Genomic DNA, 107,531 nt, shown 5'->3' with positions numbered 1-107,531 from the left:
CTTGTTTTTCAGCATTTAACCCTGAGGTAATATTTAAACCTTGGTTTTTCATACTGTGCGATATTAGGGGGCAATGAGTAGAAAATGGGCGAAAAATTAAATGTGTAAACAGCTATTAAAGGGAAGTGACTTATTTAAAGTTCCTGTCGAAAGGGCATTGATGAAAAAGAGTTTGGAAAACCCAGGTTTAAACCCAGAACTTATTATGTTACACTTTCTTATTGTCAATCGTGGTGTTTAAAGGCTACCTAACTATAATTAATAAAAATGTTGGACTGTATAGCTTCACTTAGAAAAATCTTAAAGGAATCTTATACTGTGGCTCTTTTTATAAAACAAAATGTCCTCTTATTGACTACTTAATTTATTATCTAAAATTATAATTAGTATTTATTTTAAACATACTTATTTAAGTTTTAAAACTTATATTCTTTATTAGCAGTTTTGGGTTAGTAAAAAGTAATTACAACTTATTATAACATTAAATTCTAAACATGTATTACTGTTGTTCAAAAAAAGTTATTTCCTTATTTTTGAGAACATTTACAAGTTTGACACAATAAGCAAAAAAAAAGCTCGTACTTTTTTACTTATATTAGTTATTTAAAAGTAAGCTTACTTAAAAAAATTGTGACAGTGTTTGGATTAGAATAGAGATCAGAAATATGTAGCCCGCAATGTATTTTTCAGCTTGAAGTTTTTTATATTATATTTTTTATTGAACGACAAAAAAAAGCGCTCAAAATATTTGGTTAAAAGACCTAGTGTACGAAAAAACCTTTCGGTTATCGAGTCGTACACCAATTGGATACATTTTGACGTCTTTTCCAGGATAAGACGTTAAACATGTTCAAGCTTGTTCTTAGTTTAAATGTGAGTAAAGAGAAGGGCTTAATTAAACATAATTTCAATACAAATTTGTGTCGAAAAGTTTTTCTAAACTTTTTAGTATAACTTCTCAATTTTAGTTACAAAGACTTTTAAAAATAGTTATTGATGATGGCAAAAGCTTATTAACAATTTAAACATTAAGTAGTTCAATTTAAGTAGCCGATAATAACTTTGGATCGATAAAAACAAATAGTTTTATAATTTATTCGAATAAACGTAAATACTACTTAAGTCTGCAAAATATTAAAAGTGAAATTGTACTAAAATATATTTATAGACTCTTTAATAATGTAAAAGCACCACCAAAGACTTTTAATTACTGAAAACAATGTTTTATATCATAATCTTGCTATTAAAAATTTAAAAAACAAAAAATCTATTAGATAAATAATTTGACAGAAAACATTATATTGTGTCCAAAAAGAAAAAAACATTAGTTTAGTTTGAAGAAAATTTCTGTCAAAGTTTTTTTTAATACCTTAATACTTTAAAGTAACCTTTTGTTAACAAACGGCGAAAAAAAAAATTATAATTTATTAAACGACAAAAAAGACGCTCAAAATAGTTGGTCTTAGAACCTTGTGCACGAAAAACCTTTCGGTTATCGTATCGCACACCACGGATATCTTTTAATGTATTGTTAAGGACAAAATAGGCTTATATTAGTCACTTGATATATACAAGTTCTTTTTGTGACGCAAAAGAGCTGTACCATAAATTTAAACATATCTCATTGATTCATTACAGTCAAGACTCAAGCAAAAAGAAGCAAAATTTAACAAAAAAAATAAATTAGGTCTCTAAATTTAAACTATTGTTGAGTTGAATTATTTTTTACTTTCCCTTCTTAAAATCATGTTATATATTTTGATTTTTTAAAAACAAATACAAATATATCAACTTTTAGAGGATAAATAATGTAGAATACTTTTTCAAGACTCTAATTAGCAAACTAAGTTTTGGTCAAAGACCTCGTTAGAACTTATATGAAATTTAAAAAAATTAAAACAATTGTTTAAGTACTATTTTCAATGATTGTTAAATATATCTTAAAAAATTATGTCAGAAAATATTAACATTTTATCTGTAGAGATACAAGCAAACAACTATTTGATTTAGTTTATAATGAGTTAAATTAGAAAGCAAATCATTAAGAATATGCTAACTCATTATTATAAACTTAAAAGTTCTTTGATGGCTGAAAACCGTTAAACAGAAGCTAAACAGTCTTACTTTTTTGCTTTTGATATTTTATATACTTCTTATTATATATATCATTGGCATTTATTAAAACTAAAATTTAAAAAATCTTTTTTTCTGTAGCAGGTAAGGTAGCCTTCATAATCAATAGTTTAAATAGAACAAAACGCTTGAGACCAGCATATCTTTAAATATACATGGATATTTTGACTGTTTACTGAAAAAGTATTTAAAATATTACGTAAAAGTTATAAAATAGTAAATTAAATTCTATTAAAAAAAAACTTTTTTATATACATAAAACTTAAATTATTATGTACTGTGCAACAAATACCTACTTTTTTGATCTACTTTGAAAAGTTTTAAACATTTTTTTATAGTTGATTTAGATTACCTTTGAAAATTAGTAGTTTAAATAAAAAAAACAAAGCTTTGTTCATACTTGTGAGCGTAATAATTAGTGTTCATAATAATTTAATTAAACTACTCTCAAATTTGTAAAACCAAAATTCAATAAAAGTTTAAACACTTTTTTATTAGTTGAAAATGTTTTAGCTCTAACTATGTTTTTACTAAAAACTACTTCAGTTTTAAAGATTACAAGTTACTAAAAGTTAATATAAAAAATTAATTTACGTATCTTAAAAAAGAAATTATCATTATTCCTTTTTTTAAACTTCCTTTATTTTCTGTTTGATATTATTACCCATGAACTTTTGATTAAATAATTTTTAGTTACATTATGTTGCTACAAGATACAGGTATAAGTTCTTATAGTTTTTTTTAAATAATATGCTAATAAAATACATTAGTTTAAAAACATTGCTTATGTTTCATTTACAAACTAGATATATTAGACTATTTTTTTTCTAAATTAGGAAATATCATTACTTTAAAGCTTCACTACTTTTAGATTTTTTAAATAACATAAATTTATCTTAACAAAGACCCAATTAAACTTGTTTATCAGGTAGTTTACAGCTTATGGTCAGTATTCAGTGCGCCATGCATAAATGTAAGTCTTCGATTCATTTTAAACCTTGAAAGCATGAAAAAAAAGTATATTAATAAAAGTATTTAAATACACTTGTTGTTTTAATTTATATTAAGCAATGTTGTTAATACTATGACTATTAATATACTACTACTACTAAATTATAGTTATAATATTAGTAATATTACTTAATATAAAATAAGGCAAAAAGTGTACTTTTAAAACTTTATAAAAGTACTTTTATTATTTTACTTATTTTGTATCCATGCTTTTTAAGCTTGAAATAAGTAACAGATTTGTAAAAACAACTGTTGTTTTACTTTTTATTTGATAAGGTTACTAATCTTGTGACTATTTAGTTCCTTATTTTAATTTGAATATAGTTTTTTTTTTGAAATTCAAACTTTCAAAAAACAAAGCATCAAACAAAACATATAATAAAAAAAAACCAGCTAGTTATTTGTAAAGTTCTGTTTGCCACTGCCGTAGAATATTTCAGCCTTTAAAAAATGTATATAGTTGTTAGCATAAATCTAGTATTTTATTATCAGGTTTAATTTTATCAAAAATTGCGCCAATGAGAAAATGACATTCTGAAAGATAAAAGTGCTTTATTATAAATAAAAGCGTGATAGCAACTTGTTAGCGAATAAATATATACAAATGTTGCAAAAAGAAAACAAAACCCACGTGATCAACATGAGGTGTTACGTCACATTTGTTGTTTTAGAGAGAGTAAGCTTATGTATTTTTAGAAATCAATAGTTTGTACGTTATAGCGCCACCTAGAAAAATTTTAAACGCTGAGCTGTGAAATATAAATTGCTTTACAACCAATAATTTACTTTTGTTGTTTATTTTTTAAAGAAAGCATATTACATTTTGATCTTAAAAATAAAATTTCAAAAATTTATATTAAAAATTTATAAATCTATAAAGCTAGTTTAGTTTAAAGGCTTTTTTGAAGCAAGTTTTTTTTATAGCAGTAAAAATGAAAATGTGACATAAAAACTTAATTACATTGCAGCAAAATTATAAATTATACAAAACAATTAACATATTAACACAAAGAGATTTATAAAAAAGTTTAAATAGTTACTTGTTAAGAAAAAAAATGTTTTGTCTTACTATTTAAATAGTTTAGTTTAGGAATTACTAAACGCTGTCCAGTTTACTTAAAAGTTTAAAATGTTTCTTTGTTTTAAGTTACCTGAATAAAGTTTTAGAATATGATGAAATAAGAAAATATTTAAATAAAGCTACAAAAATGTTAAAAATCTACAAAAAACAAAGAAATATTCAATACTAATAAAAAAAAGATTTAAAACATCTGTCTTGCTTATTTTATTTTTAAACTACTTGTGTTTACTTCATTTAAAACAATTCATACAAGATAGTTTGTTTTTTGTTTTTGTTTTATAAAGCCGTTTTAAGTTTTTATTGTAAGAGTTATTGTAGGTAGGTGAGCATTTTTTGTAAGTTTTTTAAATGTCAAAACTAACCTTTTAATTATATTTTTATAGAAATATTTTTATATTTATTTATAAAAAAGTAAATTATTTTTTTAATTTGAAAGTTCATATTATTTTTTTCTGTTAATTTGAAATCAAAATACGCGTTAACTAAAAGGTTTTACTACATGTTTAAAATTTGCTCATAACTTTATATTTCGATTTTATTATAGTTTCAATAATTTGAATCATCAAAATAAATTTTGATAAAAAATGTTTAGAATTTTGTAACATATATAAGTTGGTGAAAAATACTAAAACTTCTAAAGGGTCAACAAATAAGTTTAATAAAACTTGAAAATAATCGTTTTTTAGCTTAGAATCTTAAGATCAAACAGATGTAATTATTTTTAACAGTTTTCAAGTTTTTAAAGACATGACGATTTGCTACAGTCACGAAGTTAGTGATTCTCGGTTTGGAGGATTTTCTCGACTATTTTTTAAATGGAAAGGAAGCGTTTTTAAAATATTCTACAAGTAAGACCTTACAAACAAGATATTTAAATGTTATATTGAAATTATTTTTATTTAAGTATATCTAAAACATTAATACCATTTTCAAAAAAAAAATTTCTTTAATTGTATTGAAAAACATAGGATTTAAGAAAAAAATACTTGAAATCATAATTCTAATTCCTTTGAACTATAATATTCATTTTTAAATAAAATAAGATAAATTAGTTTCTTATGTTTTTAACTACCACAAATAAAACTTTTACAGGGAATTTTTTTTCTACATGTTTTTATACGGACTTCTTTCCGTATTGTACAGAAACTACCTAACTGCTGAACAACGAAAAACATTTGAAATGATTTGTACTGAGTTTCGTGAACACACAGATTTGAAAGCTGTAGCCTTTGTTTTAGGTAAGTCATTAGATTAAAAAATAAGATACTAATCACAGAGGTCAGGGATGATAATAAAATCTCTAAGACTTTTACCTCTGTGTAAACATTACTTACTATTTTGAACTAGAGTTTACTTCTGAATATTGTGCTAGTATTATATGTTAACTCTTATGAACTTCTACATATTTAATATGAGAAAATACAAACATTGACTTAATTGAATAATTGTAGTGAACAAAGTCATTATACTTAAATGGCAATTTAAACGGTACACCTATAAGAAATTAAGCATGTCATTTTTTACTTATAATATTGTTTTTTGTTATTTTTTCAAATGACCTTTTCTTTTTGTATTTATTTTTAACTACGATGTTTTAAAATGATTATTTATAACTAACGAACTACAGCGTATAAATCTTTTTTATTGTGTTGTCCTTAAATGACTTATTTAAACGCACATTTTACGATTTTTTTTTTCAAATACCGTGTCTCAAAATGAAAAAAAAAACTTCAATGACTCCCGTTGTATAGGTTTTTTATACTTAGTTAAATATAGCTCTAGTTAAGATATTGTCTGGACAATGGACTTGTCCTGGACATTACTTTAAACCGTATCCTGGTGTATTACTCGATAACCGAAAGGTTTTTTCGTACACCAGGTCCTAGGACCAAATATTTGAGCGCTTTTTTTTTGTCGTTCAACAAACAATAATCAATAATGCATCTGAACTTTTAGCTAAATGTTGTATTTTATTCTAACGCAACATTTTATAAATTTAACTACTTTAAAAGTTAAAAAATTTTAAGTTCAACACCAACCGCCCACTCAACGGAATCGTAAAAGATGCCACACCTACCCATGATTTGAGTAATGTAGTTTACATATTTAAATGTCATTGCGGAAATGACTACGTAGGTCGTACATCTCAACGTTTCCACGTCAGGCGAGAGCAGCATGTCACGAAAAAGCTTAAAAGGTTTATTTTTAATGACGACGTGAAGCCTAAAGGTGAACAGTCATCTATTCATCAGCACCTCCTCAACAACCCTGTTTGTGCCGAGAACTACCTGGATAATAGGTTCGAAATCCTATCCCGAGCTAGAAACACCTACCATCTTTCAGTTCTAGAATCTCTGTTTATTAGATCTCGCGAGCCAAAAATTTGCAAACAAAGGGATTTTTACAATTTAAAACTTTACAAATAGGGTCTTTAGTAGTATTATTTTGTTGTCGTTATTGTCGTATTTTTTAATGTGCTTTTTATTTAATTTAGTTTAAGGTAAAAATTTCTACTATTTAAATGTTTTTGTTTTAGCAATTTTGTCTTATAAATTACTCCAAGTTAGTTCAGTACAGCTCTATTCTATTTTTCAAACTTTTTCTAAACAGACTTTTATACTTTATGACGTAACTATTTTTTGTTAGACTTTTCAAATTCATTATATATAACTAAAATTACTCTACAATATTTATAGTTTTTAGCAATGTTATTCTGAAGAGAGCTAAACGAAATTAATAAATAAACTTTTTTCGAAAATGAGTCAGTTATGTTTAAACTTTTTAATTAAAACCAGTACCAAAACCAAACTATTCAAGTTCATAAAAGTTGTTTATTGAACAAAAACAAAAAATTGCTCAAACATTTTTCGGTTCAAGGACCTGGATTAAAATTAAAAGGATTAGTTTTAATTCAATTTAGACATAGCATGTTAATAACAAATAAAATCAAAATTACAAAAATTTAATTTTCACCTGTATAATTTAATTTAAACTTGAACCTTAGTAATGATAAAAGAAGAAAAAAGTGAAGATTAAGTTGTTTTAATTTTAGTTACTACAAAACAAAAAGACTGTTTGAATACGACTTAAAAATATTTAGGATTGTTTTTTGTAATGAAAACCTTTTAAAGATAATGTTAAGAAAGATTTAAACGAGCTTATGATAAAATATAAAGCATTTATTAAGTACAAACAACTTCAAAAAAAGGTTTTGTGTTATAACCATTTAGTTAAAGACTATTATAATTAATGATGTCCAAACAATACATTAAATTTAAAGTTTCAAATATGAGAAGTTTTATTGTCATTCAATGATAAAAAAGTTATTTTTAAATCAATAAAGTATATTTATCATTTTAACAAAAAATTAACAATACGCAGAATGTTTAAGCACTTGGTAAACATAATGGTTGGTCGCCATTAATTGTCAAGCATAGTAAGTAGTCTACTATTAGATAACTTGATGTAAAAAAGGTTTGCTAAACTATGCATTAAGTATTATAGCTGTATACCGCTGTACTGTTACTATCTAACTTTTAGAATAGGTTAACGGGAATACATAACTGTATTATAGTAGGGGCTCGCAACGTACGGCTCGCGGCAATACAAATAATTGAACCGCAACAATTTCGTAAGGTAAGCTGAAAAGATTTCGCAATCACCGTACAATAAACAGCTTGATCATACGATAATCATCTTCCTATGATGCAGATAAGCTCTTTTCTTGAAAATATATATTTTTAGAACTGTTTGTTAAAGTTTTTATTTTGTTTGATTATAAAAAAGTATATCTATGTAACTATAAAATTCTTTACGGTGCTTACTGTAATATTTTCATACAGTGTCAAAAAATATAAGTTACGGTATACTAAACTGTTATCTTATTTTCTATTTGCTTTTATGTATATCTGTATAAAAAATACTTTAAATGAGTCAATTACTGGCATTTTAAATAACTTTATAAGATCTTTAACTAATTCCAACTTTAAAAAAAATATACTCAACTGAATACATTGTGTTTTTTTTGTAAAGCCTCAACTTTAATGGTCTATTATTTTGATTCCTGATCAAGTTTAAGTTTAATGAATTTATGTTTAGAATAAAAAGCGTTTTAGCAATAAGTTAGTTCCAAAAAAAAAAGTATGCTTTTAATTAGCATGTTGATAAACTGCGCTTTGATCATTTAACTTTATTAAGCATTTAATTCAATTGCAATAGTACTAGGTAGTAAAGTTTTTTTGCATTTAGATACTACCTAATATATCTAAATCTTAAAAAAATAGTCAAGTAAATGCTTACTTTCTTAGTCAATAGAACTAAATAGATATTTTATCAAAACACAGAAAATTCTCAAAAAATAAACTTTGAATAAAATTAAAAACCGTCAATTAAAGATAGATAAAGTTAACTTTTACCAGTGTCATATCCTATTTCTTGATTTATAATTTATCTAAAGGTCAAAACTTTATTGTACAAGTTTTTAAAATTGGATAATAATTTTTTTTAAGATGTTTATATAACAATGATATAATTTATTTTAAATTAAATATTCTGAAAGTTTACAATAAAAAAGACTGTTTGGTTTAAGTTGTATACTAAAACAAAAAATGATAAAATATTTTGAGTCAACTATTAAGAACTATAAATACATGATGATAAAGTACACGTTTAAAAAACTTTTTTTTCTTATAGGTATTACACACACAATAAAATTAAAAGTACTTTAGAAATTTTTAAACCTTTAGTTTTTAACATAACAATGCATTAATAATTTTTATTGAATCTATAACGGTATTTAAAAACTAAATATGTGAGCTTCTTAAAGCTAGGTTAGCGGAAATCTTAAGTTCTCAGATTAATTGTAACGCTAAAAGTACCAAAAAAACTGTTTGTTCTTAACTTTACAAACTATGTTGTGAATCAGCAACATTATTGCAGATTAGTTAGTTCATTATAGTTTTGAAGTTGAATTTTTTAAAATCTACATTTAAACAAGTTCAGCAGCTTGAAAAAGAATATTAGAAAAACAGAGGTTACTTATAAAAGGATGCAAACCCTAATTAAAAAATTTTTTTTAGAAACAAAAAATAATTAAGCGTCACGAAACATGTAAATATCCACACCAACACTTTTAATGAAAGAAAATGCTAATGTGAAGTTTTGCCTGTAAAATAAAAAACTTAAGTTGTTATACTATATCTTATTTTTGAAGTACAAAACATTTTTTACTGTATTAATTCAATAATTCTAATAAGACTTAAATAAGTTTTGTAGCATAAAAACTAAAAATAAAAACGTGACATATATATATATATATATACCTTTGTAATTAGAAACTACACGTCGAATCTTTTATCCGGCAATAAAAGTAGAATATCCAACTAAACTATTAACTTATACTTTAACTAATATTGTTATAAACTTTTCTTGCAAAGTACTTGTAACTAGCTTAAAAAATACTAATACTAGTTATACACTTCACTATAGCCTTTCAAATTCTTGTTTATATTATAAGAAATAACTTTAAATAAAATTACTTGACTAAATTTATTTCCAAGGGCTGTACGTGACTCTTGTAGTGGGTCGATGGTGGGACCAGTTGTTGTTGGTACCATTCCCCGACAGGGTCATGTACATGGTGGTTGGGAACGTACACGGTTCAGACACTAGAGGGCGAATGATACGGAGAACTTTGATGAGGTACATGGTTCTCGCCCAATCGATTGTTTATCAGTCGATGTCGACTTCCATTAGAAGAAGGTTTCCAAACACTGAGACTTTCCTCAAGACAGGTGAAGTTTTTTTGTTTTACTTATGAGTATCTTACCATGAAATTTATGAAAAAAGTTAAGCTTTTTTAATAAACTAATAAAAACTCTAGTAAAGTTTACATGAAAGTAGTTTTGTTTAAATTAATGTAAAAAAAGTCAAATAAAGTAATTTTTATGAAATTTAGTATCTTAACAGAGCTCCTATATTAATTTTGGCGTTAACAATAAGTTTTTATGAAACACTTTGCAATTATCTGTAAAAATCTCCGTTCGATTTTTCGAAACACAATTAATATGATTTTAAATAGTTGTAAACGACATTCATAAAATGCTTGTTTAAAATAGGTAAAGAAATTTGGTTTTGAATTCACTTAAAAAAGTTTAAAACAAACGAGGTGTTTATTTATCTAATAATGTTTTATTATGAGTTTTACCTTAAAAAAGACTAATTTTCTGAAAAAAAAAATTTTATATATTTGATTTATAAACATACTAAAATATAAAATAATAAACAACAAATTATAATTTCAGGGATGATGACAGAAGACGAGTACCGAATGTTCAAAGGAGTGAAAACCAAACATCTTAAGTACTGGATCCCATTAACATGGTTCTCAACCCTTCTATCCAAAGCTAAAATGGAGGGAAGAATTTTGAGTGAAATTACTTACAATCAAATAATGCACGTGAGTTAAGCTTGAAAATTATATGTCTATGTTTGTACTGTAGACAATTTTATTTTAGTTTTTAAGTAAAGAATAACTTCTATTGAAGGATATAAAAAAGCAACCAGAAAAAAATGATATACCAAGTTTTATACTTAAATTAAAATGATTATATAAAACATTTAGAATTTTTTTTTATAAAATTAAAAAAAATATTATTAAATTTTTTTATAAAATTGAGGTTGTGTGGTTAAAAGAAAAAAAAAATTAGGACTTGAAAGGTAATTAACAAATTTAAAAAAGCCGCTCAAGGTTAAATTTAATAATTATACCCATGAGCTGTTTTTTAAATAATTTATAGATAATGATTTACAATTTTTTATTTTTAAAAATTGTTAAAGAAGCACTACAGATTTGCATAATTTTAAATATTTTAATAGTAGGAGAACTGTTTTGTTAAAAATAACTAAAAAAATAATGCTAAATTCAGTAATCGCGGCAAATTAGTTTTCTTTTTATTAAAATTAATAACTTTTGTAAATTTTTTTGTTTCACGCTTTAAAACTGGGATGTTATACTAGCTCACGAAAAACTGATAAAAAAGTAAATGCTTAAAACCTAAATTCAAAGTGTATATAGGAAACATTTATGAGTAATTTCAAAGTATCAAAAAGTTCTTTTCATTTTGTTTATCATTGTTTTTATTCAAAATTATACTATATAATTTTAGGATAGTATAAACCAAAAGGTCATAAATAGAATCTAATTTACTAAAAACTGCTTATTAAAAGAATTTAAATTGATGTGTTATTACGAACCTGTTTAGTCTGTATTTCAGAACTAAAAAAAGCAACAATATTTAAGATTTTGCTAACAACATTCAGTATAAACTAATGAGTACAAGTTTAATTATTTTAGTTAATTAAATTTAGTTTTTTGTTTATAAACTAATCCGATTTTATTTCATAGTTATATACTAATTAAGAAAATAATATTTTACCTAAAAGTAATTTTTTTTTTTAATATTTACTTGAAAGTTTTTTTTTCAAGTTTCAGTATAATTTCAGTGCTAGTTTTTTTTTTTTTTTAAACCTTATTGTATGTTTGAGTTTAAAACTAATTGGATAATATAAAAATTTTGGTTTAATACGTATTTTTTTCTTAAAGTTTTTTGTAACTGTTTTCTTTTTACTTTCAAAAACATTAGTTTCTAGTTTAAGACTTTAACTTAGTCTGTCAGTAAGATATAGAACAAAATTTTCTGAAAAAAAAAGTTCCATGATGCTTATTTAAATTTGATATAACATATAGTTAAAATTTCAAAAGCAAACGTTACTTTATTTGTTTTTTTTTGGTGTTACGAAACGATAGAAAAAAGTTTATGTAATTCAAAGATTTTAGAGTTAAACCTGATATTAAGCTTATAAATAAACAAACTTTCTCTACTTACCTTTATTTCGACTTAAGCCTTAAGGTTAGTTTTAACTTATAGTGAACAAAGTTTTAACCTTGTTTTTTTGTAATAAAAGTAAAGTGTTTCTTATTGCTTTTTTAATATATTTAACTATTTTTATTGTTCAAATTTTAGGTCTTATTTCTGACATAGTTCAAAAAAAAATGGTAAAAATTAAATATTAAAAAATAATCATAACAACTTAAGCTAGTATTGAATTTCAGGAAATGCTGAGGTTTAGACAAGATCTTGGTTTCCTTTTATCTTATGACTGGGTCACCCTTCCATTGGTGTACACGCAGGTTAGTTATTTTCTGTTATGCTAACATTATTTTTAAAACTGATAAGATTATATTTACAAACTTATTATATTATATTAATATATTTACGTATTATATTTGTAGTATAGATTTAATAACTTTGAAAAACTTTACTTTTGGGAAACGTGACAGCAAACTCATTTTTTTTACCAACTAGGACTTAGGTTGTTTGTTTAAAAAAAGTGTCTGCTTAAAAAAAAGCTTTGAGGTTGAAAAGTTTTTCATACTTAAAAACTTAAACAAAAATCACGTAAGTAATAGCTAATATAATTTTTTAAAATTTAGCGTCGAAAAAGTATAAAAAAAATCTAAACAATATTCACTGTATCCTTATTTAGAATAGTTTAAAAAAAAAGTTAGTAAATGTGAGATAAAAAAATTTTAATAAATAATTACACCTACAAAACAGTTAATAAAACAAACAAAGTCTTGTTTGCATTGTGTTTAAATTAAATGTAAGATTACTTAGCTCTAACATAAATTAACTTCCTTACTTTTAAATTTAAATTTTTTTTTCTTTATTATCAATTTAAAGAGTGATATGATCTTTATGTAGTTGCTTTATAATTTACTCAAACTTCTGTAAATAGGGAAACTTGTAGAAAAAAGAGCTTTAAAGTTTCTGAATGCTTATTAAGTTATATTTTTATTATAAACAAAAATCGATTAGCGTCTTCAAAAATACTACAAATAAAAAGAGTTTAACTAAACAAAATTTATTATAAATCAAAGTTTGTTTAAGTTTACAGCAGTTTTTAAAATACATATCATCCAAAAATTTTAAGTTAATTTAAAATAGTTTGAAACCACATGACGTTTTATTTAAATTTTTTTAAAGTATAACAACTACTAAACTGTATCACTTAAAAATGTTAACCTTAAACTTAACAAAGTTTTTGAACAGTTTTTTGATAGAAAAAGTTATTGTTTGAGAGCCTTTCAAACTTGAAAAATAGTTATACTATTAATTATAAATTTTTATGACTGTGTAAAAGGAAACTAATTATTGTTGTAGTTATAAACGTATTTGTGCTATATTTAGTAATTGTACTAAATTTAAGCTGTTAATAAAACTTTAAAAATAGATTGATCTAAATTAGCTAGTCATTTACTTGCGTATTATGTATAGCTTATGTTTTTAATTTTTAAATTACTACGCATGTGTACTTGTTGTAGACTAAACTTTAATCAAAAATTATAAAACTATTCTAATCTCACAATTAAAAAAAAAAGAAGTAAACTTTATAAATTTTTTTTTTTTTAATTATAAATAAGTATAAGTACCAGCAAAACTTAAATAAAATAAAAAAAAAATATATACTAAATGAACATTTACAAATAAAAAAAACTATTTAGACTGATAAAATAAAAATGTGCGTTGATATTGAAAATAGCATTATAATATCAAGTAATTACAATAAGTTAAGAAAATGTTTAGTAAACTAATATAAATATATAGAAAAAATTAGATATTTTGTTAAACAATAGTTTTTAAACACAAATCACTAAAAATTTTTAATTATTAATTTATTGATTGTAGGTTGTAACATTAGCTGTCTACTCATACTTTTTTGCATTGTTATTTGGCCGTCAATTTTTATACTCAATCGATGATGGTCACAAGATAGATTTGTATATACCATATTTCACAATATTCGAATTCATATTCTACATGGGTCTTCTGAAGGTAAGCAATTAGAAAAAAATGGCTAAGTTAACTTGACTTAATTAACACAAAAAAAGTACAATTTTTTTTTTGAATTTTTTACTTATAAGAATCTATAATTCCTAAAAACTATTATACAGATTTATTAAACTAATATTAATTAACATTTATTAATTATTTTTTACGAACACACCTCGTTAAGCTTAGTATTATATGCATCGTACAGCATACATGTATTTTATTTATCATTTTGTTCATGAAACATTAAAACTTAATCACTAATTTTAGTATTTGAAACTGAAATAGATCTACAAATGGGATAACTAATTGTTTTTATATATTTTTCTGATTTATCGGTTAGTTTCAAAATCTTTATAAAACCGTATTATAATACATCATTCTTTTTTATTAATTTCATTATACAAAGATGAATGTATTTTAAATGAAGTTTTTCATGGTCTAAAAGTGTTTGAACATTTTTTTTATATGTAAATTTTATCAATTTATTTTATTTTGCTGTATATAATAAATTATAATATCTAATTTGAACTTCTTTAACCAAAACAAATAAAATAGATAAAAATAGTTAGTTACTTTGATTAAAAACTACAAGTTCTGTTATATGTATAAGCATGTAAATGCTATCTATAACTAATTGCTATAATTTCAATTTTTTTCTAAAGGTTGCAGAAGTATTGATAAACCCACATGGAGAAGATGATGAAGACTTTGAAATAAACGAAGTCATCGACAGAAATATCGAAGTTTCTTTGTTGGCTGTTGACAAGCTGTACGACAAACTTCCGAAGCTTCAAAAAGACAAATTTTGGAAGGACTATAATATAAACCTACCATACGCTCCAAACACAAAAAGACACGATCCATTTATTGGTTCCACTATCGATATGAGGCGTGTACTTCAAATTAATATAGTTTTAAAACTTTTCAATAAGCTATTTTTCTCTAATTTAAATTGACTAACTAAAATCTAAAAAATAATTGCTCATTTAATTTGACAAATATGAACAATTTTTAGTTCTAATTTTCAAAATAAGTTTTATTGTTTTAGTTTACTTAAGTGTTCTCATTGTATGATATCTAACATGTTATTTATTATTAGAGAGTAAAGTAAAGCTTAACTATAGTTTAAAAGTTTTACTTATTTTGTTTAAATTTAATCTCAAATGTAACAAATGATCTAAATATACTCAAAGTATGTAGCTAAACGAGTTTATGTACAGGGAAGTAAGATCAAGATCTAATATTTCTTCAAGAAACAATTTTAATGATTTACCCGAAAATATAGATGAAAATGGTAATATTACACATGTTAGTTTACTTTTTTATATACTTATTAAATGATTAAATATATAAAATAAAACTTTTAAAGCCTTACGTTACTCGAATTAAGGTAATCTAGTTAAAAGTATGGTTTCATGAATAAAATATCTTAATGTTTAATATTCAATGCATTAATATAAGAAATTTGAAAATTATATTTGTAAAACCGTTAAACCATTAAAATTTAAATACGGTTTAGAAATTATTTTATTTAACATATATATATATATATATATATATAAATCGATTATAAACGATGAAACTCAGCAATCACAACACACTGTAAAACTACTTTTTTAATATCGCGATAATTTCTTTGACTAACATTAGTCCTTTTAAAGCTTATGTTTAACGAAAAAATTTAAAACTTTAGTTTTTTACTTTAGATTCTACAAAGTTTTTTTTTTATCAACTGTCACAATAAAACAGAAATTACGGTTTGTAAATTTAATAAAAACTGTACTTTGATAAACATTTTATAAAATCTATGTTAGATTAACAACAACAAAGCGAAAGAAATGCGAATAAATATGGAAGAATTGGAAGACTATTCTCATCCAACAAGATACTCAGTGAACGATGTAAGAAACTCTCAGCTGCTCAGTAATTTCGAGGATGATGACACTTATGCAGCAGACTCTACTGACTTAGATGACGATAACTTGCATAGCCAATTATTAGAAAACGACCAAATAATAAATGTAATGCTTTTATTTGCTACTTTTTAACTATGGGCTTAGATAAAAAAATGCATTTTTGAGGTTTTTTTTGCTTTACTTGAAATGAAAAATTAATATATTTTTTAAATTATAGTTTATTTCATTAAAAACTGATTTTCGCTTACTTAGAAAAATTTTAATATTGAAAGTTAATAATTAAAGTAAGACAAAACATTAAAATTTCACTGAAAATTTCTTTAAAGGAAAATCTACGTAAATTTAAATATGTATGGTTTATTTGTTACTAATAGTTTAATTTTACTTTTTTTATTCTAAATATGTTATACAGTTTATTAAACAGCAGTTTGATTTTAAGGATTCAACTTAGTTATTTACCACAGATATATTTTCAAAATTTAATGTAAACTTATTATTCAGTGATACAAAATTTCTTTATTATAAGCTTTAAGTTTTTTTTTGTTTTAAAACAATTCATGTTAAGTAAAAACTAATTGAGCCTAACTAACAAAAAATGCTTGATTTTTTATAAACACATACTACTTAGTAATTACTTTAATTTTTAATGAGCTTATGCTTGAATCAAACTAAACAAATAAGAACAATACATAACTATAAAATATTAGCGACCATACAAACTAAATAATGTTAATTAGGAACCAGATTCGGAGAACATACAAAATGATGTCATCGAAAACCAGTTTCAAGAAAACCTAACAAATTCAACATCATTAACACAAGATGAATTGAGAACTCTAAACATAAAACCTTCTACATTACCTACCTTTAACGGAGGAAAAACAATGAAAAGATTGACAAAAAACCAACGTAACTTAAAACAACAAAGAAATCTGCTGTTACAAGCAGTACAGCGGCAAGAGAGCCACGAAGACAGTGACCAAGAAAACGTTTACGAAAGGATACTTCAAATGCAACAAGCAAGAAACAAGTAAAACTACTAATTAAATACTCTTAATAACTAAGTTTTGAATTTTAAGAAGTTTACCTATGTTAAAATAGTTGTTCCAAAAGCTTTTAAAAATTTATACAGAAGGCTTTTCCATCGGTAAAAAAGATAAGCTTAGACTAAACAAACTACAGCTTTAAAGATTTCAATATGCAGTTTATACCTATAGTATTTAAAAAAAATACAATAAAACTTTTTTCAAAGCCATCTTCGAAAACGGGGTCCAAATGAAATGGCAAGTTTACAGAAGAAGGTAATTAGGAGAGAAGCTTCGTTAGGAATAACTCCATCGAAGATGTCAAGTTTCGACTCCCCATATGGTTCTATCACTTCATTTGCAACTAGTATACCCTCACCTCGTCCCCTCAGGTGGTACCGAAACCCATCAGTATCAGGTGAGAAAAAGTTGAAGAAACGTTGTATAACTTTTTTAATACTGTATAATAATTAAAACTGTTAACAATTTTTACATAAGGGGTGGGCAACGTGCAGCCCGCTGGACGGATATAATCCACGACGTTTTATTTTTGCTTGGAAATATATTATACGAAATAAGTTTGAGCTATTTTAAAGCAAACAATTTTAAATGTCCTCCTATTTTGATTTTTAGCACAGTCTGCGTGGTGCTTATTAGAATTTTATTTCGTTACAACTTTTATTTAGAGATACTTTAAATTTTATGGTAGTTATTTTGAAGTTACACCGCAACGTAGAATAATTTTTAACAAGTTCGTCCCGGTAATAACTTTATTATGGTAAGTCTGTTCCGCAGAATAAATAAGTTACCCACCCTTAACTTGTATTCTAGTTTCAAATGTTAAATACAAAATAATTTTTACAAATTTAAAATCGTATATATCCTGCATTTATTTAAGCCTCTATATGTAAACTAATTTTGTAGGAACTGAAATTTCAGCATCTGAGATGTCTGAATTCGGATACAACTTCAACCCGGATTCAAGATTTTCAAACTCAACAAGACTACGAAGTCGCTACATATCTGAAAGTTCAGGAGTTGAAAATCCACCAACTAATTACCATGATGAAGTAGTTAAACGGTTACAGGTTGTTCCTGATCGATCAAAGTCTTTTAAGATTTCAGCTAGTAGAGAATCGATTGTTTTTAAAGAAAGCTCAGCTAAGCTGTCGCCTTCAGAAAAAAAAGTAAATTTTGAAAAGCCTGAAAAAAGTGACTTTGCGAAATTAAAGTCAACCGGTAAACAGAGCTGGGAAAACATTAAAAATAAATTCAAAAAGAAAAGCAGCGAAGGTAATATTGATATGAGCAGTAGCTACCCCCTTATAAGCGTCGAGCAACAAAAGCCTCTTCTTGAGGAAGAATGTCCTACTCCAGAACCTACTAACAAAGTGAAAGAGCGTTGTAAGAGCACTAACAGTTTAGTGTCGAGGCCAAAGGATCTTACTTTCGATACTTCAAATGAAAACGTAACTGAAAATGTAAAAGACACAGAAGAAGGGGAAAGCTCAGTAACAAGTTTCAATGCCGTCCTTGATCCCATACCTGAAGGCAAGCCTCTTAAGATCGCTCCTCCAACACCTGAAAGACATAAGTCGGAGTGCGACTCTTTGGCATAGAATATTTGCGACTTTAATTTACTTTTATATATTTTTGCGTAAGTATTTCCGTATTCTTCATATAATGATTTTTAAGAAAACTTCATTTAGTGTATTAAACTGTGTGAACTTCAACATTGCTTCTAATAAAATTTGCAATCTTAAATACTAGTAAATTTGTCTATTTTGTTCATAAATTTTCAGATATAATAACACTTCGTTAATCTAAGTTTTAAACTTACTGTGAAAAAAACATACAGAATGTACATGCAAACATACAGGTTATTGCGCAACTGTTTATGAAATATTAAATTAAAACAAACCGCTTATAAACAACAAGTGATAAACAAACTTTTAATCTACAAAACATATTTAGTTTACAAAATTTGTTATAAGTAAGGGTGTAATTGCGTGCTGTTATTCTTTTATAAGTATTGTATGTTTAAGTAGTTGAAATAATTATTAACATTAAATTCGTATTTTTAATCTTTTAATTTTAATTAAAGATTAAAATTTTAAAAACAATACAACATTTTAAATTTATTCAATCTGAGTCAAAAAATAAATTTTGATATATGAAACCTAAGGTAGATAAATAAATAAATCTACTTTACGTTTTTCGGCCTCCTTTAAGATAAAAAAAAGCTTAGGTTGTACTTTATTACTATATTATTTATCAGGTATATGCTTTTTTTTGTTTTACTCTTGTACTTTTTGGTAATTTACAGTATATAAGTGTTAGTTAAAAAATAAAAAGCTAGAAACATTGAAAATACATGTGAAAAGCAGCTTTTTTATTGCTTACACTAGATTTTATTCTATAAAATATTAGGTTAAAATAAAGTTTCTTAATAAGTGGTGTTAGTATTTTTAATAACTACTACAGCAAAATATATTTTTGCTAATTTCGAAGTATATTCACAACAGTTTCGAAATTTTATGAAGATTGCTGTCAAAAAAGGTCCTATATTTATGAAATAGTCTTATTATAAGAACAATACACTCCTATATATGACTCTGTTTCGTTCTCTAAAGTTTAAAGTAAATACGATGTCGATTTATGTACAATTTTTGAAGTACTTTTATGTAAAGCTTTTTAATTTTATAGCACTAATAAATTAAGCTTTTAAAAGCTGTTTATTTTAAGCTAACTATTAGTTGTTGTACTTATTTGGTATTTTAATTAGTAAATAAACATTAGTTTTTTTTTCTTTAAAAGTTTTCTTTGTATTTAAGTTTTGCGGACACTTATTATTACTATTTTTTGATTTAATTTACTTTTATCTTGTCTAATTTTTGTTTAACGGGAGTTTTACAGCAACAAAGAAAAACAACTTTTTATATCTTTATAATTAACACCTGAATGAAAAATTTAGATAATTATATCTTGAACTACTTCCTCCTGAAAAAATGAAGCAAATATCGCTTATAATTTTTTTAAGTTAGTTTTATTTGTTATTGATCTTAATACAACAGATAAGTATAAAATTGTTTTCTTTTTAACTGTTTTTGCTTTGGTTTATTTCAAATATGTTTTATTAATAAATGCCCTATATGTTTGCTATGATCACATGCTTTTAAATTGTATTCATATTATTTTTGTTTGAGTTTATAGCTTTTATCTTATTTTTAATCGTTAAGAAAACTAGAATAAATTAAGGTTAAACTTTTATAAACAAAAACTATGATTTTTAGTCTCAGTGTACTTGTTTTCTAATATAGAAAAAAAAAGTAGCTAATACAATATATTAAGGTTTTATTTAACATATTTTACAACAAGTTTAAACTAAATAAATTTTAAAACTTAAGTTTATAAAAGTCTGTAAATGAGAGAAAAATTACTAATTATTATAACAAATTCGTTTGAAAAAAAATAAATGGTATAGTAACTGTATAGGTGAAATTAAAATCTAAAGCTTCTTTTAAAGAATTATCTAAGATTTGTTGATTTACTTCACCATTATTTTATAGCAGTTTACTAAATTGATCTTAAATTAAGACATCAGAAATGTTTTTATTGTTTGCGCTTCTAACCTTGGCTTACTTAAATCAAAGTTTTCATCATTATTGAATAGTTTTAAAGTTTGAACAATACAGTAAATATTTTTACACAGTGACTATCTACAGCTAAACCGTTTTTTCATAAATAATTAAAGAGCACAAAAATTTAGAAGCCATGTATCATATTTAAAATAAGCTATTGCTTTCATTAGTAGTCGATTGTGTTACTGCAGATAATGATTTAGTTTCTGCTGTTAAGTGGTGCCACCTGTTCAAAACAAATTTAGAAAATATACCAGTTTATTAAATAGCTTTTAATACTAAAATAAATTTTTGCAAAACTGATATCTGAATAATGAATACGTACACATGAACTTGTCTACAATTAATTTTAATTTAATGAAAAACAATTCTATGTACATCGTATAATATTCACGTATTTGCATTAGTAATGATTTTGAAAATTGTTCAGTTTATTTTTAAAGATTTTGTAAAACGCAGTTTCTAAGTTATAGCATATATATATGGGAACGGGTCTAAATTGCACGAAGACAAATTGCACGAAGACGATTTTGCACCAAAAGTCAATTTTGCACGAGTTACACTTTTGCACGAGATTAAAAAAATACAGAAAAAAAATTAATAAAAATTAAAAAAATACAGAAAAAAAAATAACTAAATAAAAACATAAAGCTACCAACTGAGGGTAAGGGTTTGGGGTTACAGTGATAGTATAAAAAAAAAACTAAATTAAAAAAAGTTTGACCCGTGCAAAAGTGACCCTTCGTGCAAAAGTATCTTTGTGCAAAAGTATTTTCGTGCAATTTTGTCCCCTCGTGCAGTTTAGATAGCTACCCATATATATATATATAGTTACAATTGCTACTCTGGTAGAAAATTTTCTTAGAAATTAAAAATTTTTAGTTAGCAAAACTTCATTGTAAAAGCAACGTTAGAAAATGTAAAAATTAACATTTTTAATTCCTAATTTTTATCATATTAACTGTTAACTTATATTACTTATTACTTTTAAGCTTAGATTTTTATTGGCTTAAAGTACAAATCCAACTGATTTCTTTTTTAAACAGTTTACTTTTAATTTTTGTTAACCATTTAAATCAAAATAGTAAAACATTGTACCTCGACGATTGCCGATTGCTCATTAGTTCCATCCAGTGGTCGTATTCGTGTCTTGAAGATTGCGGACCGATCTCAACAAAACCAATCGTCATTTTGTTATTACCAGTATCGCTCATTCTAAGATTATAACAAGTTGTCTTACTCAAAGCTGATTTATTTTTGTAGTCCAATTTTAAATACTTGACTATAATACAGATTTACAAATTTAGCACCAATTTTTTGAATAGTTAATGTTAGTAGCTAAACAATTCATTTAAAAACTAATATAATTTCTACTAATAAAGTTTTAGTTGAATGTTTATTAAATATTCTAATAGCTATTGTTATATTTCTAACAATTTTTTCACATAATAATATACAAGTTTTAAGCACTAGACTGCTGCGCGAAGCAGCCTACAACGGTACCATGTTACTCATCAAGTAGACATAATGTAACCCATTATAAGAATGGGCTACTTTAATAATAGACTTAATACTTGAATGGTTATAAGTTATAACATATAATTTACCTACACAAATAACCATAATTAATTTTGAACTAAACTTAAACTAAATTATACTTAAAGCTACCTTATATGCTACTTATAAAAACTAGGCATAACAATGAGTAGATATTTTCATAATAACTATATAAATTTTCAATATAATTTTAATATAAACAACCATGCAAACAATAATGATACAAAAATACTAATAAAAAAACTTTGTACTTTGGAAAAAAATAATGAAATTAATCTAAGAAAATATATTCAAGAAATGCTCAAGCTGAAGTAAAAATTAACTATTTTAAATTTATGTCAAAAAAAACTTATAAGAAGTAAATATGGATAAATAAAAACTTATTATAAAACAATGAAAAAATAATTAATGTCTGTTTCTGGAAACTACATGTTGACTGCAGGAAAGTTGTGGCTCGACTCATGACTGCCAAAACTTATAAGTTGATATGGCTGTTACATGCGCATGCAAAACTGCATCAGTGATTTTTGATGTCATTCATAAGAGTCACAAGAGTGCGCTTCTCTTAATTCTCTTTTATTCTCTTGTGCATGAGCTTCTCTTGAACGCTTGGATGAACGTAACTTACTTAAAATTCTCCATTACAAAATAAAAAGATTACAAAATTTAATTGGATGTCCGTTACAATAAACTGTTGTTGATGGTCGTGCGGTGCAGTTTAGTGCTTATTAAGTGATGGTAAGAAAATATCTCAGTTTTGCTGTAGGTAGCTTGAATATTGCTTCTAGGCAAGCTTTAATGTATAAAAGATCTTTGAAAACCAGGCTAGGGTATAGTCAAATGCTTTTAGAGTTATTTATGCTTAATTATAAATAAATTAATAAACAAAAGGTGTAACAAAATATGCATTTTGTTGTATTTTAAATGACCGCCAGGGGGCGTTAGACGATTTTATATCAAATTACACTATAAAACTTTAAAAATGTTTGTGATAATGCTCATTAGCCCTAGCTTGCGCACTACGCGCAGCTCGAATATGTTGTTATTTATTTTTGTTTTTGGCTCAGTTAGCCATAAGATCGTGCAAAAAGCACACTAATTATAATAAGAACTTAAGACACTGATTGAGTTTAAGAATTTTGTTATGACTGTCATTTTATAAGAAGTTCATGTTTATTTGTATAACTGTATTGTAATGTGCTCAGTTAAGCCATAAGACCGTGCGAGAGGCACACTAATTGATTATAAGAACTTTTTTATTATTTTCATTTTATAAGATCTTGATGTTTGTTTGCATTATTATATTATATTGTGCTTAGTTTAACCATCGTTGTGCATGAAGCACGACATATATTAAGACTCTGTATTATTAGTAGTATTTTTAGTAAGACCTATTTTGTGTTTAAGATTGTGTCACTCAGACACTTTAAGAACATCATTAAGACATTTCTATTTGTAGAACTTTGTGTTTTTTTGTTGTGTTTTTATGCGCAGTTTTATTCAACTGATTTATTAGCTGCATTATCCTAATTTTCACATTAACATCACGTTTTCAATAAACTAACTTCATTAAAGAAATTATATATATTAAGTTTATTACATATTTAATAATTACTAAGTTAAACCTAATGAGTAAGGTAAATTCAGTAAAAACCTCAAGAGCTAAACGCGCTAAGCGTTTAGCACAAAAAAGGGGACTTCCCCTAATTAAAGGTAGTTCCTACCTCAGGCCCTGTAGGACTACAAAGGTTCTTATTATAAAAACCAACAAAGTTGTGATGCACAATAAAAGTTCAAATTCAAAAAGCTTTAAATTTTTAAAACTTTTATGAATAATACAATTTTTTTATAAAATAAAATAATTTAATAAAATAAAATAATTTTGTTTATAACAAGAATTATTTGAATACCTAACCAAAATAAATTTATAAACTTTTACTCCTAGTTTACAAGTACTAAAAAACAACTTTAAGAATAGTTCACTATGTTTAATTTAATTACCTGCCATCATGAACAACGTATATCTGAATTTCTGTCAAAGGAAGGACGTTGAGGTTTACATTGAAGCTAATAGATTGGTTGAAAATTGGGTGGAAGTTTTGGTATTTTGTCTGCGTTTTCTTTTTACGAACTGGTATTCCTTCTTGAACAATTGCAACTCTAACGTAAGGATCTAATTTTTAAATTAGTTTGTTAACTTGACAAATTATAAAGTTATAACTTGACAAATTATTATGTTACTAGTTCTGAAACGTATGGAAACTATTCATTTCAATAAGAAAGTTTGTTTCTCTGTAGCTTTTAACTTCAGCTAAGTTGAATTATATTATTCAGTATTATGGATAAAAAAATGACTACAGTAATAACTCAGATTAATGTTGCTTGGAATTGAATTCTAATGTTTCGATAATAGTATACAGTAAAATGTACAACATTTGTACATACAATAAATTAAATATATACTTTTATCTTAAAGCATATTACAATTAAATATTAGTTAAAGTCAAGAGAGTCGTATAATACAAATCTAAAATTTATTAATTCAAGAGAGTAAATACATTAAATAATAATGCAAATAGAGTAAACTTTTTTTTTCATATTTAGTATATAAAATGGACTTAAAACTTTTAGTGTGAAGCTTGCAAATATTGAATAAGTTAATTAAGTACTAATGTGTATATAAATTTAAAGTGCTTTAATTCTTATTTAGTTTAAGAGCAACTTCATAAGTATTTTTTTGTTTCTATTAAAAGCAGTTTTAATTGCCTATCTAATAAAGTCTCAGCGAAACAGCTATTGCTCATAAAACTAAATGGTCTAATACAAATTTGATGATTTTGTATGCAATCTTACTGAGAGGATTAAAACAATTTATTCAGTAACCTACCGCTTAAATTCGCATATAAAGCTTAAATCAAAATTGTGAAGATATACGGCAGGTTAAGTAGACCAAAACTTGGACTTAAACTATGTATGTATAATTAACTCAACACAATCTTACATGTATAGAATAAATTTAAGTTTGAAAATAAACTTAAATTTACAACTCTTTAAGTTTTATTTCTAATTTTAACTGGTAACAATAGCTTTACATTTGAGAATGCAACTCTTAAGTTCGCATTTCCTGTTTGTTATGCACATTTGGGCTGTGTTGAAAAAGCATACTTACTGTATTTCAAAAAGTGAGTTAGCATCTAAAACTGCATATCAAAAGTCTACTATATAAAATAATAATTTTCAAATTTAAATATTGGAACCCTAAACTGTTTAAACGGCAGACGAACATAATTAGAAACGGCAGAAAGTAATTGTTTAAAGAATTTCTTCACTTAAACAATTATAAAATTATCTGTGATTTAAGAACGTTTTTACCTATATATAAGATTTGTGAGCTTTTTAAAAATTAAGACATTTATTTCAATCAAATAAAAACCTATTTATGATCTAGAAATGACCTTATTTCTAATTTAAACGACTCCATAGATAAATATTGAGATTAAAGATTTTAAACATTTAGAAAACAAATTTTTAAGTAAAGTCTTTTCATATTTACTTGGTTAAAATTTTATATAAAACTTAAGTAAATATCATACTAACATCTATCGAAACTTATTAGTATCCAAATTCAAAATTAAAAAAAACTAACAAAAAATAAACTTAATTCAAAGTTATAAGTCTATAACAGTTAATAGCTTGTACAAATAACATATTATCAAAAAAATATTATTCAAACTACTTGGGGGTTCTCCTTCTTTATTGACTTCAACCAAATTTCTGGCGCGTAAAATCATAACTTTTAGTGTCTCAGTTGCAGGGGTGTATCCCAAACTAACTAAAATTTGACCAGCTTTTCTTGTTGTCTTTGTAAGCAAATTTTTTTTTTTATTATATAAAATGAATACAATAATATGATATGGTTAATGAAATCTAAAAAAAAAACCCACAATGTCGTGCAATTTTCGTTTTATCTAAATGTGTAACTCGTAGAAACTTTAAGTTACTTTCTAAGGTAATAAACGTTTAAACAACATAAAATTTTGATTTTTTTCAAATTCATTTTATCGTAAATTAACAAACTTGAGTTTGCATTAGAAAGTCTTGAAAGAATTAAATAACAAATACAAATTAACAAAACTTACAAAATTAAAACTGATACATTTTTAACTCTGCGACTTTTTATTATATTTCTGAGACTTTGCAAACACTTATAAAGATACGGTATAGTTATTATTTATATAATATTTTTACTTATAGTTTACGAGTCTAATAACTCACTATATTTTGCTGGTCTTCTTCATTAAATTTCAACCTTTTCCAATAATTTTTGCTTTCATGTACCTTTATAAATTTCAAGTCGTGATAAACCTCCCCTATGCAATGACCAGTATTTAGGACTTGAATGAAAACTTGAATCTAAAAACCTTTGTTATAAGTATACAAAAATTAGGTATCAAAAAAAGCTAAAATCAAATTACATTTAAATATGACTCCTCTAAATCTTTGTTCTGCAAACCAAACACAAACAGCTGTTTAAAAACAATATCATTGTCATCTGTTTTTTTCGGAACTGATTTGCTTTTTAGTTTTTCTTTGCTTGGCATTAAAGTTGCGACAAAGTAAGCTTCCTCTGTTTACAAATTACTTTTATTTTATATAAGATATAAATTTATTAAATCTAAATTATTTTTCTATGGTAACGTTAAAGTAAGTTTAAGCTCTACTACATTGGTAGTTTGCACTGTTAACTTTTCAAGTGTTATAATATTATTAGTATATAATCAAAAAATCTTTAAGAGTGTAACTTAACTGTTATTTTTTAAATTGTAAAGATGATAAAAATTGCAAGTAATAATTTGTTCTATTTTTATGCAAACCTGTTTGTTTTAGTTCAATATTATTAATTTTGTTCACATTAAGATGTAATTTATTAGTGTCACCGTTCAACATTACTGAATACTCTATGTGAGGCTTGTCTCTAACATCCTCAAAGCTTTCTCTGCTATCATTCTGTTGTAAAATTTTTTAAATACTTTTGTTAAAGTTTTGATATAGTTTAGATAAATTTCGAAATTAGTCAACTTTGAAAATGAAAAGAGTTTATCTAATGTAATAAGAAAAAACCATATTAAACTTAATAATTTGATATTTGAATATAAAAATGAAAAGAGTTCAAAAAGTTGTAAAATGTGTTTATTTAGTAAAAAAAAAATTATGATAGGATTCTAAAAAGTATAGAATTTTTACAGGTCAAACAAACAAATAATAAAAATTTCCTTATTTTTTTCCAGGTTACAAAATATTTTTGAGTTTTTGAGAAAATTTATGGTATCAATTTAAAAATTTTTAGACCAATACATGTATGTTTAAAAATTTTAAGTTTAAAAATTCTTGAATAAGTCTACTACGTATTTTTTACAAACGTTTTTTACGCATTCTTTAATATTAACTAACTACATTGAATATATATGCACTACAAAACTCTATAGAAAAGTAACTTTTTCAATAATAAACAAACATTGAAGTTTATTAAGTATATAAGTACAAAAAAAGTCTCAAAAGTTTTTTTTATGAATTTTTACTATAGTTTACTACTTTGTAAATTATTTGACAAAGTCAAATATTTTTCTCACCGAAACCGGTAATAGAATAGTTAATTAGCACATTTATCAATTAACTTTCTTATTAAATATTAAGTATAACTTACATTGAATTTTTTTAAATCATTTATTCTATGCATTAAATAAGTAACAATTTAATAAAAGATTACTAACACATGCAAACAAGATACTGTTAGTCTAGATACCTGGTATAGAGCAGGATTAATATTTCTAGGGTCTATTGGATCTGACATTGAAACCAATCTTGTACGTTCTTCTGAAAAAAAAAATTGTGTAAATCAGTTACATCATTTTAATTTTGTTTGTAAAAGCTTCAGTTTACTAAAAGTGTTTTTTTGAACTAAGGTACTTAAATAAAAGAATTTACAATTTATAGTCTTAATTACATTTATAAAAAAGCTTAACTAAAGCAAACGCTTTTAAGTAACGAGTCGACAATAACAACAGTGTTTCAGATTTAAAACATAGAGCATTATAAGCTAAAAGTCAGAATAACAATTTTTCGAAAATTGTATAGAATTCATTAAGCATAGTGATATTAATACCAGTTGAGTTAAAAAAAAAACTTGACTAAAACAAAATAATTTTAAACAAAACATTGGAGAGTTTTTGGAAATCATATAAATCTTACTCTTAGCAGTAAAAAAAAAGACGTTAACAACTTATAACTGAACTGTAATACACCTGTTTTTTTATCAAGCTGACATAAATACAAATCTAAATCTAAAAACAAAGATAAAAGCTACAATTTTTTTATTAGAATATATTATTAACCAAACTGGAAAAGTATCAATATAAAACTTCTATATTTTTTATTTTCAACTGTTGTTTTTTACATATAACTGATGGTAAGTTTTAAAAAATGTCTAGTTAATTTATCACATTTTTTTTTTCATTTTAAAGAGTTGTGTGTTCGTTTGACCTAGTTGCTAGAGAGCAGTCAAAAATATACGTATAATGCTTTCTGTTGAGTTTAATTTTTTTAAATTAAGTTTTGTATTTCTATAAATTTTTCGTAAAATACTAAACATCCTAAATTTTGAATAAGTTTTAGAAGTTTACTCGTCTGTAATACTAAATAGTTTTCATGTTTTTCTTGTGAATACCTAAATAATATTTTTTTTTGTTACACATACAATCTTAATACTTGTTAGTCAACAAAAATAAGACTGTTTAGAAAACATGAATTAACCCAAATTTTGAAACTAAGTGTTAAAAAGTTAAAAATTAGTAACTTGCATTTATTTATTTTACACTTACAGTTGTATTATTGTTATAAAAGAACGTAAAGGATATATAAAACTTTAAATATAGATTATTGTAAATATTTTTGTAGATAAAGAGTAGAGACTGAACTTAACGAAAATCTTTTAAGTTTAATAAGTATAAACGGGTATATTAGGTAGAAATGCTAAATTTTGCAGTAAAAATGCTTTAAACTACAATGTAAGGTTTTAATTTTCAAATTGTTTTGACTAAATAGTTTCTGAAGATTAGAAGTTTGTTTATAGTAGAAGTAAAAATAGTACAAGTTCTTTTAATTTTGACAAAAAGTAATTGAAAATTCAGTTTACTTCTTTTCCTTAAGCTTAATAACTTACGCAATTCACAAAATCCTTTCAAATAAAACATTTTTTAGAGCACAAAAAATAACTCTACTTTTACTAGTTAGTGATGTTTGACGATAAAAATATTAAAAGACTTCAATGCGTTTTAATGGTAAACTTAATTTACTTTTTTATTACATGACTTTAGTGTTTCATGTAAGTCCTCGCTAGTTTTTAACTTTTTGACCTGTTAACTTTTATCATACACAACAGAAGACAATTAATTTTTAAATCTTTAGGTTTTAAATTCTTAACAGTTTTATTTTTTTTTATTTTGCTTTAAAATACGCGAAACAAAGGTTGTTCGAAAAAAAATAAATCTTAAAGTACAGTAACCTCTCGCATCTTTACGCACTCGTGACGTTACGCACTCTCGTTTAGTTACGCATTTGAGAATTCTAAAAAAACCAAAAAACAAAAATTTTGATTATTTTTGATATTGCACAAAGTAGGTTTGTTGTATGTTTTTTATTTAAAATATGTTTTTACATGCTAACTCACCTCTCTATATCTTTAGACTTTGTAAATTTGTGTTCCTTGACTAATTTATAAACATTTAATTATATTTTAGTGTATAAGAAATTGTGTTAACAATAAGAGATTAAATTAAAATTCTGAAAGAAATATGACTTTTTTAAATAATAAAAGTATAATGAAATAATAAGAGTAAATAACGAAAAAAAAACAGCACTCTTACCCTATATATAAATAAACATCCAAAAAAGAAATCTAATAAAACCTCCTAGCAAAAAGTAGCAGTGATACTTAATAAATATAGAGCTTACAATTAACACAAATCTCAATTTTTTGTTATTAATAATAAAATTAGTAAAATTTTTCTACAAGTAATATTGTTTTATATAAACTTAAGTCCTTTATTTTTAATATAAGTATAGTTTTCTATTTTCATATTTATAAACCAAGTAAACAATTTGTTAAAAGTGGCAAAGTCTTCAGTATGCTTTTAACTAGAGGCAATATTAAAAAACAGCCATTCTAGTAAGTATACTTTATACCTCTCGTATCTTTACGCACTTTTTTTGTTGACATAACGTGCGTAAATAAGCGAGAGGTTACTGTACACACAATAGGTAAAAATATATTCTAGTTTATTCTCATAGAGTTTAAAACATTTATAATGCTACTACAATTGTTGAAGTTTTTGATACAAAAGTTTAGTTTGCAAATAAATAAAAGCTTCTTAAAGATTTAAGTATAACTTCAAAACTTGTAATTATCCTCAAAGTAAGGTTTTTTTTTTAAATAAATTTTACCTATATTTTCCTCCTAGTCTATTTACAGAATGCACGTATATAACATTTTATATACACAAATAACTATATCAAGGTATGTTGATATATACTATAAAAGATTAAAACAGTCTTATAAACTACAAAAAAATCTTGAATGCTTGAACTAAAAATAAGATAGCAAATACAAAAATTTTAATGAACACAGTATTATGTACTAATCAAAACAGCAATTTTCATATGAAAAGAATTTCAGCAAACAATTAATGAATTAAGAAGTTTTAAAAAACGTTACAAAAAAGCTACCGAATTAAAACTTGAAGTAAAATATTTTGACCTAGTGCCTAGAATTAAAAATCGAAAACAAGAAATATTTTATAAACAAACTTAACTTAACCTCGAAAAAGTTAGTTTATATATTCTATTTGCATATGGCATATTAAAACTTACAAAAATACACATAAACTTACATATAATAGTACACATATGTACTTTTTTTTTTAAATACAAGTATTTATAATAGCTTACTGTTTACACTAACCATTAGAGCACTCGTCGCCGTATAGTCTTCCTGGCAGAACGAACTTGTATTGAGGGTCATGACCAGGGGCGTGTGTCTTTGTGTAAACAGCGTCAATGTACGGATTCAACTTCAGCTTTATTTTGTTTCGACCCTCAGAAGATTTTTTGTTTTTCAGGACGTAGAAGTAAATAGCAATCAGGGCGAGCAAAATAAACACGAAAATACAAATCAGAATGAGAGTAAACACTGCCTTGAATTGTAGCATCTCTAAATGTAGCTTGTAAAATTTGGTAATGGATACTTAAATTCTGCATTTTAAGTGTATTTTTTATTTCAATGCAATTATTGTTTTTATTTTATTTTAAGCTGTTTTTAGCGTTAAAAAAACTTAATATATAAAAGTTTATTAAAAACATACTTGTTGAACTCAGTTTTAATGCTAGATAAGCATCAGGACTATATAAATATTGTCCTCTATATTTAAGTTACCGGTTTTAAAAATATAAATTTACACATTTTTGTACTTGTTTATAGAATAACTCAGTTTTTCTTATTTAAATAAACTTTAAAAATCGGGTTTTCACTTCAAATTTGTTGGTGTTTGTTTGTTCAGTATTGTTACTAATAATTTTTTAGTCTCTCTTCAGAACAGTAGTTATATAAAATTTCGAAAGCTGTACAGCTCCCAAGTTAGTCCTTTTGGTTATAGAAAACCTTGCTATTCAATTTCATTTTTTATATTAACTATTTTAAAACATTATATAAAAAAAAATAACTCACTTTAATATTTTCACTTTTAATATTTTAATATTAATTTCATCAAAATATTTGTGCTAAACTAACCAAGTTATACAACAACAATTGTGCACTGTACAGTGTAAACTCTACTTTGGAAATACTGTTAATTAATATAACTTTTTTTTTCTTATAAACAACATACTTAAAGAAAGCTAAATTTAAAGTTTCTTAGAATGTTCTGTTTTTTTTAAATAAAAATATAAAAGTTTAAAAGGGAATAAATTTTTAGTGTTTAAAAAGGTAATACAAAAAATTATTATAAGTGTTTAGTTTTCATATAAAACATAGAATATTTCCTTTGTTTAATTATTGCAAAAATAGTAACACCTTTAGAAAGCTAACTTCTTTAAAAAAAACTAAGTTTCATCATTCGATATAATAAATGTCTAGGTAACACGACGTTTTATTTTGTATAGATCATGTAATTCAAAATAGAGATTTAATCTAATTGTTACCATGAAATTAGTTTTATACATTTGTTCTGAAAGATATGAACGAAAGCTAGTTTTACGCCTTTAACCAAAAAGTTTAGTACAAATTCATTTTAGTTTTTTTCTTTATGATAAGTTACTTATAGATAGATATTGAAAAAATTTAAAATATAAAATGTAACTTCTGGCGTTTCGAAAACTTTCCAAATTTTGCCCTTAACTTCTATACTAGATACAATACAAATAATCGTAAGAAGCTATATTATTTATAAACTCAAGATTTACAAAAACTAAAACAATGAGAACTATGCAACTATAGGAAATTAAATTTAAAATACTACCCGATGCTAAACAAGTATATATTTTTTTAACAACTAAGACTCGATACTTTTAATAAGTTGGATTTTGATAGCATAATTTTGAGATTTAGTTTTAAAGTTCAAAAACTTTATGATCTGTATGAAAGTCACTTTTCGTAGATCTTTAATAGTCTTCTTGGCTTTTCTTATTCTATTATGGCTTTTTTAAATTTGAAAAAAACTTTCAAAGTTCTAATAATAAGAAACACTGTTGTACTTAGATAATGTTTATTTAAAAACTAGGATTATTGAATGCTAGTTTCGTTTTAAACTGAATATAAAAGCTTTAAGTATATGTAGTTTAGTAAATTAAAACTTTTGTTAGTTTTTTTTCCTTTAATATGTCAAAATAGTTTTTTATGAAATAGTATTTATTAAAATTGTATTACTTTAAACTTGATGTTTAAAAAACCGAATAAAAACATGTTGTTTAGTTTGATAAATAGTAATTTTTATTATTAAATAAATTTGTTTGAGTAAACATATTTTTAAAGCTAACAACATAATAATGAAAAAGAAAAAGAAGTATTAGTTTAAAGAATACTTCTACAGAAGATAAAAAAAACTTGATACATAATTAAGCTAAAAGCAGTTTTTTTATTGAGAAACAAACTTATTTGATCTCTAACAAACTACTTTTGAATCAAATTACCTAAACTTGTTTCAAAAAAAAATTTTTGCTACGAAAAGGATAAAGTTTTTAGACTAAAGTTTTACTAAACTTTTAAATGAAAAAAAAAATCATCTATAATGCACAATAAAAACAAAGACGGAAATACGAAAATACGTAGGTTATTACTTGAAAGTCACTTATAAAAATAAACCTGCTATTTAGGCATAATTTTTTATCGAAATTTTAAAAAAGATCGTGATATTACTAAGCTACTTATATCATATAGCGCAATTGAAACATTAAACTCTCTTTGTTTCAAGTTTTTTAGAATCTATGCTTTGTTTATTTATTAAAAGTACAGTCAAACTGTTTGTTTACTTTTAATATAAATTTTATAAATTGTTAATTTTTTTTTTTAGCATTTGACGACATAAGTGCAACAAATAATTGTAACAGGAACAGGTAATTTTAATGTAAAAAAGCTGCAAAATAATAAACTTAATCTTTAGGTTAATAAAAACAAACTGTAGGTAGTTTAACTTTATATTGAATGCGACTGTAACATGTTCATTCAACAAGGTAGTAATAATTAGTGTTTATACTTATCAGATATATTTAAAAAAAAAGTTATAAATGATTAAGTTTAAAAAAACTACTTGTACAAATTGTATACTTTTTTAACCTAAGCAAAATATTTATTGAAAACAATTATACTTCCTTTGATAAAAATTGTAAATTTTAAGAAAAATAAAGAAATATTAAATACAATAATCAAAAGTAAAAAAAAAAATTTAAATGTTTTTTTTATCTTTATTAACTATTTTATCAGAGAACTAAGAGTGTCATGATCAAGTAACACTTTCCGTGACTAAATTTAAATAAAAGTTTAAGAATTTTTTTAATCTTTTTAGCATAGAATTTGATAAAATTTCAAAAATCAGATTGTATGTTTATCATAGTTCCGAACCTATCTATTATTTTTAATTTTTGTTTTTAAAAAATGAATAAGAAAAACCGGTAGAAAAATATGAATCTATTGCTTTCTAATTAAGCGAGCTCAAAAATTACCATTAAAAATCAAAAATACCATAGGGTTACATAAAAGTGTTTTTATATTTGAATTAACACTTCAAACGCTTACAGCACATCTTAAAATTAAGACAAGTAACATTTGTACAGCTTTAAACAAAAAACTCAGGGAACCACAAAAGCTGACGAAGATGAAAGAAACTAGTTAGTTGTTTTTGAGACTCAAAAAACATCTTTGATTTTTACATTATAGTAAGCTATAATGATATTGGTAAAAATTTTGTTTTCAAGCAAAACATTAGTCTTCAAAGACCTAAAAACTTTGAACTAACTAAAGGTACAGCTTGTTCTCTATTTTTAGTGTACTTCCAACAAAGTGTTTCAGAGATACAAAACAAAATATATCTCATAATTTTGTATGAAAAAATAATAAAAAGTATCAAGCATTTAAAGTAGCTTGTATTTTTAGTATGATGAAATAAATCGTAATTAAAAAACAGTAAACAAGGTAGATATAAAAATATATTTATTTTAGCTAGACTATGTAAAAAAAAATAAAAATTAGTTAATATACATAATTAAAAAAAAACAAGCAAAACTATTGACACCTTTAATCTAAAATTAAGCTAAATTAAGATTTCAATTTTTTTAAACTTTAACTGTAAACTTTAACAACTAAATGTCCTGGACAAGACGTTAAAAGGTATCCAAACGGTGTACGACTCGATAACCGAAAGGTTTTTCGTACACCAGGTCCTAAGACCAATTATTCACTATGCCATGACTGAATCGCATGTTAAAAATCATGTTTAGTATTTACATTATTATCAACAATATCATAAAAATAATGATAATTATTTTTAGTTATTTTTGTTTCAGAAAATTTTTGAAATACTGATAGAAAATAAAGTATCATCTATTTTTACATTACTTTATTTAACGTTCAACTTATCTACTGTATACTAATCTACACTTAAAATCGTACAACTTTTATTTTTCTATTTGAGAAAACTTTACTAAATGTTATATAGCGTCTAAAAGATCGATGAAACTAAATAAAAAAACTAAATAAGTCCTTATTTATTTAAAGTTTCCTAATATTCCCCATATTAGCTACTCAAGTTCTTCATTTTTTTTATAAAAATATTTTACTTATGTAAAACGACGTTGCTCTAACTGTATATATTTTTCATCTCAGCAACTTAGACACCCTTGAAATTAATTACCAAATATGAAAAACAAAACAACTTTTATATAGTTTTACTTGGTTAGAATAACAAAGCTAGGGGGTATGTTAAAAATATTTTGGTACCTTCTCAAAAGGTTACAAGTTATTTTAAAAGATAACAGATTTGGTTGGGCTGATTTACCTCTAAAGCTTACCGCCCAGACCCTTATTGGAAAACAAGCATAGTATAAACTGTATGAGAGATAGGTATGCAACCTTCGAGTTTAAAGCTTAAAGATGTTTTACATGAAGCAGTTATTTCAAAAACACCCTGTGTAAAATTTAGGAGTTATACATTTAAAATAAATTACTTGGTATTAAAATGGTTTAACTTTTTTAATTGCTGTAACATCGCCTATAAAAATGTTTTGCAAGTTTAACTCTCATAATTAAAACAGTTTATCCAAGTTTTTAAAGCATTAGTAAAAAATAAAACAAGCATAAGAAATGAGAAAAGTTATAAATTTGAAAGGAATTACTTCTTATTAAAACAGTTTTTTTTTAATCCTGTAACATCGCCTATGAAAATATTTTGCTAGTTTAGATCTCATTATTGAAGCAGTTTGCCTAAATTTGTAAAATTATTTGGTTTAGTTCTAATAATGACGTGAAAGATGTTGTGCAAAAATGTAACTAATTTGTCAAGAATAAATTCAAATTATGCTATATCGAGTTCGAAGATTATTTTCTTAATGAACAAAATAATGCTTTTTACTTAAGAATTTACAAATGTAGTTTAAAATACAAATGATAAAAATTAATTAGAACTAAAAGACTGTAAAAACTTCAAAGTTTTAAAATATATAGGAAAAAATAATTAGCAATATAATAATATTAATTAGCAAAATATTAAAACTGGTGGTCTAAATATTTATGATGATTATCTTATTTAGCATTAATAGAGTATATACATAAACAAGTAGTTCTTTTTTTTTTTGTTTTAGTGTTTACGATTACCAAAATTTTTTACTAACTTTTTAGAGCATAAAATCTAAAACCATAATAGTTGTTTTTGTTTGTCTCTTTTTACTTTAACTTAGCATTACTATAAAATCATAAACTGTTTTTTGAACGACAAGATAACGCTCAAAATGATTGGTCCTAGGACCTTTGTGCACGTAAAAACCTTTCGGCTATCGAAACGTCCACGAATTGTATGCAGTTTAACGTTTTGTCCAAGACAAGTGATATAATGAGTTCATTTATTTAACAAATTTCTTAAAATTTGCCATAACGAATAGTTTTTTGTTAAATCTCACTTTTTCTTTTAGATATTTTTTCAAAGTAGAGCCGTTTTAAATGAAGTTAAAATCTAGCTGTTTAAAACTTCTACTTTTTTAACTTTTATTTTTGACCTTGACGATCTAGTTTAAGCAACTGTGGTATTTTCTTTTTGTACATGACTCTAAATTGAATCTTGAATTTATTAAACTAAATCACAAGCTCTTTAGTTTAAACAATACTGGTATTAAAATATTTTTTTAATAAATGTGAAAAATGATAGGTTTCCAGTATTTTTTATCTTAAAAAACTAATGCCGGTTTGAAAGTCAAATAAATGTTAAATTTGATTTAAAAAGAGCACTTAATATATTTAAAATAACGTTTTAACAAAAAACAAACTCTTAAACTATCAGGCACACTATAGTACGTAATATACTAAAATAAGTGTTTAGTAATTACCATGTTTATAAAACTTGAATTGTTTAAACTTAAGGCTTTTGGAAAATCAGTTTTGTGGAATTACTAAAAAAATTAGCATAAAGAAACCATTTAGTTTCTGAAGATTATTATAAGTTATGAACTTTCAATCTCTTGAGGCTCAGCAAAGAATTTCTGATAAATAAATTCTTTGTTTTCATAAAAAAAGCTATTTAAAAAAGTAATTTATTAAAGATATAATTTATACCGTAAAATCATTTTACCCTGCATCAAAGTAAAACTAGTCTAAACATCATTATGTTAATGACAAAGTTTTTAAAAGGAAAAGGCAAAACAAGTTATACTTATGTTTTGTAATGTCTGCCTAAAAAGATAAAAACTGTAATGACTATACTTGTAAATAAATCTTTTAAGTATAATTTTTCGGATTAGCTGCAACTAAGATTTGATTTTTTTTTGCTTATTTATAAAAAGATAAAAAAGTTAACTTTGAAAACAAAAATTTCCGTTATCTAAGAATTCATATTGTACATAAAGGTAAAACAAAATTGAACAACATTTTACAGCTTCTTAAAAATTTTTTATTACATAATATTTAAATAGAGTTTTTAGCATTGATAGAAAAAAGAACTAAATTTTGTAAAGAGTTTTTACTCGTTACCTAATAAATATATACTATTTAAGTACAGTAATGACAAACATAGTTCGTAACAGCGTTTTTAATAAAGTTATAACTAAACATTTTTAACTAATATTGTTAAAATTGTGAAACAGAAATATTTTATAAAAATAATAGTTTTTTTTGTAATTTCTAATTAAAAATACTTATAGGAACTACAAGTAAAGCTTTAAAAATATACGTTTGCTTTATGTAAAGTATATTTTTATCAAACAAAAATCAAGATAGTTATATAAATATATTTGAGAATATTTAAAGCGATTAAAAGGTATATACAAAGTAACTCGTTAAGTTATGTTGTTTTCAAATACTTCGTAAAAAACAACTTCAGAGTTTTTTTTTGATGTACTTCTCAAAGTAGAACAAAAAATATTAATTATAATCTTTATAGACTTTATAGAAAACTACCTATTTTACTACTTTTCTATAAAAGCTAATTTGATTTGTTCTTACCACTACTACTTTATTTTAAATACAATGTTTTAGTTAATTTTGGTTCAATAGATTATAAAAGTAAGCAAGTAATATGTTAAGATTAACTTATAGTTATACTTAGTCATTTCATTAACGATTATATACATGAATTTACATACTTTACATAAAAAGTCCCTTTTTTACACTTTATTGTTTTAAAAATAGTTTATTTAGTTAAATTTTTCATTTAAAAACAACTAAAAAATATTTGTTCTTTAGAATTATAAAATACTTTCAAGTATATATTTTTTGCTGACAAACAAAAACTTACAGTTTTTGAACAGTGAATATTACCAAAAGTTCTTCTAACTGTTAAATCTTACACTATACTTTATATTACTTAACAATTAAGGTTCTAGTTTAAAATTTATGTTCTAAATACGTCGTTATAACTCTATTTCATGTACTTATCATGTATAAGATGATGAAAAATTAAAGACATTGTTACCGTCAAGTTCAAAACAAAGGTTTAATAGTGTGGAAATTTGATCAAAGTTGAGATAAGCCCTTAAGGGAAACAACGTAAATAATACAAATGCTGACAAACTACTTTTTGGTCACGTGGTTTGATCACGTGATAAAAACATTATTTAATCGTGTGCCTGACAAAAGTTACGTAGTTCAGATCTATAGTCTAAGTATGAAAGAAAATTTGCTACGACAAACACAGTTATTTGCTGTCAAGTAAAAGAGAAAGCATTTTGTAATATGATATTTTTTAATCCCTATGTTATTTTTCTTTATTAAAATTTTAAACTACTATTAAGACTTTTTTTTTGAATATTCAGCCGTTTCTTTTTGTTTATAAAAACTTCTTTTAGACAAATAGTTCAACTGCGAGAAAAAAAAGTCAAAACTAATATTAAATTTGTTTTTATTAACTTTTTTATTAATTATCGTAAACATAATTAAGTATGACTTTTTAGTTATTAAAAAACAAAAGATTTCTATTTTTATAATTCTTTAACTGTGTTGAAGTAAAAGTATTTCTAGTTTAACAACGCACTGTCGTGAATTTAATAATGCTTTAATTGATATGTTTTTTATCAAAATTTTTGAATTCATAGTAAGTCAAAAGTAAGTTTGATAAGTGTACAAAAGATATATTATAACAAACGTTACGAGTAAACTTACTTATTATGATAGACCTTTACCGATAAAATATTAGCTGTAAAGCTATTTTAAAATAGATAGTAACAAATCTAACACATCAAGTATTGATGTGCTTAATTCAGTTTAATATTTTACCTTTTTAAAACCTTTTGATTCCGCGTATTCTAACCATAACAAATGTTAACTTTTATTAAGATATTTTTAGTTTTTTATGCGTCTAATTTTTCAACAATACAGTATGTTTTTTTGAAGTTATTAATTTAAAATTTTATTGTAATAGTACGAGGAGTCTAAAGTTTTTAAAAAGGTAAAGTGTTAAACTATCTTTGTGAACAAACTTTTTTTTTGTGTGGTTTTCACAGATTTCGCTAAAAAATTAAATAATTGTTGATTAAAACGATCAATCAACTTTTTTTTTTGTTTTGTAGTGCTGTAAAAAAAAATAAGTTTTTAAAGCATTCAACACAGTATTTTTTTTTTGATAAAAATAATATTTAATTTTTTGTAGCAAAAAAAATTAACAAAATAAACAAAAACTCATTTTCAACAAGTCAAGGTATAGAATCAAAATAAAGTCCTATGATTTATTTTACTAAGCAATTTTTTTAATATTTAGCAAAACTATTAAAAACATATTATTACTGAGTAAAAATAATTCAAACTGGTTTATTGAAGTTTTAAAATGATTTAAGCTGTTTTTTGTGATAATTGTTAAAAATATTTTAATCAACAATTTTTTATCAGACTTTTGTTAGCATGCGTAATCTACTAACATGCATTTTTCTGTTTCTAGCTTTAGAAACACAACTCTCAAATTCAGAAGGTAAGCATAATATGCTTTAAAGTGGTAAAGTTTTTCGTTATTCGATAAATACGTAATAAACTCAACTAAATATAAGTACCTTAAATTAGTTTAATTCTTTACCACTTTATATTTTAGTACAGGAATAAAAATAAATCTTTAAACTTAGTAGCTTGCAATTCGACAAAAAATATTTTTTTTAAGGTAACTTGTAAGTAGATTTTAGACTTTTTTAGTTCCATTGAAACTATTGTTTTATCATTTAAAAAGATTATCTTTTAACTTTTTTTTATTCAGTCTGTGAGGGATGTTCTCATTTTTGCACTGTTGGCATCGATGGTAGTGGAGAATGGTGCTCTTGTTACGAGAAATCGGCATGCCCCATTGACAAGATGGACGTTTTCTTTATTTTGGACGCTACTGATGACATTTCTGATGCCAACTTCAAATACCAAACCGATTTTATAAACACTTTTGCCAAACTATACAACATTAGTGAACAGGGAGTCCAAGTAATTCTTTTTCATTGAAGTATTTAGTTTTTTATATGAAAAATCTCAAACGTTGTTACGAAACACTTTTTGAGTAGATAAAATGGTTATTAAACGTTTTTAAACGTTAGAAAACCTAACTGTTTGAATACATTACAACTTTGATTGGTAATTAAATAATAATTACAATCATTTAATTATTTAATCTTACCATTACATTTTCTAATTAACTTTAAGATAATAGGTGTTAAAGTGTTTTCTTTTTTTATAAAAGTTGTTTTTAATTATAAGTCTACTATACGTGGAATGAAAACAAGTTTTTTTTTACAAAGATTAGCAACATAAGTTGTTTTGATTTTTGTAGATCAGCGCGATGATTCACAACGAAGAATCCACAAAAGTATTGAACTTCAGACAATCGATAAATTTACAAAGAGTTGAGAGATTAACACAAGTATGTTTTACTTAACAAACTTTAGCTCAGACATTATAAAATGTTTCAAATTATTATAACAGATAGAACTAAAATAAATCGAGCATCTATAAGAAGTTTTTTTTCGAGTATTGCTTGTATAAGGTTTCTATCGTTTCTAATCTTAATCATAAAACTCGAAGTTTTAAGACATTAAGTAAATTTTTTATATAAAAAACTAAAATAAATATTAAGTTATAACACCTTTTGAGTTTTTTTATGAGTAGATTATGATCTAAATTGATTTTCTAAGGTTAAAACAATGGTTCTTTGTGATTAAAACTAAAAACTGTTAAACGGTTTTTAGAGATTAAATTAATAAAGGAATAAAAACGTAAAAGCTTAAGAAATACTTTAATATTAAAACAAAACTTGTCATAGAAAATTTTTTTTGTAGGATTATTACTGTGCACAATTCTAATATAACTTTTTGAATTAGAAAAAAAAAATCTGTTTCATGTAAGTGTAATTAGGACATTTTAGAAAATTATTATGATTTGAACTGAAGTACAATCAATGAAAATTAGAAATTCGTGCTTTGAAATTTTGCTTAGACAAGTTGCTTTCCAGTTTCTTATTTTTAGTTTTCATTAGTTTAATATTGCTAAAATATGCTATAGTTTTTTAAACCGCTATCAAAGTTGTTATAAAATGCTAATTTTTATGTATAGCTTAACCAAAAAAATATACATTTTCACTTTCAAAAATGAAAACAGTTTCTAATTAAGAAATAATAGTAGTTACTGTTAAGAAATTAAAATGTAGAAATAAAATAAAGAGGTACTACCTATTTAAAATTTTTTTCTTTCCTTGAAAATATAATCTAAAAATAGAGTTTTACAAAATTAACTTTACCAGAGAGAGAAAGGTTCAGGTAGCAGTAATGACTTAGCAGGAGCAATTTTCGATGCAGTCAGATTCCGTTTGAAACCTGTACAAGGTAGAAGGGAAGAGGTACCTCTGATAGTCGTAATTATTAGTAGTGCACCTAGTAAAAGCACAGAAAAAGACATAAAAAGATCAATAAGAAGGCTTTACAAGAACACAGAATACGTGTTCACTATTGGAGTTGGTACGTGAATTTGCTCAGTATACAATCACTACTTTTATGTTTTGGATATATTTACTTTGTTTTAAATTTTTTTAGTATATTAAAGAAAGATGTGTTAATTTTTTTTTATTTTACAAGCATTTACTAAATACAGATTAAATATATATATTTTGTACTTGTATATCAATCCTATTTAGACATCTGAAAAGTAAATATAGGTTAAGTTTTATGCGTACTAGTTTCGTCGGTAAAAAAAAAAGTCTTACCATGGTTTAAATGTTATTGGGTTAAAAAAATGCGTAAAAACCCTTTAGAAACTAACAAAAACAGCTTTAATGGTTAATTAAAATAATAAAATATTATCAAAAAAAAAAATCAGATTTTTGGGTGCACATATAAGCTATTTCTTGATCGCTTATAAGTTTAAGTGTACATTTTTAGGGTAGAAGTCTAAAATGCACTAAGGGACACTTTTACACAAACGGATATTTTTGCACGAGGACTCTTTCGCACGGCGTCACTTTTGTACGAGCGGTCACTTTTACTCAAAGACACTTTTGCACGGGTTAAAAAATTTTTAAACTATTCTATTTTAATAACTATAATTTATTATCTATTTTTTTACTATGACTACTACCCCTAACTCTTTGCTCAGTCGGTAATTTTTTATTCTTCTTTTTGTTTTTTTTTTTCTTTTAATAATTTCTATTATGTTTTTTTTATCACTGTTACCTCTAACCCATACCTACCCTCGATCAATAACTTCTTTTTTTTTTTTAGTTTTTTTTTTCTATCACTGTTACCCCTAACCCTCGGTCGGTAACTATTTATTTATTTAATCTAAATAGTTTTTGAATTTTTTTACTCTCGTGCAAAAATGTACTTTCGTGCAAAAATGACCCTTCGTACAAAAGTGTCTTCGTGCAAAAATGTATTCGTGAGAAAATTTCCCTTCGTCCAAAAAAGTTTTCATGCATATTTGATCCGTTCCCACACTTTTACCTTAGTAAAAGAAATGTATATATTTTTAAGAATTCTTTAATGTATGGTTTTACGAAGTTTGATTATCATGCGATGTTCCGGTTTATACAAAAAAAAATAAACAGCTTGTTTCAGCTTATGAATTTAGTTTATAATTTATTTTTAGTTTATTTGTACGCTTTTTACTGTATTGTTTTTAACAAACTTTTTTTAGCAAAAATATTTATTTGCACAAAGTATTATAGTAACCTTATAATTTAAACAAGAAAAAGTTCTAAAAAGCTTTAATTTTACATAAAATTAAAATATATTTTTAGTTAAATACTTAGTTTTTCTAAAAATTACTATAATTTAAATGTGAAAAACAATTCGTTTTGTCAAACCGTTAAAGTAATCAAATGATAAAAACAACTTTTAGGTGAAAACGCACCAAGTGGTTTATTAAAGAGGATTGCAAAAAATGAAGCAACAAAACATAAAACACTAGAAACATTTTCTGAATTAAATCATAAGTTGATTGCACAGTTAGAACTGTGTCCAGAAATAAAAGATTCCTTAAAACTAACTGTTAGTTAACTTTTTTTATTAAAATTATATTATAGAAGCAATAATTTTTTACCAAAAAAAATATTTTGTGCTAAACTAAACAATTTAAATAAATTTTATGTCTTAAAATTTAATCTGATTATACGTGAAATGGTATTTAATATTTAAAATACTGTTTGTTACGAAGAAAAATGTAATTATGACAAAATTGATTTATTTTGCGTTAAGCTGTTTACAATAATAAAAAATAATTATTCTTTTTTGTTGTGTAACAAACTTTGAAAATTTCATATTCAATCGCAATATATTTTTCTGAATGTTGTACTACTATAACTTTGTATTAGTTTCTTTATAGAGTTCATAAAACAATACAAATTTAGTGTTTAGTTGCAAAGATAGTATTGTAAAAAACTTACTCCTGTTATTTTGTTTTGTTAATAAAATCGTTTTTTTTTTCAAAACCTCTTTTAAATCTAAACATTTATTTCGTATTTTCATAAAGTCATCAAAAACATATCTATTTTTTAAGTGTTGTAAATACTTTAAAAAAGTAATGCGTTAAGTTAAAACGTGAGATATTTAAAACTCATGCTTCGAATAAAACTTTAAGTAAACATTTTTTTCCTAAAGTAAAGCGGTTTACGTAACTGATGTTTGGTAAATAACTTCTTATTAAAAGATTTAAATCTAAATTGTTTTATTTATTCTAGATATATTTTTTTTAATTTTATGACAATGTAAATGTACTAATTAAGTTTTATCAGTTTCCCGGCATAACCCTTTAACACTTATATTTTATATTTTAGTTTCATAGTTTATTATAAACAAAACCACGTTTCACTCTTATATTAAAATGTAAGAGATCATCAGTTGCTAAGTCAGAAAAAAGTTTTTGAACAAATAAATGGAAGGTATATAAAAATAAACAAATAAAAGTGAAACAAAATGAGAAAAAACTAAAGTAATTATGGTTTAAAAAAATTTTAAATGATAATATAAGAGTTAAACATTTTTTGTTTATAATAAACTGTGAAAATAAAATATAACTAATCTCATTAAAGCTACATTACTTATGAACTTTCAATTTTTAATTTAAAGCATATTACAAAATAATTTATAACTTATGTAGTTTATTCAAGCAGCAACTTGTTTTAATGTTTTATAACTAAACTTTTATACTTCAAACAATTCAATATTTTCAATCGGACATAATGTACATGCCTATCTATTTAGTTTTAATTCAAACAGTTAGTCTAAATTTTACCATTATTTAAATAGTTAAATAAAAATCGAGTTTAGCATTTTTAGAACACATGTAATTTAATTTTGGTTTAAAAACAAGTTCTTGTGAAATTTTATTCTAAGTTTAGTATATATAAAAAATATTAGATTTGGGGTACCTTACTACTTTTTTTACTATTCTAGATATAAAAAATTTAGAGTTGAAAAGCCATAAAATAATTATCTAATAAAACCAAATAAACATTAGAATTATAAGAAACATTTTTAAGTTAAAGAATAAGTAGAGTTTTTAAACGAGTAAAAGTAGCTTGCTAGTTACGGATATTTTAGTTTAAATTTTCTTTTACTTCTAAGAAACAAATATCTTAAAAATTTACTTTCTGAATACAACTTTGAAACTCTTTTAAGACAGTTAAAAACTTGAAACCTGCAAAACTATAAACTTAGGTTGAATTTATTTAAATACGTTTGTTTTATTTTTATATTTGTTCCAAGCTTTTTTGAAAGTTAAAAAAAAAATATTAAACATAAATCTACATTTCGTTTCAAAAGTTTTTTAAATACTTTAAACAATTATTTTTTTAAATTACTGAGTGAACTTTTAAGTTTTTTTCTCAAGGTAAAAAAAGACTATGATAAGCATCGCAGTAAGTTTTAATTTTCAAAATCTGTGTTTGGTGTTTTTTTTAGATATAAAGTATATAATATTTCAAAAAACTATTTATCTATTCTTATACAAACAGCTTTACTATAAGATAAAAGTTACAAAAAATAACTATTGTTATAAAAAAAAATTGTTAGTCTTGTTAAATCATAATTAATTTCCATTCTGAGTTTTTTTTTTTTTTAAATCTAAACGTCTGATTTATCTAAACTTGTAATGTAGAAAAGAAAAAAATAATTAAATATTTCTAAAATTATAGATTGTATAGGAAAATGTAGCTTAAAATTTGACCTCAAAATCACAATTTTCTGTCTCAAACAGCTTGAGGTTACACGAAATGTTGGCAAAAAAAAGCTTAAATCACTTTTTGATTATAATTTATATAAGTTTGAGTGGACAAATTACATCAATTTGCACATGAACTAAAATTGTTAATAATATACTGTAAAATTTAATGAATTTTTTAAAAGTAATTAGAAAAGAGAGCGGAAATATAAAATCCTTTATAATTTTTAGTCGGGTAATTTTTTAAATAGTTAAGATGTCGCAAATAATGGTTTACTTACTAAAGTTTTTTCAAAATGTTTTCACGTTAATAAAGTTATTTGATAAAAGACATTAAGTCAGAAAAAGTAGATGTTGAAATGAGAGTAGTATAATTTATCTAAAACTTGTCATAAATAAACAGATCTTTTACATCAGTTGACTTATAGTTTTAATTAGTATGTTAATGACAAAATCTTAAATTGTTTAAAAGTCATTTAAGTTATCTGTCAACTAAATAATTAATAAAAGTTTTCGAAAAATAAGTATATCAAACTATTGAAAATTTATATTGTGTTAATAATGATCTTCAAATTTGATAATAACTTTTGTATAAGTATATTTATATTAATTCAAGTATTAACATTAATAGTAATAAATTTAACAGAAAAAATCTATAGAAAAAATTTAAACTTATTTTTAATTAAAGTAAAAATTTTATTTAAAAACCAGCTTTATTTTAGTTGTTTTTTTTTACTTATTGTATTTTTAAAACTAGTTGTATTTGTATAGTGTTTAAGTAAGAAAAATTAATAAATTTAAAAAAATTATATAATAAACATTTTAAATAAGTTATCTTTAATAATAAGAAGTATTTTATCTTTTATGTTATTAGTTATATATGTCTACATAGTTTAAAACAAAAATCTTTGATTAAAAAAAAAAGTAACAAGCAAAATAGGTATTCTAAGTCTTAAATCTAATAAAAAAAAAGTTTAAGCTGTTTAAAACTGAGAAAGTTAGTTTTTTTCTTAGTATAATATTTTTTGTTAATACATAAAGCTGTGTGTAAGACTTGTATAAATGTGATTTAAAGCTGAAAAAAGCAAGTGTTTATTTCTATTTGAATCTATTTACCACTTAATATATTCTCGAGCTTGATTTAACCTATAACTATTTGTGTACAAACTTTACAGGAAGACGGAAAGACGTGTGATGTAGATGAATGCTATGCTGGCATCAGTGGTTGTAGTGATGGGTGCAACAATACCATTGGCTCTTACCAGTGTACTTGTCCACCTGAAAAGTTTTTAAGTTCTGACGGTCATAATTGCGGTTTGTTTAAAGAGAATTTTAACTATTATGCATGGCTTCGATAAAACTAATTACACATAACTATTTTTTCCGATAAAAACATAGTAGTACTTAAACTTTGAATATTTAGAAAGTTATTAACATAAACTTTTATATTACCGACTTTAATTACTTCAGAACTTGCAAAAAAAAAAAGAAACTAGAACATAAATAAACAAAGCATAATAATATTTAAAAAAATTAAAATCTAGATGCATGAAATAGTTAATAAGTAACAGCTTTTCAATAAAAAAATAACCCATAAATTAGTATATAACATAAACAGTAAAATATTAAATTCAAGTAGAGAAAAATGAATTAAGACTTCTTCGAAATAAAAGAAATATACCCAACAAAAAAGTAAAAGCCGGAATTAAAGTAATGAGAGGTCTCACTTTTGATGGAAAACAAGCAGGTAATATATAACAAAAACAGAATGTTTATAAAAAAAACTTATTATTATTTGCAACTTTATAATTAAAGTTTAACTAAACTACGCTATTATGGGAAGAGAGGGATTTTTTAATAATTGTATAAAAAAATATACCAAAGTTTTTTGGTCTGTAATTAGTGGGAACGGGTCTAAATTGCACGAAGACAAAATTGCACGAGGTTATTAAATTGCACGAGGGGACTTGCACGAGAACAAAATTATACGAGTGCACAAAACTGCACGAAGCCAAATTTTCACGAGGGCACAAAAATGCACGAGGGAACAAAATTGCACGAAGACGATTTTGCACCAAGAGTTAATTTTGCACAAGTTACATTTTTGCACGGGATTAAAATAAAGAATAAAAAAACAGAAACAACACTTAAAAATAATTTGATAAAAGCCAAAGAAAAAAAGTAACTGACCGAGGGTAAGGGTTAGGGGTAACAGGGATAGTAAAAATAAAAATAAGAAAAAACAACTAAGTAAATTATAGAAAGAAAAATAATAATAATTTAAAAAAAAACAATTAGAAAAAAAGCTACCGACCGAGGGTAAGGGTTAGGGGAACAGTGAAATTAAAATTTAAAAAAATTTAAAAATTTAATTTATTATTTAAAAAATAAAAAGTTAAAAATAAGTTACCGACCGAGGGTAAGGGTTAAGGGTAAAGTGATAGAAAAAAAAAAGATAACAAAAAAAGTTAATAAAACTAATAAAGAAATAAAGAAAAAAAAAAATCCCATGCAAAACTGTCTCCGTGCAAAAGTTTCTTCGTGTAAAAGTGACCCTTCGTGCAATTTTATCCCCTCCTGCAAAAGTATCTTCGTGCAATTTTGTGCACTCGTGCTTTTTTGTCCCCTCGTGCAATTTTGTACGCTCGTGCAATTTAGACAGCTATCCGTAATTAGTAGATAGCTTTTACATATACTTGTTGTAGTTTCAAAGAGATGTACATAAGTATGTAACTGCATTACAAGACTACTTTTATCTTATGGTTTCGTAAAATATTTAACCCTTACAAAGTCTTTTCAAAGTCGAGCCAAAAATCGTATTGCTTATATTTTAAACTGTGTCAAAATTCTACATTATTCATTTTCTTTTCAATTAAGCTATCTGTGTAAAAATGAGCAGTTCCTTCTACCGTTCTAAACTATGTATAAAACTACCTACTAATTTTTAAACAAACGGCTAGTTTGATAACACTATAGTTACTAATTTAGTAATAGTACACTCACATCACAATAATACAGACAAGCTTACTAATATTAAACTATTTTGATAGTTATTTTTAAGTGTCATTCTAATAAAAAATAATAAATACTTACATTAGATATAATCATAAATAAAACACTTTTTAATTTTCTCAAACAAGAGAAGTTTTCGTTTGCATTTAACAAAAAAAAAGCACTTTAATAAACTTTAGTATTTGAAACAATTTCAAAAATTGGTTTCATACAAACGCTTGATTTGCTTTAAGAGAAATTTTTGTTCTACAAAACATTTCTTTTTTCAGTAGAATTTTTTTAAATGTGTTATAGTTTAAACTTTTTTATTTAAACAATTTTTTAAAGTAAATATGTATGATAAAAACATTTTGTAAACTATTAAATAAAGTAAGACTCATGTTAATTTCTTAAGTAATATAAAAAGGGTGATAGTATTTTTAATGCATTATTTTAGTTACAACTTTTTTTATCCAGTTTATATACAGATACAACTTTTCTATTTATGTTAGTTGCAAGTTTAAATAAAAATATTTCCCAAAATAAATCACATTAAACTAGTGGTAAGTCTAAATAAAGAAGTATAAAAAAATGAATATTTATTACTATTAAAACAAATAAGAGCATCTGAAATTATAACCAAAAGTAGATATTTTAAACGGTTAACAGCATAACTATTATCAGTAAATTTTAAATTTACAAAACAAGTATCAATAACTGTTTAAAATTTAAACAAACTATCTAAAAAAAGAATTTTACAATGAACAATAAAGTTTTTTTTGACAATTCTAAGACACAAAGTTATAGTAAATAAGTTTAACCATACTTAAATTTTAAAGAAAAGTAAAGTTTTCTATATACCATCAAATAGTTATAAAAAATTCATAGAAGTTTAAAATTAACTTTGTATATTAAAAAAATTAAACGCATTTTAGTTTAAAGTAAATAATTGTAGTATCAGACCCTTGCGACAATAACTTGTGTGATCAGTTCTGTGAAAATAGCAATGGAAGTTACACATGCTCCTGCCGAGAAGGATACACTTTAGATGATGACGGTTTAACTTGCAATGGTAAGTGTTTGTGTCTTGTCAAGAAAAATGTATTTTAAAAAGACATTTGACTACCGAGAAGAAAATTATACAAAGTTTATAAGTTTATAAAACTGTTGATTTTAATCCAAATTCTTTTAAAGTGTCAAGACTTGTTTTACCACAGTTTTTTACTTATTTTAATTTAATTTTTACAGTAGTTTATTAATAGTTTATTTTCTACTATACTTTCAAAATATCATGTTTTGGTATTTGTAAATAAAGCTTTTAGTTTTGTAGTAAACTTGACATGGTAATAATAATTTTATTTAGCAATAAGTTTCTTTTGAATTGTTTTTACAAGAAACTTGTGAAAAAAAAAAAAAAAAACTAAACATTTTTAACTTATTAATAATTTCTTATAAATTTTTATCGTTTTCTTTTGTGAACGACGAAAAATACAATAACGTCTTGTTATGAAACTTTTTCAAGTTTTCAGAAATAATGTTTCTAAAGTTTTAAGCATACTGTAGTATAGAAATCGCTGTTTGAAAATATGGTCAATAAGACCTGATTTTAAAAATACATCTCTGTGATCAAGCTGCTAACCACTTAGTTTTTAACTGATTCGAGCTATAAAACACAAAATACATACCATTTAACAAAAAAAACTTGTAGTTTTAGAAAAAAATTATGTTATTATTAATCTATAGTTGTCATTATCAACTTTTACTGTAACTTCATGCATTTCTAAGTTAGATTTACTTGTTCATTATAATACTTTACTCAATAATAAACCAAAAATTTATATTTTAAACACCGTATTGTATAATATGGTTGAAAGTCAGAAGTTTAAAAACTACGTTGATAATTCAAAAATTATGGTTAAAAAAACAAAGTGTGCTAAATGAAAGAATAAAATTATGTAAACATAAAAACACAAGTTTTTAAAAACGTTACTTTCATAAAACTAATTTAAACCAAAAATTAGTAAAACTACTTTTCATGAAATAAACGACTTAACAAATTATTGATTGTAATTTTACTCTTTAATATTGAATGCTAACTGCTATACGGCTGTAGCATCAAACTATTTTCACAGTTTTTGTTACGAAACTAGTATAAGTTAATTTATTATTTAAGATGTTGACGAGTGCGCTGTTGACAATGGAGGATGTCAGGAAGATTGTCTCAACACAGTAGGAAGTTACCATTGTGACTGTGAGCATGGTTTTCTCAGAGGTAGTAATAGGAAGAAGTGCGTTATAAGTTGCTACACATGCGATAACGTTGAGAACATTGAAGAGTGCAATAAACTCGAGGTCAGTTGATCACACGTTTTTTTTTACACAAAGTTTGATGCAATAGGTGTTCACACTATTTAAAAACAAATTCAAACTCATAATGCTTGTTACACAGTTGTATATTCTCAATTTAATTAAAGTATAACGTTTCGTTCTCAATGTTTATTATTATACAAAAATAAAGTTTTCTGTTTTAAAGAAAATATAATTATCGAGATTATACTTCTTTAGCTAACAAAAAAACATAACAAAAAACTACTCAACACGTTTTTTTTTTAATACTTACAGCTGTTTGTATGACAGAGTGGTTTTAAGTGATACGTAGCTAAGATTGAAAAATTTTATACTCAAGTACATCAGTTTACTACACTTACTATAAGTTATAATATAGTTTGAATATTTTTTATTATTTTTTAGTTTTAGTAAGCAAACAAGACACTTTTTTAACAACTTTTTTACACGATAGCTGTACTTTTTAGTATTAAAAAATGTATTTTTATTAAAGTTTTAGTATTGTAGGATTCATATGATAACTAAGTGTTATAACAATAACTTTTAAAAGACCTTTTGAATAAAAATTATATGATAATTTAAGTTTATAAACTTTGTAAACAGTACTTTTTAACAAAAATGTAAACTACACTTCAGGTTTGTCAAAACAACCAGGCATCATGTTACACTACATTGAGAACAAACAATAACCGAACGACGTTTAGCAAAGGATGCCAGCAATCTCTTGCTTGTATAAACAACTTTATTCAGGTTTAAATCTTTATTTACTTTGAAAATCTTAGTTTTTTTTTATATAATCAAGTTTAAAGTATGAAAATAAAAAACATTTACTTATATTGTACAACTACGCTTAAAATATATCCCTATGAGTTATTTATAGTCTATAATTAAATAACGTTATTGTAAATTTAACAATTAGATTTTAACAGAACACTAACATGGGAGCTGGTGGGGAAAGGCAGTGTAACGCAAAAGGAATAAACTCAAAATGCGATTGCTGCTGTTTTACTTCTGCTTGCAACAACGATCAGTGTAAATTCTACGAAAACAGTTAGTATAGTTTAAACTCCCACAGATAATTTTTTGTTTTTAATTTTTAAATGTATTATGGAGTTAGGTTGTGTTTCAACGTTTTGTTTGAAAATTACAGTACCGATGTGTGACGCAATAGAAGGAGACCACGTCATGATGATCGGAGAAATTGATGGCAAAGTCAGTGCTGGAGGATTGGCCGGAGTCAGATGCGAACCAGGTCTGTTAAAAGCAATTTTTTCAAATTAGTTAAAGTTTGATTTTTTTTTAAACAAACCAAATTTTTATAAATCTAGTTAGTGGTAAAAAAAGTTACTTTAAAATATTAATTTTTTCATAAGCGCATCTAAGCTGATAAAAACTAAACTTATCTAGCTGAAATGTACGTATATTTTTATCATTACATATAAAAGTCTGTGAATTAGAAAAGCTACAGAGTCAAAGTTTTAAAACATTTAAAATTCGTTTATTAGTTCTTTTATTCAAATAAAGGATTCAAGGAAGTAGGAAAGATAGGTACATCAAGTTACATCACTTGTGATTACGATCCTATAAAAAATACAACCCAGTGGAACATGGATCCGTCAAAACTAGATACATGCGAAGGTTAAAAATTTAATGGCTTATGACTTTTTTAAAAGTTTTTGAAGATTTTTAGACTTTGAAAAATATACTAAGTACATGTACAAGTATAAAGTGTTTTAAGTGTCCTGACATGACTTAAAACTGTCCTTAGAATAAACTTTTTGAGCGTTTTTTATCGTTCAATTAACAATATAAATTTAATACTTCTTACGTTGTAATCACGTTTGACTATTAATAGAGTTTTCAGTTTAATCATATATAGTATTAGTATTACTCTTTTTTTTGATATTAAGAAAAGTTTGTAAGGCTCGTTGATTTAAACGCTTTTACTTATGCTTTAACTTTTAAATGAACTTTTTAACGAATAAAATGATTAAAACTCTTTCATATTTTTTATATATGTACAAACAAAAGATTTTATAAGTAACAGTTATTGACAGTTTTAAAAGAATTCACTAGTTTTATTTAACCATAAATATTTGAAAATTTCAAAAAAAAGGCAATTAGTTGGAAAAACTCTATTAAAAACAAAAACAATCTAATTTTATATATAGTTTATTGAAAGTTAAAAAAACAAAGGCTCAAAATATATAACTATGCTTTTATAAAAAAATATGTTTAATCAAACCAAAGTTTATCTACTTTTAAATAAATATACTACTTATCCTAAAATTGCTACGATTTCATACTATTTTACTTAATAGTGGCTCGTTATTTCAACAAAAAACTAAAATGAAAATAGACGTGCTACTTTTAACAATGTTTTACAATTTTTTATAAGTTTATAACTTTGTACTGCAAAAGTAAAAGGTAAATCTGTTTCACATAAAATTGTAATATAGAAAACAAGTTTTATTAAACGTTAAAGAAATATAGTATTTAATGCAAAAATAAATAGTTTATGTAAATTTTAATTTATAATGCAAAAATACGACTATTTCAAATGCTATGTACAGTACTTCATTTTTTATAAACTTCAGATAGTGTTTAAGTAACAATTAATTTTTATGTTTCTGTACTATGGTATATTGTAGCAATTGCAACTTTAAAGTATATTACAGTTAAATTTGAAATAAAACAATTTAGATATAAACGAATGCGAGTATGAGGGAAGGTACTGTAAAGAACCGGCCATCTGTGTAAATACACCAGGTGACTTTCACTGCGAATGTCCCCCTACTGCTGAAAATTCAACCGATGTTTACGAAATAATACAAAACTACTACTGCGACTTGTACGAATTTGTTATACATCTTGTGTTTTAACTTTTATAAACAAAAATATTTATAGTAAAAGTTGTACACAATTTAACGTAATCGTAAATTAGAATTAATATCAAAGAAACGAGTGTTTGAGTGGTGTTGAAGGAACGGGATTGTGTTCCCACAAATGTGTCAACTTGCTGAACACATTCACTTGTTCGTGTCCTGATGGAATGGTGTTATCTGATGACAATGTTACTTGCAGTTAGTTTTTTGTGTTGTTATAAATCAATTTAAAATAAAGAGTTTTTTGTAAGATTTTTGTTTAACTTTTTTCAAAAAATCTTTTTCTGACTAACTTATATTACTAGTTTGAGTCTGAATTTTGTATTATTTTTAGAATTACATTTAGATAAAATTACATTTATAAAATTTAGTAAACAGTAAAAAAGTTTGTTAATTTTATCTCAATACAATAAAACAAAAGGTATTGCCATATTATTGTTTTATTAACGAATAATTTTCGTTAAAAAATGCATTATATTTTATTTTAAGTAATTTTGTTTTATAAACAGTTTTGTTATTCTAAGTAGTACTTTTTTATTTATTGTTTATCTTTTTGGTTGAAAAATCCACTTTAAACAAGGCTAACTGTTTACTGTATTACTAAATAAATTTAACTAATTCAACTAAAATACTTTAAAAATGTAATTTTATTTTCAATGCCCTTTATTAACGTTTTTGTTATTTAAATTAACATATAAAGAACTAAGTTTTTATATTTTATTAAAAAATCAACATAATTGCTGTAAAACTCAGTTTGAATTTGTCTATTGTGAAAATAAAACCACTTTTTGTGCGAACTTTATGGAATACTGTTAAACATTCGAATTCAATGTTTTTTTTTATGTTATATGCTATAAACCTATTAGAGATTCCGAACTACTATCTTTTTTATTAGTTATTTTTGTCGTGATAAATTATTTAAAAATAGTCTACACGATTCAGCAAACTATCAAAATGATTTTAAAATTACTAATACAGAAAGATTGTAAAGTTTATAAAGCAAAATAAATTAAACCATTTTTATAATAAAAGTTAAGTTTTCGAAGAATTCTGTATAAAACTATTTTAGAACTAATAACTAATGTCTAATAGCAAATTTATAAGAATTTAAACAAAGCTGTATTTTAAGTCTAACTTTATGTGCTTAAAATTGTTTATTAATTTAGTAGTTAAACTATTGAAAGGAGAAAAACTTGTATACCTTTGGTTTGCGTTTAAGAGTGTATGTATACATTACGTTCTTGAGTACAAGGGTTTTTTAGCAATAAAACAAAATTTTAACAACGCCTCATTGTATTGATAAAGTTTTAATTAAATTTGATTGATAATGAATTTATTGATCAAATAAAAAATTAAATGTTCGCACACGTAACAATGTACGTCTTTTTTAATGACAACATAACAACTATAAGCACCTAAAGAACAGTTTGTTAATTGTACTGCTAAAAATACTGTTTTGGTATAAACATAGCTATTAAGAGATACTTTAAAGTTGTTTTTTTGACCACGTACAAAATATTAGTTTCAATAAAAAGTTTTGCAATAAAACGTTATTTATAACGATATATAGTGAAAAATTTCAAACTGAAGTTTTTGAAATATACAGGCATTTTATTTATACCAGTGTTTTTATTTTGTTTAAATTAATTAATAATTAAGTATAATTAAAACAAGTTGTTAAAAATTAAATAGAAAAAATATTTATTTAAAGAACATAAATATTAACCAAATACTTGATTAAATTTTAATAATTTTAAATTGAAAACGAGTAAATTTAATTCATTAAACATTAACTCAATTCTTTTCGATATACATATATTTATATATATATATATATATGTTTAATGGCTATAGAAATAAACAAAAACTTGTCTAAAAAAGTTTGACAAATTACTGAACTACATTGTAAATCTAATATTCAATAAAGCTTTAGTATTTTTGTTTGCTTTGTATTGTTTTATATTAATTTTTAGTTTAAAACTAAAACTACATTTTATTTACTTATAATTTATACCTAATAAACGTTGGTTTTTGAATGACCTATTTAGATTTTTTGTGGCTTTTGTCATAGATCTAATGTAAAGCCAAATTAAAAAAAAAACTAAATTAAAATACTTCAATTTCAAAATTTAAATAACAATTGTACAAGATTATATTTGTATTAGTTTTATTTTTTCTATGCTTTTTTTAAATTGTTAGAAATGTGTGGTCAACTTATAGTCAACTTAATTGAGTAACTGGAGCACTTAAAACTTTTGTATTTTCTTTTTTCAATGAAGTAACTAAATAAACCCATTACAGAGGTTAAAACAAGTGACTACAGTACTTTTTACAACTAAAATACTCAAACTACTTTGCCTACCAGATCTATAACAAATAAGTATTTAAAAAATGGCATATTACTTTACTTAACCCTTGAATAAATCTTTTAACTTAAATAGGAGTAAGTTTATGTGCAAAGGATAATGGGGGTTGTGAACAAGTTTGCACTGACAACGGAAATGTAACATGTTCTTGCTCAAGAAGTTTTGAATTGAAAGATGATTTAAAATCTTGCAAGAGAAGTTAGTAATACGAATGGTTTTATTGTTAAAAAATACCATTTATGTAACTTCTTCCTTAGTTATCTTTTTTTCATTTATTAGAAATATATTTTATTTTGTTACTCTACTGAATCTTTGCGTACAGTTAACAAAAAGGCTAAGTAGCTTTTGAAAAAAAAAGTGTATTCTCTAAACTATGTATTTTCTGCAGTTTATTCACCATGTGACTATAACAACGGCGGTTGCTCACACACATGTGATTATTCTGATGGTGTTGTTTACTGCAGTTGCCCGGACAGTATGGAGTTGGAAAATGAAGAAACTCAGCTGTGTGTCCGTTAGTAGAATTGTAATAATTTTTTATAAAACAAACATTTTTTTAAAGGTCGAATAAAACTAACTTAATAAGTTTTGTACGTGCTTTAAAGAACACATAGTTTTTAAGTTGATATACTTTTTTGTGTCTTGTTTATTTTATTTTTGCGTTGCCAAATATTAACTGTTTAAAAGTTGTCACCATGTAACACCTATGAACACTATGATATTCGAAATACTACATTAGCACAATGCAGTAGTTTTTTGTTAAATATTAACTTTAAACATAACCAAAAAATTCGTACCGAAAAGGTAGTTCGTACCAAAAAAGTACAAATGTAAATGGAAAATTGCATTTTTAACACAAAGTTTTCGGTTCAAAAAACGTACTTAATAAGAAAATCAGTATATTTAATAAAATCTGTTTTTTAATTGTGTAAAAAACTTACTAAGTTTTTTTATTTCTTTATGAAAAATAGGAAAATGATTAAAAACCTCAAGGTGTAAGAGTTTTGTGATAATACTAAAAAGTATTTATTTAAAACAGAAGTTCAGGTAAACTACACACTACAGGATGAATGTGCTTCAAACAATGGAGGATGCAGTCATTTTTGCATCGATCATCCAGCTGGTTACGAATGTGCTTGTCCTGTAGGATATGAACTCGAAGATGTGGAAAACAGTCACTATTGCATCAGTACAGCTTTTTATGTATATTTTTTAACGTACAAGTAACTTTACTGAATAACATAGAAAAAAAAATTGAAGTGTTAAAGTGTTTTCGTCTAATTACTTTATGTTTAAGAAAACAACCCGTGTGAGCCAAATCCTTGTAAAAACGGTCAGTGCTTCAGAACTTTCAACTCCTCCTACTTCTGTCATTGCAACGAAAACATGAAACTAGACGAAAGTGGACTTACATGCATATCAAGAAGTGCAGGTTGAGTCCTTTATAGTTAAAGATGCCAAGTACTTAATTTGAGATTATGTTTTTAGTCATACTTGTCTAAAAAACTTTTTCTATATTGAATAAATGTGTTTTTAACTTAGAAAGTTATAATATAAAGTTAAATTAATAAGTATAAAATTACTAAAAAATTTTAGCTTAATGTTGTATAATTAATACTGTTGTCATACGTATATTTTTAATTAAAATAAGAAAACTGAGTTTTATAATAAAAAAATAGTTTATATGTATGAGTTAAACATTGTACCTCTAACATACTAGAACTTTTTTGAAAAATAATCTTAAACGATACTATTTTAAAACAATAATTAAAAAAAAAAACTATATTGAAAAAGTTATACTAGATTTTAAATAAGTATTATTAGTACATATTAAAAAAAAACATTTTCCTTACTGTCAGAAGTTAAATGAAATAAAATAAACTGTTTAACAAATGAAAACATTTATTTGCTTATCTATAACTAAAAGGTCAATATACAGTTTTATTTTATAAAATTACATAACTAAATAGTATTTTTAGACCCTATAAACTTATTTTATATTTCTAAATGTATAAAAAATATATATGACTTTTTTTAATGTTTACTATAATCAGTAACTACAGTAAAAAAATGTCAATAAAATAAAATAAAAAATCTCCTGTTGTTTCTAAAAAATAACTCAAATTTTAGAAAACTTACTTAATGTTCATGCTTATTTTTTAACAAAAGTAAAAAAAAATTCGTTTAAGTTGAGAAAATGCTTTTCATTAAGTTTTTTGTTGTGCACTGTACATCACACTTGGCTAAAAGTATTTCCTTATATTTACGCTTGTAAAATAAACTAAAGTTTAAACTAGTTAAAATTATCAGAGGCGGATTGTCCTCAAGGATTCTTTGCGGCGGGTCACAGTTGCATGAAGCAGTTGTTAGGTGATTACACTTACTACTACGGAGGACAGGCTTGCCACTTTGCATGGAGCAGAATGGCGAAAATAAACGACTATGGAACCCTTAGAGCTGTCAGAGACGTGTTCAGGGAACCTTATTGGATTGGTAAGTGTTTTTATTTATTAGCTAAAGATTAATAATATATCAAATTTTGATAGCTGCTAATGTTAACAATTTAAAAATATATAATTTAATATTTAAACACAATATTAAAACATTATTTAGTATTATCACGAACTATGTTTAAAAAAAGTTAATTAAGTTGAATTTTATTGAACTAAGTAGTGTATCTAAATTTAAATCAAAGTAGCTTTTATCCAAAATTTAATTTATAAAATCTACATATACTAAACTTATGTTTGTTAATAAGTTTTGAAAAGGAAACTTGAAACCAAGCGTTTTTGATGTAAAAACTTTTGAATAAAAATTAAATAGAGTTTTTATCAAAGCATTTTTTTACAACAAACCTTAAAGAGCACAAGTTTAATTGTTTCTTAGAATTACTTAGTTCATTTAAAATATGTTTTTTTTAATTAGACTATAACGCACAAAAAATTTTTAATGCTTAGAACCATTACTGGAGGTAATCTAATTTACAACACTTTCAAACATTTCAAACATTCTTTAACTTTTTATGAGCAACAAGCAATACTTTCAAAACACTGGGTTAAAACTTTTGTTTTAGGTTCACAAATTAATCAAAACACTGGGTTATGGACAAGTTCAGACAGAAAACCACAAGATTTCACAGATCAAATGGCTGATTTAAGTTTAAACAGCTGCTATATAGTTAAAGTAACAATAAATAATACAAATTTTAAAACTAAAAAACTTAAGCTTGAGTACTAATTTTTATTACTGCTTTAAAGATTAAAACTTTTGTGAATAAAATTTAAACTGTGATTTATTCTTACGTGCTAATATAGTTCAAGTAAATCAAAAAACAGAAAATTTTTTATGAAAATGGAGATGAAGAAAATTTAATTTATTACTAATTTGAAACTTATTTACTGAACCAGTTCTATAAATAGTTTTAAAAATAGAATTAATGTTTTTTTTTGCATCAAATTCTATAATAATTAAAAAATTAGTTTATACCAGTTTTAATGTTTTTCTTCAGTTTAAAAATAAATATAAACTTTTAAAAACATGAATACCTTTTATAAACTTATTTTTATTATTCAAGCTCATATATAAATCAAACAGCATAAGATAATCCAAAATATTTTATTTAAATTGAACTCTTTATGTAATAAATATATTTCTTTTAATGAACTTTGATGATTTTTTTATAAATGTAGAATAAAAAATTCAGTTACATAAGTTCTGCTTAATGATTTTAGTTTATTGCTTAAAGTTTTAAAGTATAACTAAGTTTAATGATTTATTTCAAGTATAAGAAAACAAAAATAAACAAAAAAGCTGATTCTCAGTAAATTTGTTATCATTTGAAGTACTTTTTACAATAAGGTCTAGTGAATTAATCATTAATGAATTAGCTTATAAATTTAACTACTATTAAACTACTTTTTAAATACTAGGTGCTGAGGGAAACTGTGCTTACGTAGGACAAAAAATTTATAGCGACGTTTGTCACGAAAGAAGAAGTGTCGTCTGTGAAAAACGTAAATCAAAAAAATATAATTATTGAATTTTTTTTTTTTTGAATTTTAAAGGTGAAGTTTAATAAAACTAACTAGTTATAAAAAAAATTTGAACAAAAAAGTTATGAAACAGATGATATAAAAATTTGTTTTTTTTCCAGCTCGAAGACAACCGTTTGTGATATTTCCTAACATGTGGCCATCAGGAGCAACTGGTAAATTGTACATGCAAACCGATGTAAACAAAATTGCACTAATTTTCCCTGTCCCTGTGCTTCGTGTTAATGTTAGTTTATTTATTGATAACTCGTATAATTCAGAAATGACTTTTTATAGTAGCTTAGTTTTTAACTTGTTACGTTGTACTTGTTTTATTTTTATTTGTGAAACTATAATTTAGTTTATTTGTTTACTTTTCTATACAAAATTTATTTTTAAAGGTCTTAACTGTAAATAATATAATTATTTGAAAATGATGTTTATTATACCTAATAGTTGAATGAAATCATTTCATATTATTTATAAAATGTTCTATATATCGTTTAATAAGTATGTAAATATTTTTCTAAAACTTGTCATTTAATAACTAAATTTACGACTCAAAGTTGTATTCTACGATTTAGCTTTTTTTTAATTAACTGATTTTTAATCTAGTTGTTTTCTTTTGAAACAATCTTTACATAACTATTACTTTGTCTATTTTAGTTGATTAAAATTTATATGCAAAGTTTATGCTAGTACAAGTATAGCACAGCTATTTAAACGATTTACACATTATACTGTTGTAACGAATCAATTAATTGCGTTTATAAGAAAGATGATGTAAAAGTTTTAGACATTGAACAGTTTAGCCAAAAGAGTAATATAAAGTAATTTAGATTTCCTTTAAGATAGCTCTAAATTTAAAATTTATTATATGGTTAGTTGCATAATTATTAATAAAAAGTTCTTTTATTACATTTTTTGTAATGGTATGACATTAAGTTGGACTTAATTCGCGTGTAATATTTCAAAAAAACATATTCAATCACGCTTAATTGAGACATATTGGTTTCTTAGGAAGTCTTACCACCAATGACATCAACATATTGTAATGCATTGTTTATAAAAGAGCTAATTTTTAATAATTAATTACTAAAACTTTTTTTATTTTAAACTTTGTGTATAAAAATTATTGGGTGTAGAAATAACCTTAAATAGCTAAGCAATTAATAATTCAGCTGTTAAAAAAAATCAGTTTTTGTTACAAACGACTTTTCACTTTATGGATAAATATATAAAAATATCATAATAGTTTTTGATAAACAAATTAAAATACTTAAATTTTCATGAAATGATTAAATACAAATTTTAATTACAAATATGTCCATTGATATAGTATTGTCAAACTTGCTAAACATTTAATTTATTAATACTTCATCTATTGTGATCTATGTGCTGGCTAAAAGCTAAACAAAAGAAAATTTCAAGATTAACAAGTGTCAACAACTACTTTTATTTATTTTCTAAACATTTATTAGAAATACTTAAACTTTTATGCGCAATTGAATATTATTTTAATTGAAGTTTGTATTGTCACAAACTAGTTGTCATAAATGTATATGAAAAATCTGATGACGAATTTTAAAACACAAAAATGTTAATTACATTTAAAACTTAAACTACGATACGCACATAAATCTGTAATCAAATCACTCAACTAACAAACTATAATTGGTCTTTATTTTAAATTTTAAAATTCTTTGTTTAAGATTGTGTTTTTTTTTATTGCATAAGATTGGCTGATAATTTTATAAAATGTTTTCTTTTTAATATTTTTCAGTTAAAACCATTATAGTTAAACAATAACCTTTTTGTTAGGCGTGGCACTGTTCAGCAACAATGGTGGATGACAATGAGTACGTGTTCACACAAGACGATCTGCAAAGAGGAGGAGGCAAGGGAAAATGCGAGTTTGTCGTTGAGATGTTCCAAATGTTCCCCGCGCATGAAATAGAATTCAAGAAAGTATAAAATCTTCGATCAACTTGACATCTTTTTTTCAAATCCTAAAATAATTAGGGAATATTTTATCAACTTTTTTTAAAGTAGTATCAGTTCTAGTTCTTTTTTTTAAAGTTTATTAAAAATGTTTAAAAACCTAAAGTTTAAAAAACAAAATTAAACGTAGTACTGAAAACATAAATTTATTTGAAATTAAGTTAGCTTTGTATTTTTTGCCACTTTGATCATACAGTTGATAATTTATTTTGTGGTTTTTTTTTGTAATAAAGTATTTTAAAAACAAATGTTCACAGTATATAAATAAATGATAACGTGTTAAAGTTTTATTTCATTGAATCTAATTATTAAAAGGTTGTAAATTCTAAAGCTTCAATTTTATGAACTAATTGAGTGAATCATTTAGTTTTGTTTATAAAGTTATAATATACTAGATATGAACATTTGAAATTTTTTTTATTCGTTTATTGAATTTTTAAAACAAAATTAAGTCCTGGTATATCATTAAACTTTTGTATTAGAAATATTAGCAGACTAAATACTTATGTATTACAATAAAAGTATTAACCTAATACTATGATTTGAAATATAAACTACGAATACTTTAATTAGAAAAAAATTATTTATAACAATTATGAAATTAAAAAACCTTTTTCCAAATAAAAGTCTGAATCTTATGAGTGAATCAAAAAAAAATAAACATCATACTATTGTTATGCAGAAATCACACTTAAAGTTTTCAGTTTTATAGAAACAAATTTTTTTTTCGAAGAAAGTTTTTTATTTTATAGAAAAATGTTCTTAAAAGAGTTTACTCCAAAGAAATATATTTTAAATAAACTTTTTTTTTGCTGAGCTATGACCTCAAAGTAAGTATTATTTTGACAAAGTTTTTATCCAATATCTTGTTTCTTAAATTAAAAAAATTTTTCATTGAAGAAATTTGTTTTACTTTTTTTACTTCTTCTAAAATATCGTAATCTATAATATAATATAGAACAAGTAAGTATCTTAATAAAGCTGAGCTTCTTCAAAATTAGTTACACATGTATACTTCGGAAAGAACTAGATACAGCATAACAAATTTAATAATATTAAAAAAGAAAGAATTCGTGTTTCAGTTTTTTATCCACTTAGTTTGTTTAAAGTTGCTTTCATTGATTAAAAAACCGCTGCATATATTTTTATGACTTAATTTATGCAATAAATGTACACACTAGAATGAAGATTATTGAGTTATGAAACTAGAAAACTTGAACATTAAACTAAGAAAATTATTAAATTTTTTGTGTACCTGTTTTTATTGACGACACTTATTTTATTAAAGTGAGCAAAATACTATTTTATCACTGTTTTTTTTAGTTTAATACAAAAGAGCGCATGTGGAAAGGCAATACTTTTTTTTGATAAAAATCCGGGCATTACACAATTTAATACGGAAAGTCGTTGTTTCTAATAAAGGACAAAATGTATGTCATTTTAACTATCTTTGATGAAAATCTCAAAACTCACTACTTTTTTTTCGATATTTTTAACTATCTTTAGAGTTTTGAGTTAAACATTACAATTAAAAACGACTTTAAGAACTCAGTTTTATTTTTTGCTAATATAAGCCGTACTAAAAGCTTTAAAGAAAAAACGTCAAAAAAACTGCTTCAACTTTTTTAACTTCTCAGTTAGCTCTTTTAGAGCATTTTTTATAAAAATAATGGGGATACCCTTAGTATAAGTTTGTCATTAAAGTAAAGTTCTGTTAAACTTATAGTTCTTAAATTTGGCAAAACTAAGCTAAGCTTGTATAAAAAACTTCGTTGTAAAAAAACTACCACCTATTTTTTTTTAATGCTTTATCCTGTTTTAATGTTTATGTTTTTTTTTATAAACCAACTTACGAATTCAAACAGTTTTTATTTTACTATCAGATTCTTTACAAGGAAATTAAATAATTTAATTAAAAAATATCTGGTGCGCATAAACTAGTTCAGAAATTAAAGGTTTATTTTTTTGTAATTTTTCAACTACATATATTTACTTAATATACTAAGGACGGTATCATAGAAGTTTACGATTAATTTATTTATTAAGTAATACTAAAAGAACTTTTATTAAAAGTAAATGTTTTAATGCAGTTGTCGATATGGTACGCTACGCCTTGTAGGCCGTTTCTCGTACGCCAAGCACGAATCTAAGTACGGTCTTCGACTAATACTGATTTTCAAGGGTTTGTGAAAAACACGCTTTTATATGTAATATATATGTAATATATATATATATATATGTAATATCATTATTTTTATTAATTAAAGGTTACAAATGTACTTTAGATTTCGTTATGAGTAAATTTTATGTAACACGTCTTCGAGCTATTCAAAATATGTGCACCTTTAAACCGCAAAATAAAAATTCTGTAGCATAATTTTCAAGTTTTTTCGTAATATCTAGTATAACTTTTAAAAAATTACTCGTAATGCCTAGTGTAAGTTTCAAAATTAAGCTTTAAATACACCTGCTGAGATCTTGTTTGCTATTCATCACGAACTGCAGAATATCTAGTGCAGATTTTAAAAATTACGATAACTTTTTATAACGATTCATACACTGGAAAATAAATTTCAGCATCTTAAAAATATTTCATGTACACTTTGAAGACCACTAGTTTATGAAACAAATAAAAAAAATTGGACTAAGAACCAACTGTACGAGAAACCTTTCGGTTATCGAGTCATACACTACTTGGATATAGTTTAACGTCTCGTCCAGGACTGAAAGCAAGAAACAGTACTAATTAAAACATTTTTTATGTGTTAGCTGCAAATCAAAGGCGCTTCTAAGTGGTTAATACTCTACTTATACTTTTAAGTTTTAAGTACAAAAATTATTTGGTACAGGTATATTTTTTATATGACTTGGTTAGGTGGGTTAGGCCGTTAGGGTAACGGTATAGAATATAAATAGATGTTCTTAATATAATGCTGCATCATCACTTTACCACATTTGATAATGTTTTAAATGAAAAAATTTCCAAAACCTTACAACTGCAGCGGACCCAGTTACTATGTTTTTGAAGCTAATCAATTTAAAAATAAAAACTAGAAAGGGCTCTACGTAATCTCTTTACTAGTAAGTAGCTAATGTTAATATTTTAATGTCTTACAGAGTTTAATTTTTTTCAAAATGTTTCAAAAGTAAAACAAACTTTTAATGTATTCATAAATCATTCTACGTACACCTCAAATATAAACAAAAGTTCGATCTAGTTAATTAGTTTTAAAAAAGTGATGATATTTTTTTACTACTCGAAAAACAATTAAAAGTACAATTCACCAAAAAATAGACTTTTTTGTTTAAAAATTGTATGACTTTTAAAAATAACTAAGATTCAAAAACTATACAGTTATTAATTAGAAAATAAAGTAAAAAGTTATTGAAAAATTTGTTATAAATTAAATTTCAAAAAATATTTAAATTGAATTAAATTGTAAAAAAAAGTTTTCAAAAAAGATAGAATATTTAGTGAAGTAGAGAAAAATCCAATATTTTAACTAAAACTCTCAAAGTTATTTAGGCATTGTGTTCATTTTCTCAAACCTATAATAGTTTTCAAAATTATTAAACTAGTTCAAACTTAGAGTACCAAAATGTGATAAATGCAAAAGCTGAACAAATACTTGCTAAAGTAGTCAAACTTAAGGAGTAAGGTGTAATTCTAATCGAATCTGCAAAAAAAGTACAGATATACAGCATTTTTTAAATGAAAACATAATGTAAATTATGTGGGTATTTATTACTCCAACCAGATTAAAAAATAACATGAATTTGGTAAACCTAGTAATTCTTTTTTCTAACTTCACTGAACTATTCTATGAAAACAAAAATGTAATTGCCTTAATTATTTTAATTCATTTCAAATCTAGTTTTTAAACTATTATGGTTACATAAAATTATCTAAAGACAATAAATAAATTTGAAATATGTTTTTTTAATTGTTAAAACTTGCAAGAATTGTTTTATTAGCTAGCAATTTATTTTATTACAATTAGGGTGTCTAAATAGTTTTTCAAATACTGATATCATTAAAAACATCCTTAAAAAATAGGCAAATAAAATTATATTAGGTTTAAACATCTTAATGTTTTGTTCTATAAGGAAATGCTGAAACATAAATGTAAATTAGTTCTAATAAAGTTAATAAAAAAGTTCTACTTTATTTACTATAACCTGTATTAGTTGTAATAAGAAATTAAGAGTTTTTTTAAAACATTACTTGGACATTGTTATAAGTTTAGTTGAAATAATTTGAGTTCTTTCCTTTATTTAGTTTTTTTTTAAATTTTCATCTATTAAACAGTTTTTTACTTTTGAAAGTTTAAAAAGTTGAGTTATTTTAAGTAAAGAGGAGTATCTAATTAGATGTTTTGAAATAAAACATTTTTTATATAAAAAAAGTGTAAATAAAAGTTTTATGTGGTTGCTTTTATTTAGGTAATTCTAAGTTAACTATTTAAAACTTATTTTAGTTTCAAAGTTTAAATGTTACACAAAATAGCCATTGTGGTTTTCATGTTGCTCTGTGCAGCAAGAGCTGACATAGAGCAAGTTGTGGACGAACCTTCCCATTGTGAAGTGTGCAAGTACTTTGTCACTGAGCTACAGGACAGACTCGATGAAACTGGAAAGTCCAGGGAGATTCTCCGCACAGGACATGGTCTTGATCCAAAGAAGAAAAAATCAATCTCATACCATACATCTGAGTTGCGCCTAGTTGAGGCAATGGAAGGAATTTGCGACAAAATACTTGAGTACAACATGCACAAAGAAAGAGAAGGCAGTTTAAGGTTTGCTAAGGGTCAAAGTGAAACAATGAAGACCTTACATGGACTGGTCAATAAGGGTGTAAAGGTTTAAACCTAAAAACTTTTTAAATAGCTTTGTTTCTTACTATATGGTAGTTAGAGTTTTATTAGAAATAAGTTATTAATAAATTTCCCTAAATTAAGTTTTTATCCAAGTTTGTTCTATATTTAAAAAAATTGTTTTGTTAACTAATTATTAGTTTTTCATTCAACAGCATTATTCTGTAAAATATATGTATTTTTTCAATATTTTTATTAATTATAGGTTGACTTAGGCATCCCTTTTGAAATGTGGGATGAACCATCAGCTGAAGTCACCCATATGAAAAAGCAGTGTGAAGTTATGTTAGAAACACATGAAGAAGTTATTGAGGACTGGTACTTTAACAAACAAAAAGATGCAAAGCTAATAAACTTCTTATGCAGGGATACAGTTTTGAGAAAGGATGACAAAGAGTGTTTGAATGAAACTTGGACTGGTAAGGAACTTAAAAATGAGAAAGGTGATACTGGTGTGGAAGAAAAAAAAAATAAGAAAAAAAAGAAAAAGAAGACCGAGTTATAAAAACTCAATTTTAAGATATTTTATATTTGGTTATCCCATGACTAACAACCTATTATATTTAGTTTTTATTAAAAAAATAAATTTAAGTGGTGTTCAAAATTAAAAATTAACTTTGTGGTCAAACTGTTAACAAACTAACAAGTTTATATAATATGATATTATTTTAAAGTATTTGAAAATATTGCTTGATTTCATGCTTAAAGTGTTTTTCCATTAATACTTTTTACAAAAAGTTTATTTTTTATATTTTTGCAAAATTAAGTTTTCAATCATGAATTTCAAATTTTTTAATATATCTTTTATAAATTGTTTCTATTCACATCTTATTGTTTCTAAATAATTCAGAATTTTCTGTATATAGTACTTTAAGGTTTACTCATGATCTGTTATTAATATAAATATAATTTTAGATATTTACCATTAAAAATTATATATATTTGTTTGAAAATGTCTCCCAAAAAAAAGTTGAAAATAAAGAAGAATCAAAAAAATGTGTCTCTGGAAAAATCATTAAAAGTACCAGATGAAAATGTACCAATTATTTTACCATATCAACAAGAACAAGAAATACCTAGAAAAAAAGCTGCTAAAAGAAAAAGAAAGGATTGCAAATTTTTGAATTTTAAACCAAGTAAGACCGGAGGTAAGCATATTTTTTTGTAATTTTAGCATTAATTTTTTTTTTAATTTTTTCATAATTTAGTTTTTATTATTATCTGATTTATGGATATGAATTACTTTGAATTAAATTACTAAAATAAAAAATTAAACTCAAATAAGTTTATTGTTGCTATACTTTTTCTATTAAGATGACTAGAAAAGTAAAAATTATATTAATTTCAATCTGCAACTTTTTATAATATTATGTCATTTTTGGTTTACAAGCTTTAAATATTAAATAAATTTAGACTACTTACTTAATGTTTGTATTGTAACATCAGCGTCATATCTGCTTGAAAATTAGAAAATATAGAATGGTCAAAGATGTATAAAAACTAATCGTAAATACTTTTTTTTTTGTTGCTTTTCATAATATAATTTATTCACAAAGTACTTATATGATAGTTATAGAGTATGTACAAATCAAATTTTATTTTTATTTTTAAGATTTGAAAATTAAATTCTGATTAAGAAAAATATTTTACTTGAATTTTAGACTTTCTATAAAAGAGTTTTTTATTTTACAAGGTTTTTATCACTTTTAAGCAAAAGGAAATTTATGCTTGTAGTTATCTTTGAAAGTAGTTATGATGTTGATATATTAAAACCTAAATACTTATCAAATAAGGCTTAATGAAAATGTTTAAATTTCATTTTCTTGTTTTTTTATCTGTGCTAATTCTATAAGCTCCTTTGTACTTAAAGCTTTTATAAATCCTTTCAAGTTAACAAAAAATCTTAAATTGTATAAAGACTATCAATTATATTGTTACAGTTCTGTAATGCTAATTAACTATAACATTCTATTGTTTGAAAAAGTTTGTTCAAATCTTATTCTTTTCTAATTAGATAATTTACACTTGTTAAATATTTATATACCTCTCATCTGAGCAAAGTTTTAAAGATGAAGTTTATTTTAGGTTAAGGGCGTAGGGGGGTTAACACTTTTTGAAATTTAATCTAATTTTATATAGTTTTTACTGAGCTACAAGATTTTTTTTACAGATCTTAAAAATTCAAAAATTTTTTTGAGATATAGATGATCAAAGTCGGAGGCAACAATAGGTTCCTTATGGGAGGCGCAAACTAAAACGGCAAATAACTAGAAATCACTAAAATCTATCTTCTCCTAGGTTTTTTGAGATAACTACCTCAAATTTTCAGGAAATGTTCCTTGTAATATTTAGAAAATTCTGTCGGAATAAGATTAAAAAATAAAAATTTTATAACAAAAAAACTGTTTTTTTGTTTATTTTTTATATAAAATTCATATTTTTTGATTTAGAAAAAATTCTTTCTGATTAATATGTTTGCCGTTTTAGTTTGCGCCTGCCTCCCATAAGGAACCTATTGTTGCCTCTGACTTTGACTGGCTATATCTCAAAAGTTATTTTATTTTTTAAATCTGTAAAAAGCATCTTGTAGCTTAGTAAAAACTATACAAAATAAAATGAAATTAAAAAAAAAGTGTTTAACCCATCTATGCCCTAAGCTTATGAAATACTTGTTTTTCTATATTTATATTATAGTTCTTAGTAATTCCTTCAATCAATGCTTAGTTGTTATTGTAATATTCAAGTAAAAGTTAAACCAGTCGTATTATTCAGGATTGACAAAAAAACTGGAATCCTGGAAAACCTAAATTTTCAAACTGTTTTTACATGTAAAGTAATGAAACTTTGATTAGATTTGATAAATCTATCATATAGATAAAGTTATTTGTATTTCTAATATTAAGCACATTTAAAGTAGCTTTTCAATGTTGTTATACTATTTGAGACAATTTTTTATCTTAAACAAGTTCTATACTAGAAATACACAAAAATAATATGGAATATTTTTTTCAAGCTTTGGCAATCATGCTTATTATTTTATATCAAAATTTTATTTTTAAAACAAATATTAAATTTACTTTAATATGAATATTTAACTAGTTTTTTAGAAGCTAAAAAAACACTTCAAATTTGAAGTTTTATTTTTATTATACCTTGTTTTAAAAGTATCAGGGTTGCAAAAAAAAACTTGGAATCCTGAAAAAACTGGAATTTGAAAATTTAGACAAAAAAAAACAGGAAAAACCTAGAATCTAAAAAATTTTGAAAAAAAACCCGGAATTTTAAACAATGTGGCTGTTTGAATTAGGTTACCAGTTTTTTAATTTTGTAAATTTTCAAAAAAATTATCAAGTGTCTGTATATTTTAACTTTATTTTCTGTCATTGTGTAGTGTATATATTTCATCATAGCTAACTTGTCTTAAAATTTCATATAGATTCAAGTAAAGTATGGGACCAAAAAAATTCTAACAAACTTATGGACAGGATGTTTGAGGTTGATCAATTTCTTTTTACAAAATCAAAGTTATTTAAATTATAATTCAATATGTAATACACTTTTTAAAGTTTCAATTAGTCTAAATAAACAATTGCAATGTGTAAGTTGAAAATACCTGTTCTATGCAAGTTTTATTGAACAACTTTGATAAATTATATTAAAAAATAATCAAAAGTAAAAGCATTAAAACTTAAATTAATTTAATATATGGAAAGACTTATGTAGTATACTGACTTTTAGAACATCGCAAAACCTGACACATTAAAATTCAATAGTGGTGTTGAAAAATTAAATTGGGAAAAAGTTGCATTTAAACCCTTCTCTGTTGAGGAATGTAAAGCAAGGTGGTATGAACTTGGTAAACCTGTTAGTTTTTTATTAGTTAAGATTTATCTGATAGCTTGATGAGATAAAACTTTGAAGTGTTATTAATTTTGAAAACCAAACCTGTCCCTGACTGGTTTTTTCCTGACTTGGAATATATTAAAACTAATTGTTTTTATTTTTTATCAAATATAACTAATATAAGCTTTTTACACTTTCTCAAAGTATTGGTTTATTTAATGAATAAAATGCTGAGTTTACCTGAAACAAATATTTCTTATGATAGAACTACTTTTAAACTTTATATTGCTATAGAAAATAATGTAGGAAGTTTTTGAGAAAATTAATGTTTTATTTGAACAGTTATAAAAAATTAACTTTATGGTACTGTACTTGAAGAATATCTTGTTAAAGCAGCTAGAACTCAAAATAACAATTTTAAAATTTTAGTCTTTGAATTCTGTAAACTATTAGTGACAACTTTAACCAGTTCGTATACATCTGGCTAAGTCACGCTGTAGTAAAATACCAGCTAATTAATAAAAATATATATGTACAAAGTTTGTAAACCTATTTAATATAAATGTATAATATTTATAAGAAATGTTATACAGATTAGGAAGTTTAGAACATTGTCAGACATTATAGTAGACGCAAAAGAATACCTCAAAGATCCTTACAAGAATCAGGTAAAAAAGCATCCTGATTACCCAAAGCGTCCCTTAACTCCTTATTTCAGATTTTTTCTGGGAAGGAGAGATGAATATGCAGCAAAACATCCCGGTCTAACTAACTTGCAAGTAACAGCTGATATCAGCAAAGTATATAAGGAACTACCTAAAGCTGAAAAGGTAGTCTTCAGTTTATTATTTTTATGATTTTTTAATGGCTCTGAGTAATGTGTAGTACTCATGTATATAAAATACATTTTTTAAGCATTGGTTTTATTTGATAATTGTCACAGTTCTCTAAGCAAATTTTGTTGCAGAGATGAATATTTATTGTTTACTAAAAAGCAACTTTTTCAATATATCAGGGTTGCCAAAAAACTTTAATCCTAGAATTGAGAAATTTTGAAAAAACAAATCTTAAATTTCAAACCATATTCACTAGAAAGTTTGGAAAAACCTGTAGTTTTAAACTCTCTATACATTTTAAGTAACAAAATCTTGATAAGATTTTTGTTTCATTTAATCTTTTTTCATAGAAAAAACATTTAATGTAGTTTTAAAGTATCTTTCCAATGTTGTTTTATTATTTCAGTAAGGTTTTTACCTTAATTTTTATTATATAATCAAAATGGACCAAAAAACTTATTCTTTAAAAAAAACCTAGAAGAAGTTTACATAAAACCTTTAATAACCCTGCCTGATATATTCATATCAAAATATATTTGTTTACCCAGTTTTAACTGATCTCACGAAATTCCAGTTTTAAAGTAAGTTTGTAATTTAGACAAAAAGAGGTTTTTGACATTTAAGCTTAAAGTAGAATTATATTTTCGTTTTAGGGAACAAATTTTGATGGATATTTTAGTAGTTTATTGATTTTTGTTACTCTATATATGATAATGAAATCAAGCACTATAGATATACTACTAAAAGTTTTGAACAGTTTGATTCAAGTTTTGTAATGTTTTAATTTTAACATTCAAGAAACTAATGTTTAATCACCACTGTTTTTGACCAAGTTTTAACCAAAAACAACATTGATTTAATAAAATACAATTGTAAGGGGCAGTTTATACTGAAAGAAAAGATCAAAAGTTGATTTAATTGTTTTTTCTAACTCACAAATGCATCAAATTACTAAAAAAAAAGCAATTTTTAAGCAAGAGTTGATTTATTTAAAACAAGCTTTATTAAGAAACAAATGTAGCAATAGAAAAATTGTTGGATTATATAGATTAATTATACACTAAAATTATAGTGAAGTATAAAAATTGATTTTACATAAAATTGTTGCGTTTTTACACTTTGTTAACTTTTTGTTTAATTGTAAAAAACTAAAAGTTTTTAAGATTTTATTTATTTTAACTTTTGTATTTTTTCTACCCATTTTTGAATTAGGACTAAAAAATTCTTTTTCATTGAAGTGTTCCTTGATATACTCAGAAAAATCTGACAAAACATTTTTTTATAAATAAAAATTATGAGAAAAAAATTAAAAAAGTAAGTATGATGTCTATTTAAAAATAGTAATTAAAACTTTATAAACACCTTTTGTGTTTTTTATAAAAAAAAAAACTTTACTGAAAAAATTATTAAAATATTACTCAAAAATTGTAGGAGGAAACAAAAGTTTAATAGAATATTATTTTTACCTTTTAGTCTGTGTCTTCCATTAGCAACTTATAAAACTCTTAAATTTAACTGATTATATCTTAAGGGCATAGGGGGGGTAAACACCATTTTTTGGTTTTTTATCTTATTTTATATAGTTTTTACTAAGCTACAAGATGCTTTTTACAGATTTTAAAAATTCAAAATAATTTTTGAGATATAGCCGGTCAAAGTTGGAGGCAACAATAGGAACCTTATGGGAGGCGCAAACTAAAACGGCAAATAACTAGAAATCACTAAAAATCTATCTCCTCCTACGTTTTTTGAGATAACTACCTGAAATTTTCAGGAAATGTTCCTTGCAATATTTAGAAAATTCTGTCGGAACAGAATTTGAAAAAATTAAAAAATAAAAATCTTATATAAAAAATAAACAAAAAAATCATTTTTTTTTTAGTTTTTTTGTTATAAAATTTTTATTTTTTATTTTTTTCAAAATCTGTTCTGACAGAATTTTCTAAATTTATCAAGGAACATTTCTTGAAAATTTGAGGTAGTTATCTCAAAAAACGTAGGAGAAGATAGATTTTTAGTTAAATAGTCTATTTTTGCCGTTTTAGTTTGCGCCTCCCATAAGATTCCTGTTGTTGCCTCCGACTTTGACCAGCTATATCTCAAAAATTATTTTGAATTTTTTTAATCTGTAAAAAGCATCTTGTAGCTTAGTAAAAACTACATGAAATAAGATAAAAAACCAAAAAAAGGTGTTTACCCCCCCCCCCTATGCCCTTAACTATTTTATCTATTTTATAAAGGGGCAAGAACTAAGGGCATAGGGGGATTTATTATTATTATTTTGATCTTATTTTGTTGAGTTTCAACTAAGCTACAAGTTGATTTTTACAGATTTAAAAACATCAAAATAAAATTTGAGATATAGCCAGTCAAAGTCAGAGACTACAATAGGTTCCTTGTGCGAGGCACAAACTAAAAAGGCTAAAAAAGAATATTTGACTAAAAATCCGATAATTCTCCTACGTTTCTTGAGATAATTTTCTTAAATTTTTAGGAAATATTTCTTGCAATATTTAGAAATCTGTCTATTCAAAATTTAAAAAATTAAATGATAAAAATTTTATTAAAAACGTTAACAAAAACAATGCTTTTTTCCGTTTTTTTGTCATTAAAGTTTAATTTGTTATTTTTTTTCGATTTAGCTTTTGTATTTTTGATTTTAAATTCTTTTAACTTTTATTTGAAAGGACAAACTGATAAGTGAGTGGCAAACCGAACAGAGTGAATTTATAATAGCAAAAGAGCAGTTTATGCGAGATTATCCGCAATATTTTGAGATGAATATGAAAGTTCCTCCTGACTCCAGAACTCCAATGTTCATATATAGAGACGAAAATGTTTCGCTGTACATGAAAAATAACCCTCATGTAAGTAGTGTTTTTGCTAGTTTTGTTAAAAACAATAACACCAGATTAAGTTGATAATAATTAAAACAATAAATAGCTTATCTAAAGGTATACGAAATCAGTATACTTTTATTTTGGAAACTGTAATTGAGTGGTTATAATTTTTGTGTCTATCTTGACTAATTATGTTAGTAATTTTAATTTTTGTTTGTTTTACAAATTTAATCAATATAAATCATTTTATTGATAAGCCTGTTCTATTTAAATTCATATAAATTATTTTGTTATTAGCTTTCAAAGCGTCAATGTTCAGAAAATTTAAAGAAGGAATATAAAGATTTAGCAGATGAAGAAAAACAGATTTATATAGACAAAGCAGTTGTTGAAAAACAAGAATGCCGAGTTAGTTGTTTTTACTTTTAAAGAACTTACTAAACTTTTAATTATTAAACTATGTTCTAAAAACTAAGATATGTTTTGTTCATACTATATGTGTGTTTGTTAACTGAAACAGAGAGAGTATGAAAGTTTTTTGGAGAAAAATCCTACTTTTAAAAAAACTAAGAAAAAAGAAAAGAGAATTTTGTCAAAGTATGAAGAAAAATTGTTTGATCGAAAAAACGGAAAACCAGTTAGACCTCCATCGTTAGTTTAACACAATAAATTGTTTAGTGTTAAGAAAATATTTTTATCTAGTTATTCAGGACTAAAAGTCTAAAATAAGTTTTAATGAAAAATAAAAACTTTAAAACTAAAATTAGTAAGGAGTTTTAATCGTTAATAATTATTTTTTATGACATCTTAAGTTTTGTCTTTGAAATTTAACAAAGTTTTGTGTTGCATTTTATGAATTTGATTTATGTTAGACTTTTAAAATTCTTCTTATTGTATTTTGTCATTTTACGTTTTCCTTCACATCTTGAATTTAAATGTGTAAATACTTTATTATCAATATTGTTAATTTGAGTAAGTCAATTTTTTTTGATTCTTATTATTCTAGTATAAAGTTACTTTGAAATATAACAATTCAAAATTAGAGAGCTTAATAGGTTTTAATGTAAGGCATTAAAAAACTAATTAAATAAAAATCCGTCTAATACTTTAGTTTTTGAGCAATGGTCAAAATATACAAAATATTTTTTTGATTTTAACAAAAATATTTTACAAAATAAGAAAAAATGTTTAACGTGAAAAAGATACTTATTTTTTTAGTTTATAATTGTAAATTAAAAGACTCAAAAAAAGCAAAAAATACCTACAAGACATAGGTTGTTACTGCATTTAAAATGATACAAAAAAGAGCATATACAAAACATTTAAAGGCAAATAAATTTAAAGAAGTTACCATTAAATTATATCATATATTTAGTCATAACAGGACTATATTATAAGGGTAGGCGTCTATTAAATTTTTTTTTCTTACTATCACTCAAACCCCTAACCCTTACCCTCAGTCGGTAACTTTTTTTTTTTTTTTTTTAACTCTCACGCAAAAATAATTTTTCGTGCAAAAGTTTTTTTGTGCGAAAAAGTCTTTTTGCAAAAGTGTCCCTTCATGCAAAAAAGTTTCTTTGTGCGTATCTGATCTGTTCACGTATTATAAAGCTCTATGCACGTGTTTTGAACATACTAATTGTTTTCAAGTAAAATAAAAGTTTATTAATATTATTTTTTATAACTTAGCAACGGGTACAATTTGTTTTGTACGGAGTTGTTACCGAAGCTGCAGTGCCTGAAATCCCAGAGTCGGATACAAGAATGCGGGAAGTTATGGAGCAAACTGAGCAAAGAACAGAAAGAAGATTATCATTCAAGGTTTCTTGAGAAGAAAAATTTGTACGAGAAGAAACTTAAAGCTTATTTAGATGTTAGTTCTAGTTTAACACCATATAGTATAGTAGTCTTTAAAACTAAAGTTTTCAACACTACGTTGTCATACCAACGTTTAGTAGTTAGTATTATAGTTAGTACATATTTTAAATGTAATTATACATAGTTAAAGTTCTTTTGCATTTCTATTTTTTATCCTTAATATATTCTTACATATTGTTTACTAAATGCTATTTGAAATTTTTGAAGCGACACCTTCTTTTACTTTTACTTTTGGTAAACATTAAATTTTAAGAAAGTTTTGATAGTACTACTTTTTGTATAACCTTTCAGTTGCTAAAAACAGGTTTGCAATGTTGTAATTGTATTTTTTTAAACTCATGCTGCTTAAGTTTGTTTTTTAAATTAGACCTAAGTAAAGTTTTGTTGTAATTCTCTTGCTGTATTTTTTATTACTTTAACTAGTTTTTTAAATGGTTTTCATTTTAGTTTTAGTTAATTTTTAATATTAAACGTATTTTCGCAGTAAATTTTACGGTTTTTAATTCTACTCACTTATTCAAACTTTTTTTATTAAGATTAAGCATACTATTATTTACTTACTAAGCTATTTCTTGTTAAGAGTGAAGTATTTTTTAAATTCAAAATTTATGGTTATTAGTATTAAGAAAAAAATGTTATACCATCTGAAACTTTAATGAAAACTCAAAAATTTTATACTAATATCTTATCTAATTTATTTTATAATGTATCATTATTTGGTTTTAATTAAAAAAGATAGTTTTTTTTGAATATAGCTCTTACATATTGCAAAACTTGATAGTTTCCAGGTGTTTAATAAATACTCAAAGTTTGTATATTCTAAATAATGTAGTAAATTAAAGGCATAAAAGAAGACAATTCACTTTTTAAAAATTTAGTCTTTTTTTTTCAAATTAAAAACTAATCTAACTGTTAATTTTTACCTTTTTCTGAAATTCTGAAAGTTGTTTGTAAGTTTTAAACGTTCAAAGTTTAATGCCTCAATAGGCTCCTTATGAAAGATACAAACTTAAAAGCCGGAAAAGGACTAACTATTTCACTTAAAATCTATCTCCAACAGTTTTTTAGCAGTAGTTTTAAAACCGTCTCAATATAATCTTTAATTAATTGTGAACAATTTATAGGAATTGTGTTTTAAAAAATTTTAATTAAGTAGTTTTATTTTAATCTACATATTACCTGATATTGAAACAAAAATTTTCTGAAAGTTCTTTGTAAATTGCTTTGAACTGACGAAGGCGATATATTTTTTAAAATTTTTTCCAAGTTCCATGAAATTTGGCCTTCAATTTTTTTTTCATACATTTTTGTCGGAAGCTTTTTGAAAAACTGATTATATTTCAAAATTATATTTTTGTTAGGTTATGGCATATACATAAAGCTTTCAAATAAAAAACAATGCAATTTTTTATACAAAACTTGTATGTCCCTGTGCCCTTAATAATGAAACTTGTACATTTTAGATTTATTTGCTTATCAGCAAAACTAAAAAAGACTTTTTGAAAACTATAAATCAATTAAGATAAAAATGTAAATTTTTAATCATAATTTAGTTTAAATGTTTATGTTGTTGAAATCAAAATTAAGTTATTTACTTTGTTTAACATAGCATTTCTTCGTAAACAAGTAGCTATGTTTATAATTTAGAAATTTTGTAAACACCCAAACTATTTAGAGCTTACCAGAAGCTGAAAGAGAAAAGGAAGAAGCAAAACTCAAAAATCAAAAACTTAGGTATAATTATTTTTAAGGTTTTATTTTTAGCAGTTTTTAATACAAAGTATAGAATATAGATGCTGAAATTAATAAAAATATTAATAGAATTAAAAAAACAATTTTATGTAAAACTAATAAATTTTGTTTGTTAGATTTTAATTTTTTTCTTCGATTATACACTTTTAAGCCTGTTTACACATCAGAACTTAGTTAAAGTTCAAAAAAGTAATGAAAAACTTTATTTTTAATTACAACTTTAACATAGTTTATTACCAGATGTGTATTTTATTTACATGTTAATTATTTAGCATACTGAATCGAGATACAAATGATTCATCTGTTACAAGTGAAGATGAATTCTATGATTCCGACGAATCATCAGCGTTCGAAGATTATGACCACAGTCTTGTTGCTAGAACAAACAGATGTAAAGGTTAGAACTTTTACTAATTTCTAATTTTAACTAGTAATTTTTTTGTCAAAACGTAAAGGTACGCTTGATTATTAACTACCCAACTGTATGACTTTCAGAAAAAAATTAATCGAAATAATATAATATCTCGTAAATTTATAATTCAAATGTTATTGTGAAAAAAAATGTTTAGTGATAAGTATAAATCATTAATGTTAATTTTATTCAGATAATTTTATATCATAAAAATAACTCCAAAATTACAAATTTCTAGACGAGCTAGCACACATCGGAGCTATGGAACGCTTAGATAGCAACGAAGTTAGTTTTTGATAGTATATATTTAGTTATAATACATTCAACGTAACTGTTTTGATAATTGTGCATAACCTGAGTTTTTCAGCTAACTTCTTTTGTAAAGGTTAAAATCGCAAATATAAACTGGATATTAAAAAATAATTTTAAGCAAGAAATACGCAAGTTTTTTAATAATTTTGACTTACCACCACAAGTCATAAACGTTTGATAAAAAGTATTAAAGGTTTTTATATTTTAAATGATCATTACATTTATTTTATAAATTTATTTATTTTTAATAATAATATTAATTCTTGCATTAACGTTTGTACACCCTTATTTAGTAATTTCATTGCTTAGCCTAAGTTTACGATCTCTAGAATTAAACGATATGAATTAATATTACTGCTGCACTTTGAATTGTTTAACTTACTGAGCAGTTTAGAAAATAAAAATGGAAACTCTTAATTGAAACCGTAGTTTAAGAAAGTGTTTTTTTATTAGTAAGATTTTCTAACTAAATTTTAAATTACTAATCAGTTTTTATTTTATTTTTTTACTAATAAAAAATATTGATCTTAGGTAGTTCCTTTAATTACTATGCTTAGTAAATAAATAATACAGCTTTTTGATAACTGATCTATTTTAGAAGCTTCAAACTGCAACAACAAGAACAACGTCACCAATTTCAGCCTTGTTTCTTTATCAAAAAGCTCATCTGAAAGAGGCATGTTATTTTATTAAATCTTTTTGTATACTTTATTATATATTAGCTCTTTTATATACTTTTTATTATATGTTTTTTTTTACTTGACTTGTAAGTTTCAGAACAATTTTTTATTAGTTAAAAATCTCATTTTTTATAATGTTAAATACTATAATTAGAAAAACTATATATATATATAGTGAGTAATACTATCCTGTTTTATAAATTTGATTACTTTATTAGGTACGAGACCAGTACCCATGGATGGCAAAACATGACACATTGAAGTTACTGGCTCAAAGGTTCAGCGAACTGAGCAAGACCAAACGACACAAGTACGAAAGAAAAGAGAAGGAGCTGAAGCAGCTTTACAACACTAAAATGCAGCAAATACTGTGTGTTGATTTTAAGAAGCGTTATCTGTAAGCTCAAAACATATATGTGCAAACTTAGCAAGTAGTAGTAGTAAATGATTACATGAATATGTAGTACTAACTAAATGAACTAGTTATCAATAAGTTAATGTAAAACTTGCAGTAAAGAACAAGCGCCGCAGCAAAATTGCGTTGACCCGAACGAACCGAAGAAGCCCGAACCGGTTACTGGCGAGCAACTTTACAAAGATGAGGCGCATGAATCATTTTCAGCGCAGTATGAGGTCTCTTGTTTCATGATATTTATAGTGTTTCAAGTTTATAATTAAACAGTAAAACTAAATGTTGTTTTTCAGAGTTTTATTTAAACAATTTTTTTAATGTTTGGGGCTGTTTGTTGTAAAACTTTTTTTGAAGAGTTCTTAAAGAACAAACAATAGTTAATTAAACTTAATGCTTTTTGATTTACTACTCCTAATAAATTAATTATAATTCTATGCAATATCGTATTATATTTTGAGTTTAACTTATTAAAAAAATATTTAATAAATTATAGGGAGAAGATCAAAAGCAAATAGAAGAAGCACTGACTGCAAGTTGGAATCGTTTAAAACGAGATGAAAGAGAACCATTTGTTAAAAAGGCAATGGAGATAAATGAGTTTCTGATTGACAAATACTTAAAAGACAAAGAAAAGTACGATGCAAGTATGGGTAAATCAAAACCCTTGCATTTTGCTAAAGTTTGTTGATTTTTGTGAAATCATTGTTTAATCTTAATTAAGTTTTTTATACTAATAACTAAAAGAAAGTTTAATTTGTCATTGTCAAAAAGATTTATTACGTTGTTTTGATAGATTTTTTCAGTATTTCATTTAAAAAACCACAAAATAGTCTAATAATCAAACAATTATGTTAAAGTAATTGTATAACTTAAATTTTTACACATGATTAAATATATACATTGTTTTAAATTTTAGTTGCTAATTGTAAAAAATCTTAAAATAAGCTCGTTAAAATATTAAAACAACAAATATTAACTTCAATTTATTAAAAAAATATAGCTTTTATTGTAAAATTAGTGACATGACTCTACTAAGTGAACTGAACATTCAATTATATTGTAGTATTTTTGTGTTAATGTAAATTTAGCAAAAAAAAATATTTAAGCAAGACTTCAAACCAGAGTTGGTAAAAAGCAGTGTTGAATGTGTTTAAATATCCCAGGCAGTAGGATTTAAATTATTATTTTAATTAAAGTCTGTTTAGAACCATAGTTTGAGTTTTTCTAATTTAGTAGTTGTAAATTCTATGGTTTCCAATACTTAAATTGTCCTGCGTCTAGTATTAACATCTTGAATGCGAAAAAGTATTACATTTATCAACTCCAAATTTAAAGAAGCTTAATTTATTACGGCTCTTTTTGAAAACAACTTTAATTTAGCCAAAAAGTTAGCATGTTAAAAAATAGAACTTACTTTTGCTGAATTAAAAAAAAAAAACAGAATTACCCTGTTTTGTATTCTAACTTCAAGCCAGTTTTCAATCAAGAAAAGTTATCGTTTAAATTTATTGTTTTTAAATTAATAAAATCAGCAAAAAAGCTTAAGTAATTTAGCGTAGAACTAGTTTACTAAACTTTTAGTAACCACGAAATTAAATAAATTAGATAAAGTATCTAATACATGAATTTTAAAACATAGTGTTTTAGACTACTTTTAATTAGTTTGCAAATTTACCTGCATAACCTAACTCATCTGAAAATATTTATTTTTCTGCTGTTTCATCACCGAACATAATAGGACACTTTCGTGGATCGCGCCATGCAGAAGATGATAACTACCGAGAAGTACACGAAAGGTCAGCGGAGGAAGACGCTGGAAGGGGAGCCGAAGAAGCCTCCAGTCAACGGGTACCAGCTGTTCAACTCGATCAAGATGATGCAGCTGCAGCATTTGAACCACGGCGAGAAATTCAGAGTTTGTAGCATCCGTGTTAATAAAACAAACAGGGGCGTTTTTTAACAGCAACTATCTGCTTTTTAATTTTTTTTTTATAATTTATTAAAAAGAGAAAACACTAGCTGAAAGTTTACGTTAGTGTAAGAGTAATATGTCAAAATAATGAATAGTAATGAGTTTAGACTTTATTTTTTCACCGATTACAACAAGGTTGCCAAAATCCTGGAAAAACCTGGGATTTTACAATTTGGGCTAAAATCTGGGAAAAACCTTGAATTTTTAACAACTTTTACATGATGAGTAGTAAAATTTCAATTTGACACAAATAATTTATCGTATAAATAAATATCATGATCAAATGTCATGATCAAAAATTTTTTATTTAAAAACACATTTATAGAAGCTTTGAGATATCTTTTGAATGTCGTTTTAGTATTTAACACAGTTTTTTACCTTACTTAATTATAAACTAAAAATAGACCCTAAAATGTGTAGTTTTAAAAACCAGGAAGAAACTTTGAAAACCTGGACAAAATTTGTTAAAAAACATTAAAACTCATACACGGCAAACAAAGTGACCAAGTATAACTTGGTTACAATTGTAACTCTTACTATGTTTAAAATCTAATGTTATGATAAAACTTACATTTTTTAACTTGGTATGCCTAAATGTTAATTAGTAAACTGAGTAGTAAAAAATGTCTTTATTTTACAGTTTAATTTATATTTGACTAAAAGAATGAAACAATTTGTATTTAGCAATCTAAAATAGTTAGTTTCATGACTTGCTTTTAATAATTGAGAACAAAACCTATTTAATACTGTTTACATTTTGTAGGAAATTGGCAGATTGTGGACAAATATGACAGAGGAAAAGAAAAAAGTATTCCATGATGAAGTTAAAAAACAAACTGAAAAATATCGAAAACAAATGGAAACTTGGCTTAAAGTTCTTAAGCTATTATATATTTTTAGTACAGTACTTCTCAAAATTAAGTTTACCCTTTTTTGTGTAATAAAATTTTTATATTTATTATAAAAATATATTCAACACCAGTTAAAAATGTATTATGACAGACTTTGTCCCCCGCAATGCTAGAAAAATACCAATCAATCAATAGAGCACATGCTAAAAAACGCAAAGGTGCCTTGACAAAGGAAATGTTGGAAAAAGCGAAAAAATTATCAAAAATACCTCGAACTGACTCTTACGAATCAGAAATTACTGAATGCGTTCCAGCAGCAGAAAATACACAAAACGAGGACGCGGTTGGTGAAGAAGAGTTGAAAAACAAAAAAGTTTGTTTAGTTTTAGAAAAATTGGTCACAGTTTTTTATTATATCGAAATCTGTATATTTTCTAGTAATAAGCTTAAGGGCATAGGGGGGTTCGACATTTTTTTTTACTTAATATAACAGTGGATCTTATATAAAAGCTTAAAGCACAAGCTACAAGCAAGTTTTTATAGAATTGAAAAATCTTATTCATTTTTTGAGATATTGTATTTTTTATAAAAAGTTTCCGATACACACATATGGACCGCAAATTTTTTTTGGGTGAATTTTCTTGGAAATTTAAAAAGTCACTAAAAATCTATCTTCTCCTTCATTTTTTGAGCTAGAGACCTCAAACTTTCAGGAAACGTTTCTTTTATAGTTTAAAGGACTTGAATGTTGAAATTTTATAAATATTATAATAAAAAAAAAAAAGATTAAAAAAACAAAAAAGTAGGTGGTTTTTTTTAGTAAGAATTTTATTTTTCAAAATTAAAAAAATTCCTGCATTTAATCTTTTTGAAATTTAATAATTCACTTTCTGTAAAAATTTAAAGATTGCTTTAAAAATGAAGGAGATAAATTTTTAATGAAAAATTATTCTATTTTTGCGTGTTTAGTTTGCGCATTCCATTAGGAACCTAATAAGGTCACCGACTTTGATCGCTTATATCTTAAAAAATACTTTGCGTTTTTTCAAGCGGTTAAAAATGTCTGATAGCTCAGAAAAAACTCTATAGAATAAGATCAACTTGTAAAAATCAAGGTGGACCTTCCCCAATGCCCTTAAGTAGTGTTCGAATAATCACAAAAAAATAAATGAAGTGTAGATCACTTCTTATAAACTTGAAATTAAGTTACTACTAAGTTATGTTTGTAGCCTGGCGACATTCCGGTTAAAGATTTAGAAATTTCTGTTGTTACATCGGAAAGCTCGGCAACTTCCGATGACTCTGACGATTCGAGCGATGATGGAGATGACAGTTCTTCTGAAGACGACGTTTGTTTAGAATATTTAATTGATTTCAATAATGTATTTTTAGTAATGTTTCTATTTGCAACTATTTAAGAATCTCAAAATTCAAAATCTGAATGCCTTAGTTAATTTTTTACTTATTTTTTTTTTCAACAAAACGATAATTTTGTTAAGTTAAGCATATTTTAACTATTTACTTAATATTTTCATAAATGGTTTTTAATGCACTTCGAGTATTACGAAGTTTTTTTTCTATACTAACTGCAAATAAAACTTCAGAGCGACTCGAGCGACACGGATTCCGACTCGAGTTCATCGGAAGACGGATCTTCATCTTCTGAGTCTTCCGACGACGGATCGACCTCTGATGACTCGTCTTCTTCCGACTCCTCCGAATCAGATTCCGACGGCGGTGAGTCTTCTGCTACCGAGTGAAACATGCCAACTCTGTTTGATTGGAAATCACCAGCAAGATATTTGAAATAAAATCTGTTTTATATCACGTGTAATGGTACAAGTTTTACATTGTCACTTAAGTCCTAGTGTTTAAACGTGTTGTGAACTAAAAGACAAGTTTTATAAAAAATAATCATTTTTTGAAGATGTACATATTGTTTTAAAGCTGATGTATTAATGTAAAAAGCTTTTTGATCAATGTTTGAAGATTTTTTTTCAATAAACAATATTTCTACTCAATGAAGTTTTTACTTTAGATGAAAACTTTTATTGGCATTATCAATGTAATGTTCATTTTATTTGTAATACTATCAAGTTCAGTAAAATAAGTTTATAATTTTTATTTAAATTTAAACAAAGTAAAGTGTTGGTTGTGTCAATATAATAATCTAAATTCTATCCACGCAAAGTACTAAATATAAATGTAGTTGTAATGTTTTTAAACACATTCAGTAGAATTTCATAAAACAATTTATAACAATGTGTGTTTTACAAACTTTTTCTTTGACAAACCTTTATATTATTTGTCATTTATTAATATATAAAATGTTTTTGATCATGTTTCTATTCATCTTTTAAACTTAGAGTTGATAATGTTTTTATTTTCGTTTCATAGAACCTTCTTTACTATACTTGAATTACTTTTGTACAATTAAATTTTAGGAAATTGTTTTAATAGTTTCTGTGTTTTAAAATCTAAATACATTTGTTTTTAATTTTCAGATTATTGAATTTTAATAAGCATTTTCATATTACGTTTAATAAATTGTAAAATCTATTGTTTATGTATTTTGATAACTTGACATTTTAATTATAAAGTAATTATGTACATTAAAGGTTGTTGTTTTTGAATAAATAAAATAAGGTATATACTTTATTGACTTAATTTTCAATATTAAAAAAAAATATATATTTTAAGGATTTTCGATTTATTTGTTTTTTAAAATATTTTTATAAATTATAGAGCCTTAAGATATATTGCTATCAATAAAATAGTTCATCGATTATTTTTCAATAGTTTTAGAAAAAATCAACACTGCTAACATTAGTTTATCTTTTTTATTTTCAAGTATTTCAAGCTTTTTTTTTAATTTTATACTAGAACTTTAGTCAGATAACTCAATTTTAATTTACTTTATTAGTGCAATAAAAGATCTTTACATAGTTTATATATCGAGTAGTAAATGATATTTAATTTTTATATTAAAGTTTTAAACAGACTTGAAAATAGATAATTTAGCCGTTTGGTTTTTAACCATTCTAGCAAAGGTGGCTTTTATCCTACCTAAACATCTATATAGTTTGATTTTTTTAGGAATTTTTGAAAAACTCAGGCTACTTTTAAGAATTTACAAGAAAATTAGACTATGTTTTGTTATATTTGAAAAAAAATCCAGTAACCTATCGTTTAGGTACGCACTTTTTAGCCGTAAAACGCTAATTGCAGATGATTTTTTAATTAAACTTAAGGTAGTTATACAAAAGTATTATATTTTAAGACTAATTCTAGTGTATTAGATCTGAATAAAACTAAAGGAACTAGAAAAAAAGTATAAATTTATTACATGTATACCAAAACAAATATATTGCAGTTTATTATTTTCTTTTACAGTATATTATTGCACTCTTCTTTATTTGAAACTAAAGAAGAGTGCAATTTAAATTTGCATATCCAATAATTAAAGCACATGAAGAAAAAGTTACTTTTTAAAGGTCATACAAAATTTAGATGAACGAAATTAATGAACACTGTAATTAGCATTTACACACCCCATGATTAAAACAAAAGTATAAAACCTTGTTTTCAAATTAGAATGAAAATTAATTACACGAATAAGATAAAACTATATTATAATTGAGAAAGAATTTCGAAGTAATAGTCATCTAAAGTAATTAAAGCTTTAGTGGCTTTTCACATGTTTTCTATTAAGTTTAAAATGTAGGTAAATAAAGACCAAAATTTCTTAGGTACGCACTTTTGAAGTGTGTACAAAGTGCGTGCTTAATCCGCGGGCTAATGTACACTAAAATAAAGTAAACTTGAACGTAGGATATGCGTTTAATATAACTTTAGAAAGTGTATAACACAGTTTGTTCTAATATACTACTTTTGAGTTTTTTAGAAATAAGTACTTATCTAAAACAAACTTTTTAAAAGTATTTAGCTTTATGTCAATTTAGCTACCTAATCTGCACGTAGTTAGAAAGAGTTTTTTTTTAATTTTTGCAAAATACTAATTTTTCTAGATACTTTGAAATAGTATTATGAAAATTTTATTAGTTATTGGTACATGTTTTAAGCATCGACAAGTAACATTAAAAATTTATTAAAGTTATATTTTAACTGCATCATTTGAAATAAAAATGAAGCAGGGTGTTGCTTTCTAAACTAGACATAATAGAACAAGAAAACATTGAATAATAAACAATAGATGTTAGTACATCTTAAAATTTTTATCTAAGTACCATATTGTTTATTATTATTCGTTGCAGAAATTAAGTTTAGTTATCTATTTTGCATCAATGTAGTTACTTTGATAAGGTGTATACAACATAAAATTTTATTTTAAAACTGTAATTTATATGCTTCATTTTTTCTATTGAAAAAGTTAAATGGTTCCCTACAAAAATTGTAGTATCGTTTGTTGTTACGGCTGAAGAATCTGTTTAACCTGGGTTTTATATCTAATAACCGACAACTGGAGTTTTATCAACAACAAGTTAATTGTGTTTTAAAACAGACTACTATATATTAAATTCTTCATACTAAACTCATATAACTAGATAATTTGACGTTTGAAGCATAGTTGCCAGATTTAACCAGCCGGAAGCCAAATATCACAATGGGGTGAGTAGGGGGTCAAGAGGATATCGACTATAAAAAAAACTTTGCTGAATAAAAAATCTAACTAAGTGTTAAACAGTTAGACAAAACTTGATTTCTTCATTTCAAACTTGGTTTTAATACTTTTCTGTTTTCAGGTGCCTCAGAAATTATGTAAGCTTAAATCCAACCAATGTTTGCTTTTTACAGCGTAGAATCTTATCAAATTCTTTGTAGTTTTACAAAAATTTGCTTGCAGAAAGTTCAAGAACATTATTTGAAATACATACTTATTAAACATTTCCTTTAATAGTTTCTTTTGACATTAATTTAGTATACATCGAAAAATAAGATAAGTTATTAAATAACTAAGATTTTTAATTTTTTTTTTTAGAAAAAATAAAGTTGTACTTTAAAAAACATAAATAGGCACCAAGTAAAGTTAGAAAAACTTAAAAAAAAAAACAGTTATATATCCATAAATATAAACTTCTGTAAAATCGTATATAGACTTCTTGTTATGTTTGTTAATCGAGAAAAAAAAGAATCGATATATATTGCTAATCGATATGTTTAAAATAGATGTTTTGAAATACTTATTCTTAAATATATTTTATATTTTCACTTAAAACACTATTTAACTTGTTATTTCAAACATAGGAAGAAATTTATATATTTTTTAATTATTTCTTATTCAAAAAAAAAACAATAAACTTTAAAAAAATACTTGCATTAAGGCTTGAGGTACTTTTATCAGTTGCTGTAGGCCTAAATTTTGACAAGTTCAACTTAAAGAATAAAAAGTTGAAAGATTTAAGTTTACTTAACTTTTGTAATACTTAAAAAAAGAAACCCAGCACTAAACAACTTAATAAAGTTTATGGTGTAATTTTTTGATTACTGAAATTGTCTTCCGCTTGCAAGCTCACTGTACCCAATTGAAACTAATCTTCAGATTTTAAGTTTTATGATATTGCCTAAATAGATTATTTTCTTTTTATTATCTAAACTTTTGTAGAATGTCCTACTTACCGTACAAACTTAAACATGTTATTAATACTAAATATGAGTTTTTATTTGTATTGAAATAAAAACATTTTTATAAATTTAACTATACAAATTTCTGTTTCAAATTTTACTCATTTGTTGTCCCTAACAAAAAAAAAATTATATACTAACTAAAAATTAACAAAATTCCTAAAAGTAAGTAATTACATAAGAAGGGTCAACATAGTCTGTTTAAAACTTTGTATATATTTAATACAAAACTTTTCATCCGCTTCACAAAATAGCTCCAAATCTGACAACTCGACAAATTTGTCAACTTCTTCAACCAAGTGACGGAAATCAAGTTGATCCAACGAAGTTCTACAAAAATTTTTTCACTCAAATCCTTCCAACTTGCAGCAGCTTTGCGAACAATAGTGAGACTTTTTACGACCAGAAGCTTCGTCAATGTACAGCTAATGATATTGACCAGGACTCCTAAATAATGCAGTATTTCAACAACACCTTTAAAGCTTTTGAGCTTATCGTCCTCATTGCAACTGGCTTCCACTGCTTCCGATTCTTTGCGTTGGCAAAAGGTATACTTTAACGTTTTTTTTTAAACTGAACAAGCTGGGAATCAAGTTTTGATAAATCCCGATGTTGTTCAGTTTTTGTTTTAAATAAAAACAAATAATTTAACATGAAACAAAATCCTCAAATGAAATTTCTTTCCAATCATTGTAAACAGCTATTTTATGATATAACGGGCATTGAAAATTTTCAAATTTGTCTTAAATGTACCTACAACCGAGTTCACCACAGCAATTCATTTAAGATTAGACGGAAGTTTTGTTGTGGTTTACGTTTTACTTTATGCAAACTTTTAACAAATTTTTTAACCTTATATTTTTTAATTGACATCATTTTCTCTCTCTGACAAAGTATTTTTCAATTTTACTAGGTTATCTACATCTGTAGCAATGCATTTATATGATTGGAATAAGTTTATTATATTTCCTTTTTTTTTCATTGCTTTTCTCTAGACCTTCAGCATTAAATCCCATTTTAGCTTTATCATTATTTATCACACTTAAAAGCTAGTTTTAGAGTTTTTTTCTGGCATTTTCCTGCAACTTATGCTACAATTGGAGATTTATTAACTTTAGTTTGCTGTTAACTTTTTCCACAACCTCTGCCTTATCTTTCTTGTCGGAGACACCCATCTCAACTAGCTCCTTTAAAGTTTTTGGTGGTTCAGCAACTCGATAAGACTTTTAGTATCAATTAAATATACACGTTTGTTAAGTAATTTTTCGGCTACAGCACTTAATACTTTGCTATCAGTAGATTTATATAGACACTTTTCACTATTGTTTTTAGGCACATCAGGATTTTTTGTACTGATTTTTTGAACACAATGTTTTCTGATACAAGCCAATTTTTAATTGCATTGTTTTCAACGTTTGTAGTTTTTACTAGCTTTACCACACTATTTTCCTTAGATAGTTCGCTTACAGACTTTTAGGTGTGAGTGAAAATATTTTTATTGGCTACACTTTTTGTCTCACTGGCCATCCACTCTTCTGCGGAAAAAAGTTAAGGCAAACTTGTTTGGTATTGGTTTCCTTGGCCTCAAAGAATGGCCTTAACTCACGTCCGTTTGCGAGTTTTTTTTTTCGCATTTGAAAATGATAAGTTTTGGACTATAAACCTACAATTTATGATGCAAAATTAAAATAATTGTTTAATTAGTTACCCCTATCGTTTTAAACTACAATAAAAATTGCAATTTCAAACACAAGCTTAAGAATTCATTTGGAAAAGGTTGCATAAATATTTCATCAACTTTACTTTTGTAATGTTTAAGATAATATAAAAGTTATACAAAAGTTATTTTTCCTTATACCCTTTTTTTTAAGTAATTACTTTATTCAAACTCTACACTTAACTCTAAAACCTTTTTTATTTCCCTTATTTGTTAATATAGTTTTAAGCGTACTTTACTTAGTTGTTATATCAAAACAAGTACAAAGGTATAAAACACCTATAAACACTTGCTCCTTAAGTTTAATAACAAGTAATCACACTTTTATTCTTCAATCCTATTTAGTAAATAAAATTTTAATTATTCATTGTTTTTATAATCGTATACTTAAACAACTAAATAAATCTAGCTTTGAATCATGATGTCACCGTGCTAGAAATGTTAGAAAATTATAAGCTTTGTTTTAATCAAAAAATACTTTAAACGAAAAAGTTTACTGTTTATAAAAGATGAGTTTTTCTAATAGATACAATTGAATTGCCATAAAACAACTTTTATAAAAATGAATGTGCTTTAACTTAAGACAACTTACTTTTCTTTGATTTACAAATGAACATTCTAATCGGTCTTAATTGGCAAAAAAGCTGTAGCAAAACCTTAATAAATATCTAAAATAACTTTCAAACTTTTTTAACATTTTTGTTTTAACATTAACACAAAAATGTTTTGTGTGTAAACGCTTAGCTGTTTTGAATATTATATAAAACTAATCTGAGAAAACATAAAACATTTAGAATTTATTTTTACACGTAAAAGAGATAGCCATTTATAAAAGCTAAATTAGTTATATCCAATTTATTATATAATTAGTTATATTTATTAAGACAATAACATTTCTATCTGAAAATTAGCTAATATAATATTTGTTAAAGAAGTTGTTGCTATATTTGTTTTTTGTCAAAACTTTTTAAAAAAACTTCAAAGTATAAAAACAAATTATATTTAAAATTAAAAAAATATATAACAATGATTTTTAAATTACCTGTTTTCCTAAAATTGAATATATTTTTTAATATAATAATGCTTAAAGTTCATTTTACCTCGTAAATTATACCTAAAAATTAAAATAAAAAACCTTAAACGACTTAATATAGTTAACTCGTAAATAAACATAGGTATTTTAATCTTTGTTTAAGCACATAAATTCTTGTAAGCTTTGAATTTATAAAAAATACTTGATCCGTCATTGTAAGTCCTGTTTAATTCCCAATCTACATTTTAGTCAAAAGTTTGAAGGTAGATATGGTGCCACTTGAAATGATCGTGATAATAAAATAAAAATTTTGTATAAAAACAACAGTTATAGATCGAATTGCAACAACTACATGGGAAAGTTAACTTTATTGAATTGCTAATAAAGCTTTTCTACGTGTGGTTCTTCTTGAATTCATAACCTGAAGGAAAGATTCCGAATGTACAAATTAATAAACGAAAAAGTTTTGAAAATAACAGAAACAATTTCATAGACCAGTAAATTTAATTTATAAATAACTTTAACTGGAATTAATGAACACAAACACATGAGTAAATTACACAAGTTTTGTTTTGTAATTAAAACTAAAAGACGATTTGAAAGAATTTTAATGAAAATATTGTTTAAAAACATTTTAAAAATGTTCTGTGATATCACTCATCATTTTAGTAAAATAAATAAATTAAAAAATAATTACTGTACAATACAAAAACTAAAGATTATTAACACTTATGTGATCAACGTTTTTTTTGTTGAAATTGTTTTTACTACTCAAAGTGTAAGCTGACCTAGTTGATCAAGTTTTTTTGTATATTTATCTGTATTAAAAATTATAAAAAAACGTTTTTAAACTGTTATTTTTATTACAATTTTATAGCTATAAATAACTTTATTTTAATTCTAAACCATAAAGTTCAAAATACATAACATATTTTTAATTTTTATTTTCTTCTAATAAAGAAATTACTAGTTATTTTTTTTTATTTGGTTTGTTAATATGATTTATAATTTTTATATTTGTGTGTTTTTTTTTGTTGAATCTCAAGGTATAGGTATATGTTTACCGTTTAAATTCTTACAGGTTTAAGCAGACAAAAAGAAAACTTTTGAACAGTTAGCACAAAGGTGTTTACTTTTATGAAATTAGTTAGTTTTTTACCAAGTAATTTATTACGCCTGAGTTTATTGTTCTAGGCTGAATGAATTGTAATACTATATTCTTTTTATTTTGAAACTATTTTGATCTCTTTTTGAATTTACGTTTTTTCATATTCTGTTTTGTTCTTCTACAAGTTAGTATTTTTTTCTAAAATTATAAGTTTTAAGGACAATTTTTTTTTTAATTCATAGCTCAAAATAATTAAATTAATTAAGTGATATATTGTTCGATGACCGAAAGGTCTTTTTGTACATCAGGTTTTTTGACTATATTTTTAAGCATCAACTTTTTTTTTGGGGTTTATTAAGCTTGAATTTTTACTTGTTATGTTTGTTTATAAACATTGCTTTTTTAGCATGATGTTCGTAAATAAGTTGATTAAGTAACGCTTTGAATGAAACACTTAAACTTATTTCAAAGCAATCTGACACACTTAAAATTGTTAATTTCAAAAAAAAGTAACGGGTATGAATAAAAATTATACTTTATTAGTAAACCAAGTCTGATTTTACTCTAAAGTAAGGTTTGCATTCTATGTGTTTTGTAAACTATTTTTTAAAGACAAAACCTTTTGCGGTCTGAAATATTTAAGTATAACTATAATTATCTTTTAAAAATAATAACCAGTATAGCAGTTAAACTGCTAACACAATATCTTGATTTACAGCAAAGGTATCTAAAATGTGCATTGTAGATATTTTTACTGTGCAAATAATCCGAAAATTTAAAAACAACTAGTCTAACACAGTTGAAATTTACTTACAATTTGTAGTTCTATTTTTTAGAAAATAGTCTATGGACTTCAGAACTACAGACGGCTGAACTTAACGTTACTAAGATTTATATGTCAAATTTTAGTTATACTTAGAATTAACTAGCTGTCTTCTAAACATTTAATTAAGAATTACGGGTAAATAATAAATTAATAAAATACAAAAACATTTTTTTTATGTAGTTAAGTTTGTTTTCATCGGACTCGGCCCATGGGCTTTAATTTATCGACCACTGCTTTAAATCAAAAACTATTAATTTTTTGAAAAACTCATAAACACTTTAGACTAAAAATAAAATTATGTGAGTGCACACTACAGTTATTCCAAGATAACTTATTATTATAAGTTTTAATACTTTTTTAGTTAAGATATATCATTAGCATAGTTTTAATACAGAGCTCAGCAATAGAATTGGTCAGAACTTTACAGGTAAAAGTTTTACACAACTGATCATTTATTAAAAATTGATAAAACTATCTAATATTCATTTACTTTAGTTGTCGTTAACTCACAAGAGTTGTTACATTTGTACGATTGAAACTGCTGCACTTTTTATTTTTTAAATAACCTTAAGTAGTGAAATAGCGGATCCACAAATTAGTTTCCAGATTTTTATTTAAAACCAAGACTGGCCAGACTTTCTACTCAAAATTAAAATATTCTAAACTTCCAAAATAATAAAGTTGTGCTATGAATATAAGTTGTTATAATCAACTAATATCTTCTAGATATGAATTAATTGATTTTGTACAAATACAGGGTTGCCTAATATTTTGGCAAATTTTCTCTAGGTTTTCAAAGTTTCCCGCAGGTTTTTTAAATGGTCTCTTCTAGTTAGACATTTTTAGGTCTATTTTAGTTTAAAGTTAAGTTTAAGGTAAAAAAACTGTGTTAAATAAAAATATTGAAAAGAAACTGTAAAACTACTTCAAATGTGTTTTTTAATAAAATAAAGTTTTGATGTTGACAATAAAAAATTATCTATATAGTAGATTTTTTGTGTGAAATCATAATTGTTCTACTTAACATGTAAAAATTGTTCTAAATTTCAGACTTTTTTTCAAAATTTCTCAAATTCCAAGTTTTTTGGCAACCCTGCGAATATGTTTAGTTTTATTGATTTATTATATAGTACAGGGCTCGATAAACTACAGTCCTTCAAACAAAAATCTCTAGACTACAGCGTTTTTGTCTTTGAAAACTGAAAATAATCAAAATTAAACTTTTACTTGAAAAGAAATGTGCTCAAAGTTAGTTGTTAACAAATATATTTTATTAATAAAAATGTATTTCTTCAGCTTTTTTTTTTGCTCTACAAATTGATTGTCAAAAATTAATTTCGAAACGCTTTAAATGGAGTGTATCATACTCAACTGTATTCCTAATATTTTCAAGCATATGCCCTCAAGTTTAATGTTTTTGTTTTGTTTATAAAGCGATGCTCAAGATCGGTGCTTATCAATTGAGCACTAGGCTTCTAAAAGTTTTAATTTAGAACAATATATTGTTTTACCAATTAAATTTTATTAACTAAAGTTTTAATATTTTAGTTCTTTAAAATAAACTATTGTTCCTCTCAGTTTTTACTGTCTTTTACGTTATAAAAACAAGTAAGTTAGTCGTACTTACTTATTGTCATAAAAATTTATGATTTAAAAATTTTATACGCAAACTTTTTTTTTCTAGAATAAACTATACAAAATTTCTAACGATAATTATTGGTTTTTATATAGCTCAGACACAAGAGCACCAAAAGTTTATTTTCAACATGTAAATCAGAAACTCAATTTAAGCATACTAAAAAAGCATACAAAAATACTAAAAATGTTGCCAGAAGAACTTCAAACGTTCAAATGTTTCTAACTAAGTTTTAACTTATATAAAAATTACGAAGATTGTAGTAAAGAATCCATTTTAAAATGTCTGTAAACAAGTTAAAAAACTAAGTCATTAAACAAAATTTATTACAAAAGTTTTTTTATTATAAAACAGTTAAATAGTAATCAACCAATCAAACAAAAGGTGATAAAAATAAAGGACGAATGATTAGAATCATTAGAAATCATTTTTGACAATTACTAAAAAAAATTATCAGACAGATTTTATAATTGTCTCAGAGTATTGAAACAGTAAAATTAATTACGCAGGTCCAATCAAATCCGAAACAATCTTTTGAACGGTATCCTCATTTAGATGATGAATCATAGAGTTCTAAAATATATATATATATATATCATTAAAATCAAGTTAAGATAAAAAAAGACAATAAAAACACTTACTTTAAGGTTTTCTCGATAAGTTACTTCTCTATTTGGGATCATCTCGCTGAAGTTCACCCGAATATTTCTCTCTTGAACAAACTCCAATACTGATTTCTGTTAATTACATTCAAACTTTACTAAATTACTCTACTAAGTTTTTAGTTTTATACTAATTAAAAGTAATACAGTGCATCCTTGCTTATCCGGTCAATTTCAGTTGAGGAGTTTATTAAATTAATTTAGCAAAAAAAAATTTATTACTTAAAAAGCTGGAAACCGATAGTGATTTGTTTCTGTTAAATTGATTTCAAACTTTATAAAACGCTTTGTTTTGTTTATTTTTGGTGTGTTTTAACTGTTTGGATCGTTGGAAAATTCAAAAATAAATAACATTAACAAAAAGTTTAGTGGCTTTTTTGTATGCACTGCAAAATATAAAAGAGACATTTTTTTATAGAAAAACGATGTTTAGTTCTTATCCGGCCATAATTGCAAAAAAAAAAGCCTGCCCAACATGGCCGGATAAACAAGGAAGCACCGTAATTACAAATAGATAAATATTTAAAAAGTTATTGTTTTATATAAAACCATAAACTATTTTCAAACTTGTACCTTATATTTTAATTCTTAGACAATTCATTTGGTAGCGATATAAAAATATTTTCTATTTCGAAAAAAAAATTAAAGGAGCCGTGGGAATTTTTTAAGTCTAAAAATAAATCAATTTTTAATTATTTTTTATCATCAGGATTTCCAGAGTTTTTTTTTATTTTTTCTAAGTTTTTAAATTACTAGTTTTTTTTTCTAGTATAGAATAAAATTTAAGGGAAAATGTCTAAAACAGTATAAAATTACTGAAAAGATACTTTAATGCTACTTTAAAAGTTTTTTATGACAAATAAAATTTAAGTGACACAAAACACTTTATTTTATGTGAAAATTTTTTTGTATTTAATCAAATTTTAATTACTTTACATGTAAAATTGTTTCAAATTCAAGGTTTTCGGCACCCTGTTTTATACTTTTTTAAGTATAAACAATAATCAAAAGAAATCATTAAATCTATATCAAAATATTTTTTTAACTAGTTAGCTAAATAAAAAATTCCATCCTTTGTAGTACAAAAGTTTTATTTAGTTTGTTTTTATATCATTTTTACTTTAATTAAGTGGTAACTTGATATTTTTAATATTTTTATTTTATTTTTCAGTCTATAATTGGACTTAACTAACTATAATATAAATATTTTGTTTTTGAAAATATACTTTTAATACACCAACAAAAAAAATTCAAATTTTATGGACTAAAAACGATAGCAAACCTTATTTTAAACAAAAAAAAGGTAGTTTTATAATTGTTACCTTTCTTAAAAACAACATAATTGTTAAAATTTTTAAACAAAGCAAAAAATATTAAATATTCTAAGTAATAGCATTGTATTTTTTTACATTCACTTCACATTGCCCAAATATTTGTAAGCTTTGGTTATAAAGTATATTTTTTATACAAAACTTCTAATATATGTGAAACTCTATCCATTTAATATAGAAGACTTAAATTGTAAGTCTTTATTATAAACGGTATATACTTTTTATATATTTGGTATGTATAATTGTAATGCTAATGTATATTTTACGGAATTTGAAATGTTTTATATTTACTTAAGAATTAAAGTAACAACCACTTTGTAACAACTGAATTTAAAAAAAATATCTAGTTTTGTTTATAACTAAAAAACTAACTATAAGAAGCTTATCTCATCTTATCTACACTATCAAACAGACTTAAGCTTTTTAAAAGTAGCAATATTTTTGTATACACTCTTTATCAACAACAATCAAAAAACAAAAAAGTCTACCATTTTTTTCAGATGGTCTTGAGTGAAATCGTTTATGACGTCAAAATTTAGTTGTACGGTCGTGCCTTCGTACAGCAGCTGCGGATAATCGAAGCAAGGCGAGTTTTCCTGCTGGTGCATCACCCGAAAATCTGCTCCCTTGTTCTCTTCATCTTGAACGTTGAATGGCGCTGTTTCAATATTTAAGTTCAACAAACCATCAAAATGTAATTGTTATCTTTTTACTTAGTACTACAACTAAACAGCATGGAAAACAGTTTTTCAAATTTGTTTCAGGATTAATGAACTTTTCTACGGGATTTATAACTTTGTTCTACGATTTTGAAACGTTTTTTTTTTGTCATTTTTTAATTCAAAGTTAATATTTAGCAAAAAAGGTGGATTAAATAGTCTAGAACTACTTTAAAGATATTGTTTAGATACTTTACATGTTGATTATTTCATCGCAATTAGTTTAAATTATTTTTTATCAAGCTCATTTAAGTTCTTGTCATAAGATAGTTTAAAGCATTAGCATTGATATAAAAAAATAATGTTAAAAATATTAGTTTTCGATGATGATTGGTTACACGACCATTCAAATTCGGACAATTCAAATTCTTTAAAAACTATCTAAGAGACCATATCTCAAAAAGTAATGTATTTTTGAAAAATTAGAAAATACGTTTGTAGGTCATATTAATATCTACAAGCAATTTTTTTCTTTTTTGCAAATTTTAAATATTTCTGAAGCTATTCAACAGCTACTAAAAATAATTAAATTTTTTAGAATATTTTAGTCATATCTCAAAATATATTCAAATTTTTGCAATAATAATAAAATGGTTTGTAGATATTAAGAAGACCTACATAAATACATTTTATTATTAAAAATATACATTACTTTTAGAGTTAAGGTCTTTTGAAATTTTTTATAAGAACTTGAATTGTCGTGCACCTGATGTTTTTTAAAACATATTTAAAATAATAAAATTGCAGGAATACAATAACAACAATGTTAATACTAAACTTGTTAAAATTAACAAGTTTTTTACAAATATAGAAGGTTTTGTAAAAACGATTATGATAAATATTTTTTGACAAATCAGTTTCCATAATTATCAGCTGTACATGATTAGTAACAACCACTAATACTTTATACTAGAAAATATTTAAGCCTTTTCTTTAACTATTCTATGCTCTTTTTCCATAATGAGCTTGTCATAAAAATAAAGTAAAAATAGTATTTATATTTAGCTTCTGCAAAAACTGTCAGTTAAATTAAAATAAAAGAAACAACAGTCCAAGTTTAAAAAGTATTTATTTCTGTTTAGAACTTTCTGTTAATTACACAGAAAAATATATATTCTTATCCAGCAATTTTAATAGTTTAAATCAGATTATAAATATTTTTCTAGTACATTATTCAACATACCGTTTTATTTTATCTTTATAACTGTTGAAATTTTGAAATTATTCAAATAAAAATCAGAAGAATATATTGTATTTAATAAAGATAAACCATTTATTATCATGAGGTATGGGTGCTTGTAGTACTTTTGAAGTTGTGATTGCAGTTCTAGGTCTTCCAGGGTTGGGTTTGAAGTAGAATTAATATGACTGTGGTACCAACCAATGTTTAACAAATTTTTTGACTTCATTTCTTCTTCTATCTAAATAGTTATACATTTTTAGTTAGTGGCAATATGAGGTTCTAATTAATAAGTTGATACGATGAAATACAAATCTTATCTTACAAATTTTAAGTTAAAAAACTTTCTATATTGTTATATCCGTAATTTGTTCATCTTGGGATTACAAAAATTTAAGAAAAAAAGTTTTGGCTAGCTTACCAAACAGTTAATTATTTAAAACTAATAGTTAATAAAACATATCTCTCACATCAGGTTTCTAGTTATCAACTTTAATAAAATCAAAAAATTTAATAACGTTTAAAGTTAAATATTTTGAGTACTGGTATGAAGAACTAAAAACATATTTAATTGTTTTCTTTAAACTGTTCATAACTTATATTTAACATCAAATAAATAGTTAAAATTTATACATTGATAAACCTAAAAGTTATTCATTTGTAAACAACTCACTTCATTTTCAATAGTTTGTTGCTTATTTTCCTCGTCGTCATTGACACACTTGCAAGGAAATACTTCCGAAACTCTTAACTCTGTTTTAATAAAAACTCAGATATATATTTCAAGTTTGTGCTAAAAAAACGGGTTTCTAAATCAACTATATGATAACAAGCATCATCCTAAAAAACAATACACGCTACGCTACAACTTTTTACATATTTATCAACTAACTTTTGCTTTTTTCATCCCAAGTGCCGCCTAAGTAACCGTTCATTTCGTACTTATTTGAAGAACAAGTGTGAAATTTGATGATGGCTAGAACTGCTGAAGACATTTCCACTGTAAATTGTTGCTCATCCAGTGATAAATTCTTCAGCATAGAGGGTATCCCACGATCACTAAGTATAAAAATACCATAAATAGAGTTCGATATATACAATAATAAAATCGATAAAATAGTTAATATAATAATATTTAATCATATAAACTTGAAAAAAAACATAAACATTAGCCATGTGAAATCACTGATTTCTAAAGCATTAAACAATTTTTAATTTTTTCTTTTGTAGTATTTAATAGTAACTGTATGTATTTATTTTAGTTAGATGATTCTAATAAAAAAAGCATGTAAAAAAGTTACAACGACACATACTTTCAGCTTCTAAAGTTATAAATAGCAATTTAATAAAACACAGTTTTATATCCCAGTTAGTATTTATTATAGATAAACAATATGTTATCAGATATTTCAACTGACAGTTGTATGAGTTGTTGGAGTTCTGACAATACATTAGGATGAGCCATTTCTTTTACTTCTTCTGTAATTTTTCTGGAAATGGCTTCGGCGCTTAACTAGACGAGTCATTAAGATTATTTTAACAAGTTATTTAGTTTAATTGAACTTAATTTCAATGCTTTTATTTTAGTTTCGGTAGTAACTATTAATACAAGAAAAATTTAGGCGTTACATATATTGTGTAACCTAAAAAGATATTTAAAACAAATTTACTAATTAACAATTAAATATAAGGTTTAGTTTACTTTTAATATATTTCATATTTTTAAAACTCTAATTTACACACAAAATAAAATAACGTTATTTCTTTTAAACTTTTAAAGGTTGATAAAGCAAAAAAATAAAAACAAACAACTAACGTAAAGAGCTTTAAAAAATTAATTTTTTACATAAATTTGTTTTCACATTTAATAAAACTTAACCTTAATTGGCGTCAAACTAAAAGTTCTGTATAACTATAGTAGTTTTTCTTACATTATATTAGTTTTAAGACTAAGATCAAGTTGCAGTAAAAGAAATTGTATAAAATTTTTTTGAAAAATTAAATCAGTCATATTTTTTACAACTTTAATTTCATAAAAAAAAATTAAATAACTTCCAAGTATTGTGGTATAAAGCGATACTAACTGTGTGATTCACTACTTAAAATAATAAAACTTACCCAAGTAGGTTGAGGCGTAATTTGATTTGGGTTAACTTGTTGAGTAGTTTGTTTTAATTCATTTTTGGTTTTTTTGTTCTTATTTTTCTAATAAATTATTTTATATGAAAACAATACTTTCAACTCAATTTAAATAGCTATTAATTTAAAAAAATATTGTCATAGCAGAATGTGAATTAAGCATTATTTTCTGCAATTTTGAAAATAAAATAAAACTTAAAAACTGTTAGAACTACAAATATATGTCATTATAAAACTAAAACAAATGTTTTCAACATAAATAACAAAACTAATTACTTGAATAGGATTCGGATTGATTCCGTCGTTGTCAGCTAAATATTTCAGCTTGAACTTGTCTAGTTTGACTCCCTTAAAAAAAGATTTAACATTTTATATTTTCATAAAATCAATATATAAATACCTAAAACTTAACTGTATACAATTAAAATGATTCTTATTTAAAATGTTAATAGGAAAAAAGTAAAATGTGGGTTACATTACAAATAAAATCCTTTTACTGACTAGCTTTTTTAACTTAAAAGAGAAGTGTTTTATTTTTTTTTTGTGTTATAAAACTTGTTGATTCTTTATAATTCAACCAGGTTTTAACTTAAACCTTATGCCTATAAGTATTATTTAACTTTTTCTAAAATAACAGTTTTTTGTGTTTATGTTTTAGAAGTTTGCTAATATTACAAAAAACAAAACAACAACTAAAAATTACAAATTTAATTATTACATATATTGTTATCTAGTTTTGTTTATACTAATCTAAATAATGTTTGGTTAAGTTTTAGCCTATAATGTTACTAATTAAAATTTCACCCGTTTGAAATTTGAAAAAAAAAAAATTCAAAGTTTATATAAATGTAAAAAAAACCCTTGATAAGCTTTTTTAATTTTTTCCACATTGAACTGTATACAATAGGGGTGGGCAACGTACGGCCCGCGGGCCGGATCCGGCATGCAGAGTGAAAATGACCGGCCCCCGACCGTTTTTTAAACTTAAATGGGATCCGGCCCGCGAGCGAAGTGACGGCCCGCAAAGGGTCAATATTACAAAATAATTATAAAACTTTGTGTCATATTTTTACAAAATAAGACTATAAGAAATTGACTTTAAAACATGCTAAAAAACTTCTTTATAAATTATTGTCTACTTATAAATACACAATTTTGTTCTTATATTTTGCGTTGTTCTAAGTTAGTTGGAATATCTTTTTTTTCAAATTACCCAAAAAAAGTGCTTTTTTAAGTACGATTTTTTACATACGTACCTTTGTCAATTACAATGTCAATTCTATTTATAGACATTATTTAAACATCTGACATGTCTCAATCTACATCTCAAGTTATCAGATATGAAAAAGTTTTGTGATTTTGAAGAGTTCAAAAAAGTGATTAACTGTATCCATAAAATTAGACTCCGGCCGAATCCAAAACTTTTATTTAAATTAGAGTCCGACCGGATCTGGATCTTGACTTAAAATTAGTATCCAGTCGGATTCGGATCTAAAAAGTCATTATTCAGCTGGATCCGGATACTGGATCCGGCAAATTACTAATTCGAAATGCTCCGGCCCGCAAAAGACTAAACCTTTCCGGATCTGGCCCGTTGATTGAAAAACGTTGCCCACCCCTAGTATACAACTAACAGTAAAAAATAAATTTACAGATCTTTATTTCAAAACTTTAAGTTTATCGTTACGATTATACTCAATTGTGAAATTATAAAAAATATGGATTACAAATAAAACCAACATTATACTTAACAGAGTTCCAACCACATCCTGACTTCTTTTGTGGGTTTATTCCTTTCTTGACAAAAGTAGCCCATGTGCTAGGTGAATCGTAAGTAACAACTCCATTTTCAGTCTTGTATGATATCTTTCCATTTTCTAGTAAATCACCAACAATCTTATGGCCCTAAGATTGCATACTAAGTTAGTTAATCAAAACATGAAATTTATTTTGTACCTATAAGAAACACACTTCTTACTGTTTATAGAATTTATTTACCAACTTATAATAATGTATTCAAAAAATTTATTTTAAACAGAGTTACCAGTGAAACCTTAAAAAACTAGGTAAAAAATTTCCTTCAGTTATTATGCTATAGAATACCAAGGCACTTATTTAACGAAAGTATATTCTTTCAACATTAGCCTAAAATTTTATATACTACAAGTTTCTGGTGAAAATTTAAACAAATATTTAATAGCTATTAAGATAAAAGCAGTTCCAAATGATTAAAAAACATTTATAATATTGTCATTTTGGTTTGAAAATTCAAAAATTTAACAAAAAATATATAAATTCACTTAAATTATTTTAACATAACAAAACAACATGTTTGTTGTTTTGAACACTAGGAACATAGCCAATATCAGCTGATAGAAGGCCTGTAATTAATCTTCTTCTTTTTAAGATACCTTGAACAGTATGTAAATATACAGTTTAAGATTTTTTCAAAAAGGGAGAAAACAAATCTTTATTCCGTAAAATCAATGAAAAAAAATTCTGATAGAAAACAAAAAACTAATAAATACAACACAGACTAATAAAAAAAAGTAAGTTTTTATTAAAACATTAACTCAATGCTATAAAAACCTTAAAAACAACCTAGTTTTACAAAAAAAAAGGGCTTAATAAAAAAAATGTTCAAACTAATCTTAGCTGGCCAAGTTTTCTAAAACTTTAAAATAGTCTGACTAAATAGCAACCTTGTTACAGTAGTACAACTTTTTGATCTATAGTTAAGAGCAGGGGCGTCGCGTGGGGTGTTGCACTGCCGCAACTGCACCACCTTGAAATTTTGTAAGAAAAAAAAAGTATCTGTAGCGTTTTCGTTATTTTTTAGAACGAAATCTCTTTAAAAACTTCAATTTTGAAAACGACCATTTTGCCCACTTCACTGCCGCAAACTCTTAGCTGACTGCCGCAAATGAACTCAAAAAAGCAAAATTTCTTCAAGAATTACCGCAAAATCATGCGGTAAGTAAACTAAATTTAAAATTCCCTAAAACAGGACATGCTTAAGTATCATCTACAAGCTATTGTAAACATAAAATAAAAACAAAGCTAAGCTACTGCAAAGGATTAAACTTGAGTTTATGTACCCACATGATTTTTAAAATTTAACAGATCACTTCTATTAAAACTGGACAATAAAAGAACAAAACTTGTCATGAATGAAATATTTAAAGAAAAAAAAGATAAGAACCTTAAATCACTGAAGTCTAAGAAATTCGATTTTTTATTTTAATCTGCATACATAAACTCAATTATAACTGATTATTGTTATCATAAAATTAATAAAATATTTAATTAAATTATTTTTAAATGTAAAATTTAAGTTCTGAAAAAAAAAAAGAAGTTTAATATAAACTTCTAGTTCACTCTTACAGAAAAATAATTTAGATTTATATTAAATGAAAATTAGTATTATTGAAACAGTCACATATTTATATAAAGTAAATAGCCTTAACTTAGAAACTTAGAGTAGTTTAACATTTTAGGAAAATTTAGTCTACTTTATATGACTTTTGGTTTAATTTTTTCATAAACAAAGCAAAAGTTTTAGATAAAATTGTTGAAACATGGTTGTCTTGCCTCATAATCAGGATAACTTAGAAATGTTAAAAACTCAAGATGACCCAAGATAAATTAAAACAGACCAAATTATAAAAATATTAAGGCTGACTAAAGCAGTTTTAGTTTTTTACTCTGAAAATAACAAGCTTATTTAGAATTAAAAAATAAGTGTTTTACCCCTATGGCCACATGAAAACTAACTAACCATTTTTTTACTGCTATAAGGGTTACTTATTTAAAAATTATCTTTAAAATTCTTTAAAAATTCAAAAGCCTCACCAACTAAATTTTAAAAGTTGAGCTCCTGAGAAAAATACTGTCATCAAAATGAAAAACATATTAAAATTAAATAAAGAAAAGATACCCTTAAAAACTTTTGAATTTTAAACCTCCAAAAAAACACATTAAAATTAGAAAAAAAGTTAATAAAAATCTTAATGTTTGTAAAAAAAAAGTGCAAAATAGTGAGGGGTAAGGGGGGGGGGGGAAGGTTTATAGGCACTTTTTTACATGTTGTTGTTATTTTAACTTTTTCAAAAAGAAACTTGAAATTTCCAATTAAACTTTTAGTTACAACCGGTCAAAGCAAGAGAGTACAATGATTTATTATACAAGGAGCAAATCAAAACAGCAAAAGAATACAATTTTACTAAAAACCTATATTCTCCATCATTCTTAAAGCAATTTTTATCAAACTTTTTCATCCTAAGTTATATAAAATTTGTTTACTTTTGTTAAAAAGAAATTTAAATTTTTAAGTATCAATATATATTTTTATATATACAAAAAAAAAAACTTTTGTTATTTTTTTTTTCTTAGTGTTTCAAATATCTATTTCAGCAATTTTTTTTTTTTTATAAAAGAAACATCTAAAGATTTTGAGGCCAACTTATAAAAAAAAATATTGTTTTAGTGATTTGATTTTTTTTTTTTTTGAGTTTATATTATATTAATAAGGATTCTTTTGTACCTCTGACTGTGAGTTACCATATCTCAAAAGTTATTATGAATTTTTTATATTTATAAAAGATGAGTTGTAGTAAAATTAAAACTTTATAAAATAATTTCTTACAAATAATTCTAAAGTAGATGTTAAGGGCATAAAAGAGGGGGGGGGGGGTAAAACACTTTTTTTAAGCGCTGATTTAGTTTGTGCCTCCCATAAGGAACCTTTTATTGCCTTTGACTTTGACCAGCTATATCTAAAAAAATATATTGAATTTTTAAAATCTGTAAAAAGCATCTTGTAGCTTTGTAAAAACTACATAAAATAAGATCAAATTGTGAAGAAAGTGTTTCTTTTTTTGTAGTGAAGAAATTTTTTTTTGTTTGTAGACTTTTTAATTTCCTTGCCAAGTCTGATAAGACATTTATTTTTTTTTTAAGTTAAAAATTAATGAAATAACCATTCTTAGTATGATGTTTAATCAAATATTTTTTAAATAAAGTTGAAGCAAAATAAAAAAAAACTATTAAAGTTGCTGTATTTTCATTATAATAACAATTTGTTTTGTCTAAATTTTTTCTACTGTTAGTTTTAACTTTAAAGCCTTCTTAAAAATCAATACTCATAAGTAAGCTAAAATTTTTTGAGTCTTTTAAATTAATTAATTTTTTTTTTAATATTCCTATATTTGCTTTAATTTTCAAAGTATTTACTTTTTTTTCTAAGTTGTTTTCTTATATAATTTTTTTTTTGAAGAAATAAATGTTTTTTTTTAAACAAAATTTCCCAAGTAACATTAGCAATTTAATGTAATTGTTCTAGAAAAAATTCTTTATTTAAGATAAAAAAAGAGTTTTAAAGTTAGGGATTTTTTTTTAAATTCTGCACCACCTAAAAAAAATACCACGCGACGCCACTGGTTAAGAGCATTAAAAAATTGAGACTTTTAACAAACAATTTTTTTAGAATTACTATCTTAAAAAGCAAATAAATTATGTCAATAATATAGTCTCACATTGATTTAGATTTAACATTTATTTGACAAAAAATATTTTTTATTTCAATTTCCTACAAAGAAATTATAAAATTTGTTGTACTCTACACAAAAATTAGAAATTTTGCTTATTACAGGGATTTTATGCAATTTTTTTTAATTTAGCCCTGATTTTTCTCAACTTAGACTGACTTTTTTTCAAAAGTGGGCAATGTTGTTCTTTAGAGATAATTTTGGCTATGAGGGTTGTTATTTAGTACGGCAGAAAAAAAGTAAATTGATAATTAACTAGTAATAGGGCAATATCTAGAAAATTTGGCTTTTTTTTCTGCCAAAGGGGCATTTATAAAAATGAGTTTGGGAAACACTGTCCTAACCTATATTTGTCAGGCCCCCAGTTGATCTTATAACCAGATGAAACAACTTAACCTTGTAAATAAGTTCTAGTTATGTTGCTTATTAAAATAGAACTTTACAGTAGTTTTTTTTTTTTATTCATTTAAAAGATATGGTCCCTAAAAAATATCATAAAAGTTTTTGTTTTCAGACTTGAATCGTTGTGTAA

At 24.6% G+C, this 107,531-nt stretch overlaps 6 protein-coding genes across 9 annotated transcripts in view; 4 read left to right on the top strand and 2 right to left on the bottom strand.

Annotated features, from left to right (window-relative positions):
* The first annotated feature begins 4,921 nt into the window (after positions 1–4,921).
* LOC145833511 (uncharacterized) lies at positions 4,922–18,826 on the top strand. Its single transcript, XM_082940682.1, has 12 exons — positions 4,922–5,073; positions 5,318–5,463; positions 9,784–10,017; positions 10,528–10,682; positions 12,339–12,416; positions 13,975–14,121; positions 14,784–15,010; positions 15,342–15,429; positions 15,936–16,142; positions 16,775–17,067; positions 17,290–17,480; positions 17,987–18,826. Exons 1-12 carry the CDS (start codon positions 4,973–4,975, stop codon positions 18,679–18,681), a joined length of 2,562 nt encoding a protein of 853 aa, XP_082796808.1. The 5' UTR covers positions 4,922–4,972; the 3' UTR covers positions 18,682–18,826.
* Positions 18,827–20,629: 1,803 nt separating this feature from the next.
* On the bottom strand, positions 20,630–31,530 carry LOC145834956 (synaptotagmin-9-like). Its single transcript, XM_082942484.1, has 9 exons — positions 31,277–31,530; positions 28,064–28,134; positions 27,135–27,267; positions 26,736–26,887; positions 26,536–26,673; positions 25,997–26,120; positions 24,262–24,433; positions 21,802–21,918; positions 20,630–20,929 (listed from the first exon to the last, which is right to left on the bottom strand). The coding sequence occupies exons 1-9, from the start codon at positions 31,521–31,523 to the stop codon at positions 20,848–20,850; spliced, it is 1,236 nt and encodes a 411-aa protein (XP_082798610.1). The 5' UTR covers positions 31,524–31,530; the 3' UTR covers positions 20,630–20,847.
* Positions 31,531–40,383: 8,853 nt separating this feature from the next.
* Positions 40,384–63,066, top strand: LOC145832930 (uncharacterized). Of its 3 annotated transcripts, none has more exons than XM_082940133.1 (24): positions 40,384–40,466; positions 40,743–40,957; positions 41,301–41,390; positions 42,267–42,480; positions 43,859–44,007; positions 47,353–47,491; positions 47,817–47,924; positions 50,124–50,240; positions 51,342–51,520; positions 52,151–52,264; positions 52,444–52,564; positions 52,665–52,766; positions 53,039–53,152; positions 54,218–54,365; positions 54,473–54,597; positions 56,841–56,963; positions 57,154–57,279; positions 57,805–57,954; positions 58,063–58,197; positions 59,076–59,258; positions 59,839–59,922; positions 60,695–60,778; positions 60,919–61,043; positions 62,618–63,066. In XM_082940133.1, the coding sequence occupies exons 1-24, from the start codon at positions 40,400–40,402 to the stop codon at positions 62,768–62,770; spliced, it is 3,165 nt and encodes a 1,054-aa protein (XP_082796259.1). In that variant the 5' UTR covers positions 40,384–40,399; the 3' UTR covers positions 62,771–63,066. The 3 variants fall into 3 exon arrangements, with proteins under 3 accessions (XP_082796259.1, XP_082796258.1, XP_082796260.1); XM_082940132.1 differs by having other exon boundaries at positions 47,814–47,924; XM_082940134.1 differs by lacking the exon at positions 47,817–47,924.
* A 4,200-nt stretch (positions 63,067–67,266) lies between these two features.
* On the top strand, positions 67,267–68,581 carry LOC145835174 (protein canopy 4-like). Its single transcript, XM_082942736.1, has 2 exons — positions 67,267–67,657; positions 67,877–68,581. Exons 1-2 carry the CDS (start codon positions 67,289–67,291, stop codon positions 68,174–68,176), a joined length of 669 nt encoding a protein of 222 aa, XP_082798862.1. The 5' UTR covers positions 67,267–67,288; the 3' UTR covers positions 68,177–68,581.
* A 9-nt stretch (positions 68,582–68,590) lies between these two features.
* On the top strand, positions 68,591–85,737 carry LOC145835173 (nucleolar transcription factor 1-like). 2 transcript variants are annotated; one of them, XM_082942735.1, is made up of 20 exons: positions 68,591–68,819; positions 71,108–71,166; positions 71,410–71,535; positions 72,108–72,344; positions 75,038–75,217; positions 75,488–75,598; positions 75,711–75,841; positions 76,880–77,063; positions 78,744–78,802; positions 79,093–79,217; positions 79,471–79,517; positions 80,143–80,220; positions 80,443–80,594; positions 80,737–80,857; positions 81,130–81,315; positions 82,375–82,551; positions 83,372–83,482; positions 83,611–83,832; positions 84,689–84,808; positions 85,064–85,737. In XM_082942735.1, the coding sequence occupies exons 1-20, from the start codon at positions 68,624–68,626 to the stop codon at positions 85,217–85,219; spliced, it is 2,778 nt and encodes a 925-aa protein (XP_082798861.1). In that variant the 5' UTR covers positions 68,591–68,623; the 3' UTR covers positions 85,220–85,737. The 2 variants fall into 2 exon arrangements, with proteins under 2 accessions (XP_082798861.1, XP_082798860.1); XM_082942734.1 differs by having other exon boundaries at positions 80,443–80,621.
* Positions 85,738–95,618: 9,881 nt separating this feature from the next.
* The window catches only part of LOC145834384 (MPN domain-containing protein-like), a 15,955-nt gene continuing 4,042 nt past the window's right edge, over positions 95,619–107,531 (bottom strand). Inside the window, exons 3-12 of the mRNA XM_082941801.1 lie at positions 103,194–103,358; positions 101,730–101,801; positions 101,433–101,519; positions 100,733–100,827; positions 100,207–100,373; positions 99,988–100,067; positions 99,405–99,555; positions 97,904–98,073; positions 96,064–96,159; positions 95,619–95,995 (exon numbers count right to left, since the gene is read on the bottom strand). Of these exons, the coding sequence (XP_082797927.1) occupies positions 95,924–95,995; positions 96,064–96,159; positions 97,904–98,073; positions 99,405–99,555; positions 99,988–100,067; positions 100,207–100,373; positions 100,733–100,827; positions 101,433–101,519; positions 101,730–101,801; positions 103,194–103,358 (1,155 nt within the window). The 3' untranslated portion in view covers positions 95,619–95,923. The remainder of the gene's footprint in view (positions 95,996–96,063; positions 96,160–97,903; positions 98,074–99,404; positions 99,556–99,987; positions 100,068–100,206; positions 100,374–100,732; positions 100,828–101,432; positions 101,520–101,729; positions 101,802–103,193; positions 103,359–107,531) is intronic.

Source organism: Thalia democratica, chromosome 4 (genome assembly GCF_965202585.1).
Source record: "Thalia democratica chromosome 4, ktThaDemo2.hap1.1, whole genome shotgun sequence".
Lineage (NCBI taxonomy): Eukaryota > Metazoa > Chordata > Thaliacea > Salpida > Salpidae > Thalia > Thalia democratica.
The sequence above is the reverse complement of the archived record's forward strand: the minus strand, read 5'-3'. Positions and strand labels throughout refer to the sequence as shown.

Coding starts and splice junctions, on each gene's coding strand:
- LOC145833511 (XM_082940682.1), top strand. CDS start 4,973: ATGACGATTTGCTACAGTCACGAAGTTAGTGATTCTCGGTTTGGAGGA. Junction 10,018..10,527: donor TGAGACTTTCCTCAAGACAG/GTGAAGTTTTTT, acceptor TTATAATTTCAG/GGATGATGACAGAAGACGAG. Junction 15,430..15,935: donor AAAATGGTAATATTACACAT/GTTAGTTTACTT, acceptor AATCTATGTTAG/ATTAACAACAACAAAGCGAA.
- LOC145834956 (XM_082942484.1), bottom strand. CDS start 31,523: ATGCTACAATTCAAGGCAGTGTTTACTCTCATTCTGATTTGTATTTTC. Junction 26,674..26,735: donor TAGAGGAGTCATATTTAAAT/GTAATTTGATTT, acceptor AAAGGTTTTTAG/ATTCAAGTTTTCATTCAAGT. Junction 26,121..26,535: donor AAGAAGACCAGCAAAATATA/GTGAGTTATTAG, acceptor TTGCTTACAAAG/ACAACAAGAAAAGCTGGTCA.
- LOC145832930 (XM_082940132.1), top strand. CDS start 40,400: ATGCGTAATCTACTAACATGCATTTTTCTGTTTCTAGCTTTAGAAACA. Junction 40,467..40,742: donor ACAACTCTCAAATTCAGAAG/GTAAGCATAATA, acceptor TTTTTTATTCAG/TCTGTGAGGGATGTTCTCAT. Junction 52,767..53,038: donor CGGAGTCAGATGCGAACCAG/GTCTGTTAAAAG, acceptor ATTCAAATAAAG/GATTCAAGGAAGTAGGAAAG.
- LOC145835174 (XM_082942736.1), top strand. CDS start 67,289: ATGTTACACAAAATAGCCATTGTGGTTTTCATGTTGCTCTGTGCAGCA. Junction 67,658..67,876: donor TGGTCAATAAGGGTGTAAAG/GTTTAAACCTAA, acceptor TATTAATTATAG/GTTGACTTAGGCATCCCTTT.
- LOC145835173 (XM_082942734.1), top strand. CDS start 68,624: ATGTCTCCCAAAAAAAAGTTGAAAATAAAGAAGAATCAAAAAAATGTG. Junction 68,820..71,107: donor TAAACCAAGTAAGACCGGAG/GTAAGCATATTT, acceptor AATTTCATATAG/ATTCAAGTAAAGTATGGGAC. Junction 82,552..83,371: donor ACCACGGCGAGAAATTCAGA/GTTTGTAGCATC, acceptor TACATTTTGTAG/GAAATTGGCAGATTGTGGAC.